Source organism: Bos javanicus, chromosome 23, assembly GCF_032452875.1.
Source record: "Bos javanicus breed banteng chromosome 23, ARS-OSU_banteng_1.0, whole genome shotgun sequence".
Taxonomy (NCBI): Eukaryota; Metazoa; Chordata; class Mammalia; order Artiodactyla; family Bovidae; genus Bos; species Bos javanicus.
In genome coordinates this window covers 29,910,601-30,032,496 of record NC_083890.1, presented here as the reverse complement: position 1 = coordinate 30,032,496, position 121,896 = coordinate 29,910,601, and the positions used below count along the sequence as shown (strand labels likewise).

The following is a 121,896-nucleotide window of genomic DNA, read 5'->3' as shown; positions in this document are numbered from 1 at the left end:
ATATGATACTAAAAATACTAATATGCAAGTATTGTGCTGAGTTATCTTGGCCCCGAGTCTTTCTAAATTTTTTATAAGAAACATTGATAAGAGTCTGGCATGGAAACAAATTTAAAGACGTAACTCAATACTGCATGATTCACGAAAGGTCAATTTGTACAAACAATAAGCACATTTGGAAAGCTGAACAGTAAGAATCCTTTGCTAAGTGTCTGCATAGGTTGATTACAACCCCAACATAGAGGCTGCAGTTCTGCCAGGCTTGTGGCTTGGTAAAATGGCTTTTCGATACACTTATGGAAACTTCATCAGATTTATCCACCAAGCCAATGTATTGGCTACTATATATGACAAATTTGGTTCCATCTCAGCTTCTACCTCCCAAGCAATGGCACCAGGCAACCCAGTTTTATTGAACCCAACAGTTGTTTCAATGACCATTGGAGTGTTTGAGGTGCAGCTGCATGTTAGGATGTTGTTGCTGTTGTTTAGTTGCTAAGTCATATCTGACTCTTTGTGACCACGTGAACTGAAGCATGCCAGGCTCCCTTGTCCTTCACCAACGTCCTGGAGTTTGCTCAAACTCATTTCCATTGAGTTGGTGATGTCATCCAACCATCTCATCCTCTGTCATCCCCTTCTTCTCCTGCCCTCAATCATTCCTAGCATCAGGGTCTTTTCCAATGAGTCGACTGTTTGCATCAGGTGAAAAAAGTATTGAAGCTTTAGCTTCATAATCAGTCCTTAAATGAATGATACAGGTTGTGGATTCAGGGCAGGGCAGCAGTAGTCCTCATAGAAGGTGGCAGCTTCATGGGCTGTGGCAGAGGCACAGACTCAGTTGTGCAGCAAGCAACTCTGGGAAGCTCATTTTTTAAAATTCCTTGTATGGAAAAAGTAACATGGAAACTTACATTACCATATGTAAAATAGATAGCCAATAAGAATTTGCTGTATGGCTCAGGAAACTCAAACAGGGGCTCTGTATCAACCTAGAGGGGTGGGATGTGGAGAGAGATGGGAGGGAGTTAAAGAAGGGAGGGGAGATATATGTATACCTATGGCTGATTCATGTTGAGGTTTGACAGAAAACAGCAAAATTCTGTAAAGCAATTATCCTTCAATAAAAAATAAATTGATTAAAAAATTTGTTTTTTCTTTATGTTAGTCTCACTCGGTGATTTCCATTAATCTGTCTTTCAGATAATTTATGCATTCTTCTTTATCACCTGGTCTGCTGTTCATTCCTTCTATTGTGTTTTTCATTTTTGTTATTGTACGCTACAGTTCTGACTGGTTCTTTCTTATAATTTCTAGTTCCTTGTTAAGATCTCACTGTGTGCATCTATTCTTTTCTCTAATTCAGTTATTATTCACACTACTAATGCTTCTAATTTTTTGTCTAGTAAATTGTTTATTTTTGTCTCATTAGTTGCTTTTTCAGAAATTTTCTCTTGCCATTTCAGTTGGGACAAGTTACTCTGTCTTTTCATTTTACTGAACTTTGTGTGTCTCTATGAAACTCAATGGAAAAGTTACCTATGGTGGGCTTGAGGAGGTATCTTTATATGGGAGCATCCTTATACCATCTGCATGGGGCCAGTGACTTTGATAGCAGAGCTGGATTTGACTTGAACACAAGTCATGTCTTTCCTCAGGGTGTGCTGTCAGCTATCATCTTGTTAGGAGGTGGGGTTAGAGATGAGGGGCCAGAGCCAGGTGTGAGCCAGGGCTTCCCCTCTGCTCAGTGGCCATCACGGTCCTTTTAGGGCATGGGTGAGTCCCAAGTTGCTGGAGCAGAAGCCCTGAGAGTTGGGTCAAGTTGGCTCCATTCCCTTATAGTATGTGTTCTTCTCTCTCCCAGCACTGGCCCCCTCAGCCCCAGAGGGGAGCAGTGCTGGAGTGAGGAGCCAAGGTGTTTATTTGGCAATAGTCAGTGTAATGGGTGTGGTGGTCAGGCTGCCCTCAGAGACCTGGTCTGCTTGTGATGTGCTGCCTGTGTAAGTGACAGTAATGGCTGCCCTCTCCCTGCAGCCATGAAATTAAAAGACACTTTCTCCTTGGAAGAAAAGTATGACAAACGTAGACAGCATATTAAAAGCAGAGACATCACTTTTTTGACAAAGGTCCATATGGTCAAAGCTATGGTCTTTCCAGTAGTCATGTACGGATATTAGAGTTGGACCATAAAAAAGGCTGAGCACTGAAGAATTGATGCTTTTGAACTACAGTGCTAGAGAAAACTCTTGAGAATCCCTTGGACAGCAATGGGATTGAACCATCCAATCCTGAAGGAAATCAATCCTCAATATTCATTGAAAGGACTGATACAGAAACTAAAGCTCCAATACTTTGGCCACCTGATGTGAAGAGTGGATTCATTGGAAAAGACCCTGAGGCTGGGAATGATTGAGGGCAGGAGGAAATGGGGACAACAGAGGATGAGATGGTTGGGCGGCATCATGGACTCAATGGATTTGAGTTTAAGCAAGCTCCGAGAGATGGTGAAGGACAGGGAAGCCTGGCATGCTGCTTTCCATGGGATCACAAAGAGTTGGACATGACTGAGTGACTGAACAACAACTCCCTGCTCAGAGTTGGCGCTGCCTTAACATCTCACAGTGAGATTTTTTCATGGTCTGCACTGCTCTCCCTCCAGTGTAGAACTGTGAGCGTTTGCTCAGCTCAGAGTGGGGAAGCACCAGGACAGTATCGTGAAACCAGTTAGCTAGCTGCACAGTTTCATTTGGCCCTTTCCACCCTGCTTTGAGAGAAAGAAACTGTTCTAACTACGACAACTCCTTGAAGGGCATTAATTGCCACATTGGGATTTACTCTCCCAGTGGCCTCATTCAAGGAAAACATAGCACAGTATTCTTTTGTTTCCATAAAGGCACTACTTGCTCTAGGAAAAGAGGTCTATCCCTGGACACACTACGTGCTCTAATGAGTTCCTCCTTCCAGTTAAAGCTGGATCTTTTTGGTAGACTCAGGACTCTACCAAATTGTGTAGCAAGGACAATCATAGTAATTTTCAGACTCTGCTTTCCTATACTGATGTAGTAGATTAGAATATATGGTGTAGGTAGCCATTTATGTTGGTGATTTCAAAGAGATGAAAACCAGAGATCAGATTGGTCCACACATAAAGAGGCGTAGAATGAGCAGACATATACAAAGCACTTGGACAGACACAGAAGGGATAGACATGAAAGGAGTTATGTGAATACTACTTAAGCACTAGATAAGAGTATTAAGGATTAAAGCTGACCAGTGATATAGTGATGGAGAAGAGAAGCTCATGTCCACCAGTATTTCCTCCATAATGTCTTATTTTGAAAATAGAGAAGAGATAATTCATTCAACAGTCCATGAAAGCAACCTTTGTTAAGGTCTTTATTTACTTCTCTGGTAAGAAGAAATTTAACCCTAAAGTCTACCTTTTTTCTACTTCTATCTTTTTTTTGGGGGGTCTCTTATATCTCTTTATAATGTGTATAAGAAGGCTTAAAGATGTGTCATGCAAAAGATAAATATATCTCAGAGCTGCTGCTTTGTTGTAATTAATGTATCAATATGAAGTTACTCATGCAACTGTATAAGGAGGAAGAAAATTATATCTGCTTCAGAAGAAGCAACGAGAGCATTTGGGTTTATACATCTCATGATGTACTATCTCCTATTCTAGGAAAATGCTTAAAAATCTTGAAATTTTCCTATTATCCTAAAAATGGCAGTGACCTCTAAATGAAATCATCTTCATAATGTACTATTCAACCATTGCTATTATTTGATTCAGCCATGGTGAACTTCTTCACCATCCAGTGGGCTCAACCACACCTTCTCTGGTGAGGTCTGAGCTGTAGCCTTGAGCAAGTCTTTCCAAGCTTGTCCTCTCTTGGATACTCTGTCTTGGTCCAAGTTATCATTTAGAGTTCTAGTTACATCTTTATAGTTACTTTCCTTCTATAGTTTAATAATACTTTAATCTTCTATTTAATTACAAAAAATTTCTTTTAAGCAATGTACTGGCTTATAATCCTGCATGGTTTCTGAGCTATAGAAAGTAGTCTAGTTAATGATTCATCATTAGCAATTAGTTAATGATAAGAGTTTTAAGGCCTGAATTAGTCTTAAAAATATGAGACTACATTCTCTCTAATATTCCTGCTGAAATTCCACCATTTATCTACTGCTAGTATCTTTTCGAGAGTTGTACTAATAAAAATGTGAGCAATTAAAAGACCTCAAAAGAGGTAACCACAGGTGGCTCTTCTGTGATTTCTTTCTTTTTTTTCTTTTTGCCATAGCTTATTAGGAAGCATGAGAAAACAAATTGACTGTGGAAAGAGGAAGCAGAAGTGATATGGCAATGGAATGAGGATGAGGCAAAGCAATTACAGAGAGGAGAGGCATATTTAAATGTTGGTTATTATGCCTTATCAGGGTTAACTGTATAAAAAAAGGTGGTATTAATCTTTCATATGAAGGACTGAAACCCATAAGAGAAAAAGAATCACTTAAGATTTATAGCTATTTGTGAAATGTACTTCATTTTTTTAACCAAAAAGAAATACAGGATTCTCTAGGCACAATATCTTAAATGATAAAGTCATTTAATGGTTTCAGTAAATAGAATTCTTCACTAAGTTGGAGAATAAAAATATATGTAGACATTAAAATTTATGAATAGAAAAAAATTATGATTAGAATTTAAATATGGTCTCAGTTATTGTCCTAATGAAAAAGAAATACTTTAGAAACCACCTCAGGCCCTGTGTTCGTGTTTCTCAGCTCTGTGGTACACATATGTACATTTTCAACTTGAAGCACTGTAATCTGGTTCCTCTCCATCATCCTCCATTTTCACACCCTTCCTTACTTCTTTGTTCTTTCAATGACTTTATATCTTCCTTTTCCTAAAAATTTCTCTTTTCAAATCAGTTATATTCATATGTTCTTTGGGAGGCTTTTTATCACTGTTCTCCCCATCTATTTCAGAGTCAAATCATAAGGACTGTGATTGTAAGTTTTGTTTGTAAGCTGATATGCATGTGTTTCTTGTCTCTTTTTTTGGTATCTCTATTTGGGTTTCAGTTTAGAAATAAGCTGTGAGTGCAAGTAAACAAATAAGAAGGAAAAGTTTTTCTATAAGAATATATAATTGAAACAATATTTTTCACACTATATAAACATCTTGAAATCATAAATAAATTTGATATCATTCATCATATCTCTTATTCTATATGTAAGATTACTGAGCTTGCAATTATTCTGTTTTCTATAATCACATAAATGGAAATTGTCTGAAAATGCTGAGAAGAAAATTAAAACTGTTTAAAGAAAAGATTATTTGTTTCATGGAGATTTTCTTCTTTCATTATGTTAGAAATTTTCAAGTTGCTATTTACCCTGATGTCATCCTTGGATGAGTGAGAAAAACTTAATAGTTAAGTTATTTTTCTATAATAGGACAAATATTTGGATGAAATATAAAAGTAAAGAAAAGCATTTAATTTACTTTCTGGAGTTTTTTATTCTGGTAAAATATAAAATTTGTAGAAAAGTTGTAAAACTGTACAGAAAACTGCTATTAACCTTTTAACCAGATTCAACAATAGTCTACACTCTGCCTGAAAAGATTTATTTTATCACCTATCCTCTCTCTCATCTGTTTCTATGTCTGTCATATATGTATCTATGTATTTATCCTCTATCTTCATTTCAAACTCTTTCTTGAATTTGGTGTTTTTAAAGAGTGCAGGTCAGCTATTTTACCCATCTTGTCTCCATGTGAGTTTATTTCATGCCTTTTCATTATTAGCCTCAAGCTATGCATGTTTTGGCTTGAACAAGACTGAAGTGACACTATGCCCTGGTTCAGAGCATTGTATCGGTGGTCACATGATCTTGGTTTGTAACAACATTAATGATGTTAACACTGATTATGTTGTTATGGTGCTCTACTAGGTTTTTCTGTTGTAAAGTCTACTATATATTTTATAATTAACAAGTAACTTGTGGGGAGATATTTTAGACTATGTCCATGGCTCAACATTTCTTCATTCACTCATTTTTAGCATATATTTAAGTTTTTCTAACTCCACCATTCCTTCTATATTTACTATTTAGTATCCAGCCAACAGGAACAGCCTTCTGTTCGCCACTATAAATTTACTCTTTTTTAAGTTTATCAGTATTAGCTTGTGGGTTCTTATTTCTTTCAATTCGTTGGTACCACAGTTTCTCTTAATGCCCAAATTGTCCTACAATTGAGCAGTGGTATGCCCTTGAAACTGGTTTTTTAAATTTCCTGTATCTCTTTGATTCTCGGAGTCATTCCCTACATTTTTAGGATGTATGTAATTCTTTCCTCAGGTAACAAGATATGAATGATGATGGAAAAAAGAATGCAACCTCTGAAGCCCAGTTTGTTCTATTGGGTTTTTCTGATTGGCCTCAGCTTGAGTTAGTTCTCTTTGTGGTTATCTTGATGTTCTACCTGATGACATTGATAGGCAACCTGTTCATCATTATCTTGTCATACCTGGACTCCCATCTCCACACTCCCATGTACTTCTTCCTCTCAAATCTCTCTTTCCTGGATCTCTGCTACACCACCAGTTCTATCCCTCAACTGCTGGTCAACCTCTGGGGCCCAGAAAAAACCATCTCTTACAATGGTTGTATGATTCAACTTTATTTTGTCCTCGCACTGGGATCTACAGAATGTGTGCTACTGATGGTGATGTCCTATGACCGTTATGCAGCTGTGTGTAGACCCCTGCATTACACTGTCCTCATGCATCCTCGTTTCTGCCAACTGTTGGCTGTGGCTTCTTGGGTAAGTGGCTTTACCAACTCAGCACTTCATTCCTTCTTTACATTTTGGGTACCCCTGTGTGGACATCGCCAAGTGGACCATTTCTTCTGTGAAGTTCCAGCACTGCTTCGACTGTCATGCATTGATACCCGTGCCAATGAGCTAACCCTCATGGTCACGAGCTCCATTTTTGTTCTCATACCTCTCATCCTCATTCTCAGCTCCTATGGTGCCATTGCCCAGGCAGTGCTGAGGATGCAGTCGACAACTGGACTCCAGAAAGTCTTTGGGACGTGTGGAGCCCATCTTATGGTCGTATCCCTTTTTTTCATCCCAGCCATATGCATATACCTCCAGCCACCATCAGGAAATTCTCAAGATCAGGGCAAGTTCATTGCCTTCTTCTATACTGTTGTCACACCTAGCCTCAACCCTCTAATCTACACCCTCAGAAACAGAGATGTAAGAGGGGCTGTAAAGAGACTAGTGGGGTGAGTATGATCTGGTATACTTGTGACATTAATGATGAAATGGAGCATCTCTTCACCAATGGTTCTTTAACCTATCCACTCATTACTCTTTCATTCACTCACTCTATTAGCACTTTTTGAATGTGTACTCTCACAAGGACAGAGTTCATGGTTGCAGATATGATTAAACACAGTTTGCCTAAATAGTAATCACTCCTCAGTGGCAGTAACAGCCATGTAAAATATGGATCAAACATCAATATTAATTTTTTTAGTGCACAAATCTAATAAAATAAAGTATCATTTTCTCAATTAAAAATGAAGCATAGAATTTGTTGTAAAAATTAATAAAATTCAGATATAATTCTATGGAGAGATGCTATATTAATTTAAAAAGCCTAGAATATGTCATTTAATTTCTTGCTTTTTAGGCAGAATTTGTCATAAACTTTGTCTTCTATCTTTGGTCTAATGAAAGCTATATATGACAAACCCACAGCAAACATTATCCTCAATGGTGAAAAATTGAAAGCATTTCCTCTAAAGTCAGGAACAAGACAAGGGTGTCCACTTTCACCATTACTATTCAACATAGTTTTGGAAGTTTTGGCCACAGCAATCAGAGCAGAAAAAGAAATAAAAGGAATCCAAATTGGAAAAGAAGAAGTAAAACTCTCACTATTTGCAGATGACATGATCCTCTACATAGAAAACCCTAAAGATTCCACCAGAAAATTACTAGAAATAATCAATGACTATAATAAAGTTGCAGGATATAAAATCAACACACAGAAATCCCTTGCATTCCTATACACTAATAATGAGAAAACAGAAAAAGAAATTAAAGAAACAATTCCATTCACCATTGCAACGGAAAGAATAAAATACTTAGGAATATATCTATCTAAAGAAACTAAAGACCTATATATAGAAAACTATAAAACACTGGTGAAAGAAATCAAAGAGGACACTAATAGATGGAGAAATATACCATGTTCATGGATTGGAAGAATCAATATAGTGAAAATGAGTATACTACCCAAAGCAATTTATAGATTCAACGCAATCCCTATCAAGCTACCAACAGTATTCTTCACAGAGCTAGAACAAATAATTTCACAATTTGTATGGAAATACAAAAAACCTCGAATAGCCAAAGCGATCTTGAGAAAGAAGAATGGAACTGGAGGAATCAACCTACCTGACTTCAGGCTCTACTACAAAGCCACAGTTATCAAGACAGTATGGTACTGGCACAAAGACAGAAATACTGATCAATGGAATAAAATAGAAAGCCCAGAGATAAATCCACGCACATATGGACACCTTATCTTTGACAAAGGAAGCAAGAATATACAATGGATTAAAGACAATCTCTTTAACAAGTGTTGCTGGGAAATCTGGTCAACCACTTGTAAAAGAATGAAACTAGACCACTTTCTAACACCATACACAAAAATAAACTCAAAATGGATTAAAGATCTCAACGTAAGACCAGAAACTATAAAACTCCTAGAGAAGAACATAGGCAAAACACTCTCTGACATACATCACAGCGGGATCCTCTATGACCCACCTCCCAGAATATTGGAAATAAAAGCAAAAATAAACAAATGGGACCTAATTAACCTTAAAAGCTTCTGCACATCAAATGAAACTATTAGCAAGGTGAAAAGACAGCCTTCAGAATGGGAGAAAATAATAGCAAATGAAGCAACTGACAAACAACTAATCTCAAAAATATACAAGCAACTCCTACAGCTCAACTCCAGAAAAATAAACGACCCAATCAAAAAATGGGCCAAAGAACTAAATAGACATTTCTCCAAAGAAGACATACAGATGGCTAACAAACACATGAAAAGATGCTCAACATCACTCATTATCAGAGAAATGCAAATCAAAACCACAGTGAGGTACCATTTCACACCAGTCAGAATGGCTGTGATCCAAAAGTCTACAAATAATAAATGCTGGAGAGGGTGTGGAGAAAAGGGAACCCTCTTACACTGTTGGTGGGAATGCAAACTAGTACAGCTACTATGGAGAACAGTGTGGAGATTCCTTAAAAAACTGGAAATAGAACTGCCTTATGATCCAGCAATCCTACTGCTGGGCATACACACTGAGGAAACCAGAAGGGAAAGAGACACGTATACCCCAATGTTCATCGTAGCACTGTTTATAATAGCCAGGACATGGAAGCAACCTAGATGTCCATCAGCAGATGAATGGATAAGAAAGCAGTGGTACATATACACAATGGAGTATTACTCAGCCATTAAAAAGAATACATTTGAATCAGTTCTAATGAGGTGGATGAAACTGGAGCCTATTATACAGAGTGAAGTAAGCCAGAAGGAAAAACATAAATACAGTATACTAACACATATATATGGAATTTAGAAAGATGGTAACAATAACCCGGTGTACGAGACAGCAAAAGAGACACTGATGTATAGAACAGTCTTATGGACTCTGTGGGAGAGGGAGAGGGTGGGAAGATTTGGGAGAGTGACATTGAAACATGTAGAATATCATGTAAGAAACGAGTTGCCAGTCCAGGTTCGATGCACGATACTGGATGCTTGGGGCTAGTGCACTGGGACGACCCAGAAGGATGGTATGGGGAGGGAGGAGGGAGGAGGGTTCAGGATGGGGAACACATGTATACCTGTGGTGGATTCATTTTGATATTTGGCAAAACTAATACAATTATGTAAAGTTTAAAAATAAAATAAAATTAGAAAAAAAAAGAAAATAAATAAATAAAATTAGATAATATATATAAAAAAATGAAAGACATTTTGAAACACTTTAAATATTTTTTCCAACGTTGTTATCCTTTTTGAATGCTAGTTAATATTGAGAGAAATTTTAGTCCGTAGTCTTTAATATAACATTATCATTGGTCAGAAAAAACCTTTTTTGAGTCATGGGAAGAAGTGCTGTCAGTAATGCAGCAGAAGTAAGCATCTCATATTTCCCTTTTTCTTCAAGTCAGTGGGAAGTGTAAAGGAAGTAGAAATAAGTTGTAAAGCTGTGCTATATAACTATAAAGTCATGGTCGTCACAGGCTAGGTATTGTTAGGTAAAGTAAGAGCATAGCACTCCTGCAAAACCTAAGAAGAAATAAAGAATACCTGAGGTGACCAAATACTAGGCTCTGAAAAATGTGTTGATGAATCTGATGGATATTTGAAAGAATTACTTGAAATGTGTTTGAAAATATTATGATAAAAGTTGTATGATATATTAATTTTTTACTTTTAAGCTTGATGTGATTTGAATATTTGTGGTTTAAAAGTTCACTATGAAAATCAACATATATTTTTTAAATAAAGAGATGAATTTTTATTTAAGTAATAGTTTTGTTCTCTATATTATTGATACCACCTCCATATAAAGTAGGTGTCCTAGGGATATAACACTTTTTTTTTTTTTTTTGGTATATAACACTTTAAACTGCACCCATATTGAGCCAATATGGAGTAAGGAATAAAGTAAAATCTTGGCAACACCTGACTTTTGTATGGTAGCTTAACTGTCAGTTTTACTTTAACACAGATTCAATCCCTGAGTTGAGAAGATCCCTTGGAGAAGAAATGGCAACCCACACCAGTATTCTTGCTTGAAAAATCCCACAGTCAGAGGAGCCTAGTGGGCTACATACAGTACAAATTATTGCAGAGTCAGACATGACTGAGCGACTAAGCAAAAGCTAAAGCACAAGCACAAAGTTTAGGTATGATGCATTCAAATGCTGATTCCTAAATTATTAAAATGAAAAACACATCTGAAACCTTCTCCTCAATTTCCTGTGTGGCTTGCAGCTGCATTGATTCTGATGTCTTTGTCTTCCCCTTTGTGTGTCTGTGATTCATTATTTCCAACAAGGCATAAACAATAATATGGGGTATATGCATTTGTCCTTAAGCTCCATTCCAAGAAATGAAGAACAAGTAATCATGTCTATAAAAGAAGTTTTAGTAAATAATTGGGGCCACACAGAGTGAATCATTACAGAGCAAAAAATCTTTAAAACACTTGAAAGACATAGCTTAGTTCTTTGAATCATTTTGTGGAAATCTTACTGTTTGGGATACCTCATGTAATTCCCAAGTCTCTGACTATGTAACTTAAAAAATTTTGAAATTTCCAATTTCTTCTTTTCCTTTTCTGTGTGAAAAGCATACATTTATCCTTTTGTACATGTAGAATATTTTTCTGGGAATACATAATTTTAGCATTTATGCTTTTTGAATCCTAGCCACACTACTATAATATTTTTTTAATTTGTAATCTAAAACAAAGATTAGTTGCAAAAAATTCTCCCAAAGATGACCACAGATACTATTGATTTTATTGCTTTGTAATTTTCAAACTACTTACATGAACCTCATGCAATTTTATAGCAGGCAGGATATAGGAATGTATTTTCTCACTTTGTAGATGAGAAAATAGAAGGGAAGAAGATATGTGACTTACTGAAGCTTAAACAACTTTATGTGACAAATAAAGTAATGAAAATAGATTTTTACTTGAGTTCCCTTGTTATGGTCAAGAACAACTAGAATGTCTGAGACCCTGCCACTGTTAACCCCAACCATTTACACAGCACACATGAATTTGTGTCACAGGCAATTTTGTTGAAAAACTACCAGTGAAATCAGCCTTTTCTCAGCTAAGAATGGAAGTGAAATGCACTGAAGGACCAACTTCTTCTTTATCTCAGTAAATTTTTCCTCCCCATTGGGACCATATCTCCCAATCTTTGTCCAATTCATCTCATACTTGTTCCTGTGCAGCATATTCCCCAGACGCATGCTCAGGGATTTCTCTTAATATATCTCAGCAGTGTGGGATTATTGGCACAAATATGCCATCAGATAGCTACAGAAACTAGCTCTGGCTTCCAGTCCAGATTCTCTCATTCTCTACACTTTCTTTGGCATCAGTGTCACATACTATATCTCTTTTTACGAAAGTGATGCTGAAAGGTCACTGGTTATCATATGCTATGACAATATCAAGTGATTTCAAGCATAATAAAGTTTCAAATACAAATTCACCATATTCCAATTATAATTCAGCAACAATAAAACTTTATGATCAAACTCTCACATCCGTAAAGAAGGCTGAATGCCGAAGAATTGATGTTTTCGAATTGTGGTACTGCAGAAGACTCGGGAGTCCCTTGGACAGCAAGGAGGTCAAACTATCCAATCTTAAAGGAAATCAATTCTAAATATTCATAGGAAGGAGTGATGCTGAAGCTGAAGCTCCAATACATCAGCCACCTGATGTGAAGAGTCATCTCATTGGAAAGGACCTTGGTGCTGGGAAAGATTGAGGGCAGGAGGAGAAGGGTATTACAGAGGATGAGGTGGTTGGATGGCATCATTGTCTCAATGGACATGAGTTTGAGCAAATTCTGCGAGATGGTGAAGGACAGGGAAGCCTGGCTTGCTGCAGTCCATGGGGTCACAAAGAGTTGAACACAACTGAGTGACTGAACAAGACAATATAACTTAGAAAAGAAAAATAATATGAATTTGCAATAAGCCTTCACTAGATTTCACAATATTATTTCACAAAGCCATTGGTGCTTTGTTGTTCTGTCAATAATAATATATTAATATGCAGTTAAATAATTTTCTGAAATATTATAGAGTATAATGCATGCCCATCTCTAACTGTTCCTGAGAGTATTTCCTAAAGATATAATCCAGTATAACAAATTAGATTTCTGTGTTATGTCCTTAGTATCCCTTAATCCAAAACTATTTTTCAGTTTTTCTTTGCCTTTAATTAACTAAATATTTCTAAAGAGTATAGATCATTTATTCCCAATCAAAAAATGGGCCAAAAAACTAAACAGACATTTCTCCAAAGAAGATATACAGATGGCTAACAAACTCATGAAAAGATGTTCAACATCACTCATTATCAGAGAAATGCAAATCAAAACCACAGTGAGGTACCATCTCATGCCAGTCAGAATGGCTGCTATCAAAAAGTCTGCTGCTGCTGCTGCTAAGTCGCTTCAGTCATGTCTGACTCTGTGCGACCCCATAGACGGCAGCCCACCAGGCTCCCCGTCCCTGGGATTCTCCAGGCAAGAACACTGGAGTGGGTTGCCATTTCCTTCTCCAATGCATGAAAGTGAAAAGTGAAAGTGAAGTCGCTCAGTCTTATCTGACTCTTCACGACCCCATGGACTGCAGCCTACCAGGCTCCTCTGTCCATGGGATTTTCCAGGCAAGAGTAGTGGAGTGGGGTGCCATTGCCTTCTCCAATCAAAAAGTCTACAGACAACAAATGCTGGAGAGGATGTGGAGAAAAGGGAACTCTCTTACAGTCTTGGTGGGAATGCAAACTAGTATGGCCACTGTGGAGAACAGTGTGGGATTCCTTAAAAAACTGAAAATAGAACTGCTGTATGACCCAGCAATCCCACTGCTGGGCATACACACTGAGGAAACCAGAAGTGAAAGAGACACATGTACCCCAATGTTCATCGCAGCACTGTTTACAATAGCCAGGACATGGAAGCAACGTAGATGTCCATCTGCAGACGAATGGATAAGAAAGCCATGGTACATATACACAATGGAATATTACTCAGCTATTAAAAAGAACGCATGTGAATCAGTTCTAATGAGGTGGATGAAACTGGAGCCTATTATACAGAGTGAAGTAAGTCAGAAAGAAAAACACCAATACAGTATACTAATGCATATATATCGAATTTAGAAAGATGGAAATGATGACCTTACATGTGAGACAGCAAAAGAGACACAGATGTATAGAACAGTCTTTTGGTCTCTGTGGAGGAAGGAGAGGGTGGGATGATTTGAGAAAATAGCATTGAAACATGTATATTATCATATGTGAAACAGATCTCCAGTCCAGGTTCGATGCATGAGACAGGGTGCTCAGGGCTGGTGCACTGGGATGACCCTGAGGGATGAGATGGGGAGGGAGGTGGCAGGGGTGTTCAGGATGGGGAACACACATACACCCATGGCTGATTCATGTCAATGTATGGCAAAAACCACTATAATAAAACTATAATTTTATTTAGTTGTGTCCCTCTGTTTTCTTGTACCTTGCCAAATTTTTTAAATAAATTTATTTTTTATTGAAGAATAAGTACTTTACAGAATTTTGCTGTTTTCTGTCAAATCTCAACATGAATCAGCCATCAGATCAGATCAGATCAGTCACTCAGTCGTGTCCGACTCTTTGCGACCCCATGAATCACAGCACGCCAGACCTCCCTGTCCATCACCAACTCCCGGAGTTCACTCAGACTCACGTCCATCGAGTCAGTGATGCCATCCAGCCATCTCATCCTCTGTCGTCCCCTTCTCCTCCTGCCCCCAATCCCTCCCAGCATCAGAGTCTTTTCCAATGAGTCAACTCTTCACATGAGGTGGCCAAAGTACTGGAGTTTCAGCTTTAGCATCATTCTTTCCAAAGAAATCCCAGGGCTGATCTCCTTCAGAATGGACTGGTTGGATCTCCTTGCAGTCCAAGGGACTCTCAAGAGTCTTCTCCAACACCACAGTTCAAAAGCATAAATTCTTTGGCGCTCAGCCTTCTTCACAGTCCAACTCTCACATCCATACATGACCACAGGAAAAACCATAGTCTTGACTAGACGAACCTTTGTTGGCAAAGTAATGTCTCTGCTTTTGAATATGCTATCTAGGTTGGTCATAACTTTCCTTCCAAGGTGTAAGCGTCTTTTAATTTCATGGCTGCAGTCACCATCTGTAGTGATTTTGGAGCCTGAATCAGCCATAGGTATACATATATCCCCTCCCTTTTGAAACTCCCTCTCATCTCCCTCCCCATCCCACCACTCTAGGTTGATATACAGCCCCTGTTTGAGTTTCCTGAACCATGCTCTTTTAAAAGGGATTATTTGAATTCTTTGCTAGACAGTTCATAGATCTGTAGATTAAGCATTGGATTTTATTACTACCCTTTTGTGGTTTCATGCTTCCTTGATTAGTCATGATATTTGTGGTCTTGCCTTGGTATCTGTGCATTTAAGAATGTAGGTACCTTTTCTAGTCCTTATAGACTGCCTTTGCCAGGCAAAGCCCTTCACTAGTCTACTTGTGCAGAGAATCTATATGGGCATTCTTGTGGCATCCATGATAAACTGCTATTGGAGTATTTTGGTGACTTGGTGTTGAAGTGAAGTGAAGTCACTCAGTCATATCTGACTCTTTGCGACCCCATGGACTGTAGTCTACCAGGCTCCTCAATCCATGGGCTTTTCCAGGCAAGAGTCCTGGAGTGGGTTGCCATTTCCTTCTCCAGGGGATCTTCCCGACCCAGGGATTGAACCCGGGTCTCCCGCATTGTAGGCAGATGCTTTACCATCTGAGCTACCAGGGAAGACTTGGTGTTGGGGTACATCAAAAGCCTGGAATAGCGGTCAACCTGGCACTGGGGCCCTCCAGCATCAGGAGTTAACAGGTGCCCTCTAGACACTGGTTTGTGGTCATTGATTGGATGTCTAAGACCAATTAAGATATCCTGGACTGTGGGAGTTGGCCAGTGCAGGAATATGACAGAAGTATGGGTTGTCCTGGCCCATTGGGAGCCTGGTACTTGGGAGTTGCCATGGCCATGGGAGCTGGTCAGGAACTTGATGCCATGGGTGTTGGTTGGTGCTCTGTTTGGCTGGGAGCCTGGGTTCACAGGAGCCATTTAGGATCTTGAAGCCAATGAGCTTCCTCCAGTCAAGGGAGGTTTCTGGGACCACTGAGCTACTTGTGACTACTTGAGGTGGCTGGCACTCAGGTGGGTGGGAAACCTAGATTTACAGTGCCCTCTGAGAGCCTGCAGCCATCACCCACCAGCCTCATTATCAAGCATCCTTTATTAATTCTTCCAAGGAACAGTGATTGCTATTTTGCTTCACGGAATGGTTGTTTTTAAAGTTCCATTATTCTTGTGCAGAAAAGGGAAGATTTGCCTACTGTTGGAGGGACTGTAAATTGGTACAGCCACTATGGAAAACAGGATGTGTAGGTTCCTCAAAAAATGAAAAACAGAAATGTCACATGATTCAGTAATTTCTCTCCTGGATATTTACCTAAGGAGAACAAAAACACTAATTTGAAAAGATATATGCACACCAACGTTCATTGTGGCATTACTAATAGCCAAGATATGGAAGCAATATAAGTGTCTATCAACAGAGCAATAAAGAAGATGTGCCACATATATACAATGGAATATTACTCAGCAATAAAAAGAAATGAAATGTCATTTACTTCAACATGAAGAGGTCTAGAGCATATTATGTTATGTGAAATGAATTAGAAAGTGAAAGACAAATACCATATGATCTCACTTACATGTGGAATATAAAAAACTTTAATTCTCCCTCTTATTTGGGAATTTAATTAGTTTTCTCCCTCTATTCAGATTCATATTCCTTTAAAAATATGAATTACAAAAAGTTGAATAAATTGATGTATGCATTTTGATGAATTTGAACATATGGCTATGTATATGATACTGTCATCACAAACAACATAATCTGTTACCTCCAAAAGACTTCCTGTGCTTCTTGCTTTTTTTGTTTGTTTGATTTTTGAGAAAAGCACTGGTCATGAGTTTGTGCACTTTAGAATTTGAGAGGGCAGAAGCCCATTCTTGAGGGTGTATTTTGTCACTATTGCTTTCTGTGTGGAAGACACAATTCTGAAATGAATTGTCTTTAGAGGCCTGAAAGATAAAGAAGTAATCTGAACAGTTCTAAACAGTCTCTTTAGCTAAGCTTTTGACAAATCTTGTTGGGTTTTTCCCTCCAAACTAAGGTTGTCTTAACTAATAAAAATGATCAGAGATATTATGTAACATCACGGAAGTTTTATTTTCCTTGCGTTGTGTGTGTATATCTGTGTGTGTGTCAAATTTAAAAATATTTTATGGTAAATCATCCCCCAATCAAATTTTGAAGTTGTTCTAGAAATTTTTCCAAATATACCAAATTTTTCTAAATATACCAAAGTCAATTTGTCTCAAGAACTGGATGAAGCATGAAGATGGTCATTTCTATTTCAAAAAATGGATCTGGGTTGCAGTTGATTCAGTTCAGTTCAGTTGCTCAGTCATGTCTGACTCTTTTTGACCCCATGCACTACAGCACGCCAGGCTTTCCTGTCCATCACCAACTTCCAAGCTTGCTCAAACTCATGTCCATTGAGTTGGTGATGCCATCCAACCATCTCATCCTCTGTTGTCCCCTTCTCCTCCTGCCTTCAATCTTTCCCAGCATCAGTGTCTTTTCCAAGGAGTCAGTTCTTCGTGTCACATGACAAAAGTATTGGAGCTTCAGCTTCAACATCAGTCCTTCCAATGAATACTCAGGACTGATTTCCTTTAGAATTGACTGGTTTGATCTTGCAGTTCAAGGTACTCTCAAGAGTCTTCTCCAACACCATAGTAAAAAAGCATCAATTCTTCGGTGCTCAGCCTTCTTCATGGTCCAACTCTCACATCTATACATGACTACTGGAAAAACCATAGCTTTGACTAGACAGACCTTTTTTAATATGCTCTGCTTTTAATATGCTCTGAATATTCTCTGTCTCTGCTTTTTAATATGCTGTCTAGATTTGTCATAGCTTTTCTTCCAAGGAGCAAGCTTCTTTTAATTTCATGGCTGCAGTCACCATCTGCAGTGATTTTGGAGCCCCCCAAAATAGTCTCTCACTGTTTCCATTGTTTCCCCATCTACTTTCCATGAAGTGGTGGGACTGGATGCCATGATTTTACTTTTCTGAATGTTGAGTTCTAAGCCAGATTTTTCACTCTCCTCTTTCACTTTCATCAAAAATCTCCTTAATTTCTCTTCATTTTCTGCCATAAGGCTGTTGTCATCTGTATATCTGAGGTTATTGATATTTCTCCTGGCAATCTTGATTCCAGTTTGTGCTTCATCCAGCCTGGCATTTCTCATGATGTACTCTGCATATAAGTTAAATAAACAGGGTGACAATATACAGCCTTGATGTACTCCTTTCCCAGTTTGGAACCAGTCTATTGTTCCGTGTCTGGTTCTAACTTGCTTCTTGATCTGCATACAGATTTCTCAGGAGGCAGGTAAGGTGGTCTGGTATTCCCATCTCTTTCAGAATTTTCCACAGTTTGTTGTGATCCACACAGTGAAAGGCTTTGGTGGAGTCAATTAAGCAGAAGTAGATGTTTTTCTGGAACTCTCTTGGTTTTTCTATGATCCAATGAATGTTGGCAATTTAATCTCTGGTTCCTCTGTCTTTTCTAAATCTATCTTGAATATCTGGAAGTTTTTGGTTCACATACTGTTGAAGCCTGGCTTGAAGAATTTTGAGCATTACTTTGTTAGCATATGAGATGAGTGCAATTGTGCAGTAGTTTGAACATTTTTTGACACTGTCTTTCTTTGGGATTGGAATGAAAACTGACCTTTTCCAGTCCCGTGGCCACTGCTGAGTTTTCCAAATTTGCTGGCATGTTGAGTGCAGCACTTTCACAGCATCATCTTTTATGATTTGAAATCACTCAGCTGGAATTCCATCACCTCCACTAGCTTTGTTCATAGTGATGCTTTCTAAGGCCCACTTGACTTTGCATTCCAGGATGGCTGGCTCTAGGTCAGTGATCACACCATTGTGGTTATCTGGGTCATAAAGATCTTTTTTGTATAGTTCTTCTGTGTATTCTTGCTACCTCATCTTAATATCTTCTGCTTCTATTAAGTCCATACTGTTTCTGTCCTTTATTGTGCCCAGCTTTGCATGAAATGTTCCCTTGGTATCTCATATTTTCTTGAAGGAACTGCTAGTCTTTCCAATTCTGTTGTTTTCCTCTATTTCTTTGTACTGATCACAGAGGAAGGCTTTCTTATCTCTCCTTGCTCCTCTTTGAAACTCTGCATTCAGATTGATATATCTTTCATTTTCTCCTTTTTCTTCAATTTCTCTTCATTTCTCAGCTATTTTTAAGGCCTCCTCAGATAACCATTTTGCCTTTTTGCATTTCTCTTTCTTGGGGATGATTTTGATCACTCCTCCTGTACAATGTCACAAATCTCCATCCATAGTTCTTCAGGCACTCTGTCTATCAGATCTAATTCCTTGAATCTATTTGTTCCTTTTACTGCATTATTGTAATGGATTTAATTTAGGTCATACCTGAATGGTCTAGTGGTTTTCCCTACTTTCTTCAATTTAAGTCTGAATTTTGCAATAAAGTGTTCACTATCTGAGCCACAGTTAGTTCCTGGTCTTGTTTTTCTGACTGTATAGAACTTCTCCATCTTTGGCTGCAAAGAATATAATCAATCTGATTTCAGTATTGACCATCTGGTGATGTCCATGTATAGAGTAGTCTCTTGTGTTGTTGGAAGAGGGTGTTTGCTATGACCAGTGCATTCTCTTGGCAAAACTCTCTTAGCCTTTGTCCTGCTTCATTTTATACTACAAGGCCACACTTGCCTGTTACTCTGGGTATCTCTTGACTTCCTATTTTTGCATTCTAGTCCCCTATGATGAAAAGTACATTTTTTTTTTTTTTGGTGTTAGCTCTAGAAGGTCTTATAGATCTTCATAGATCTGTTCAATGTCAGCTTCTTTAGATTAGTGGTTGGGCATAGACTTGGATTACTGTGACACTGAATAGTTTGCCTTGGAAATGAACAGAGAGTATTCTGTCGTTTTTGAGATTTCACCCAAGCACTGCGCTTTTGACTCTTCTGTGGTCTGTGATGGCCACTTCATTTCTTCTAAGGGGTTCTTGCACACAGTAGTAGATATAATGGTCATCTGGATTAAATTCATCCATTCTGGTTCATTTTAGTTCACTGATTCCTAAAATGTCAGTGTTCACTCTTGCCTTCTCCTGTTGACCACTTTTAATTTACCTTGATTCATGGACCTAACATTCCAGGCTCCTATGCAATATTATTCATTACAGCATCAGACTTTACTTCCATCACTCGTCACATTCACAACTGGGCTTTTTTTTTTCTCTTTGCTTTGCCTCTGTCTCTTTATTCTTTCTGGAGCTATTTCTCCACTCTTCTCCAGTAGCATATTGGGCACCTACCGACCTGGGGAGTTTCTTTCAGTATCATATCTTTTTGCCTTTCATACTGTTCATGGGGTTTTCAAGGCAAGAATACTGAGTTACTGAGATGGTAGAGTAGAAGGACAAGTGGCCATCTTTTGCAAGAATTCCAAAATTGTAACTCATTGCTGAACAGTCATTGACAGAAGAATGTTGGATCCCACCAAAAAAAGATACCCCATCTCCAGGGGCAAAGGAGAAGAAGCCCCAAGACTATGGTAGGAGGGGAAAAATTGTGTTTAGAATCAAAACCCCATTCCTGCAAGAGATACTTGGAGGGCTCAAGTAAAACCTTGTTCAAGAAAGCATATACTTTATCATCCAATACTTTGCTTAAATCTTGATTTGCTAGACCAAAAGACATGTCAGAAAAGTCCAGTTCACTCTTGTTATTCTTACCTGTTAATTTTTCACTATACAACATTATGTTGATTTCTCACCATATTAGTTAAACACCAAATATATGTAAAATCCTTTAAGTTGCTTTAAAAAATGTGAGATTTTTCACAGAACTAGAACAAATAATTTCACAATTTGTATGGAAATACAAAAACCTTGAATAGCCAAAGCAATCTTGAGAAAGAAGAATGGAACTGGGGGAATCAACCTGTCTGAATTCAGGCTCTACTACAAAGCTATAGTCATCAAGACAATATGGTACTGACAAAAAGACAGAAATATAGATCAATGGAACAAAATAGAAAGCCCAGAGATAAATGCACACACATATGGACACCTTATCTATGACAAAAGAGGCAAGAATATACAATGGATTAAAGACAATCTCTTTAACAAGTGGTGCTGGGAAAACTGGTCAACCACTTGTAAAAGAATGAAACTAGACCACTTTCTAATGCCATACACAAAAATAAACTCAAAATGGATTAAAGATCTAAATGTAAGGCCAGAAACTATAAAACTCTTAGAGGAAAACATAGGCAAAACACTCTCCAACATACATCACAGCAAAATCCTCTATGACCCACCTCCCAGAGTAATGGAAATAAAAGCAAAAATAAAAAATTGGGACCTAATTAAACTTAAAAGCTTCTGCACAACAAAGGAAACTATAAGCAAGGTGAAAAGACAGCCCTCAGAATGGGAGAAAATAATAACAAATGAAGCAACTGACAAAGAATTAATCTCAAAAATACACAAGTAACCCCTGAAGCTCAATTCCAGAAAAATAAATGACCCTATCAAAAAATGGGCCAAAGAACTAAATAGACATTTCTCCAAAGAAGACATACAGATGGCTAACAAGCACATGAAAAGATGCTCAACATCACTCATTATCAGAGAAATGCAAATCAAAACCACAGTGAGGTACCATTTCATGCCAGTCAGAATGGCTGTGATCCAAAAGTCTACAAGCAATAAATGCTGGAGAGGGTGTGGAGAAAAGGGAACCCTCTTACACTGTTGGTGGGAATGCAAACTAGTACAGCCACTATGGAGAACAGTGTGGAGATTCCTTAAAAAACTGGAAATAGAACTGCCTTATGATCCAGCAATCCCACTGCTGGGCATACACACTGAGGAAACCAGAAGGGAAAGAGACACGTGTACCCCAATGTTCATCGCAGCACTGTTTATAATAGCCAGGACATGGAAGCAACCTAGATGTCCATCAGCAGATGAATGGATAAGAAAGCAGTGGTACATATACACAATGGAGTATTACTCAGCCATTAAAAAGAATACATTTGAATCAGTTCTAATGAGGTGGATGAAACTGGAGCCTATTATACAGAGTGAAGTAAGTCAGAAAGAAAAACACCAATACAGTATACTAACGCATATATATGGAATTTAGAAAGATGGTAACAATAACCCTGTGTACGAGACAGCAAAAGAGTCACTGATGTATAGAACAGTCTTATGGACTCTATGAGAGAGGGAGAGGGTGGGAAGATTTGGGAGAATGACATTGAAACATGTATAATATCATATATAGAATGAGTCACCAGTCCAGGTTCGATGAACGATTATGGATGCTTGGGGCTGGTGCACTGGGATGACCCAAAGGGATGGTATGGGGATGGAGCAGGGAGGAGGGTTCAGGATGGGGAACACATGTATACCTGTGGCAGATTCATTTCAATATTTGGCAAAACCAATACAATATTGTAAAATTTAAAAATAAAAAAAAATTAAAGAAAGCCATGGTACATATACACAATGGAGTATTAAACAGCCATTAAAAAGAATACATTAGAATCAGTTCTAATGAGGTGGATGAAACTGGAGCCTATTATACAGAGTGAAATAAGCCAGAAAGAAAAACACCAATACAGTGTTCAGTTCAGTTCAGTCGCTCAGTCGTGTCCAACTCTTTGCGACCCCATGAATCGCAGCACACCAGGCCTCCCTGTCCATCACCAACTCCCGGAGTTCACTCAGACTCACGTCCATCGAGTCAGTGATGCCATCCAGCCATCTCATCCTCTGTCGTTCCCTTCTCCTCCTGCCCCCAATCCCTCCCAGCATCAGAGTCTTTTCCAATGAGTCAACTCTTTGCATGAGGTGGCCAAAGTACTGGAATTTCAGCTTTAGCATCATTCCTTCCAAAGAAATCCCAGGGCTGATCTCCTTCAGAAAGGACTGGTTGGATCTCCTTACAGTCCAAGGGATTCTCAAGAGTCTTCTCCAACACCACAGTTCAAAAGCATCAATTCTTTGGCGCTCAGCCTTCTTCATAGTCCAACTCTCACATCCATACATGACTACAGGAAAAGCCATAGCCTTGACTAGATGGACCTTTGTTGGCAAAGTAATGTCTCTGCTTTTGAATATGCTATCTAGGTTGGCCATAACTTTCCTTCCAAGGCGTAAGTGCCTTTTAATTTCATGGCTGCAGTCACCATCTGCAGTGATTTTGGAGCCCAGAAAAATAAAGTCTGACCCTGTTTCCACTGTTTCCCCATCTATTTCCCATGACGTGATGAAACTGGATACCATGATCTTCGTTTTCTGAATGTTGAGTTTAAGCAAACTTTTTCACTCTCCACTTTCACTTTCATCAAGAGGCTTTTTAGTTTCTCTTCACTTTCTGCCATGAGGGTGGTATCATCTGCATATCTGAGGTTATTGATATTTCTCCCAGCAATCTTGATTCCAGCTTGTGCTTCTTCCAGTCCAGCATTTCTCATGATGTACTCTGCATATAAGTTAAATAAGCAGAGTGACAATAAACAGCCTTGATGTACTCCTTTTCCTATTTGGAACCAGTCTGTTGCTCCATGTCCAGTTCTAACTGTTGCTTCCTGACCTGCATACAGATTTCTCAAGAGGCAGGTCAGGTGGTCTGGTATTCCCATCTCTTTCAGAATTTTCCACAGTCTGTTGTGATCCACACAGTCAAAGGCTTTGGCATAGTCAATAAAGCAGAAATAGATGTTTTTCTGGAACTCTCTTGCTTTTTCCATGATCCAGCGGATGTTGGCAATGTGATCTCTGGTTCCTCTGCCTTTTCTAAAACCAGCTTTAACATCAGGAAGTTCATGGTTCACGTATTGCTGAAGCCTGGCTTGGAGAATTTTGAGCATTACTTTACTAGCATGTGCGATGAGTGCAATTGTGCGGTAGTTTGAGCACTGTTTGGCATTGCCTTTCTTTGGGATTGGAATGAAAACGGACCTTTTCCAGTCCCGTGGCCACTGCCGAGTTTTCCAAATTTGCTGGCATATTGAGTGCAGCACTTTCACAGCATCATCTTTCAGAATTTGAAATAGCTCAACTGGAATAATACAATATACTAATGCATTTATATCGAATCTAGAAAGATGGTAATGATAATCCTATATGCAAGACAGCAAAAGAGATACAGATGTATAGAACAGTCTTTTGGACTCTATGGGTGAGTGAGAGGGTGGGTTGATTTCGGAGAATGGCTTTGAAACATGTATATTATCATATGTGAAATGAATCCCCAGTCCAGGTCTGATGCATGAGACAGGGTGCTTGGGGCTGATGCACTGGGATGACCCAGAGGGATGGTATGGGGAGGAAGGTGGGAGGGGGAGTTCAGGATGGGGAACACATGTACACCCGTGGCAGATCCATGTCCATATATGGCAAAACCACTACAATATTGTAAAGTAATTAGCCTCCAATTAAAATAAATAAATTTATAGAAAAACACCAATACAGTATGCTAACACATATATATGGAATTTAGAAAGATGGTAACAATAACCCTGTGTACGAGACAGCAAAAGAGACAGTGATGTATAGAACAATCTTATGGACTCTGTGGGAGAGGGAGAGGGTGGGAAGATTTGGGAGAATGGCATTGAAACATGTAAAATATCATGTATGAAACGAGATGCCAGTCCAGGTTCGATGCACGATACTGGATGCTTGGGGCTAGTGCACTGGGACTACCCAGAAGGATGGGATGGGGAGGGAGGAGGGAGGAGGGCTCAGGATGGGGAACACATGTATACCTGTGGTGGATTCATTTTGATATTTGGCAAAACTAATACAATTATGTAAAGTTTAAAAATAAAATAAAATAAAAAAAAAACTCCAAAAAATAATAAAAAATGTGAGATTTTATGACAGAGTTTGAAGTTGGATAGGAATCTTAGAACTAATTTTAACAGTTTCAACTTTTATTGATACAGATTCTAAGCATCAAAACTATACTCACATTGTTAAAGTAATCAAGTTACTTTCCAGTCTAGAAATGCAAAGTTTTTTCTTTTTCATCCTGATTCTTACACAGTTTCAAAAAACATTCCTGGCTGTTCCCATTATGCATGAAAATGTTTCCATGTTGTAATTCATTATTAATATTGCTTTCTTGTTCTGTCATGGATTCAGAAGGCTTTGATATATATGATGGTTTTTTGATATATATGAAGAACATTAAGAAATCCACACATTTTGTCCATATATTTTATTCATTTTAGTATTTAATGATACATTCATTGGCTAAAAATACAAAACATTGCAACCTTGTTTGTTAGAGTAACAATGTGTTGTTAAAGAATTAGTAGCAGGATTCCCTGGTGGCTCAGATGGTAAAACGTCTGCCTGCAATGTGGGAGACCCGGGTTCGATCCCTGGTTTGGGAAGAACCCCTGGAGAAGGAAATGGCAACCCACTCCAGTACTCTTGCCTGGAAAATCCCACGAATGGAGGAGCCTGATAGGCTACAGTCCATGGGATTGCAAATAGTTGGACACGACTACGCGACTTCACTTTCTTTCTAGATAAATGGAGGTTGATAAACTTGTGATACTCATAGTTGGTCTAAGGTGTAGACAGCCTCATACTGCATGCACAGTGGCACCATGCTGACCACTTAGATGTGCCCAGTCTTGCAGAGAGTGATGAAATGTTTCTTAGGTGCCATGGTCATAGGGAGTTCACTGATGAATGCTTGTCATGGTATTTTACGATTCACTTGAAATAATTAGTTTTTATTGTAATTCATAGTACATTTGTTTAATGTTTACAACTACTATTTCAGTATGTATCAACCAAAATAGAATGATTTTCTAATACATTTCCACAGAATGCCCTTACTGGTGAGTATAAGCCAAGAATTACCATTGTCTAGGAATATGAAGAACATGACATATTTTGCAAAAAGAACATCACATGATCTGTGGACATATGAGGCTAGAATGAGTTACTAAAGAAACCTCTATAAAACCTACCTCAATGGTTAAATAGTTTCATTTGATGTCTGCTAACTCTTACTTGCAAGTGAATACACTCCTCATGAGGTTGCCCAGTGCCCCCTTTACATCTTTATTCCTCAGAGTGTAGATGAAAGGGTTGAGTGTAGGAGTCACTACTCCATAGAAGAGAGCCATGAACTTGGGCTGGTCTCTTGAGATGGAAGAGGCGGGCTGAAGGTACATGCTAATGGCTGGACCATAAAATAAGAAAACTACTATGAGATGGGAGGAACATGTCCCAAAAGCTTTTTTCCTTCCCTCCAAAGATCTAATCTTAAATACAACATGTCCAATGCAAGCATAGGAAATAAGAATTAAGCACAGTGGCACAGCTAAGAAAAAAATGCATACCACTGAGAGTGTGAGCTCATTAGCACCCTTTTCGCCACAGGCAGTCTTTATCAGAACAGGAATCTCACATACTAAGTGATCCAGGGTATTGTGACCACACAGTGGTAACTGTAAGGTGACAGTGGCCTCTGAGACAGCATAGGTCATTCCACTCAGCCACACGGTGGCCACTAATAAGATACAGACGCGCTGATTCATGATGAGGGTGCAGTGTAGAGGCTTGCAGATGGCCACGTAGCGATCAAAAGACATAACAGCCAAAAGCAGACATTCTGTGCCCCCCATTATGTGGAAGAAATAAAGCTGAACTGCACACCCCACATAGCTGATTGTCTTCTTAGACGTTCCCAGGTTAAAGAGCATCTGAGGGACAATGCTTGTGGTGTAGCACATGTCCAAAAAGGAGAGGTTGGTGAGGAAGAAATACATGGGGCTGTGCAGACGGGTGTCTAACTTGGACACCAGAATGATGGCTATGTTTCCCATCATAGCCATGGGGTATGTTATAAGCAGAATAATGAATAGAGGAAGCTCTAGCCAAGGACGGTCAGCAAAGCCTAGTAGAATAAACTCTTCAGGATGGCTTTTGTTAATTAGTTCCATTATCTTTAATTTGTTTCACCTATAGTAGGGAAATGGCAGGAAAGATAGAAATATTTTGAGAAATGACAAAGCACAGTTATGCAGTGTGCACAATTATGTATGTAGTCATAAGAGATTGGGTACAGTAACTTGGGAAGGGAGATAATTAAATGAATGTGACATCAGGTGACTTAATTACTTTTCATGACTCTACAAAATAAAGGCAACTACCTTAAACAAATAACCTCGCTGAAGGTCAGTTTCCTACTCTGTTTATTAAATATGGGAATAACTGTCTTTGGGCTCTGGTGAGGATTAAATAAGTGACTGTTGTTCCGAAACTCCAAAGTAATGATTTTCATACTTTGCTTGTGAAAATTTTAGCTGAAGAGACTGTTAACATGATTCCTATCTCCAGGTGTCTGATAGAGTAGATGTGGCATGGAGTCCAGGAGTCAGATGGGTCATTATCAGAAACACTGCTGCAAGGCATTATTGAAATATTGAAAAGATTAAAAGCATTGACATAGATATAGGAGAAGACCAGACCAGAGACAACCTAGGAAGCATTATCAGGATAGCCTTGTTCAGAATTTATGGTTACCAGGGAGGGAAGAGTTGGTGGAAGGGATAGTTAGGGAATTGGGGGTTGACATGTACATACAGCTGTATTTAAAATGGATATTCAACAAGGACCTACTGTTTTAGCACAGGGAACTCTGCTCAATATTATGTAACAACCTAAACAAAAAAAAGCATTTGAAAAAGAATAGATATGTGAATATGTGTAACTGAATCACCTTGCTGTAGAGTAGAAACTAACACAACCTTGTAAATCATCTATAGTATAAATTAAAAAGCTAAAAAAGATAACCTTATTCAGATTCAGATATGTTATTATCGTTGAATAATTATATCTTTCCCATGGGAACTGGCGGAGAAGGCCATGGCACCCCACTCGAGTACTCTTGCCTGGAGAATCCCATGGATGGAGGAGCCTGGTGGGCTGCAGTCCATGGGGTCGCTAAGAGTCGGACACGACTGAGCGACTTCACTTTCACTTTTCACTTTCATGCATTGGAGAAGGAAATGGCAACCCACTCCAGTGTTCTTGCCTGGGGAATCCCAGGGACGGGGGAGCCTGGTGGGCTGCCGTCTATGGGGTCGCACAGAGTCGGACACGACTGAAGCAACTCAGCAGCAGAAGCATGGGAACTGGGCTTGCTTCCCTCTTGGCTCAGCTGGTAAAGAATCCACCTGCAATGCGAGAGACGGGGGTTCAATCCCTGGGCTGGGAAGATCCCCTGGAAAAGGGAAAGGCTACCCACTCCAGTATCCTGGCCTGGAGAATTCCATGGACTATATAGTCCATGGGGTCGCAAAGAGTCAGATACAACTGACTGACTTTTACTTCACTTCACTTCATGGGAACTGAGAAGGCTTGTTTTATTCAAATCCGTCTTAGTAATTTAGAATTGAGCAAGAAATTTAAGCATGTCAATTTCCTGAAGTATATAATGAGAGAATTTTGCTATGTAGTGTTTTTCCATACTTAAAAATTTGTTTTTGAATGTAAATTTTCTTGCATAGCTACTTAGTTCAAACTGGGCATTTGATTTTTCATGTTAAATTTTAATTATCTATCTTGTATTAATTTTTCTTCGGTGAGTGGACTTATCCTGTTTTTATCAGAGTTTGGATGGTTATCAATGATTCACTTAATTGCATATAACTACAAACATCCTTTAAGGCCAGAGAATTGATGTCTGGAGGAAATTCTTTATTCCAGTTCAGGATTGGAGACATTATTCATAGGCATAAAGTACTTCATATACTCACGACATGATGCCCTCCATTTCTTAAAGGTTTTGGCTGTGCTGTGCAACTTGGGAGATCTCCGTTCCCCCAACAGGGATTGAACCTGGACCACAGCAGTGAAAATGCCTTATCCTAAGCGCTATAACCACTAGATCACCAAGGAACTTCTCCCTCTCTCTCTCTTTTTTATTTTTTTAAGCTATGAGGCACGTGCAACAACAAAATCAACTAGCTGAGTAAAGCAGTTTTTGAGAAAATTTAAAAAGTAAGTGAATTTTTGTTTATCCTTTTTTTCCTGTTTAGTGTTACATTGTGTTTCATGAAATCTATTATCTTCCGTAAGATGAAAAATAATCAGATAGGAAGTTGAGGTAGTGTATACCAGTGATAAAATTCCAAGTTACTCTGCCAATAAATTATTGATTCAAGGGAAACAGAATTATACTTGCAAAGCATAGATTTCCCATACTTTATTTCATCGAATCCTCAAAGCCATCTTGTGAGCTGTCACACAGAGCTACTCAGGGCCAAGATGTGAATATGGCCCTTTGTTTACACACTAACTCTAGATCAGATGTGTATAATATAGTAATAAAATAATAATTTCAACTCATCCTGAAAGGGTTCTATGCACCAAACACTACAATAAGCACTTTGCACCCATTTAATCTTTAGTACCTAGCCCCAAACCCTATAACAAAGGAAGTTTTAGTACTCATATTTTAAGATGTTGTTAACCAATCATTCTTATTGAGGTTCTAAATATCAAAAAGTAATTAATTCTTTAAATGAGATAGTGAGATAATAAGACTGTAAATTTAGAGTTTTAAGATTCCAAAGAAAGCACATGCAGAGATATTTTCTAAGTGAATATGTTTGCTACAACTTATTCAACTCTGACATTATTTAAGGTATTAAAAGAACATTTCAAATGTAGGAATATATCTTGACCTAAGTTCTCTTTATGGTAAAAGTTCTTTGTGTAGATATATATGAAACAAAAGCATGATGTGAATTAATTTAGTTGTTAAAATAAATATTAAAAAAGGCAATTGCCCACATTAAAATAATTGCACCATATGACATCTATTGTCTATTTGGTTAACATTGTTATACTTACCTTTTTTATTTTTTTACCATGGTTCATCTTTCAATTTTTTTTAAAAGAGTAATTTTAGTCTTGATCCTCCAAAAATTCTTGCATAATTTTTTCTGACTCTCATGACAGTGTTCAGCCAAGTATAATCTCATCAATTGTATTAAATCTGCATTATTTGGAATTTTATATATATTATTCACCTTAGCAAGTGCAGTTTTGTTTGTGAATGGTGATCATCCCAGAGCCTCCTTCATTTCTCCATATATTTCCCTGGAGATTCTACAAAAAGTGTCCTAAATAATGCGATTCTCTTTTGATGTATATTTACACTGTGTAATTCTTTCTTAGGTAACTAATCCTTTTTGTATCATTCTCATAATATTTCATTATTTTTAATTCTTATATTCCAAGAATTTTTAGCCTACTTTTTGATCTACTTTCAGTGATTTTTCGTCACTAATTTCACTTGGAGATAAATAGGGATCTATTTAGCTTCCACTGTTTAAACCAGTGTTCAAAGTCACTTTACCAGAGTACCAATCTATTCCTTTTGACTTCTCCTTTAAATCTCCACTAAAGTTTTCATTCTGGTGTGTCTTATTTATGTATCATTTGTACACCACATTATTTTCTTTATATTTATAGTGATTTTTAAGTTTATATATAGGGAAAGATTGTAGAAGAAAGGAAAATTTATCTGATATCAAAGCATCTGGATGAAACATGTGGACAAGTCAATCTATCAAGTTCTGACTACATATTAAAAATGCTCACATGATTGAATGAAAGCTACATACTTCACTCAGGTGTTTAATATCTGTCAGATTAGTATTTATTAAAATTTACATGATTTTAAGGTTGGTTTAAGTCAAAGACTGAGTTTGATTTCAAAGATAAATCTAGTTGCTTTCTATAGGCATTAAACAATATATTTCCGAAGTTTAGAGAAAGCGCCTGGAAATGAAATGCTCTCTGCTTTTCCTACATATATTAGTTACTTTGAAGTAAACACATTCCAACTTTCCCTAAGATGGGTAGTCTTTAAAACAAGTGTCTTTTTACTCACCTTATTTTGATAACTATAATTTAATAAAAAGGAATTATGGAGGCACACACGAATTTTCAGACTTTCAGATAAGGACAGAGAAACTATAGTATGCCAATGAGTGTCTAAGAATTACCTTCAGAAGTGTGAATTTTTCATGTGACACAATGCTGCCAAAAAGGAAAAAAGCCCAGAATAGGAAGACAGTAGTAGATAATATGAAGAATGCTTTGCAGGTATGCTTTTTGTATTATATTCCTAAGACTCTTGGGCATTCTTTACAAACAGCTCATTTATGCTTATCTCAGATGAGTTAGCAAACAAAGTTCTTTGGGGACTGAGTTCTCCATGGAAATGTGTCTTACGTATAATTAGTTATCTACTAAATGGGGGTTGGTAGCAAGAGTCCTCTACTACTAGATTTGTTTTAAAATAAACTCATTTCCTGACACACTGGAAACTACTTTTATGTTATTTTATTTTTTTAATTTTATTGTTATGATTTTTAATTGAAGCACAATTGACAGCAACATTATAGTATTTTCAGTTGCACAACATACTGATTTGATATTTGTATATGTTGCAAAATGATCACAGTAAGTCTAATTACTATTTGTCACTATGCGTGCATGTTAAATCACTTCAGTCATGTCTGACTCTGCAATCCTATGGACTGTAGCTTGCCAGGCCCCTCTGTCCGTGGGTTTTTTCAGGCAAAAATATTGGAGTGGATTGCCATGCCCTCTTTCAGTGGATCTTCCCGACCCAGGGATGGAAGCTGCATCTCTTGCATCTCTTGCATTGGCAGGTGGGTTCTTTAGCACTAGTGCCAGCTGGGAAGCCCCTTTGTCACTATGCAAGGTTACATATTTACCCCAGAATTTTTAAGATTTACTTTCGTAGCAATTTACTTACAGATTTGTAATGCAATATTATTAACTATAGTCACCATGGTATAATAGTGGTGCATTACATTTTTCTTTTTTGTTTGTTTTTTTTTCATTTGTTTCTTGATTCCATATGTAAGTAAAATCATATGGTATATGTCTTTGTCTAACTTATTTCATTTATCATAATGTTCTCAAGTTCCACCCATGTTGTCTCAAATGGCAAGATTTCATTTTTTGTTACTTCATTGTCCTCTTTATCCATTCATCCATCAACAGTTAACTTAGGCAATTTCCATATCTTGGCTATTGTAAACAATGCTGCAGTTAATACACAGGTGCATATCTTTTTGAATAGTGTTTTCATTTTCTCCAGATAAATATTAAGAAGTGGAATTGCTGGATCATATGATAGTTATATCTTTACTTTTTTGAGGAAACATCATACTATTTTCAGTAATGGCTACTCCAATTTTTATTCCCATGAATAGTGCACTGCTGCTGCTGCTGCTAAGTCGCTTCAGTCGTGTCTGACTCTGTGCAACCCCATAGACGGCAGCCCACCAGGCTCCCCCGTCCTTGGGATTCTCCAGGCAAGAACACTGGAGTGGGTTGCCATTTCCTTCTCCAATGCATGAAAGGGAAGAGTGAAAGTGAAGTCGCTCAGTCGTGTCCGACTCTTAGAGACCCCATGGACTGTAGCCCACCAGGCTCCTCCATCCATGGGACTTTCCAGGCAAGAGTACTCGAGTTGGGTGCCATTGCCTTCTCCGAATAGTGCACTAGGGTTCCTGCCGGGGACCAGCCCTGGCTGATCCAGGGTATTCGAAGGAGAGACGGCTTAGGCGACCTATTCAAATGTTAATTTGAGATATAAAGAGTAATAGAATGAGGATAGCTCAGTAGGAAAATTCAGTGGAGAAAAGAAGCTGAGTAGCTTGGTTTACGTGGAATATCAATATAACCCGTGACACCAGGTTAGCTCTGACCACGGAGGCCGCAGGCGCCCTCTCGAATAGCGGAAGGTGCCCCACCTTAGACACCTTCTAGAGTGGGTCTTAGAAGCCCAGGCAAATAAATGGTCGCAGAGGATATCCACGCTCCAGATGGAGAATCAGCTGGAAGTTAAGGAGTAAAATGACATGGGGAGACCAAGCGTTGGTGGGCAAGGCCCATAGCTTTATTTTTAACAGGGGCTTATATACCCTAAGTTACACATAGAGGATAATAGGGGATGCAAAGTCAGCAGTCTTTGACCCTTATAAAAAACCAGGGTTTCTTTCCTGCAAATTTATCGTATACAAATGGTTTAGGTGATTTACATCATCTTCTGGCCAGAAGGCCTATTAACATTTTATGACTCTTGACAAGGACTTATCAACAAAGACTTATTTTTTCTAAGAGTAATTATTTTAAGGTTTGCCGCCATCTTCCAAAGATAAAATTGCATTCCTATAGGGCGGATGTGTAATGGGTTTACAACAAAGGAAAGAATTTATTACCTTAAGGGTCTAAAGTTACTAACACCAAGGCCACTACTTATTTTTTCTACATACCAACTATTAATTAATACACATTCAAGGATACAATACAGGGGATGTGAAAACTTGGCAACAAGCATTGGCTCATCAATGAAATCTTTTACTAGTTTTATTCTGACAGTTTCTAACTCTCTGAGAGGCTCTAAGCTATTTGAATATCTTAAGCTTCCCGTGTCTCTCGAGGCTGGGAGACTGTAAACAATCGTATGCATAGCTGTAGGAGTCCGGGTAAATTTGTCAGGCAAGTTAGAGAACTATCTGAGGGGTTTGGATTTAAACACTCCTAATCGCCCAGGAACTTTATTAATTGGAGTTGTAAGTTAACTCTTTGACAGAGAGAGCGAGATGGTGGTGGGGGACAGCCCCCAGTAAAGTCAGAGGTGAGAGCACAAAGCAATAAAGTAGGCAGACTCTGTTTTTTTGAGGGGGGGGGGGTAGATGCTCGAGAATATCCAGGGGGACTCCTGAGACTCATCCCGCCTTTGCGTATGCCGAGCCTCCTTCCTCATGACCTTTGTCACGAGTGGAATGTCTCTCGCCGGCTCCCGGCAGGTTCCCTTTTTTCCACCTCCTTACTAATACTTGTTATTTTTAATCCAATTGATAATAGCCGTTCTGATATGAGAGGTGATATCTCATTGTAGTTTTGATAGGCATTTCCTTAATTGTTAGTGATGTTGAACATTTTTTCATGTGGCTGTATACCATCTCCATGTCTTCTTTAGAAAAAGATCTATTTAGCACTTCTGCCCATTTTGCAATCTAATTGTATGAATTCTTTGTTTATTTTGGATATTAACCCCTTATTAAATATAAAATTTGAAAACATATTATCCCATTGTGTAGGTTGCCTTTTTATGTTATTCATGGTTTTCTTTGCTGTGCAGAAGCTTTTTAATTTGATGTAATCTTATTTGTTTATTTTTGCTTCTCTTGTCATTACCTTTGAAGTTAGAACCCCCCAAAATCACCAGTGACAATATCAAGGATTATTTCTTTTTAGCTCTGCTATTGCTTTTTGTAGGGATTACATTAAATTTGTAAATTGCCTTGTGTAATGTGGACATTTTAACAATATTCTCCCAATCTATAAGCACGGAATATTGAAAGGTTGTTGTTAAATCACGCAAAGACACTGGGATTCTTGGCCCCCAGAGGAGAAGAATTCAATCCGGGGCCAGAGACGAGGCTTGATCACTCAGAGCTTTTGTGTAATAACGTTTTATTAAAGTATAAAGGAGATAGAGAAAGCTTCTAACATAGGCATCAGAAGGGGGCAGAAGAGTACCCACCTGCTAGTCTTCAGCTGGATGTTATATAGCTGAAAGAAAGGAATGTCTTAAAATTCAGAATGGCACCAGGCCCCTCACCCATAAGATGCATTTTGGGATAACCTTGGCACCAAATGGTTTATCCTGGGCCATAAAATGATTAACTTGAATCTTGAAGAAGGGCAGACCACCATACAAATAGTTTCATTTACATAGATTAGGGGAACAATATCTGAATATAACATACTGGTTTGTCAAGTAGGGTCTGAGCCAAGAGGCAGAACAGACTTGAAGACGGAGTTTGGGGGTAAATGCATAGCACATTAGCATAGCTTAAGACAAACATTTCCATAAGAAAAAGGCATTGGTTAACTTAAGGTGAAACCAGATGTCATTATGGCAACACATTATGGCAATTTTAAGCAAAACCTCCTTTTAAATTTGTATAGAGAAGGAAAAAAATATCACCAGTTTCTTTCCTCCTGCCACTTAAGAGAGATAAAAATGTCTGACACTTGCAGGGTATTTCCTCCATTTGGAGACCCCTGGCCTTCCTTCCTGTTACCCTCTCAATATCTTTTCATCTATTTGTATCTTCTTCAGTTTTTTCATTAGTGTTTTATAGTTTTCATTATAAGTCTTTTACCTTCTTAGTTAAATTTATTTCTAGGCATTTTATTCTTTTGATGCAATTGTAAATGGAATTGTTTTCTTGATTTCTTTTTCTGATAGTTTGTTGTTGGATAATAAATTTAAATAAGATACTATTAGTACAAAAGTAGCTTGAATAAGTGATTCTAGAGAATTTATATCTGAGTTCTTTGAATATCTTACTTTGTTCATTTGTAGACTATCTTACATAAGATTTAATTATTTCTGGCCATGAAATAAAGGAGCATAAGAATCAGTTGAAGAGAGAAGAAAAAGAAAATCATTAAGTAGTCTTTCATGTGAGGAGAAATCAAGTGATACTTAAAAAATACCTTCAGGAGACCAAGATGGTGGAGTGGGAGGGCACGGGGCTCACCTTTCTGAGAAACACATCAAAACTATAATGACATATGCAGGGACACTTGCTCAAATTTACCTGGGGACAGCAGAACTACTCTACTATAACCAAAGCTGTAATGAAAGATTCATATGCAATTGGGTAGGAAGAGAGAAACAGTTTGGTTGGGACTCACATCCCTAGGAGGAGACACAAAAGAAGAGGGGATATCACAGGCTTGGGTATCCTCTCTGGGGAGCAAGGTATTAAGGCCCATATTAGACACCTCAACCCTGGAGTCTGACACCAGGAATAGGAGACCCCTCAGCTGGTTTGAAAACCAGTGGAGCTTACTGGAGTAAGAAACTGCGACTCTGCTCTTGAAGAGTGCAGACACAATCATGCTTACTCATGATCAAGAGCAGAGACTGCATATTGAAAGATTTCTGGGCTCTGGCTGACTTGTCAGAACCACCCCAGCATGTGCAAGAGCCTACACTGAGTTCCTGCACCAGGCCTTTTTATTCCAGTGATATTCCCCACTGAGGAGGTGATATCTATTGGCAATGAGAGTGAACACACTTGATGGGAGCTGAGACATCTTGATTCACTGGCCCGGCCTGTAAGCAGAGTAGAGGCAGCCATTACTAGCTTGCAAGTCCCTGGGGGAAGATGGAGCTACCTTCAGACTAATTTCAGACCCAGCTCTCCCAGCAAAGACACTGGGCACACACAAGCTGCCTAGGGATGCTCCCATACAAGCACGGTCAAAGACCAGGATAGGTAACGATTTCATTTAATTTTGAAGAGACAGAGAAAGTTAAAATGAGAAGACAGAATATGTTGCAAATGAAAGAACAAGAAGCAACTGAAAAGACCCTAATGAAACAGATAACTTACCTGATAAAGTTTCAAAGCATTTGCAGTAAGAATGCTAACTGCACTGGGGAAAAATTGATGAACACAGTGAAAATTTTACCAAACTAGAAAATAGGAAAAGCCTTCATTATAATGTCCATTTTGTCTGACATGAATATTGCTATCCCTTCTTTCTTGTTTCCATTTGCATGAAATATCTTTTTCCATTCCCTCACTTTCAATCTGTGTGTGTCTTTAGCTCTGAAGTTAGTCTGTTGTAGGCAGCATGTACCTGGGTCTTGTTTTTTTATCCAGTCATCCATCATATGTTTTATCACTGGATCATTTAGTCCATTGACATTTAAAGTAATTATTGATGGGTATGTACTTATTGCTATTTTATTATTTTCTGGTCGTTTTGGTAGTTATTCTCTGTTCTTTTCTTCTTTTATTATTTTCTATTGATTTCTTAGCTAGTATTCTTCTGTTCTTTACTCCCTTGTTTTTGTATCTATTGTAGGTTTTTGATTTGTCATTACTATGGCTTGTATATCTATATCTATATCTACTTGTTTTAAACTGGTAGTCATTTAAGTTCAAACACATTCTGAAAGATCTACAGTTTTTACTCCTTTTCTCCTTATTTTGTATTTTGGATATTATATTTTATATCTTCATGTTAATCATGTGTTGTTTATTGTAGTTGCAGTTATTTTATAATCTTTTGTCTTTTAATCTCTATATGTAAGTAGTTAATCTTCTGCTTTTAGTATATAATTGCCTTTCTTATTGGGATTTTCTCTTCCCTATAGATTCCTATTGTTTTCCACTCAGAAATGACCCTTTTAACATTTCTTTTAGGATAGATTTAGTTGTGATAAACTCTTTACTTATCTGAGAAGTTCTTTATCTCTCCTTCAACTCTAAATGACAATCTTGCACAGTAGAATATCCTAGTTGTAGGTCTTTCCCTTTCAGCATTTCGAATATGTCATACCACTTCCTATGACCTGCAAAGTTTCTGCAGAGAAACCAACTGAGAACCCATAAGGATTCTCTTGTATATTACTCTTTTTTTCCCCCCTCTGACTGTATTTGTAATACAGTTCTCTCTTTTTCTTTATCCTTTGCCATTTTAATTATAATATGTCTTGGTATGGGTCTGTTTGAGTTCAACTTTTTTGAATCCTTTGTCCTTTCTGTATCTGAATATTTGTTTCCTTCTTCATATTTTGGCAATTTTTATCAATAATCTCATCAGATACATTTTAAGATCCCCCCTTTTCCTTCTGTGAACCCTATAATGTGAATATTGATAATGTTGTCTCATTGATAATGTTGTCTCAGAGAGCTTTTAAACTGTTCTCAGTTTTTAAAATTTTCTTTTTTTTTTCTGTTCTGATCGAGTGATTTCCATTATCCCTATCTTCCAGATCACTTATGAGTTCTTCTGTATCAATTAGCCACCTATTCATTCCTTTGACTGTTTTTTTTTTTTAATTTCATCTCTTGAATTCTTCATTTCTGATTGAGTATATTTTATGTTTCTAGTTCCCTGTTAAAATTCTCACTGTGTTCATCTATTCTTTTCCTTAATTCAGTTAACATTGTTATTACTAGTGCTTTGAATTATTTATCTGGTAAATTGTTTATCTCTGTTTCATTACTTCTTCCGGGTTTTCTCTTGCTCTTTTAATTGAAACCAGTTCCTCTGCCTTTTCATCTTGCTTTACTTTCTCAACCTCTAGGAATTTAGATAAAACAGTTACCTTTTGTGGTCTTACGTGAGTGTCACTCTGTGGGAATGTCCTTGTATGGATTGCATGTGCTGATTTCTTTGGTAGGAGAACTGGATTTGACATGGATACATGTCACTTCTTTCCTCAGGATGTACTAACAGCCATCACCTTAGTAGAAGATGGAGGGACTGAAACTGAGCTGGATGTGAAATGGGATTTCCCCTCTGCTCATGACTGTCACCTCCTAATTGGGAGTGGGTTTTGATCCCAGGTTGCTGGAGCAGAACCCCTGAGGGCTGGGCCCAAGCTGGCTCTTTTCCCTTTAAGAGTGTGCTTTTTCCTCTCCTGCACCAGGACCTTTGCCCCATAGTGGGGAAGTGCTGAAGCAAGGGAGGGCCCAAGCAGGCTCTTAGCTTGTGTTGGCAGTAGACAGATCCAAACTGTCCCTGATGCACTTCTTGAGCAGGGGCCAGCAAATATTTCCTTCACTCTGCTCGGATGCAGTTTTGGATCCAAGTCCGCTTTGTCTCTCATAGCCGATTATTCCCCCCAACCTCTGCCACTTTACCCTTTTATGGAACCACACCACAGGGAAGGCAGGCCTCACCTGGACATTTGGCATGTATCAGTGTGTGAACTGTGGCAGACTGGCTACTGTCAGAGTTCTGGGTTGTTTCCAGTGTGATGCTTGAGTAAGCTCCAATAATGGCCACCACCTGACCCAGATGCCAACCTGGGACTGAGTCAACTCTGTGTCCCATTTTTGAGCATTCTTCTTGGTCATGACACACCCAGATCCAGTGCTGCACTACAATGTGAATTAAGTGATACTGAAGTGTTTGCTTGGCTTGGGTCAGGGCATGTGCAGAGGCTTTCTCCAGAAACCCTGGAGCCACTGGAGTAGTCTTCACTCCACCATCTTTGCCCTGCCTTGAGGGTAAGCTAGTGATGTGCACTCATCACCAGCAGAGTCAAGCTTCCCACAGCCCTCCTGTTAGTCCCAGTGATCCTCTGGTCAGTCAAGAGGACTCATCCGCCCTGTGTAGGACCCCAGGATTGGGTCACTCAATCTGTAGCGCCAGTGTCTCACTCCCTAGGACATATCTCTGCCCATGTATTCTCCTTTTTTCCCCTCTGAGTCCCCATCTGGGGCAGCCATCTCAAACTTGATTGATCTGCTTTGAACTCTTTGTCAGGTGAATTATCTAGTTTCATTAGGGTTTTTTTCAGGTATGTTCTTTGTTTGAAACATATTACTTTGTCTTCTCATTTTGTTTAACATTCTCTGTCTTTATCAAATTAGGTGAAATAGTTACCTATCCTAGTCTTGAGGCATACTTAAGCATTCTGTGTGTGCCCAGGGGCTTTAGCAGGAGAGCTGGATCTAAAGTGAGCATGGGCTGCATCTTCTCTCCGTGTGTTCTGGCAGCCACCACCTTGGTGTGAGGTATGGCTAGTGTAGGAGGGGCTTGAGTCAGAGTCAGGTGGGAGTGAGCACCTCTCTTGTGCTCATCATCCTTTTGGAGGTGGGTTCAGGGCCCAAGGGGCTAGACAAGGAACCCTGACAGAGTTGGGTTTCTCCTGGGTATGATGGTTGTCTCTACCTTGGTTGAGCCCTTGCCTGGGCCTAAGGGCATGAGGTTGCACTCTTGGGCTGGTTTCACTTTTCCCCCAGTATGTATGCCTTGGTTAGAAGCTGGGTTGGGGCGAGAGCAGTTGGTGCCATGCCAGTAAGGTGGCCTCTTGCCCACCAGTGATAGTGTTCTCCTCCCTAGTTTTTGCTCCTCTCATGTGTGAGCATGGACACATACACTGGCAATGGCTGCCTTGGCCCTGGTCAGGGCACGACTGGGGTCCAAGCCAGCTCCTTTCCTTCTAAGTGTGGGTGTTCTCATTGGCAACAGCCTTTGCTACAGAGGAGAGCAATGCCAGGGCGAGAGGGGCTGGAGCTGGAGGCTGGTGTGGGCTGGGGTCTTGCTGGTGCAGTCCTGGCAGGCTGACCAGAGCCCATGCAGTTTTCAGTTTGTAGCTTCTGCGCCATGATCAAGAGTAAAGACGACTGTGGGTGCTCTCTTTAAGAGTGGACTCTTAGTTTCTTATAGTTCTGATCTAAGCCCCATTGATTTTTTTTTTCATTTTATTTTATTTATTTATTTTTTTACTTTACAATATTGTACTGGTTTTGCCATACATCAACATGCATCCGCCACGGGTGTACACGTGTTCCCCATCCTGAACCCCCCTCCCACTTCCCTCCCCATACCATCCTTCTGAGTCATCCCAGTGCACCAGCCCCAAGCTTCCTGTATCCTGCATTGAACCTGGACTGGCGATTCATTTCTTATATGATATTATACATGTTTTAATGCCATTCTCTCAAATCATCACCCCCCTCCCTCTCCTACAGAGTCCAAAAGACTGTTCTATACATCTGTGTCTCTTTTGCTGTCTCACATACAGGGTTGTCATTATCATCTTTCTAAATTCAATATATATGCGTTAGTATACGGTATTGGTGTTTTTCTTTCTGGCTTACTTCACTCTGTATAATAGGCTCCAGTTTCATCCACCTCATTAGAACTGATTCAAATGTATTCTTTTTAATGGCTGAGTAATACTCCATTGTCTATATGTACCACTGCTTTCTTATTTTTTTTTTATTTTATTTTTAAACTTTACATAATTGTATTAGTTTTGCCAAATATCAAAATGAATCCGCCACAGGTATACATGTGTTCCCCATCCTGAACCCTCCTCCCTCCTCCCTCCCCATACCATCCCTCTGGGTCATCCCAGTGCACTAGCCCCAAGCATCCAGTATCGTGTATCGAACCTGGACTGGCAACTCGTTTCTTACATGATATTTTACATGTTTCAATGTCATTCTCCCAAATCTTCCCACCCTCTCCCTCTCCCAGAGAGTCCATTAGACTGTTCTATACATCAGTGTCTCTTTTGCTGTCTCGTACACCGGGTTATTGTTTCCATCTTTCTAAATTCCATATATATGCGTGAGTATACTGTAATTATGTTTTTCCTTCTGGCTTACTTTGTATAATAGGCTCCAGTTTCATCCACCTCATTAGAACTGATTCAAATGTATTCTTTTTAATGGCTGAGTAATACTCCATTGTGTATATGTACCACAGCTTTCTTATCCATTCATCTGCTGATGGGCATCTAGGTTGCTTCCATGTCCTGGCTATTATAAGCAGTGCTGCGATGAACATTGGGGTACACGTGTCTCTTTCCCTTCTGGTTTCCTCAGTGTGTATGCCCAGCAGTGGGATTGCTGTGTCGTATGGCAGTTCTATTTCCAGTTTTTTAAGGAATCTCCACATTGTTGTCCATAGTGGCTGTACTAGTTTGCATTCCCACCAACAGTGTAAGAGGGTTCCCTTTTCTCCACACCCTCTCCAGCATTTATTGCTTGTAGACTTTTGGATCGCAGCCATTCTGACTGGTGTGAAATGGTACCTCATAGTGGTTTTGATTTGCATTTCTCTGATAATGAGTGATGTTGAGCATCTTTTCATGTGTTTGTTAGCCATCTGTATGTCTTCTTTGGAGAAATGTCTATTTAGTTCATTGGCCCATGTTTTGATTGGGTCGTTTATTTTTTTGGAATTGAGCTGGAGGAGTTGCTTGTATATTTTTTAGATTAGTTGTTCGTCAGTTGCTTCATTTGCTATTATTTTCTCCCATTCTGAAGGCTGTCTTTTCACCTTGCTTATAGTTTCTTTTGTTGTGCAGAAGCTTTTAATTTTAATTAGATCCCATTTGTACAGGCCAGTATCAATGATGAACATAGATGCAAAAATCCTTAATAAAATTCTAGCAATCAGAATCCAACAACACATTAAAAAGATCACACACCATGACCAAGCGGGCTTTATCCTAGGGATGCGAGGATTCTTCAATATCCACAAATCAATCAATGTAATACACCACATTAACAAATTGAAAAATAAAAGCCATATGGTTATCTCAATAGATGCAGAGAAAGCCTTTGATAAAATTCAACATCCATTTATGATAAAAACTCTCCACAAAGCAGGAATAGAAGGAACATACCTCAACATAATAAAAACTATATATGACAAACCCACAGCAAACATTATCCTCGATGGTGAAAAATTGAAAGCATTTCCCCTAAAGTCAGGAACAAGACAAGGGTGCCCACTCTCACCACTACTGTTCAACATAGTTTTGGAAGTTTTGGCCACAGCAATCAGAGCAGAAAAAGAAATAAAAGGAATCCAAATTGGAAAAGAAGAAGTAAAACTCTCACTATTTGCAGATGACATGATCCTCTACATAGAAAACCCTAAAGACTCCACCAGAAAATTACTAGAGCTAATAAATGAATATAGTAAAGTTGCAGGATATAAAATCAACACACAGAAATCCCTTGCATTCCTATACATTAATAATGATAAAATAGAAAGAGAAATTAAGGAAACAATTCCATTCACCATTGCAACAAAAAGAATAAAATACTTAGGAATATATCTACCTAAAAAAACTAAAGACCTATATATAGAAAACTATAAAACACTGGTGAAAGAAATCAAAGAAGCCCCATTGGTTTTCAAACTGGCTAACGGGGGTTATTTTCCCGGTGTCAGACCCCAGGGCTGGAGTGCCTAATGTATGGCTGGAACCTCTCTTTCCCGGGGAACTTTCTGACTATTTACTTAGTTATTTCTCCTCAATCTATTGTTTTCATTCAACTACCATTCCTGTTGTTTATATTTAGTTTCATGTGTCTATTCTCTAAATCATATGTTTTCTTGCATAATTTCTTATGGTTTCTTCTTTTTGTTTTTGGTTTGTTTGAGATAGTTTTAAATATTTACTTACCCATACTGATAATTTAGTAATCAACAGTAACAATTCAGTTGTCAATTCTTCATTGTATAATTTAGTTTTAGGAAACCAATTTTGAAAAATTTTATTGCACATAAATGAGAGTTTCACTACTGATTGGAGTACTTAGCTGAATTTCATAGAATATCTAATTTTAAGGAAATCATATTGTCTAGGTATTCAATTTGGTATTGTTGCATTTGCCTTAGTGTTTGCTAGGGGTTGTGTTTTTAATTTTTCTGCTGATGCATTTACATCTTTTTTTAAAAGCGTGGAGCATTTGAAATTCTTCAATCTTTTGGCAAATTGTCACCTATTTTGGAGGGGAAGGGTCAGCTTATACCTTGTCCCATATTTGAGATCCCTTCTGACCTCTGTCTCTAATGGATATCTCAATTTGTTTTTTCGATCATGGTCCTCACAGATTCTGCATGTACTTCAAAGTTAACTGAGGCAGTTTCAAAAAATAATTTTCTGGACATGATTTCTTAAAATTCTGATATAGAAGGTCTGTAGAAGAGTCAGTCCTTATAAGTTTAAGGATTGTAATGTGTGCCAAAGCTGAAAAACAGCCCTCTAGCAAGTACAACCATGTGCATCAAATGTGTCTACACATGAGATTTGTCACATAGAGATATTTTAAAAACATGTCTTTCAATATTTTCTAAGACACAATTTATATACATATGAATTTTAATATTTTTATAAATTTCATCTAAAATGTTGTACCACGTTTATTTTATTTATTATGATAGCCAACAAAGGTCCGTCTAGTCAAAGCTATGGTTTTTCCAGTAGTCATGTTTGGATGTGAGAGTTGGACTGTGAAGAAGGCTGAGTGCCGAAGAATTGATGCTTTTGAACTGTGGTGTTGGACAAGACTCTTGAGAGTCCCTTGGACTGCAAGGAGATCCAACCAGTCCATTCTGAAGGAGATCAGCCCTGGGTGTTCTTTGGAAGGAATGATGCTAAAGCTGAAACTCCAGTACTTTGGCCACCTCATGCAAAGAGTTGACTCATTGGAAAAGACTCTGATGCTGAGAGGGATTGGGGACAGGAGGAGAAGGGGACGACAGAGGATGAGATGGCTGGATGGCATCACTGACTCGATGGATGTGAGTCAGAGTGAACTCTGGGAGTTAGTGATGGACAGGGAGGCCTGGCGTGCTGCAATTCATGGGGTCACAAAGAATCAGACATGACTGAGTGACTGAACTGAACTGAACATATTGAAAAGCTACATTTTAGGGAGAATGTTGAGAGGAGGTAAAATCAGAAGTGCTTTTAGAACAGGGGCTCTTCCAAGCCCTATATGGAGAGTATGAAGCACAAAAATAGCTATGTTTGTTCTCTTCTTTGATGGTACAATAAGACAAGAAGACTTGTCATTGCCCTTTTCATGTCTTTGTTCCTTAAAGTATAAATAAAAGGATTAAGCATAGGAGTTACCAAACTGTAGAAAAGGGACATTAGTTTGTTCTTATCCTGGGAATTAGTAGAAGGTTGCACATACATGCTAATTACCGGTCCATAGAAGAGAGATACAACAATAACATGAGAACTACATGTGTTAAAGGCCTTCTTCTTTCCCTCTGAGGACTGAATTCTGAGCACTGTAGCTACAATGAACCCGTAGGAGACAAGAATAAGTGACAAGGGAACCAGGGAATAGAAAGTGCCCACAATAGAGAGCATAGCTACATTGAATGTGGTGTCAGCACATGACATCTTGATCATCACTGGGACCTCACACAGGAAGTCATCTACCTTGTTGTTGCCACAAAGTGGCAGCTGGATGGTGAGGGATGACTGAAGCAAGGAGTTAGCCAAACCACTTAGCCATGCCATGACCACTAGGAAGATATAGAGTTGCTGTTGCATGATAACTGGGTACCTCAAAGGCTTGCAGATGGCCACGTAACGATCCAAGGACATCATAGCTAAGAGGATGCATTCAGTGGCTCCCAGGAAGTGAAATACATAAAACTGGGTCACACAGCCTCCATAAGTGATAGACTTATCTGGGCCCCAGAGGTTCAGCAGCAGTTGAGGGGTGGTGGTTGTAGTAAAACAAACGTCCAGGAAGGAGAGGTTGGAGAGGAAGAAGTACATGGGGCTGTCAAGTTGAGGATCTACCCTGGATACCACAATAATCGAGATGTTTCCCACTAGTGTGCAGATGTAAGCAGCAAGAACTACTGTGAAGAGTGGCATTTCCAACCAGGGATGGTCAGAGAAACCCAAGAGAATGAAAAACTTTGGCGTGCTTGCATTGCCTGCATTCATGACTGTTGCTCTTGTTTGTGGATTTAAGTCAAAGGAAGATTTGCATTTCAGTATTAAATACTCTTGATGGTCAATTTATTCAGTTAAATAACATGAGTTATGAAGGGATTTTTCTCTGTGGTGAAACTCCAGTGATGTGATTTGATATTTGCAAGGTAAAATTTATGAGACAAAATGCCCCAAATAATGATTTTGTAGTATATCTAAAAGGAAGACTAACAAATCTTGATATTTTACCTAGGAAATGAAATATAGCAAATTTTCATAGTTTAATTATTAGAGAAAAGGGGACTCACAATTGCTCTTATATTAGAGAAAATAACAAAATACAAGACAGTTTCCCAAGAACCACCCATGCTAACTTACTGCCTGTGTTCATTTCCTTCATCCTTACTCAGTTGAGCTTCATCATTCTCTGGTTGAATTTTTGAGTTGTTTTCTGGGTAATTTCAGAATTCACTGGGCTCCAGCTGGATTCATCTGCTTTACACGAAAATAAGACAGAGTGCTTTTCCTTAATCCTATGCCTCAAATCCTAAAATGACTTTTGCCAAAGTAAATTTTTATCATAAAAAGAAACATACACCTAAAAGAAAATGATTCTTTGCAACATGTTCAGAACTTAAAAAAACAAGATAGGCAATAATTGATTGTACAGACTGGCTATATAAGATTATTAAAGGTATCAGTTCTTAAAAATACAGTATGATATATATTAGTGCTTTTCATACTGTGAATTGTAATCTATCACACATTTAACAGTTATATACCATTTTATTGATTTTATAATATTTGTTTCCATTACAAGTGTGAGTATATGTATACATGTGTGACTGGGCTTATTATATAAAATATAAAACTTGCTTTAGGCAGTGGTAAAATGTTTGAAAAAGCACTGGTGTAGTAGGATATGGAATCAGAAAACTGGATCCACTTCACTGTAATGATTAACAAACATATCTTTAATGCATTACTTAAATGTTTGGAACCTCCCTTATCTACCTTGCTGTGCTATTAGGATTAACCAATCCAATATGTGTGGCTATACTTTTGTAAGTAATACTTAATGTCTGGTTAGTTATTTTCATGAAATATAGTGTCCAGGTTGATTAGGAGTCTCTATCTTCTAATCAATTTTTCTTAGGTTATATCCAAATATTAACACTGTACTTATCTCCACCGAAAGAAGTCTCATAAGATTTGCATTTTCTTCCCTTTCATTTCCACAAATTACTCATATCCCTTGGCTTTAACATGATGTTAATGATTTTAAGATTTTATGTCAGCACACATATATTTAAATTATTGAAAATGACCGCTAACACAAACAGTATCTCTAGATTTATTTTTCCAAAATAGGAGCATTTCAATACTATTAATACTAAAGGTGCCAATTTACTTACACATTTTTTTAGTGTGCAGCTTTGCACAAAAACTTGTACAAAATGATATAAATGAATCAAGTTAAACAGATCACAATCACTTACATATAATACTTACTTTAAATTAATGTTGATATTCAATGGTAATACTTCCCTTTATTGACATTGATATTTACTTTCCATCAGGATTAATTGGAGATAAGGAATGTATTTTCTCTCTGTGTTCAGTACGTTTACTTCTTATTGTAGGTCTTTATTTCTTATTGTGGGTCCTTAACATTATATGTATATTTGATTTGAAGCATCTTAAATATGTTTAGATATGAAAACCCATTTTACTCTAAAATAATTGCTCAGGAAAGGTTCTTCCTCTTTATATAAAGCTGTGGGACATTTTCTCCATACAGGCAATAAACCTCAGTGGAAATCTCTTGGTAAGAAGCATGATAGAAATTCCCTAGTGGGTATACTACTTTCTTTCTTCTTGCCATAGTAAAATGAAATGATAAATTTTGGCATTTTTTTTGTTGAATGAGTTTAGGAAAATGAATTTATGGGAATGCAAATTAGTATAGCCACTATGGAGAACAGTGTGGAGATTCCTTAAAAAACTGGAAATAGGACTGCCTTATGACCCAGCAATCCCACTGCTGGGCATACACACCGAGGAAACCAGAAGTGAAACAGACACGTGTACCCCAATGTTCATTGCAGCACTGTTTATAATAGCCAGGACATGGAAGCAACCTAGATGTCCATCAGCAGACGAGTGGATAAGAAAGCAGTGGTACATATACACAATGGAGTATTACTCAGCCATTAAAAAGAATACATTTGAATCAGTTCTAATGAGGTGGATGAAACTGGAGCCTATTATACAGAGCAAAGTAAGCCAGAAAGAAAAATACCAATACAGTATACTAATGCATATATATGGAATTTAGAAAGATGGTAATGATAACCCTATATGCGAGATAGCAAAAGAGATACAGATGTATAGAATAATCTTTTGGACTCTGTGGGAGAGGGAGAGGGTGGGATGATTTGGGGGAATATCATGGAAACATGTATAATATCATATGTGAAATGGATCACCAGTACAGGTTCGATGCATGATATAGAATGCTTGGGGCTGGTGCACTGGGATGACCCAGAGGGAGGGTACGGGGAGGGAGGTGGGAGTGGGGTTCAGGATGGGGACACGTGTGCACCTGTGGCAGATTCATGTTCAAGTGTGGCAGAACCAATACAATATTGTAAAGTAATTAGCCTCCAATTAAAATAAATAAATTTAAATTTAAAAAAAAGGACTAAGAATCCTAGAAAATGCAATCTACCTAAAAAATTTCATGGAAAATCTTGAATAACAAAGAAAATTTAAGACAATTATTTTTGGGGTCAATATGCAATTTTCTTTTATTTTTTTCCTCAGGGTATTATTTCTTGAGATTCCTGCAAATAATTTTATTTCTACACAGAGAGAGAAGAGGCAGTCACCTTCTAATATTATTTTTAAGGAACAAAAAGGTTTTTGTCTTCGAATATTTCTTCCACAGTAGCATGGTATAATAAAGACTTTTAACCTGACCTAATGCGTGCTGCAATTCATGGGGTCACAAACAGCTGGACATGACTGAGCGACTGAACTGAACTGAATGCTGACTATGTTAAAGTTCCACATTTGGTTTAAACAATTAAAAATGTGTCAAGAAGAAATTAATGCTTCAGTGTTTCATTCATTTATTTAAGCAATAACTATTTGTTGAGTGCCTGCTATGTATCAGTCACTTTCCCTGTTGCTTCAAATATAACACTGACAAAATTACAGACAAAAATTTGCTATAATGAAACTTATTTGTAATAGAGAAGTAATAGATTGATGCTTATTTTCAGTATGTCGGTAAACTTGGCTCCAGAATGATTGAAATACTAGTGAAATACACAAAGGGCAAACTGATATGTGGCAAAACAAGATTTTCATTGATGGTTTTAAACAATCATATAATTTTCACGTGTACAACATTATACTTCGGCATCTGTATCCACTAGAAAGTAATCACCATCACAAGTCTACATGCCGTTCATCATCTTACAGTTGACCCCCCTCACCCATTTTACTCACGTCCCAATACACTTCCCTTCTGGTAACCACTCATTTATTCTTTGTACCTGTAAGTTTATTTTTGTTTTGTTTGTTTTATTTTTTAGATTCCACATATGAGTGAAATCTTACAATAGAAATCTCTGTGCTTCCTATATCTGAATATCTGTTTCCTTCTTTAGGTTCAGGGAGGTTTCAGCCCTAATTTCATCGAATACATTTTAACTCCTTTCTCTCTCTCCTTTTTCTGAGATCCCTATATTGTGGATGGTAATGTGAAGGATGTTGTCCCAGAGTTCTTGTAAACTATTCTCATTTCAAACAAAATGGTTTTCTGTTTTTTTAATTATTTTCTGTCTAATTGGGTGATTTTCATTTTTCCAGATGGCCTATGCATTCTTCTATATTATTTAATCTGCTATTAATTTCTCCTCTTGAAGTTTCATTTCACATACTATATTCTTTAGCTCTGACTGGTCCTTTATTATATTTTCCAGTTCTTTGGTAAAATTCTCACTGTGTTGATCTATTTTTTACCCAGTTCAGTTAACATTCTTATTACTATTGCCTTAAACTTTTTATCAGGTAAATTATTTACCTGTTTCATTAGAGTTTTTTCAGGGGCTGTTGTTTCTTGGTCTTTTATTTGAAACATATTCTTTTGTCATCTTATTTTGTTACTCTCTCTGTCTCAGTGAAATTATGTGAAACTGTTACCTATCTCAGTATTGGAGGTGTGTCTTTGTGTGGGTTCATCCCTGTGCAGTCTGTGTGTGCCCAGGGTGTTTGGAGAAACAGCTGGACCTGAAGTGAGCACTGGCCATGTCTTCCCCAGGGCCTTTTTAGCAATAATAATTCTTCTAATCCATAAGCATCTGTTTGTGTCGCCTTCAATTTCTTTCATCAGTGTCTTATAGTTTTCCAAGTACAGTGTACAGTTACTCAGAATAGCACATTTTCTTACATAGCTGCTACAGTTATCAAAACTGGAATATTTTATAGCAATATAACTGTACTATTATCTAATCTACAAGTTATATTCAAATCTTGTTGATTATCTCCAAAGTGTGCTTTATTTTGTTCCCCATGCAGGAGCCAATCATTACAGAAAGGTACATGAGGCTGGTTTGTCTTAACAGTTGATGCTGTTAAGTTCAGTCACTTGATTAAGGTGATGTCCCCCAAGTCTCTCCTATGACAAGTTATGATATTTTTTCCTTGGAAATTAAAATGTAATTAGAAGGGAAAGGCCAGAAATTATATAATATCTTGATCCTGATAAAATTTTAACCCATCAATTTTAACATCTATATTTTAATTTTTTTCAGTTTTATTGAGATATAATTGACATAGAGCATTGTATAAGTTTAAGTTGTACAGCTAATGATATATCATGAAATGATGACCACAGTAAATTTAGTGTACATTCATTATCTCACAAAGATACAAATTAAAAGAAATTAAAAAATATTTTTCCTTGTGCTGAGAACTCTAAGGATTTACTCTCAACAACTTTATATATAACATACAGCAATATTAATTATATTAATCCTGTTGTGCATTGTATCCCTATAACTTTTTATCTTATAATTGGAAATTTGTACATTTTGACCACTTTTATCCAGTTCTCTCCCACCCCATACCCTGCCTCTAATAACAACAAATCTGATCTATTTCTGTGAGTTTGTTGTTGAAGTATAATTGAACTACAACACTGAGTGAGTTCCTGGTACACAGCATATTTTTGTACATTTCAAAATGATCACCACAGTAAATCTAGTTACCATCTATCATCATATGAAGTTATTACACAGCTATTGACTATAGGCTTCACACTGTACATTTTATACCCATGATGCATTTATTTTATAACTGTACATTTGTGTCTGTTAATTTCCATCAGCTACTTTTTCCCCTCTCCAACCCCTTCCATCTGGCAACTACCTATTTGTTCTCTGTATCTAGGACTCTGTTTCTGTTTAGTCATGTCTGTACATTTGTACTATTTTTAGATTCCACATGTCAGTGAAATCACACTGTTTTTCTCTATCTGACTTGTTTCACTTCTCATAATACCGTCTAGGCCCATCTATGTTGTCACAAATGGCAAGATTTCATTCTTTGTCTAAGTGATAGTCCATTGTATATATATTCCATTACCTATTTATCTACTCATCTACTGATGGGCATGTAGGTTGCTTCCATGTCTTGGCTATTGTAAATTAATCTGCAAATGAACATAAGAGTGCATATATCTTTTTTTTCGCGGGGGGTGGTTTGGAGGTACTTCTTTATGTTTTAATTTTTAAATTAACTTTTTTTGGATTTCCAATGCTGTGTTAGCTTCTGCTATACAGCGAAGTGAATCAATTTTACATATATTTTTTTGAATTAGTGATTTTTTCCCTTTGGATAAATACCCAGGAGTGGAATTTCTGGATCATATGGTAGTTCTATTTATTTTCTGAGACAGTGTTTTGCTCTAGAATATTTTTTTAAATTTAATTTTTTAAAAAATATTTTGAGGAACCTCCATATGTTTTCCACTGTGCTAAATCAATTCCCACCAACAGTGCATGAGGGTTCCCTTTTTTCCACATCCTCGCCAACATTTGTTATTTGTTGTCCATCTGATAATAGCCATTCTGATAGGAGTGAGGAGATATCTCACTGTGGTTTTGACTTGCCTCTATCTGATGGCTAGTGGTTTTGAGCATCTTTTGAATGTAAGTCATCTGTATGGAATTTTCGGGAAAATGTCTATTTAGGTTCTCTGCCCATTTTTTAAGTCAGATTTTTTGAGTTATGCTTTCTTTGTATATTTTGAATATTAACTTCTTGTCAGATATATTGTTTGCAAATATTTTCTCCCATTCAGTAGGCAGTCTTTTTCTTTTGTTGATTGTTTCCTTTGCTGTGGAAAGGATTTTTTTGTTTGATGTAGTCCCTTTTTAAAAATTTTGCCTTCGTTTCCCTTGCTTGAGGAGATATAGCAAAAAGAATTAAAGTTTGCCATCTCCAGCAGTATGGATGGACTTGGAGGGCATTATTCTATGTGACATAGGTCAGATAGAGAAAGGCAAGTACTGTATGATATCACTTATGTGTGGGACCTAAAAAAACACAAAAACTAGTGACTATAACAAAAAAGAAGCAGACTCACAGATCCAAAGGACAGGCTAGTGGTTATCAGTGGGGAGAGGAAAGTGGAAAGGGCAATGTAGGGGTAAGAAAAAAAGGTTTTATGGGACTTTATGAAATCATGTGTGTGAATCTTGAAAACTGTAAAGTGCTATAGAATATAAAGAATCTTTCACTTAATAAATAAGAACCTAGATATATTAGTAAGATATAATGCACGTGAAGAGAAACTATAACCTTTATTCCTAGAGGGATAAACTAATATGCCAGCAATGTTAAAGGATGATTTCTCTTCCATAAAATGATTTGCTTTTACTAAAATACAGTAATGCATTTATGTAATTTTAAAAAGAGAAATGATTACTAATTAATAACTATATGTGACAGTCACTAGATTTTCATTTTTACAGAGAAATTAAATTTCTTTAGCCTTTGAGAATTTGAGTTTATATCCCACCATGGAATTTTATAGGACCATTTTCCTCACCCCAGAGAGTTTTATATCTCTGAAAATTGTTTTAAAAGAATAAATGAAAATTTGTTTTTTAGCTAAAATTTTCCATAATTTTGACAACAGATATTTTAATTTTTGTCTCCAAAATTAAGTTTTTTGAGTATCTTGGTGAACAAAACCAAACTTTGCTCTTTGCTACAGTCTAGGAGAAGGCAATGGCACCCCACTCCAGTACTTTTGCCTAGAAAATCCCATGGACGGAGGAGCCTGGTAGGCTGCAGTCCATGGGGTCGCTAGGAGTCAGACACGACTGAGCGACTTCACTTTCACTTTTCACTTTCATGCATTGGAGAAGGAAATGGCAACCCCCTCCAATGTTCTTGCCTGGAGAATCCCAGGGACGGGGAAGCCTGGTGGGCTCCCATCTATGGGGTCGCACAGAGTCGGACACGACTGAAGTGACTTAGCAGCAGCAGCAGCAGTAGTAGGTAAAGGCACTTATCAAATGATCACTTAGAAGGATAAATGCCATAAATGAGAGGTACATGGCGAGCAAGTAAATTTGTGGGTATTAGACTAAATCAGGGAGACCACAAAAAGATTTTCTAATAAATGATGAGGCCTGAGCAATTAGTAATTAAGTGGAAGGATTTGTTGTAGTTCAGTTGCTCAGTTGTGTCCGACTCTTTGTGACCCCATGGTCTGCAGCATGCCAGGTGTGGAAGGATAAGAATGCTCAAATATTCTGCGCTTTAAGGAAAAACGCTAAGTGCAAGACAGAAGGCTGTATGGCTGGAAAATACAGCCATATATTCCTCTTCCTTCGGAGAAGGAAATGGCAACCCACTCCAGTGGAATCCCAGGGACGGGGGAGCCTGGTGGGCTGCCGTCTATGGGGTCTCACAGAGTCGGGAACGACTGAAGCGACTTAGCAGTAGCAGCAGAAAAAGAATATGGAACCAGGAGTATGAAGACAGAAAGGAATGGAGGGGTGGGAGGTACAAAAGAGGAATGACTGATTTGTCTTGGTAATGGTTTTGATATGGAAAATTATGCAGGGGATGGTTTAAGATATGGCTAATGGTTTCTGATTTGCAGATTCACAACAAGTGAATCAACTTACTAAAATAGTGAGCTTTAGAAGAGGACTTTGTGGTGAAGAGAGCAGGTAGGTGTTCAGCTTTTGATTGTGTTGAGTTGGAAATGTCTATCATATATTCAAAAAGAGATGGCAGTGGTACAAAATGGTTGGGAAATCTTAAAAATGGCACTTATACTGAGATATAATTGTATTCATTCATTTGCAGTGTCTTGAAATACTTATTGCTTTCTTTTTGTGCTAAACAAACATTTTAAACTCCATATATTTAAACTTTTCCCCTTTCCCATTTATTTGAAATGTCACATTTAGTAAACACATACTTATTATATATTCTGCCATACTCTGTACTTACGTTTTTAGATAGTTTGTGCTTCTGCTACCTTCTGTGCTCTAAGTATTCTGCTTTCATAACTGGATAAAGTTCAAACTTTTCAGTTATCATCTTCAGCTACTTTTGTATGTGGTTTGCAACCTTTTCTCTGCTGCCTAAAATGTTGTCCCATCTATGCTCTTACATTGCTAACTGCAAGTAATCATTTAAGTATCTGAGTTTAAGCGTTGTTTCCTCTGCGAACTAGAATATTTTTCAGTTGAGGAACTATGATTGTTTTCTCTCTGGGGTAGTGCTACCTAGTGATCAATAAATACTTACTGAGTGACTACCCAAATAAAGTGAATTAATTCAGATCAATGTTAGAAAAAATTCCTATTAACGTTTTTATAAATAATGTCATAATTTAGGGGAGATCCTGTGTGCTTGGTGCAGAACTTGGGAGAAGTAAGAATTTGGGGAATGAAAGAAGAAAGGAAAAAAAATGCAATTCATTGGAAATAAAGGGATGAATTAAAAAGAGGGTTGGAAATAAAATTCAACTGAGGGCTTCCTTGATGGCCAGTGGTTTAAGAACCTACCTCGCAATGCAAGGGACACTGGTTTGATCCCTGACCCAGGAAGATCCCATATGCCACAGAGCAACTAAGCCCATTTGCCACAACTACTGAAGCCCACATGCCCTAGAACTTGTGCTCCGCAACAAGAAAAGTCCTCCCTTTGCAACCGCAGTGTAGGTAGGCCCCACTCACCTAGAGAAAGCCTGTGTGTAGCAACGAAGACCCGGCACAGTGAAAAATAAATAAATAAATAATTTAAAAAGTCAACTGATGTTTCCAGTTTCTAGGATGAGATGCATACACTTAGCTGGTTTAAAGTCAGCTATTACTAGATTTGGGACAGACTACATGCTTGGAACAGTTCTGAAGGGTGCATATGAGGATTTGTGTGCTATGGGAAAACTTCTGTCTTGGGATTGCTGGTCATTTAGTCCGAAAGATATGGAACTCCCTAACTAAGGCGGTAGACAAGATAGTTCTCTAACATATAATAAAAGTGGGAAAGTAAACCATCCAAGTGTTCTGAATAGTCAAGCATTGACAGGAGGGAATTAGCATGGCTTGGCCTCAAGAAACAAAGTTCATTGAGGAACCTTATAGAAAGCAAAGGAGCTTTTAGTTTAGAAAAATATAGCTTATGGTCTCAGCATTACTTCCTTAAGCAAGGAAGATTTTCTAACTGTTGGCCTAATTCCGTAAACTTGTAAAAGCCTAAAAAATAAAAAAATTAATTCAAACACTATTCTATTTTCAAGAGAAAAAAAGACTCAGAAAATTCTCATCATGATGAAACACTTCTTACTTCTTATAGTAAAATGTTAACAGCATCAGCCTCTTAAAGGCTTCCTTCATATCTTTATTTCTAAGGCTATAGATGAGGGGGTTCAACATGGGTGTGAATATCCCATAGAAGAGAGAAACGATTTTCCCCCAGTCCTTAGAGGTAGAAGAAGGTGGTTGTAGATACATGTATATGCCTGTTCCAAAAAAGAGAGAGACTACAACCATGTGAGACCCACATGTCCCAAAAGCTTTCCGTCGTCCTTCTGCTGATTTGATTCTCAATACTGCTTGAGCTATGAAGCCATAGGAGATGAGGATCAATGTCACTGGAATTAGCAGAATTAACACACTGAAGAAAAAAAGCTCAGCAACAATAGGCTTTGTGTCAGCACAGGACAACTTGAGAAGGGCAGGAACCTCACAGAAAAAGTGGTCCACTTCTTGATGACCACACCGTGGCATGTTAAGGGTCAAGGAGGACTGCAGCACTGAGTTGCTGAAGCCAGTGAACCAGGAGAAGGCTATCATCCTCAAGCAGAACCGAGGGTTCATGATGACAACATAGTGGAGGGGTCTGCAAATCGCCACATACCTGTCAAAGGACATAACAGCAAGGAGGAGACACTCAGTAGCACCCAGGGCCAGGAAGGTGATGAGCTGGGCCACACAGCCAGCATAGCTGATGGTCTTCTTATTGTGAGAAATATTCATCAGCATATGAGGGACTGTGCTTGTGGTGTAACAGAGATCTAAGATGGACAGATTAGTAAGAAAGAAATACATGGGGGTGTGAAGCTTGGGATCCAGAATGCACACCATCATGATGGACACATTGCCAAAGATGGTGGTTGTGTATGATATTAACAGTAAAATAAAAAGAGGTTTTTGTAGCCAGGGCTTGTCTGAAAAGCCAAGTAGTACAAATTCTTTTGGGGAGCTCTCATTTGCCCAATTCATGGTGACGCACTTATTTTTCATTCCTAAAAATATAAAATAAGGAAGTGGTCAATAGATAATATTGACTACTCTTACTGTAACGGAACTGAATTTAGGATAATCATAGTGAGTGATTCAACGCCAAATATATAGTCAATTAAATAGAACCCCGTGAAATATAATATATGTATTGTATGGTTAAAAAATAGGTCTTCTGTTTTAGTATTTATGTTTGACTTTATGAAGCAAATCATCACATTTAAATGCCAAGAATATGAACCTGCATGCATGAAACATGGACAGTTACATGTGCTCAATACATTTCAATTCTTATCCCTTTTCTTATACTGCTAACTTACTTACTTAATAAGTATTTTAAGAATAAATGCTGTTTTAATCCAGTAGTTTTTAATCCATGCTCAAAATGCTGAGTAATATAGAGGTTATAAGAGCATCATGTAAATCTGAACTTGATCTAAAGAAATTATGCTTATTTTAGTAGTTTATTCTTGGGATATTTTTGAGCTGTCTCTCTTAAATGACACGTATGAACATCCATTCCCACAAAGAGCTATCATGAGTATTAGATGCTTTGATTCATGGTAAAAAATTATGACTAACTTGTGATTTATAATGATGATCACAGCTGACATCTCCCAGCATCTCCAAATACCTTGATGAAAACTGCAAAATGCATAAGCTAATCGTTTACTTACTACCATGTGACATGCATTGCTTAGTGCCTGAAATAATTCTTTCTAATTCTCACCAAAACCCTAATAAATGGATATGATCTACATTTTATTGCTACTGTGACTCAATGAGAATACATAATTTGCACACACTGTAATCTTAAGGCCAAGACTCAAAACCAGGATTTCAAGGCCATTCTATTTTATAAATACCTTAATTCCACCTAAATATAGAGAAAGCAGCAAAGGAAGACACAAGAATTGTAAACAATGGAATCAAGGAGCCAAAAATCAAATAAAGTTGATTTTCTTCAATCTGTGGAAGTTATCAGTTATTTAGTTATATGACCTAAGGGCACCTAAATTCCTTTAGTCTACTTTGCATGTTTAAATTGTCATTGCTTAGACCTACCCCATTTGAATTTACAAGCATAAAAATAGATAGTGCTGCTAGACTGACTTAAAAAAGAAGATATAATAAGAAGAATTGACATATTTTATACCAGAGTGGGATACTTTTTTCCCCAAGTTAGTAACACTGATATATAAACTATAACTTTAGCATGGGATGCCTACATGAGAATGAATAGAGATGGTGCTAAGATCTATAATTCTTTCCATTACATGAAGTTTTAATTTTGGCTTTTTAGCTACAGATATACATTATTTAGTAAATACCAATAATACACTGTCAGTTGAAAAATAGAAAAGGATGTAAGACTTGACTTATTTGTGTGTACATTTAAATTTTCACATGAAAAAGTTCATACATTGATAAAGGATAGTCAAGATGAAAAATGTGCAGTTTATGGCAAAAATGGTTAACATATTAAAATGTAAGTAATTAGTACATAATAATTATGGGAAAAGGCCAAAACTCCAATAAAAAAAGAGCAGTGGATATAAATAGACAGGTTGGACAAGAATGAAGCAAAGGTGAAAATAGAAAAGATGTGCAATTTTTCATCAATAAAGAAACAAATCAAAACAGGGAAATGCTACTTTGTCTACTCACTGCTGCTGCTGCTGCTAAGTCGCTTCAGTCCTGTCCGACTCTGTGCGACCCCATAGACGGCAGACCACCAGGCTCCACCATCTATGGGATTTTCCAGGCAAGAGTACTGGAGTGGGTTGCCATTTCCTGCTCCTGTCTACTCACTAGATGGTTTTTCCTGTGGTCATGTATGGATGTGAGAGTTGGACTGTGAAGAAGGCTGAGCGCCGAAGAATTGATGCTTTTGAACTGTGGTGTTGGAGAAGGCTCTTGAGAGTCCCTTGGACTGCAAGGAGATCCAATCAGTCCATTCTGAAGGAGATCAGCCCTGGGATTTCTCTGGAAGGAATGATGCTAAAGCTGAAACTCCAGTACTTTGGCCACCTCATGGGAAGAGTTGACTCATTGGAAAAGACTCTGATGCTGGGAGGGATTGGGGGCAAAAGGAGAAGGGGACAACAGAGGATGAGATGGCTGGATGGTATCACTGACTCGATGGATGTGAGTCTGAGTGAACTCCGGGAGTTGGTGATGGACAGGGAGGCCTGGCGTGCTGTGATTCATGGGGTCGCAAAGAGTTGGACATGACTGAGCGACTGATCTGATCTGATCTGATTTCTTTTTCACATCTTTTATTCAATACTCTTTCACATTTTGTATGTCTCTGATGTCATTGATGTCATGATGCTCATTCATTAGTTCATTTTTTACATTGTCAGAAAAATGAAATTACCCTTTGTAAAGGACATTTTCATCCCACTGTTATCATAACTCTTCTCTTATTTCTATATTCTCTACTAATTAAAAGAATCCTAAATACTCCTTTTTTTTTTGTATGACAATATAATGGGCAAAGGAGTGAAATGATAACAAGTATTTTTGGAGCCACTGAAAATATTTGAGCTTTATTTCAAGATTCCCAGGAAGCAAATTGAACTCTGGTTATTGAATGAGAGGCAACCTAGAGGCAGGGAAGTATATGAAATGATCTTGAGAGATCTTTCCCACTCATGGTAATAACATAATTCTGTTAGTAGACATCACTCACCTTTTCTTTTTTCTAGTGGTTGAAAAGATGTCTACATCATTCTTTGTGCCATGTTTTGAAGGAAGTTTGGTCCAAAAACAGGATGAAAAATGCAATGACTTTTTGACATTTCACCTCTTGTGAAATTCTTATTCAACTACATTTTGCCTACAGATTGAGAATGAAATTAGCACATAACTGGACTGAATCAAAAACATATGAGAAAAGTTCATATGATGAGGTAAAAGTATATTAGAGCTAGTGTCTTCAGTCACCCAGGTGTTTTTGACTGACGCTGGCTCTTCTCAGCAAGTTCCTAATACAATGAGAAGCTGATTTTATAAATACCAGCAACACTGACAGAGTCCTGGAGAGAGGCTTTAGCTTTAACTGAAGGCTTACCGTTCATTCAATGCTCTGTGCTCTTTTAGCCCTAGGGATTCCAGAGTCCCTCAAGTTTAATTGGTCATTGTGTCCAGAGTGAAACTATGTGAACTCTATTTCCTGTAAGGGTAGCATAATATTGGCACATAGATGGTTCACACATATTAAAAACTAGATTGAAAATACTAGTCATGAAGCATAGACCATGAAAAATAAGTTTGGGAATTGTTTAATCAGGAAAGTACAAGACTACATGAACTTTTAATCCATTCTTTTAAATAGTCTCAGGGTCAAATACTGAGACCACAGATGGTGTACATGGGATAATAGTATTTCTATTGTTATTGGTTTTGTGATGAATGTGTTTGGTCGAAACCTGCTAGAGAGCTCCACATTAAAAAACTATATCATACAAAGTTACAACATAAAAATTAACACACAAATTTAAGGTTAGCATGAATTCCTTGGGGCAGTATCACAGCTGACTCTTGAACAACATGAGCATGAGCTGTGAAGCCCACTGATACACAGATTTTCCATAAATATATAAAAATATATGTATAGAGCATCATGTGTAAGACGTGTGGAAGAGGATAGTGTATCCTCATGTAGGCATGAGTGATACTTGATATAAAATTAATACTTAAGTTTTTTATTGCTTATAAATTCGCTTTCAAAGAATTACATTATCATATAGTATACTTCTTTCTCTCTTTCACAGTTAGAGAAACTATGTTTCAGCCTATCACCACAGGTAAGTAGTTTTTTAAAAATGTATAATATTCTCAATACTGTATTATGAATATGACTATATAACATAGGCCATAAACATTTTTAAATGATTCATTTAGTGTATAAAGTAGGCTACTGTGAAGCAATTATATCACTTATTTATTTATAAAACATCAGTAATTAGCTCATTTTTTGTTATCAATGTATAAGTCATTATACCTTAAAATAAATATGAATTTATTTTTCACATTGTCTTTTTATTTTTTGATTTCTAATAATACATATATACAGTATTTTGTAACATATAAGACAATATTAATGTAGGTACTGACAGACGATTCATCTTGTAAACAGAGGATGTAAACTTATGGTATCGATAAATACAGTGCCTACTGTAAATGTATTTTCTCATCCTTATGTATTATTAATAACATTTTCTTTTCTCTAGCTTCCTTTATTGTAAGAATACAGTATATAATACATATAATAGGTGTTAATAAACTGTTTATATTAACAATAAGGCAACAGTAGGCTAGTCGTAGTTAAGTTTGGGAAGTCAAAAGTCATGGATTTTTGATTAAGTGTGGAATCAGCATTCCTAACTTTTGCGTTGTCAAGGGTCAACTGTAGTAGAAACATATGGAATTGGAACAGGAATAGTTTTTGGAAATAAGTTGATTTATTACTTGATATGTGCTCACCTAAGATTTGGTATGATAAAATTAAACTGAGTATCAGCATAGATATAATCTCAAAGAACATCTTTTGCTAGCAGTTTAATGTATTTGTTTTCACTTGTTTCTCTTTTGTATAATGCATTTTTTATAAATTATAAGATCATCTGTGTAGAATATAATCATTTTCTAAATTGTTACATTTCTTAGCACCTGCCCTTATTGTTCAGTTCACTTGCCCAGTTGTGTCCAATTCTTTGTGACCCCATGGACCACATCACACCAGGCTTCCCTGTCCCTCACCAATTCCCGAAGCTTGCTCAAACTCATGTCCATCAATTAGATGATTTCATCCAACCTTCTCATCCTCTGTCATCCCCCGATCCTCCTGCCTTCAATTTCTTGCTCGGGATCACGGACTTATTTTTAATAAGTCAGTGCTTTGCATCAGGTGGCCTAAGTACTGGTGCTTCAGCTTCAGCACCATTCCTTCCAATGAATAGTCAGGACTGATTTCCTTTAGGATTGACTGGTTTGATTTACTTGCAGTCCAAGGGGCTCACAAGAGTCTTCTCCAACATCACAGTAAAAGTGCATCAATTCTTTGGCGCTCAGCCTTCTTTATGGTCCAATGCTCGCATCCACACATGACTGCTGGAAAAACCATAGCTGACTAGACAGACCTTTGTTGGCAAAGTAATGTCTTCTTTTTAATGTACTGTCTAGGTTTGTAATAGCTTTCCTTCCAAGGAGCAAGCGTCTTTTAATTTCATGGCTGCAGTCACCATCTGCAGTGATTTTGGAGCCCAAGAAAATAAAGTCTCTCACTTTTTCCATTGTTTTCCCATCTATTTGCCAGAAAGTGATGGGACTGGATGCCAAGGTCTTAGATTTTTGAATGTTGAGTTTTAAGCCAGCTTTTACACTCTCCTCTTTCACTTTCATAAAGAGGCTATTCACTTCCTCTTTGCTTTCTGCTGTAAGGGTGGTGTCATCTGCATATCTGAGGTTACTAGTATTTCTCCCGAGATGTTGATTCTGGCTTGTGCTTCATCCAGCCCAGCAATTTGCATGATGCATTCTGTATATAAGTTAAATAAACAGGGTGACAATATACAGCCTTGATGTACTCCTTCCCCAATTTGGAGCCAGTTCATTGTTTCATGTCCAGTTCTAACTGTTGCTTCCTGAACTGCAAACAGATTTCCCAGGAGGCAGGTCAGGTAGTCTGGTATTCTCATCTCTTTAAGAATTTTCCAGTTTGTTGTGATCCACACAGTCAAAGGCTTTGGCATAGTCAATAAAACAGAAGTAGATGTTTTTCTGGAATTATCTTGCTTTTCCTATGATCCAAAGGATGTTGGCAATTTGATCTCTAGTTCCTCTGCCTTTTCTAAATCCAGCTTGAATATCTGGAGGTTCTCGGTTTATGTACTGTTAGAACCTAGCTTGGAGAATTTTGAGCATTACTTTGCTAGTGTGTGAGATGAGTGCAATTGTGTGGTAGTTTGAACATTCTTCCCTAGTGGCTTCCCTGGTGGCTCAGAGGTTAAAGTGTCTGCCTACAAAGCAGGAGACCTGGGTTCGATCCCTGGGTTGGGAAGATCCCCTGGAGAAGGAAATGGTAACCCACTCCAGTATTCTTGCCTGGAGAATCCCATGGACAGAGAAGCCTTGTAGGCTATAGTCCAGGGGGTCACAAAGAGTCAGACATGACTGAGCAACTTCACTTTCACTTGAACATTCTTCAGCATTGCCTTTCTTTAGGATTGGAATGAAAACTGACCTTTTCCAGTCCTGTGGCTACTGCTGAGTTTCCCGAATTTGCTGATGTGTTGAGTGCAGCACTTTCATAGCATCATCTTTTGGGATTTGGTATAACACAGCTGGAATTCCATCACCTCCACTAGCTTTGTTCGTAGTGATGCTTCCTAAGGCCCACTTGACTTTGCATACCAGGATGTCTGGCTCTAGGTGAGTTGTCAGGAAGCATTTAACAGGAGGCTTCCTGTGTGCTGTTTTGGATCTGTCAGGAATCCTCTGTTCCTTATTAATTCCTGAATATTTAGGAATTAAGAGGAGAGGCAAGCCTCTCCCGGGGCTGAGGGATCCAGGCATTTCCTTCATTAGTTTTTCTATACAGTGATAAGTACCCTCTTCCTTCTTGTGAACCATATGGTAAAAGTGATTATTTACAACTCTCTCTCTCTCTTTAATATGGATCACCTATGTTTTGTAAGTCTGGAATTTTAATCTTTATCTTTGTTGAAAATAACTACAGTATATATGCCCACACCATGTTGATTAAAACACCTTTGCTCCATCAGAGCTTTGGTCCTTGTGTCTTGCTTTCTCTCTCTCTCTTTTTCAGGCTGATCCCCTGGAGTGCAAGGCTCTCTGAGTTCACTTTCCTGCCCAGGCTTCTAAGACCTTCTCGAGAAGGTGCTCTGTGCCTTCATCCCATCGAGAGGGCGCCTGAGGCCTTCGTGAACAGAGCAAGCCCCGTGCAGGGGCTTTATTTGCTTTCTGCGTAAACCAAGGAATATCCGCCTCTTTCTCTCTCCTTTACTTTCTTATTGGTCAACTCCGAACCACCAGGTTCTGGTCCATTAAAGGACAACAGCAGTGAGTGATCACACCATTGTGGTAATCTGGGTCATTAAGATCTTTTTTGTATAGTTTTTCTATGTATTCTGCCACTTCATGTTAATATCTTCTGCTTCTGTTAGGTCCATACTGTTTCTGTCCTTTATTGTGCCCATCTTTTTATGAAATGTTCCCTTGGTATCCCTGGTTTTCTTGAAGAGATCTCTGGTCTTTTCTATTTTGTTTTCCTCTATTTCTTTGTGTTGATCACTTAGGAAGGCTTTCCTATCTCTCCTTGCTATTCTTTGCAACACTGAACTCAGATGGGTATATCTTTCCTTTTCTCCTTTGCCTTTAGCTTCTCTTCTTTTCTCAGCTATTCATAAGGTCTCCTTAGACAACCATTTTGCCTTTTTGCATTTCTCTTTTTTGGGGATGACTTTGATCACTCTTCCTGTACAATGTCACAAACCTCCATCCATAGTTCTTCAGGCACTCTGTCTATCAGATCTAATCCATTGAGTCTATTTGTCACTTCCACTGTATAAGCATAAGGGATTTGATTTAGGTCATACCTAAATGGTCTGGGGTTGCCCTTGTGGCTTAGATGGTAAAGAATTTGCCTACAATGCAGGAGACCCAGGTTTGATCTCTGGGTTGGGAAGATCCACTGAAGAAGGAAATAGCAATCCCCTCCAGTATTCTTGCCTAGAGAATTCTGGACGGATGATCCTGGTGGGCTACAGTCCGTGGGGTTGCAAAGAGTTGGACATGACTGAGTGGCTACATGTTTACTTTCTTTTCTTTGAATGGTCTAGAGGTTTTCCCTACTTTCTTCAATTTAAGTCTGAATTTGGCAATAAGCAGTTCATGATCTGAGCCATAGTCAGCTCCTGGTCTTGTTTTTGCTAACCTTATAGAACTTCTCCATCTTAGGCTACAAAGAATATAATCGATCTGATTTTGGTATTGACTATCTGGTGATGTCCATGGGTAGAGTCTTCTCTTGTGTTGTTGGAAGAGGGTGCTTGATATGACCAGTTTGTTCTCTTGGCAAAACTCTATTAGCCTTTGCCCAAGGCCAAACTTGCCTGTTATTCCAGGTCTCTTGACTTCCTACTTTTGCATTCCAGTCCCCTATGATGAAAAGGACATCTATTTTGGGTTTTAGTTCTAGAAGGTCTTGTAGGTCTTCAACTTCACCTTCTTCAGATTAGTGGTTGGGCATAGACTTGGATTACTGTGATATTGAATGGTTTGCCTTGGAAATAAATAGAGATCATTCTGTTGTTTTTGAGATTGCACCCAAGTACTACATTTTGAACTCTTTTGTTGACTATGAGGGCTACTCCATTTCTTCTAAGGAATTCTTGCCTGTAGCAGTAAATATAATGGTCATCTGAGTTAAATTCACCCATTTCAGTCCATTTGAGTTCACTGATTCCTAAAATGTCGATGTTCACTCTTGCCATCTCCTGTTTGACCACTTCCAATTTGCCTTGATTCATAGACCTAGCATTCCAGGTTCCTATGCAATATTGTTCTTTACAGCATCAGACTTTACTTCATCACCAGTCACATCCACAACTGGGTGTTGTTTTTGCTATGGCTCCATCTCTTCATTCTTTCTGGAGCCATTTCTCTACTCTTCTCCAGTAGCATATTGGGCTAACCTACTGACCTGAGGAGTTCATCTTTCAGTGTCATATCTTTTTGCCTTTTCCACTATGAGCCAGCCCTTATTGTACAACATTCTTTTAAAAATTAATAACTTATAATTATTTATATACTTTACCATTTTCCTATTATTTGCATTTCCTTTTTTATTGACCTCTAGTTGATTTACAACATTATATTAGTTTCAGGTGTACATCATAATGATTCAGTATTTTTATAGGTTATATTCCATTAAAAGTTACTATAAGACAATGGCTATAATTTTTGGTGTTATACTATACATCCTTGTTGCTCATCTATATTATACATAGTAAATCCCATACCACAAATATGCCCCTCTCCCTTTTGCATAATCACTAGTTTGTTTTCTGTATCTGTGAGTGTGTCTCTCTTTTGCATGTCTATAAATGGAATACTACTCAGACATAAAAAGAAAGACATCTGGCTATTTGTGACAACATGGATGGGCCTTGAGGGTACTATGCTAAGTGTAATAAACCAGAGAAAGACAAGTACATATGATTTCACTTGTATGTGGAATCTAAAAGAAAACAAAACAAATACAGACTCACAGATACAGAGAATAGATAGGTGGTTCCCAGAGGGGAAGAGGGGTCAGGGAATGGAAAACAGGATAAAGGAATGAAGAAGTACAGGCATATAGTTATTAAACAAATTAGTCATGGGGATGTAATATACAGCACAGGAATTGTAGTTAATAGTATTGTATTATCTTTGTATGGTGGCACAGGGTAACTAAACTAGTTGTAATCACTGCACAATGTATACAAATGATGAATCATGATATTTTACACCTAAAACCAGTATAATATTGTATGTCAATTAGGCATCAATAACATTAAAAATAAAAATAAAATAAACTGTTTAGGGAGTGTCTCTTCTATGGTCAGTGTTCTCTGGTGGGTATTGACATGCAGCATAAAAGTTCACATGCTTTGTTCCCACTCCTGTAGACCATTGCATGCACTTCCACCAGACTACCTTGCCTCTGATTTTTAAATCTTGCCTTTTCTAGGCCTCTAATCAATAGACAAGCCCTTTCCTCTCTCCAATAGCTTGCTGCTGCTGCTAAGTCGCTTCAGTCGTGTCCGACTCTGTGCGACCCCAGAGACGGCAGCCCACCAGGCTCCCCCATCCCTGGGATTCTCCAGGCAAGAACACTGGAGTGGGTTGCCATTTCCTTCTCCAAAGCATGAAAGTGAAAAGTGAAAGTGAAGTCGCTCAGTTGTGTCCGACTCTTAGCAGCCCCATGGACTGCAGCCTACCAGGCTTCTCCGTCCATGGGATTTCCCAGGCAAGATTACTGGAGTAGGGTGCCATTGCCTTCTCCCAATAGCTTGCTGTGTGCTCAATTTCTCCTTCTATGCAAAGGAGACAACCTAATGTGCTCTATGGATTAATAGCTCTACCCCCTGAGAGAATTTCCTCTCACTATTGCCCTTTGGGGTGACACCTAAGTTAGGATCTTTTGTAGCATTTTTTCACTTATGACTCACAACAACATATAAAGCTGACTATATGTTAGAGTCCTGAATTTTTTCTTTCCCCAGCATCTGGTCATTTGGGGATCCTTATGAGGCCATAAGTATAGTTTAAGAGTGCAACGCTGATGTAACAGAGGTAGGTTAAGTATCTGTGCCATTAGTTCACGTAATTTATGTCCTCTGGACATGATCTGGTCAGATCCAAATGTTTGGTTTCCAGTTGTATGTTGGATTTTTACTGCATGAATCTAACCTTATGAGATGGTGGATCTGACAACATTGAGCTCAGATAGGAAAACCCAGTTACATAATCACTTGATGCTTATACTACATCAGAATAGCTGCTTTGTAAGTATTAGGTTAGTGCAAAAGTAATTGTGGTTTTGGACTGTAAATTTTTTTAAAGCATTATAACCAGGCTCAAACATATCTTTATTAATCAAAACAGGAGCCATTACAATCAACACATTTTTGCCAATGAGAAATAAGTCTGTTTATTCCTGTAGCATAAAAATCTATGCTTTGGGATCCAACAGACTCTTGGAAAGCATTTTCTTCCTCCTGCTGGTTGTGATAGTTGTTTCCTTGCAAAAAATTGTTGTGATGCTAGAAGGAGTGGTTGTTGGTTGGCGAGAGAGGTCAGGTGATTATGGCAGATGAGGCAAAACTTTGTAGCCCAATTCCTTCAACTTTTGAAGTGTTGGTTGTGTGATGTGCAGTCAGGCATTGTCGTGGAGAAGAATGGGGCCTCTTCTGTTGACCAGTGGCAGTTGCAGGCATTACAGTTTTTGATGCATCTCATTGATTTGCTGAGCATACTTCTCAGATGTAATGGTTTCACTGGGATTCAAAAAGCTATAGTGGATCAGACCAGCATCAGGCCACCTAACAGTGACTATGACGTTTTTTTGGCCCAAATTTGGCTTTGGGAAAGGCTTTGGAGCTTCTTCTCAGTACAACCATTGAGCAGGCCTTTGCCATTTGTTGTATAAAACCCACTTTTCATTGCATATCACAATCAGACTGAGAAATGGTTTGTTGTTGTGTAGAATAAGAGAAGATGACACTTCAAAACGATGACTTTTTAAAAATTTTCAGTCAGCTCATGAGGCACTCACTTATCAAGCTTTTTCATCTTTCCAATTTGCTTCAAATGCTGAATGACCACCGAATGGTGAATGTTGAATTCTTTGGCAACTTCTCATGTAGTTGCAAGAGTATCAGCTTTAATGATTGCCCTCAATTGGTCATTGTCAACTTCTGATGGCCAGCCCCTTTGCTCATTATCTCCAAGGCTCTCATCTGCTTTACAAAGCTTCTTGAACCACCATTGCACCATATGTTTGTTAGCAGTTCCTGGCCCAAATGGGTTAATGTTGCGAGTTTTCCATGCTATGTACAAACCATGAAGAATTTGAATAAAAAGAGTTGCTCAAATTTGCTTTTTGTCTAACATAGTTTCTATAGTGTAAAATAAATATAAAGTAAACTCAAGTAATGTCATTAGCAAAAATCATAAAGTGAGAAATGCCAATTAAAACAATGTATAACATATCCACATTGATATAAGAATGTATTTCAACAACGAAGTTCAACAATGCAAAACAGCAATTGCTTTTGCACCAAGCTAATACTTTTAATTTCCTCTTATGTGAGGCATTGCCCTGGTCCAAGACTCTAAAAGTCTGTATGACAATCTTTTTCCTTTTTGGCTATCAGAGATGCCATATAAAAAGTTTTTAATTAGCTATTACAGATATAGCTAGCACCACAAATATATTTTTTTACATGTTTCAAGCAACATGATAACTCTCACTGCTGCTTATACCTGCTAGAAATCTCTCTCTTGCTCTGAGATCCATTTATAACTTATAGCCTTCTCTGTCACCTGATAGTTCATAGCAGATTATCCGGTGTGGCATGTGACGCCTCCAAATGCACTGGATTCCATCAAATATTGCGCCTCTTTGTGTTAAGTAGCAAAAATGCAATACATTTTTCATAATATTAGAGTGTACAAGCACACCTAAAATGATTGAACTTCTAAAACTTCACTTAATGTTCAGTTCAGTTGCTCAGTTGTGTTCAACTCTTTGCAACCTCATGGACTGCAGCACACCAGGCTTTCCTGTCCATCACCAACTCCCGGAGCTTACTCAAACTCATGTCCATCGAGTTGGTGATACTATCCAATCATCTCATCCTCTGTCATCCCCTTCTCCTCCTTCAATCTTTCCCAGCATCAGGATCTTTTCCAATGAGTCAGTATGTTGCATCAGGTGGGCAGAGTATTGGAGTTTCAGCTTGAGCATCAGTCCTTCCAATGAATATTCAGGACTGATTTCCTTTAGAATTGACTGATTGGATCTCCTTGCAGTCCAAGGGACTCTCAAGAGTCTTCTCCAATACCACAATTCAGAAGCATCAATTTTTCAGCGCTAAGCTTTCTTTATAGTCCAACTCTCACATCCATACATGACTACTGGAAAAACCATAGCTTTGACTAGATGGACTTTTGTTGTCAAAGTAATATCTTCTTTTTAATATTCTATCTAGGTTGGGAATAGCTTTTCTTCAAAGGAGCAAGCATCTTTTAAATTCATGGCTGCAGTCACCATCTACAGTGATTTTGGAGTCCCCCCAAATAAAGTCTCTCACTGTTTCCATTGCTTCTCCATGTATTTGCCATGAAGTGATGGGACCAGATGCCATGATCTTGGTTTTCTGAATGTTGAGCTTTAAGCCAAATTTTTCACTCTCCTCTTTCACTTTCATCAAGAGACTCTTTAGTTCCTCTTCACTTTCTGCCATAAGGGTGGTGTCATCTGCATGTCTGAGGTTATTGGTATTTCCTGGAAATCTTGATTCAAGCTTGTGCTTCATCTGTCTGCATTTCTGATGATGTACTCTGCATATAAGTTAAATAAGCAGGGTAACAATATACAGCCTTGACGTACTCCTTTCCCGATTTGAAACCAGTCTGTTGTTCCATGTCCAGTTCTAACTGTTGCTTCTTGACCTGCATACAAATTTCTCAGGAGGCAGGTCAGGTGGTCTGGTATTCTCATCTTTTTGAGCATTTTCCACAGTTTGTTATGATCCACAGTCAAAGTCTTTGGTATAGTCAATAAAGCAGAAGCTTTTCTGAAACTCTCTTGCTTTTTCGATGATCCAGTGGATATTGGCAGCTTGACTCTGATTCCTCTGCCTTTTCTAAATCCAGCTTGAACATCTGGAAGTTCATGGTTCACGTACTGTTGAAGCCTGGCTTGGAGAATTTTGAGCATTACTCTGCTAGCATGTGAGATGAACACCATTGTGCTGTAGTTTGAACATTCTTTGGCATTGCCTTGGACCAGTTCATGGACCACAGCCTTGTCTAACTCAATGAAACTATGAGCCATGTCGTGTAGGGCCACCCAAGATTTACATGTCATGGTGGAGTGTTCTAACAACACATGGTCCACTGGAGAGGGCAATGGCAAACCACTTCAGTATTCTTGCCTTGAGAACCCCATGAACAGTATGAAAGGGTAAAAAGATAGGACACTGAAAAATGAACTCTCCGAGTTGGTAGGTCAGCCCAATACGCTTCTGGATAACAGTGGAGAGATAACTAAAGAAAGAATGAAGAGATGGAGCCAAAGCAAAAGCAACACCCAGTTGTGGATGTGACTGGTGATGGAAGTAAAGTCCAATGCTGTAAAGAACAATATTGCATAGGAACCTGGAATGTTAGGTCCACTAATCAAGGTAAATTAGAAGTGGTCAAACAGGAGATAGCAAGAGTGAACATCAACATTTTAGGAATCAGTGAACTAAAATGGACTGGAATGGGTGAATTTAACTCAGATGACCATCATATCTACTACTTTGGGCAAGAATGGCTTCCCTTGTCGCTCAAATGGTAAAGAATCCACCAGCAATGCAGGAGGGTTTGACCCCTGGGTTGGGAAGATCCCCTGGAGTAGGGAAAGTCTTACCCACTCCCGTATTCTGGCCTGGAGAATCCCATGGACTGTTTAGTCTGTGGGTTTGCAAAGAGTCATACATGACTGAGCAACTTTCACTTCACTTGGACAAGAATCCCTTAGAAAAAATGGAGTAGCCCTGATAGTCAACAAGAGATCTGAAATGCAGTACTTGGGTGTAATCTCAAAAACAACAGATTGATCTCTGTTCATTTCCAAGGCAAACCATTCAATATCATAGTAATCCAAGTCTGTGCCCCAACCAGAAGTGCTGAAGAAGCTGAATTTGAATGATTCTATGAAGACCTACTAGACCTTCTAGAACTAACACCCCAGAAAGATGTCCTTTTCATTATAGGGAACTGGAATGCAAAAGTAGGAAGTAAGTCAAGAGATTCCTGGAGTAACAGGCAAATTAGGCCTTAGTATAAAATGAAGCAGTGCAAAGGCTAATAGAGTTTTGCCAAGGGAATGCACTGGTCCATAGCAAACACCCTCTTCCAATAACATAAGAGAAGACTCTACACATGGACATCACCAGATGGTCAATACCAGAATCAGATTGATTATATTCTTTGCAGCCAAAGATGGAGAAGTTCTATACAGTCAGCAAAAACAAGACCAGGAGCTGACTGTGGCTCAGATCATGAACTCCTTATTGCAAAATTCAGACTTAAATTGAAGAAAGTAGAGAAAACCACTGGACTATTCAGGTATGTCCTAAATCAAGTCCCTTGCAATTATACAGTGGTAGTTACAAACAGATTCAAGGGATTAGATCTGAGAGACAGAGTTCCTGAAGATCTATGGATGGAGAAGTTCATGACATTGTACAGGAGGCAATAATCAAGACCATCCCCCAAAAAAGAAATGCAAAAGGCAAAATGGTTGTCTGAGGAGGTGTTACAAATATCTGAGAATAGAAGAAACACTAAAGGCAAAGTAAAAAAGGAAAGATATACCCATTTGAACGCAGAGTTCCAAAGAAAAGCAAGGGGAGATAAGAAAGCTTTCCTAAGTGATCAATGCAAAGGAATAGAGGAAAACAACAGAATGGGAAAGACTAGAGATCACTTATGTGGAGGGCCCTAAATCTTTGTAAGTTTTATCTTCCACCCTCTGACATGCATGCCATAGAATATTCAGACTTCTTGAAATTTCTTGCTCTTCAGATATGATTTAGGGCTTCCCTGATAACTCAATTGGTAAAGAATCCACCTTCAATGCAGGAGACCCTGTTTCGATTCCTGGGTTGGGAAGATCGCTGGAAAAGGGAGAGGTTACCCACCCCAGTATTCTGGTCTGAAGAATGTCCATGAGGTCCCAAAAAGTCAGACATGACTGAGTGATGTTCACTTTCACTTAGATCTGATTAGGATACTGCCATCAGTATTGTGAAATAGTTATATTCTGTGAAATATCAGGACAGTCAAGATTTTTGCAGACAGACTGTTTTGTCAGAAAAGGTGCAGTTGATTTAGATCCAAGGTGGGACAGTGAGTATGTCCTATTGTCCTCACATAAATGTGAATTGCTTTTAATTCTCTGTACTGATGGGGATTGAAAATGATGGCAAATGATACACTTAATAGGTCAACCATATGCTAGAGCCTATATTAATCTTCTCTTGTTAAGATTCTACAACAGATACACAGCTGCAAATGGGGCAACCATTTGTTAGGTTTAAGGTTATGCACTTTCATGTGCCTTAGTACCCCTGGTACTAAGAAGATGGGAGCCATTATCAACTTATTCTCCATCTTTTGGTTCAAAGTCTGAACTAATCCATGCATTTTATTCAGGACACAGTATTGCTTCTGATCTTGGCTGATGAAGGGCTGGTCTATGGATTTTCCCTTGGCTTTAAAAAAAATTAATTAATTTATTTAACTTGGAGGCTAATTACTTTACAATATTGTGGTAATTTTTGCCATGAATTGACATGACATTGTCAGTTGCTTTAGTTGCTATTATTTTCTCCCACTCTGAAGCCTGTCTTTGTACCCTGCTTATAGTTTCCTTCATTGTGCAAAAGCTATAATTTCCTTCACTGAGCAAAACTTTTAAGTTTAATTAGGTCCCATTTGTTTATTTTTGCTTTTATTTCCATTACTCTGGCAAGTGGGTCACAGAGGATCCTGTTGTGATGTATGTCAGAGAGTGTTTTGCCTATGTTTTCCTCTAGGAGTTTTATAGTTTCTGGTCTTACATTTAGATATTTAATCCATTTAAAATTTATTTTTGTGTATGGCATTAGAAAGTATTCTAGTTTCATTCTTTTACAGGTGGTTGACTAGTTTTCCCAGCTCCACTTATTAAAGAGATTGTCTTCTCCATTGTATATTCTTGCCTCCTTTGTCAAAGATAAGGTATCCATAGGTGTGTGGATTTATCTCTGGGATTTCTATTTTGTTCCATTGATCTATATTTCTGTCTTTGTGCTGGTACCATACTGTCTTGATGACTGTAGCTTGTAGTATAGTCTGAAGTCAGGCAGGTTGATTCCTCCAGTTCCATTCTTCTTTCTCAAGATTGCTTTGGCTATTCAACGTTTTTTGTATTTCCATACAAACTGTGAAATTATTTGTTCTAGTTCTGTGAAAAATACCGCTGGTAGCTTGACTGGGATTACATAGAATCTATAGATTGTTTTGACTAGTATAACATTTTCACTATATTGATTCTTCTGATCCATGAACGTGGTATATTTCTCCATCTATTTGTGTTTTCTTTGATTTCTTTCATCAGTGTTTTATAGTTTTCTATATATAGGTCTTTTGTTTCTTCAGGTAGATTTATTACTAAGTATTTTATTCTTTTCACTGCAGTGTTGAGTGGGATTGTTTCCTTAATTTCTCTTTGTTTTCTAATTGTTAGTGTATAGGAATGCAAGGGATTTCTTTGTATTAATTTTATATCCTGCAACTTTACTATATTCATTGATTAGCTCTAGTAATTTTCTGGTGGTGTCTTTAGGGTTTTCTATGTAGAGACTCATGTCATCTGCAAACAGTGAGAGGTTTACTTCTTTTCCGACTGGATTCCTTTTATTTCCTTTTCTTCTCTGATTACTGTGGCTAAAATTTCCAAAACTATGTTGAATAGTAGTGGTGAGAGTGGGCACCCTTGTCTTGTTCCTGACTTTAGGGGAAATGCTTTCAATTTTTCACCATTGAGAATCATATTTGCTCTGGCTTTATCATATATGGCTTTTTATTATGTTGAAGTATGTTCCTTTGATGCCTGCTCTCTGGAGAGTTTTTATCATAAACGGATGTTGAATTTTGTCAAAGGCTTTCTCTGCATCTGTTGAGATAATCATATGGTTTTTATCCTTCAATTTCTTAATGTGGTGTATCATATTGATTGATTTGTGAATACTGAAGAATCCTTGCATCCCTGGGATAAAGCCCACTTAGTCATGATGTATGATCTTTTTAATATGTTTTTGAATTCTGTTTGCTAGAATTTTGTTAAGGATTTTTGCATCTATGTTCATCAGTGATGTTGGCCTGTAGTTTTCTTTTTTTGTGGGATCTTTGTCAGGTTTTGGTATTAGGGTGATGGTGGCCTCGTAGAATGAGTTTGGGGGTTTACCCTCCTCTGCAATTTTCTGGAAGAGTTTGAGTAGAATAGGTGTTAGCTCTTCTCTAAATTTTTGGTAGAATTCAGCTGTGAAGCCATCTGGTCCTGGGCTTTGTTTGTTGGAAGATTTTTGGTTACAGTTTTGCTTTCTGTGCTTGTGATGGGTGTGTTAAGATTTTCTATTTCTTCCTGGTTCAGTTTTGGAAGATTATAGTTTTCTAAGAATTCATCCATTTCTTCCAAGTTGTCCATTTTACTGGCATATAGTTGCTGATAGTAGTCTCTTGTGATTCTTTGTATTTCTGTGTTTTCTGTTGTGATTTCTCCATTTTGACTTCTAATTTTGTTGATTTGATTCTTCTCCCTTTGTTTCTTGATGAGTCTGGCTAATGGTTTGTCTATTTTATTCATCTTCTCAAAGAACCAGCTTTTAGTTTTGTTGATTTTAGCTATGGTCTCCTTTGTTTCTTTTTCATTTATTTCTGCCCTAATTTTTATTATTTCTTTCCTTCTATTAACCCAGGGGTTCTTCATTTCTTCTTTTTCTAGTTGCTTTAGATGTAACGTTAGATTATTTATTTGATTTTTCTCTTGTTTTTTGAAGTAAGCTTGTATTGCTATGAACCTTCCCCTTAGCATTGCTTTTACTTTTTTTAGGTTTTGGGTTGTTGTGTTTTGATTTTCATTTGTTTCTATGCATATTTTGATTTCCCTTTTTACTTCTTCCGTGATTTGTTGTTTTTTCAGAAGCTTTTTATTTAGCCTCCACATGTTTGTATTTTTGATAGTTTCTTTCCTGTAGTTGACATCTAATCTTACTGCATTGTGATCAGAAATGATGCTTGAAATAATTTCAGTTTTTAAAAATTTACTAAGGCTAGAGTTAGGCCCAGGATATGATCTATCCTGGAGAATGTTCCATGTGCACTTGAGAAAAATGTGAAATTCATTGTTTTGAGGTGAAACATGGAGTAAGTCCGTAAGCCTTCTGGACTAATTGTGAATTCCCCAGGTCAGAATACTGGGCAGGGTAGCCTTTCCCTTCTCCAGTGTCTTCCCAACCCAGTGATTGAACCCACATCTCTCACATTGCAGGACGATTCTTTACCATCTGAGCCACAGGGGAAGCCCTAGGGTGCATTGGGGAAATGCTAAGTAGAATATTTATTGTGTATTCTTGAAATGGCATTTCAAAGTTCTTTCTTAAGGGACCTGCCATTCCCTTTAAGTGATAGAATCTAGGTTTGAGCACAGACTTAGATATGAGACCTGGGTGAAGGATCATTATTTTTATTGCAGTTCCCATTTCCATTTCACCAACATAATATTTTTGGAAAATCAACACCACCAACTTTGTAATTGTCTCTATGTATGTCTCAAACCTAGGAAATTATAATCTAATAGCCATCACCATAGATATTTGTGGATTAAGACACTATTAGTGCTGAGCCAGCCCTGCTATCCATTATGTTAATTGTAGCTGGGTGCAGGTATTGAAGAGCTGCCATGTCACCTCTGCTCATTTGAAATTTTATCATTCACATTCTCAGTAGGGATCTCAGTTTCTTGAAAACATCTTCTATTGTTAGCCTTGGCCTGCAGAGGACATTAAGCTTCCCAAAGATACTTTGTCCCTTTACCGATACATTCTCTACTCACTTAATATAGTGTGTCCTCTGGGACATCACAGGAAGTGTGGTTAGATGATTGATTCTCTTTTGGTACATCATAAATCCATTCTAACATTCCTAACTCTGAGCCCTGTTACACTTTATTATTCTTTACACTTTATTGTTTATTATCTATCACATTCACTGTACATATAAATCTATGAAAGTTTTATACTACATCCCTGCAGTACTAATATATTAGAACTGAATCCAGCATTCCTTTCAAGAAATTGAATTCCTAAGCACTGCAAAAGTGTTCCAATGTCTATAAACTTTTCCATACCCAGATTTGTATTCTGTTTCTGCTCTAAGAGAGGTTACTGATGGTATGTGTTAGCCAGGTACAACAGATTTTAGAATAATCTATTTTCTCTTATAGTAGGGGTCATAGTTATTGCTCTAGAGTTGTTGAGTAAGGACAATGAGACACTGTGAGAAGGTCTGAAACATCTTGCAAGGAACATGTTTACATGATCTCTGGCAAGTGGAGTTTTATTTCCTCTAACAAGAGGGAGAAGACTGATTTTGTCAGTTTTAATGATTCAGAGAAATCTGAAAGGAAGTTCACATTTTGAAGTGCAATTATACATATATCCACCATCTTAGGTGGCAAGATCTGGCTTCATCCCTCTTAGAGTCCTGACTTTAATATAAACAGTCTGTTGAGATGTGCATTTTTTCTTCTTTTCAGTCCTGTCAGTCTTATAACCAAGTCCTGGGTCTGGTTTTCAACCCTCTTTCCTATGTAGGATATGAGAATCTCTTTAAGTGCTTCCGTGGAAGTTTACTTGCTTTTGTAGCATTCCCTAGTTATTGATTTTGAAAGTTGCTCCCTGGACTTGCTTCATTATGATCAACTAGGACTTTATTAGAAATGCCAATTCTTGGGCCTTACCCCAAACCTAGGGAATCATAAACTCTGGATGTGTGGCCCACAAATCTGCATTTTCACCAACAGTTTGAGAACCATACCCTTAGGCTAGTAACTGGCTGACTGACTGGAGCATACTACTCTCTTTTTTTTCAAGGCTTCCAAGATAGTCAATGAAAGCCAGCAATGTTGACAATTATCTAAGTATCATTACCCTCATATTTTTCAAGGGCTAGATGTACTTCAATGCTTCTCCTTCTACCTGTATGGTATGCCAAACCACAACATGTAAGACTATTAGTAGTAGTGATGTTAGCACATGTTGAGTTACCGCTATGCCACTTATCCCTACCTGTGAAAGGTTTGTCACAATTTGACTGGTGAGTGAATTATTTCCTGAATACTCTTCTAAGAGTCCGCTTTCAAATCCTGCTTCCAGACTAATTACATTTAGGTCCTCTAGAAAGCAGAACTTGAGAATAGAAATTAGATTCAAATAATTGGTTTCAAGAATAATGAGTGAAGGACAGGAAAAATGAGACAGGTAAGAAAAACAGAGAATATAAGGGCATATTAGTCAGGTTGTGTGTAATGGGTGATCAGTTCTCCTGGGACTTCCTGGAAAACACATAAGATTTTTTCACATGAAGGAAGGTTTGCTGGAACACTTATCCACTTGCTACCATTCTCCCTTGTTTGAAAGTTTCCTCTAGGGTCATTAAATCTCTTGCGTTTGGGGGCAGCATTTGTCTTTGTGCCAATTAGACTCCCACAGTGTTATACAAGGCCTTGGGGCCAACCAGGAAAGCATATGCAGCACGCTTGAGCTAAGACACTGTCAGCGTAGATGAGATGAATCTGAGTTCACACAAAACTGTCCCCTAAAGTTCTGCTGAAATCAGAGGTGGGCTGTGCATTGAGATATACTTCACCAGAGGTATCTGTTTTAGAAGGTGAGATGTAAATATTGTATTCCACATTTGTAACCACATTAATTGGGATGCATTGGCTCTCCACAGGATCTCCTCTAGATGCTATTTTGAGAAGAGGAAATGAGCTAAAGGAAAAGTACAGACAAAATTGATGTTTGTGAGAAGAGGACAGTCTCAACAGAAGTAGAAAATTCTTGTAATATTTTGCATAGTGAATATGAGCTAAACCAAGACTCTCTCCTCTTACCCAAGAATAAGGATTGGTCAGGGGATATACCTCTTCCAATGATCTGTAATTAAACAGGAGCTTAGAGAAAAAAGGTTGATTCATGAAGATACCAATATGTAGATACAAATATAGGTAGATATATACATATAGTGAAACAATCTAGCTTTATACAAAGAACACAAACCGAAAGTTACTGGAAGTGGATAATAGTCACAGATTGGAATAAAAGGTATCTTGATTTTGGAGATGGGAAAATCTGTAAGACTCTGAGATTCTTTAAAACTTCAACTAATTTCTTCTACTAAGCATTGAGCTCAGAATCATAATCAAAGTGCTAACATTTCAACTCTAATTTGCAAAATTTTACATAAAATAAAGGAACAATGGCACAGAAAATAGAACAGAGGATCAGAGAGTATATGCGGACTTTCTAAAATACATGTCATTGTAAAAATATAAAAAAAAAGAAGAAAATCTAATAAAAATAAAAATATGAGACATGAGAGATCCTTTTGCATCTTAAGCCCCTTCAAAATAGTTGTGCTTGTGAGTTTCTTGTAGATTAATATACTGTAAGCATGAGAACTACTGACTGTGAGAACTTTAAATAAATCTACTTTTAGTGTTTAGATAAAGTCAAATGTGATCATGATAGGTGGGTAAGAGTAGGGTGGATAGATAAAAATCAATAGGACTAAAATATTCAGGATATATCTTCCAGCAAGCTGTGTAAAAGCAAAAATATGTGCTGGTGGTTCATTTGCTAAGTCATGTCCGACTCTTGTGACCCCATGGGCTGTAGCCATGGACAGGTTCCTCTGTCCATGAGATTTTCCAGGCATGAATACTGGAGTGGGTTGCTATTTCCTTCTTCAGGGGATCTTCCTGATGCAGGGATTGAACCCAGGTCTCTTGCACTGCAGTTAAATTCTTTACTGACTGAGCTACCAGGTAATCCCTAAACATATACTGATGTAAAATGTTGCATGATATCATTACATTGTTGAAACTGCATTAGACTGAGATTAAGAATTCACCCCTGTGACTATATAATAGATTGTAGATATCAGATAATGTCATATTTTTTCTTAGAATTCTAGCTTGAGTGTTCCATTTCATGCAATATATTATTTTTATATGAATTTAAATGTTTCAATGATATTCCCAAGCTTTTGATTTTCTCTAGTTCACATTATCATTTTTAGAATTATTTAAAATGATAAAAAACAAAGCATGACTGCTGATAAAATATAGGAAGATAACCCAGGAATATTTAACCATCTGATAATTTTTTGGTGAGGATTAAATAAGCTAATTTATTTAGAAAATTGGTAGTTACCTGAGAAGAACTCAGTCAAGCAGAGATATGCTGCTGCTCCTGATTTTCAATGTCAGTTTCATCTATGGATCTCTAATTAAAATTTATTTTAATCCATTGATTATATGTACATTTTCTTAAATTTATATTTGTAGAATGACTTGGTAAATAAGGAATAAATTATGAATAAAGTGATGGAAACATCTGGAATTTCCCATCAGAGTTTTGATAATTTGGTTTAGTTCTCTGCTGCTGCTGCTGCTGCTAAGTCGCTTCAGTTGTGTCTGACTCTGTGCGACCCCATAGATGGCAGCCCACTAGGCTCCCCTGTCCCTGGGATTCTCCAAGCAAGAATACTGGAGTGGGTTGCCATTTCCTTCTCCAATGCATGAAGGTGAAAAGTGAAAGTGAAGTCGCTCAGTCCTGTCCGACTCTGAGCGACTCCATGGACTGCAGCCTACCGGGCTCCTCCGTCCATGGGATTTTCCAGGCAAGAGTACTGGAGTGGGGTGCCATCACCTTCTCCGTGTTTAGTTCTCTAGTATTTGGTAAACTGAAAACTGTTCTGGGAAAGGAATATTTTAATTTAAATGTTGGCATAAGTAAGGTTTTACGAAACATTGATTTGGGTGAGAGAAGGAAGCCCAAGAGTTTACATTTCTTGGAAGGATATGCAGTTCAAGGAGTCACTGAAGGCCATAAATTTGTAAAATCCTTTTCAAATCATTGATTATTTTCCTTCAAGGAGTCTTGTTGGAAGACTCCCTTGGCAAAAACTTATTGTAAGTGAAAATGCTTGGAATTGTAAAAAATGCTATATAAAAGTTGAAGAACTGATAGATCTTGTTATGATATATGAATAGGAAAATTGGTAGGAAACAGAGAAACAGGAAAGTGAAGGAAGAGAATACAGAAGTAAAAAAATTAACAACAGAAAAATGGAGAAGAAGGAAAAGGAACTATGGATGCCATCTTTCTTTTGGATGTTAAGAAAATACAGCCAGTGATTGAGTGGAAAGAATATTTCCACAAATCATTTTTAATCTACTGGACAGATAAATAATAGTACATATTTCAAACTTGTTGTGTAATCTCAGGTTTTATAGGAAGAAAAGCATGTTAAAAATAGATATGTCTATACTGCAATATAAAGACTGATAATTTAAAGTGGTGAGAAGTGGGTACAATTACTTTTCAGTTCTTTGCAAGGAAGAAATGTAGATATATGACATTTCTTTTTTCTAAGTGATATAACTTATGTGTGTGTGTGCTAAGTAGCTTCAGTCATGTCCAACTCTGTGCGACCCTATGGACTGTAGCCTACCAGGCTCCTCTGCCCGTGGTGTTCTTCAGGCAAGAATACTGGAATGGATCGCCATGCCCTCCTCTAGGGGATTTTCCCAACTTAGGACTCAAAACAGTGTCTCTTATGTCTCCTGCATTGGTAGGTTGATTCTTTACCAGTAGTGCCCCCTGGGAAGTATATAACTAATACTGTCTATAAAAGTTTGCTCCTATATTTTGATGTTTTGTCCCTGGAAAAATCAATTGAACAGTATCTTCATCAGGCTTATGATAAGTAACAAACGTTGAGGAGTTACTATGGGCCAGGAACTCCTTCACATTTAGTTTCTCAACAAGCATAGATAGGTTCTAAGATTCCCCTACCTCCCCTCCATTTTTCAAACATATAATCTAAGGAAAAACTAAGATAAGAATGTAAGTTTAAACAACCTCCTTAGATCACAAACCATGAAGTATTCTCTTTTTTAAAATATTTATTTATTTATTTTACTTTACAATATTGTATTGGTTTTCCCAAATGACCAACCTAGATAGCATATTCAAAAGCATAGACATTACTTTGCCAACAAAGGTCTGTCTAGTCAAGGCTATGGTTTTTCCAGTGGTCAAGTATGGATGAGAGTTGGACTGTGAAGAAAGCTGAGCACCGAAGAATTGATGCTTTTGAACTGTGGTGAGGAGAAGACTCTTGAGAGTCCCTTGGACTGCAAGGAGATCTAACCAGTCCATTCTAAAGAAAATCAGTCCTGGGTTTTCATTGGGAGGACTGATGCTAAAGCTGAAACTCCAATACTTTGGCCACCTCATGTGAAGAGTTGACTCATTGGAAAATACTCTGATGCTGGGAGGGGTTGGGGGCAGGAGGATAAGGGGTCGACAGAGGATGAGATGACTGGATGGCATCACCGACTTGTTGGACATGAGTTTGAGTGAACTCTGGGAGTTGATGATGGACAGGGAGGCCTGGCGTGCTGCGATTCATGGGGTTGCAAAGAGTCAGACACTACTGCGACTGAACTGAACTGATACTGTATTGTTGTTTTTCTTTCTGGCTTATTTCACTCTGTACAATAGGCTCCAGTTTCATCCACCTCATTAGAACTGATTCAAATATTCCATTTAATGGCTGAGTAATACTCCATTGTGTATATATACCACAGCTTTCTTATCCATTCATCTGCTGATGGACATCTAGGTGCTTCCATGTCCTGGCTATTATAAACAGTACTGCGATGAACATTGGGGTACACATGTCTCTTTCAATTCTTGTTTCCTCAGTGTGTATGCCCAGCAGTGGGATTGCTATGTCATATGGCAGTTCTGTTTCCAGGTTTTTTTTTTTTTTAAATTTTATTTTATTTTTAAACTTTACAATATTGTATTAGTTTTGCCAAATATCGAAATGAATCCACCACAGGTATACCCGCGCTCCCCATCCTGAACCCTCCTCCCTCCTCCCTTCCCCACCCTCCCTCCGGGTCGTCCCAGTGCACCAGCCCCAAGCATCCAGTACCATGCATCGAACCTGGACTGGCGACTCATTTCATACATGATATTATACATGTTTCAATGCTATTCTGCCAAATCTTCCCACCCTCTCCCTCTCCCACAGAGTCCATAAGAGTGATCTATACATCGGTGTCTCTTTTGCAGTCTCGTACACAGGGTTATTGTTACCATCTTTCTAAATTCCATATATATGTGTTAGTATACTGTATTGGGGTTTTTCTTTCTGGCTTACTTCACTCTGTATAATAGGTTCCAGCTTCATCCATCTCATTAGAACTGATTCAAATGCATTCTTTTTAATGGCTGAGTAACACTCCATTGTGTATATGTACCACAGCTTTCTTATCCATTCATCTGCTGATGGGCATCTAGGTTGCTTCCATGTCCTGGCTATTATAAACAGTGCTGCGATGAACATTGGGGTACACGTGTCTCTTTCCCTTCTGGTTTCCTCAGTGTGTATGCCCAGCAGTGGGATTGCTGGGTCATAAGGGAGATCTATTTCCAGTTTTTTAAGGAATCTCCACACTGTTCTCCATAGTGGCTGTACTAGTTTGCATTCCCTCCAACAGTGTAAGAGGGTTCCCTTTTCTCCACACCCTCTCCAGCATTTATTGCTTGTAGACTTTTGGATCACAGCCATTCTGACTGGCGTGAAATGGTACCTCATAGTGGTTTTGATTTGCATTTCTCTGATAATGAGTGATGTTGAGCATCTTTTCATGTGTTTGTTAGCCATCTGTATGTCTTCTTTGGAGAAATGTCTATTTAGTTCTTTGGCCCATTTTTTGATTGGGTCATTTATTTTTCTGGAGTTGAGCTGTAGGAGTTGCTTGTATTTTTTTGAGATTAGTTGTTTGTCCGTTGCTTCATTTGCTATTATTTTCTCCCATTCTGAAGGCTGCCTTTTCACCTTGCTAATAGTTTCCTTTGTTGTGCAGAAGCTTTTAAGTTTAATTAGGTCCCATTTGTTTATTTTTGCTTTTATTTCCAATATTCTGGGAGGTGGGTCATAGAGGATCCTGCTATGATGTATGTCGGAGAGTGTTTTGCCTATGTTCTCCTCTAGGAGTTTTATAGTTTCTGGTCTTATGTTTAGATCTTTAATCCATTTTGAGTTTATTTTTGTGTAAGGTGTTAGAAAGTGTTCTAGTTTCATTCTTTTACAAGTGGTTGACCAGTTTTCCCAGCACCACTTGTTAAAGAGATTGTCTTTAATCCATTGTATATTCTTGCCTCCTTTGTCAAAGATAAGGTATCCATAGGTGCGTGGATTTATCTCTGGGCTTTCTATTTTGTTCCATTGATCAATATTTCTGTCTTTGTGCCAGTACCATACTGTCTTGATAACTGTGACTTTGTAATAGAGCCTGAAGTCAGGTAGATTCCTCCAGTTCCATTCTTCTTTCTCAGGATCGCTTTGGCTATTCGAGGTTTTTTGTATTTCCATACAAATTGTGAAATTATTTGTTCTAGCTCTGTGAAGAATACCGTTGGTAGCTTGATAGGGATTGCATTGAATCTATAAATTGCTTTGGGTAGTATACTCATTTTCACTATATTAATTCTTCCAATCCATGAACATGGTATATTTCTCCATCTATTAGTGTCCTCTTTGATTTCTTTCACCAGTGTTTTATAGTTTTCTATATATAGGTCTTTAATTTCTTTAGGTAGATATATTCCTAAGTATTTTATTCTTTCTGTTGCAATGGTGAATGGAATTGTTTCCTTAATTTCTCTTTCAGTTTTCTCATTATTAGTGTATAGGAATGCAAGGGATTTTTGTGTGTTGATTTTATATCCTGCAACTTTACTATAATCATTGATTAGTTCTAGTAATTTTCTGGTGGAGTCTTTAGGGTTTTCTATGTAAAGGATCATGTCATCTGCAAACAGTGAGAGTTTTACTTCTTTTCCAATTTGGATTCCTTTTATTTCTTTTTCTGCTCTGATTGCTGTGGCCAGAACTTCCAAAACTATGTTGAATAGTAATGGTGAAAGTGGGCACCGTTGTCTTGTTCCTGACTTTAGAGGAAATGTTTTCAATTTTCCACCATTGAGGATAATGTTTGCTGTGGGTTTGTCATATATAGCTTTTATTATGTTGAGGTATGTTTCTTCTATTCCTGCTTTCTGGAGAGTTCTTATTATAAATGGATGTTGAATTTTGTCAAAGGTTTTCTCTGCATCTATTGAGATAATCATATGGTTTTTGTTTTTCAATTTGTTAATGTGGTGTATTACATTGATTGATTTGCGGATATTGAAGAATCCTTGCATCCCTGGGATAAAGCCCACTTGGTCATGGTGTATGATCTTTTTAATGTGTTGTTGGATTCTGATTGCTAGAATTTTGTTAAGGATTTTTGCATCTATGTTCATCAGTAATATTGGCCTGTAGTTTTCTTTTTTTGTGGGATCTTTGTCAGGTTTTGGTATTAGGGTGATGGTGGCCTCATAGAATGAGTTTGGAAGTTTACCTTCCTCTGCAATTTTCTGGACGAGTTTGAGCAGGATAGGTGTTAGCTCTTCTCTAAATTTTTGGTAGAATTCAGCTGTGAAGCCGTCTGGACCTGGGCTTTTGTTTGCTGGAAGATTTTTGATTACAGTTTCAATTTCCGTGCTTGTGATGGGTCTGTTAAGATTTTCTATTTCTTCCTGTTCCAGTTTTGGAAAGTTGTACTTTTCTAAGAATTTGTCCATTTCTGCCATGTTGTCCATTTTATTGGCATATAATTGTTGATAGTAGTCTCTTATGATCGTTTGTATTTCTGTGTTGTCTGTTGTGATCTCTCCATTTTCATTTCTAATTTTATTGATTTGATTTTTCTCCCTTTGTTTCTTGATGAGTCTGGCTAATGGTTTGTCAATTTTATTTATCCTTTCAAAGAACCAGCTTTTGGCTTTGTTGATTTTTGCTATGGTCTCTTTTGTTTCTTTTTCATTTATTTCTGCCCTAATTTTTAAGATTTCTTTCCTTCTACTAACCCTGGGGTTCCTCATTTCTTCCTTTTCTAGTTGCTTTAGGTGTAGGGTTAGGTTATTTATTTGACTTTTTTCTTGTTTCTTTAGGTATGCCTGTATAGCAATGAACTTTCCCCCTTAGGACTGCTTTTAAAGTGTCCCACAGGTTTTAAGTTGTTGTGTTTTCATTTTCATTAGTTTCTATGCAAATTTTGATTTCTTTTTTGATTTCTTCTGTGATTTGTTGGTTATTCAGCAGCGTGTTGTTCAGCCTCCATATGTTGGAATTTTAAATAGTTTTTCTCCTGTAATTGAGATCTAATCTTATTGCATTGTGGTCAGAAAAGATGCTTGGAATGATTTCTATTTTTTTGAATTTACCAAGGCTAGATTTATGGCCCAGGATGTGATCTATCCTGGAGAAGGTTCCATGTGCGCTTGAGAAAAAGGTGTAATTCATTGTTTTGGGATGAAATGTCCTATAGATATCAATTAGGTCTAACTGGTCTATTGTATCGTTTAACGTTTGTGTTTCCTTGTTAATTTTCTGTTTAGTTGATCTATCCATAGGTGTGAGTGGGGTATTAAAGTCTCCCACTATTATTGTGTTATTGTTAATTTCTCCTTTCATACTTGTTAGCATTTGTCTTACATATTGCAGTGCTCTCGTGTTGGGTGCATATATATTTATAATTGTTATATCTTCTTCTTGGATTGATCCTTTGATCATTAGGTAGTGACCGTCTTTGTCTCTTTTCACAGCCTTTGCTTTAAAGTCTATTTTATCTGATATAAGTATTGCTACTCCTGCTTTCTTTTGGTCCCTATTTGCATGGAAAATCTTTTTCCAGCCCTTCACTTTCAGTCTGTATGTGTCCCCTGTTTTGAGGTGGGTCTCTTGTATACAACATATGTAGGGGTCTTGTTTTTGTATCCATTCAGCCAGTCTTTGTCATTTGGTTGGGACATTCAACACATTTACATTTAAGGTAATTACTGATAAGTATGATCCCGTTGCCATTTACTTTATTGTTTTGGGTTCGAGTTTATACACTGTTTTTGTGTTTCCTGTCTAGAGAATATCCTTTAGTATTTGTTGGAGAGCTGGTTTGGTGGTGCTGAATTCTCTCAGCTTTTGCTTGTCTGAGAAGCTTTTGATTTCTCCTTCATATTTGAATGAGATCCTTGCTGGGTACAATAATCTGGGCTGTAGGTTATTTTCTTTCATCCCTCTAAGTATGTCTTGCCATTCCCTCCTGGCTTGAAGAGTTTCTATTGAAAGATCAGCTGTTATCCTAATGGGAATTCCCTTGTGTGTTATTTGTTGTTTTTCCCTTGCTGCTTTTAATATTTGTTCTTTGTGTTTGATCTTTGTTAATTTGATTAATATGTGTCTTGGGGTGTTTCACCTTGGGTTTATCCTGTTTGCGACTCTCTGGGTTTCTTGGACTTGGGTGATTATTTCCTTTCCCATTTTAGGGAAGTTTTCAACTATTATCTCCTCAAGTATTTTCTCATGGTCTTTCTTTTTGTCTTCTTCTTCTGGGACCCCTATGATTCGAATGTTGTAGTGTTTAATATTGTCCTGGAGGTCTCTGAGATTGTCCTCATTTCTTTTAATTCGTTTTTCTTTTATCCTCTCTGATTCATTTATTTCTACCATTCTATCTTCTAATTCACTAATCCTATCTTCTGCCTCTGTTATTCTACTATTTGTTGCCTCCAGAGTGTTTTTAATTTCATTTATTGCATTATTCATTTTATATTGACTCTCTTTTATTTCTTCTAGGTCCTTGTTAAACCTTTCTTGCATCTTCTCGATCTTAGTCTCCAAGCTATTTATCTGTGATTCCATTTTGATTTCAAGATTTTGGATCAATTTCACTATCATTATTCGGAATTCTTTATCAGGTAGATTCCCTATCTCTTCCTCTGTAGTTTGGTTTGGTGGGCTTTTATCCTGTTCCTTTATCTGCTGGGTATTCCTCTGTCTCTTCATCTTGTTTAAATTGCTGAGTTTGGGGTGTCCTTTCTGTATTCTGGCAGTTTGTGGAGTTCTCTTTATTGTGGCGTTTCCTCGCTCTGTGTGGGTTTGTACAGGTGGCTTGTCAAGGTTTCTTGGTTAGGAAAGCTTGCGTCGGTGTTCTGGTGAGTGGAGCTGTATTTCTTCTCTCTCCTTTCGAAGACTTCGGTTGCTTTTCTGGGTGCCTGATGTCCTCTGCCGGCTTTCAGAAGTTGTTTTGTGGAATTTACTCGGTGTTTAAATGTTCTTTTGATGAATTTGTGGGGGAGAAAGTGTTCTCCCCATCCTACTCCTCCGCCATCTTAGCTCCTCCTCTGTTTCCAGGTTTTTAAGGAATCTCCACACTGTTCTCCATAGTGGCTGTACTAGTTGCATTTCCACCAACAGAGTAAGAGGGTTCCCTTTTCTCCACACCCTCTCCAGCATTTATTGCTTGTAGACTTTAGATAGCAGCCATTCTGACTGGTGTGAAATGGTACCTTATTGTGGTTTTGATTTGCATTTCTCTGATAATGAGTGATGTTGATCATCTTTTCATGTGTTTGTTAGCCATCTGTATGTCTTCTTTGGAGAACTGTCTGTTTAGTTCTTTGGCCCACTTTTTGATTTGGTCTTTTATTTTTCTGGAATTGAGCTGCAGGAATTGCTTGTATATTTTCGAGATTAATTCTTTGTCAGTTGCTTCATTTGCTATTATTTTCTCCCATTCTGAAGGCTGTCTTTTCACTTTGCTTATAATTTCCTTTGTTGTGCAGAAGCTTTTAATTTTAATTAGGTCCCATTTGTTTATTTTTGCTTTTATGTCTAATATTCTAGAAGGTGGGTCATAGAGGATCCTGCTGTGGTCTTGTCAGAGAGTGTTTTGCCTATGTTTTCCTCTAGGAGTTTTATAGTTTCCGGTCATACGCTTAGATCTTTAATACATTTTGAGTTTGTTTTGTATATGTGTTAGAAAGTGTTGTAGTTTCATTCTTTTACAAGTGTTTGACCAGTTTTCCCAGCACCACTTGTTAAAGAGATTGTCTTTAATCCATTGTATATTCTTGCCTCCTTTGTCAAAGATAAGGTTTCCATAGGTGCGTGGATTTATCTCTGGGATTTCTGTTTTGTTTCATTGATCTATATTTCTGTCTGTGCCAGTACCATACTTTCTTGATGACTGTGGCTTTGTAGTAGAGCCTGAAGTCAGGCAGGTTGATTCCTCCAGTTCCATTCTTCTTTTCAAGATGGCTTTGGCTTCAAGGTTCTTTGTATTTTCATACAAACTGTGAAATTATTTGTTCTAATTCTCAGAAAAATACCACTGGTAGCTTGATAGGGATTGCATTGAATCTATAGATTGCTTTGGGTAGTATACTCATTTTCACTATATTTATTCTTCTGATCCATGAACACAGTATATTTCTCCATCTATTTGTGTCCTCTTTGATTTCTTTCACCAGTATTTTATAGTTTTCTACATATAGGTCTTTTTTTCTTTAGGTAGATATATTCCTAAGTATTTTATTCTTTTCGTTGCAATGGCGAATGGGATTGTTTCCTTAATTTCTCTTTCTGTTTTCTCATTGTTAGTGTATAGGAATGCAAGGGATTTGAGGAAGAATTCAAGCTCAGAAATCGAGAGAGTGGTAGGAAGGCTGAATGAGGAAGAGAAAGGGAAAAGGAAGAATGAAGATTGAGGTATGGGAGCAAGGTATTCACACAAATTGCAATACAAAGACACAGAAATAAGAGCACAAAGTGAATAAAGAAGTTGAAAGAGAATACGATTGAACTTTAAGGTGTATCAAAAGTTTATGATAAATGTTATAAATGTATGATCTTTGAGAGCAAAGATGAAATGATATTATAATATGTAATAAAGTTAATTTTACTAATACATATGTTTAATATTTATTTTAAGTATTGTTTCTAATGCAGAGTTCTAAAAATGCAACATATGAAGAAGATGTAAAGGAGGAAGAAAAACAGAGTGATGAGTATCGAAGATTAAAACAGATCACTAAATCTTGTATTGTTTTCCCAAAATAAGGATGCAAAACTCTCATTCTTGAGTAAAAAGGAATCAAATAATTCATACTGCCCCTCCTCCTGTTTCTGTACTGGAACCTCACAGGCCTTTGAGCAACTTCTTTTGAACCATTCCCTGAAGAAATGATTGCTCTAGAAGCTATGTTCACAATCTGCAATGACAGCCACAGTGATTTCATCCTTCTAGGCTTCTCTGACAAGCCATATTTGGAGAGGATGCTCTTTTCAGTAATTCTGATCTCTTATTGCTTAACTATTACAGGAAATGTGGTCATAATTCTTGTCTCCTTGAAGGATCCAAAACTCCACAGCCCGATGTATTACTTTCTTTCTAACCTATCTCTGCTAGATCTCTGTTTCACCAGCAGCTGTGTTCCACAAATGTTGGTTAATTTCTGGGGTCCAGAGAAGACCATCAGCTACACTGGCTGTGCCATTCAACTCTATATCTTCTTGTGGCTTGGGACCACTGAATGTGTCCTGCTTGTGGTCATGGCTGTGGACCGCTGTGTGGCAGTGTGTCATCCACTGCAATATACCACTCTCATGCACCCAAAACTTTGTCTACAGCTGGCCGTCCTAGCATGGGGGACTGGCCTGATTCAGTCTCTGATTCAGTCTCCTGCTACCCTCCGGTTACCTTTCTGCTCCCACCAGAGGGTGGATGACATAGTGTGTGAAGTTCCAGCCCTCATTCAGGTCTCTAGTGCAGACACCACTGACATTGAAATCCAGATACTCATAGCTGGTATTATACTCCTGGTGGTGCCCTTGATTATTATCCTTTCCTCTTACGTTGCTATTGCTAAAGCTGTGCTGAGAATAAAGTCAACTGCAGGGAAGAAGAAAGCATTTGGCACCTGCACTTCTCATCTTCTTGTAGTGTCCCTCTTCTATGGCACTGTCACAGCTGTTTATCTTCAACCCAAGAGTCGCTATGCTCATGAACAGGGCAAGTTTCTCACCCTTTTCTACACTGTTGTAACCCCAACTCTTAACCCGCTCATCTACACTCTAAGGAACAAGGAGGTAAAGGGGGCACTAATAAGGCTGGGGAGGAGGACCTGGAATATTCAGAATAACTAAAGATGTTGACATATATTGGATGTTTGCTTAACCTGAGAAAGAAAATAACTTTATCATAAAAAGCTGAAGATATACCTCCCAACCTTAGAGTAGTAGAAAAGGAGCTGCAGTTTGCTCAAGCTGAGATTTCAGTCCTATTCATCAATCATTGATTAAGCCTTATTTGCTTCATGGTGCTGGTTTAGGCACAGTATATGGTAGAAATGAATATATTTATTAGTCATATTAAATAGCACATAATATAGTTGAATTGGGGCAACAAAAGAAACACAAACTTGCAAAATAAAAGACTAAGTATAACATTTCATGCCTTTCCATGATTTCTCTTTCCTTTGTTCTATTTTCCTCCACTATAGTGTTTCTATTTCCCAACTATTACTTCCATCTAAACATCTAGTCCCAACAAGGCTCCTAACATTTTTAGAGAGTGTTCAAGAAATACTTACGTAATCTAATCAGTTCGTCTAGTTTTGAGTTACTTCTGCCTTCTTGCTTCAGTCTGTCCTTTGTTGATGTGTGATGTGCCTAGAAATCCCCATTGCACCAGTGTTTGCCAAGCAGAGGTCAGTACTTACTGCTGTCTGGTGCTACTGCTCTACAAACCTGTATCCAAGTTTCTTAGTTTGAGCTCCAATATTCTGGGCCTCCAATGATAGGAACTGACTTCATTTTTCCTCATTCTGAGTCTCTGTCATAATGAAATGGCTTTCTTTTTATCAAATCCAATTCTTATTCATTCTTTTTTTTTTTTTTTTTTACTAGTCATCTATTTTGCACTAGATTCTGGGTATGTAATGGTAGATAAGTCCCTTATGTCTCAATTTGTAAAAAATCTGCCTACAATGTGGGAGACCTGGGTTCGATCCCTGGATTGGGAATACCCTTGGAGAAAGGAAAGGCTACCCACTCCAGTATTCTGGCCTGGAGAATTTCATGGACTGTATAGTCCATAGTCATTGGAAAAGACTCTGATACTGGGAGGGATTGGGGGCAGGAGGAGAAGGGGACGACAGAGGATGAGATGGCTGGATGGCATCACTGACTCGATGGATGTGAGTCTGGGTGAACTCCGGGAGTTGGTGATGGACAGGGAGGCCTGGTGTGCTGCGATTCATGGGGTCACAAAGAGTTGGACACGACTGAGCGACTGAACTGAACTGATAGTCCATAGGGTTGCAAAGAGTCAGACATGACTGAGCAACTTTCACTTTTTAAGACACAAAAAATCACTAACATCATGGAGTTTATTGTCCAAAGCTATATAGAGATATTAACCAAAATATTTTTAATTTATCATCTTAACGGGGAGACACTTGCTTTTCAACTCCTGCTTTGGTCTGATTACCATGCCTCATGCCTTTTGACTTTTGCATATTATCCACCAAAATTTATTTATTGATGATTTTTATCTACCACTTATAAGTGTTCACTACTCTAGTTTGTTTCACTGAAATCAAGGGTATAAACTTGATTCTCCTGTAAGATTGTCTAATCAACTATACCTCCCATCTGCTGATGCCTATTGCATGAGGAGATGGAATTAGTATGAGGCCCTATTCCATCCCATTTTCCTATACTAATGAACTGTACCACTTGTTTCTGATTTGGAGATTTCATATTAAATTTTTAAAATGAATTATTATTTGTGATTTTTTTAATATAAATTTATTTATTTTAATTGGAGGATAATTACTTTACAATATTGTATTGGTTTTGCCATACATCAACATGAATCCGCCACGGGTGTACACGTGTTTCTCATCCTGAACCCTTCTCCCACCTCCCTCCTTAAAAAAGCATTAAGTTACTCAAACCGACACTAAACTTGTAAGAAATAACAATACATTTCTCGGCCTGGCGCTAGGCGGGCCCTGCCGCGCCAGCAGTCCTGTGGCGTCGGCAGCGATGGAGCGGGAGCCAGCGAGCTGTGAGGAGGGAGAAGCCGTGAATGCCTCGGGAGCTGTGGCCGCCTCGGCGTTCAGGGAATCGGCACAGCAGATGAGTAATGCTAAAGAGGCTTTGAAAATGTAGAACTGGGAGTCATAGGAAAAAAGAAGAAAGTCCCAAGGAGAGTCATCCACTTTGTTAGCGGTGAAACAATGGCAGAGTACAGCATAGACGAAGATGAAGTGGACAGCCTGGAGAAGAAAGACGTTCTGCCTCCTGTTGATCCGACAAAACTTACCTGGGGCCCCTACTTATGGTTTCACATGCTTTGTGCTGCCACATCCACCCTCTCAGTTTGTGACTTTCTTGGAGAGAAGATTGCATCTGTTTTGGGCATCAGCACCCCAAAATACCAGAATGCAATTGATGAGTATTACCGGATGAAGAAGGAGGAAGAAGAAGAAGAAGAAGAAGAAAATAGAATGTCAGAAGAAGCAGAAAGACAATACTAACAAAATAAGCTGCAGGCTGATTCCGTTGTTCAGTCCGATCAACCAGAAACGCTGGCATCCAGTTCATTTGTGAATCTCAATGTTGAAAAGGAGGGAGATTGTGAAGTAATTACAGAAAGCAAACAAAATCCAGTCTCTGTCCCTCTGTAGAATGAAATGACTATCAGACTTCTAAGGTAGTTTTTATACCAGAAACTTTCACATTCTCTATTCAATGGGTCTTGGGACTTAATACAATTATTTATATTTTAAATTATTATCAAGAAAGGGAAGAATGTTTCTTTATTCTTAAACTCTATCTAGCAAAAGCCAGATTTGAAATTTGGATCTTTGTATTGTGCTTTTACTGTGTCAAATTAGTGCTTTGGTTTTAAAATGATCTTTAAAAAAGGTAAGGACATTCTAGAGCCTTAACCACCAACTAGGAAGAGTTAAATTATCAAGCTTGTCTTTGTGTAAGAAAAAAAAAATGGGTAAGTTGCTGATGAAGACTAACTGGAGCTGATATTTGTGGTCTTGGATTAAAATGAGGATTTTTGCCCTAGATTTTCTCATGTTATGTCTTATATTTATATATCTAACCATTCATTTCATACTAAGGATGGTTTACTGAGTGTAATAAAAGGAGCACGATAAAAAAAATACATTTCTCACTGTTGATAAGAGAACAATGGTTGTATAAGCATTTGTTATCTTTCCACTCTATTCTAAGATTAAAGGAAGCAAATGGGAAGGAATCTAAAAGGACAGAGGTCGTTTTGTGACATATTGCTTTAAGATAGTAAAGCTGGAGCAGCTCTAGGGAATGTTGAGGTTTATGATGTGGACACAGTAATGAGTACCTGAAATGAAAAGTGGTATCTACCTTGGAGATGCAAACAGGGATGCCGGCGTATTTAAAAGTTCATCTTACTTTTGACATAGGCTGCAATGATACCAGGTCTTTTAGTAAGTGAAAAGTTGTGCATCTGATGCCAAAATGTAAATGCATGTGGAGAGAGGTCATGATACCAGTAAATGACAGCAGTATGAAGGGAAGAAGGTACATGGTTCCTCAGGCTTTAGAATTCATAAGATTCACATGGTATACTTGTTAAAAATTAAAGTACTTGTGTTTCATACTCAGAATTTCTGATTAAAAGCATTTGATTGTGCCCTGGGATGGGCATTTTAAATAAAACCATGGGTGATTCTGATGCAGGCTGCTTAGGACCACACTGTGGAAAGTTCTAGTCTAGATAGTTGCTCAGCCAAAATGACATGAGGTTCAAATGAATCCATGTATTTTAAAAATAGGAGCAAAAGGAATGATCTAGAAATAGAATAAAGCCAATAGCTCAAATACCACTTTCTAAAGTAGTGAGTGTGGGATTATTTCCTCATAAGGGAGTTGTGGTTGAAATGCTGTCTTCAAGAGAGGGTCTCAATTCAATTAACACTAGGAGGTATCAGTTCAGTTCAGTTCAGTTGTTCAGTCATGTCCGACTCTTTGTGACCCCATGAATTGCAGCAGGCCAAGCCTCCCTGTCCATCACCAACTCCCGGAGTTCACTCTGACTCACGTCTATCAAGTCAGTGATGCCATCTAGCCACCTCATCCTCTGTCATCCCCTTCTCCTCTTGCCCCCAATCCCTCCCAGCATCAGAGTCTTTTCCAATGAGTCAACTCTTCACATGAGGTGGCCAAAGGACTGGAGTTTCAGCTTTAGCATTATTCCTTCCAAAGAAATCCCAGGGCTGATCTCCTTCAGAATGGACTGGTTGGATCTCCTTGCAGTCCAAGGGACTCTCAAGAGTCTTCTCCAACACAACAGTTCAAAAGCATCAATTCTTTGGTGCTCAGCCTTCTTCACAGTCCAACTCTCACATCCATGCATGACCACAGGAAAAACCATAGCCTTGACTAGACGAACCTTTGTTGGCAAAGTAATGTCTCTGCTTTTGAATATGCTATCTAGGTTGGTCATAACTTTCCTTCCAAGGAGTAAGTGTCTTTTAATTTCGTGGCTGCAGTCACCATCAGCAGTGATTTTGGAGCCCAGAAAAATGAAGTCTGACACTGTTTCCACTGTTTCCCCATCTATTTCCCATGAAGTGATGGGACCAGATGCCATGATAGCAGACGTAGATATTTTTCTGGAACTCTCTAGCTTTTTCGATGATCCAACGGATGTTGACAATTTGATCTCTGGTTCCTCTGCCTTTTCTAAATCCAGCTTGAACATCTGGAAGGTACGTACAGTTCCATGTCTTGGCTATTGTAAGTTGTGCTGCTATGAGCATTGGGGTGCATATATCTTTTTTAAGTAGAGTTTTCTCCCATGCCAAGGAATGGGGTTTCAAGATTGTGTAGTAACTCTATCTTTAGCTTTTAAAGGAACCTCCATACTGATTTCCATACTGGCTGCTCCAACTAACATTCCCACCAACAATGTAGGAGGGTTCCTTTTTCTCCACAGCCTTTTCAGCATTTATTATCTGTAGACTTTTAAATGACAGCCATTCTGACTGTTGTGAGGTGATACCTCACTGTAATTTTGATTTGGATTTCTCTAATGATTGATGATATTGAGCATCTTTTCTTGTGCCTGTTGGCCATTAGTTAGTGACTTTGATTAGTTGAGAATCAACTTGGCATTATAGGATACTGACATTAAAATATAAGCACATTTTCTAGGCATTATTTTCATTTTTAGGTAAAGGCTGCTACTAAAATAATTTCACAATGAACTAAAGGTTACATGGGGCCAATTTCTTTATTGGAAATGCCTTGTGAAAAGATGTTAGTGTCCTATTGTTTCTACAGAAAGTTTTTCTTTTCTAATCAGCCTCTTCATGGCCCCCTTGAACTCCTTATTCCTTTGTGTATAGATCAGACAGAGGATGAGATGGCTGGATGGCATCACTGATTCGATGGACATGAGTTTGAGTGAACTTCAGGAGTTGGTGAAGGACAGGGAGGCCTGGCATGCTGTGATTCATGGGGTTGCAAAGAGTAGGACATGACTGAGCAACTGAACTGAACTGAATTGATAGAGCAGTGGGTTCAAGCTGTGAGTAACAATAGAGTAAAAGATATTGAGTAGTTTACCCTCATCCTGAGATGGACTGTTTCCTGGTTGTATGTACATGTAGATAACAGTCCCATAGAAGATGGATACCACAATGAGATAAGAGGAACAGGTCCCAAATGCTTTTTGTCTCCCTGCTGCACACTTGATCTTGAGCACAGCTACAGCAATGAAGCTATATGAAACCAGAATGAGAAGAAGTGGTGAGAGGAAAATGAAAAAACACGATGCAAATAAGATTTCTTCCATGACTTTGGTGTCCACACATGCAATTTTGACCATTGCAGATATCTCACAGAAATAGTGATCCAGGTGGTTTTCACATCGAGGAAGACTCATAGCATAGGGAGAGAGGATCATGCAATTAATGATACCAATTATCCAGGTCATGGTCACTAGGCCTCGACAGAGTTGAGGGTTCATTATTGTCATATAATGTAGAGGCTTGCAGACAGCATTGAATCTGTCATTGGACATCACACCCCAGGAGCATACATTCAACTGTGCATAATGTCACATCAGTTAAAAGATGAAAGGCACAACCACTGAAAGAGATTTTTTTGTCTTTACCCCAAACATTGACCAACATCTGTGGGACTATATTTGTGGTATAACAGAGATCCAAGATGGCCCAATTTCTGAGGAAGAAGTACATAGGAATTTGGAGACGTTCCTCTAGTAATGGCAGCAGGATGATGGCAATATTTCCTATCAAGGCAATAGTGTAGAAGAAAAAGACAACTCCATAGATAATCATCTCCAGTTGAGGCCACCCAGGAAACCAAAGTAGCTATCATTGATCATTTCTTCTTATTTTCTTGATATCAACTGTGAAAATAAAATATTAAGTATTAGAAGCCATAGTGAGTATGTTTTTAAACAGTATTGCAGATATATATTGCTAAGATAAACATCACACAATTAAAAAGTTAGTATATAAGTCTCATAATTATTCTAAATTTCCTGTTTATCCAATTTGGTATAAAATTTATTTCAAGGGCAATTTGCCTCCAGCGTTTATACTCTCAATTACTTTGTCTCCTTCTGTGTCAAGGCAAAAAAACTGCAGAAGTCTCAGAAGAAAATCCTGAGAAAAATGGTTGAATGAAGCCAGATGGACTTCCCTTTACAAATCAGGATGCTGGAAAGGGGGTTGGGAATCAGCAAGAAATTATTGCCTCCTTCATCCAAGGGTTCATAGAAAATGAAGGTTTTATAACTCTTATTCCTTTTCTTAGTTAAGCTGCAAAGGTTCAATCCTGTTATCCATTTTCACTCTGCTATATAAATCTTCTGATCTTATATTTTAAAATGCAAAATTTCTTTCAACTAAAAACTGTATCCCAATCATTATTTTCCTTTTTCCACTCCTCCCCAGAAACAGCATTCTCCCTCTTTCATTGCAGGTACCATATTTTTCATCTGTGTTTTTGATTCCAAATTCTATCATTTCCTATGGAGTGATGCTTTTAAATGGACCCATTTCTTAGTTTTATGTTCAATCATTAATATTCACAAATGACTATGTGACTATATGAATTGTCCATATCCTATCCCTCATCTTACAGAAGCTCCAGTTCTTATGCATCTAAAATGTTAAACCACTCCAAGAGGGGGGAAATTGTGTTATTTTTATGTTCATATCCCTAGTGACTTTTCTCAGATTTAGCACAGAAAAAAAATCTGTAAACATTTGATGTTGTTCCAAAGAGACTTTGATGACCACATGTGGATATTTGTTTTCCTATCTAACAAAATTAGTGTCTTTTTACAAATGCATTTCTACTAAGAAAATGTCTGTCAAGCACACTAATGGGTTCTTAGTTTCTAAACCAATGGTCTTTTCTAAATTATTTGTCTACTTGAATTCTCTATGGCAGGTTAATGCCTTCTATATCAGACCTGCCCTTTGCCTTCAGATATAATTCTCTTAAATTTTTCACTAGCATTTGCCCCAGTGCAATTTCCATTCTTTTCCTCCTTTCTTCCTGCATTTATAAACAACATTCTCTAATGGAATTCCCTTCCCCCATATATCCTCTGCCTCTATGACTTAAGTTACTAATTCTGCACACCTAACTAAGAATTCTATTTTTTATGGCCCCTTCATCTTTTGCAGCTTCAAATTTACAAATTTAGCTAATCTGTGGGGATTTCCACTGGATTTTACTCCCATATCAAGCAATATGCAAAATTGAATTCATTCTGTTTTAAATCTTAAAACAAAAGCTTTTTATCCATATAGCTGCCTCATAAGGTATCTCCTAGGTTCTTAACAAATGTTTGTTAAAATGAATTTATGAATTTGGGGGACAGAAATTAAAAACACAAATACCCATTTTCATATGAAATCAATTAGGATTTAATATACATCTCAAACTTTGAAGAAAAGAAAATTGGTATAAAAGCCAGAAGCTTTTATGCAAATTCTTTAAATTGGAAATCTTATCAAATGTTTTTAAAACAGCATAATTTCTCTCCCCACTTACCCTAATTAAGCTTAGTGAGCTTTTCTGTGGTGGTGATTTAACCAAGGACTTTCTGGAAGAGAAAAATCCAACTCTTCTAAAGTAGGAAAAGTTTCTTTCTCTCTTTCTCTAAATAAGACTGAATATGTAATTCTTCATTACATGCTGCTGCTACTGCTGCTAAGTCGCTTCAGTTGTGTCCGACTCCATGCGACCACATAGATGGCAGCCCACTAGGCTCCTCTGTCCCTGGGATTCTCCAGGCAAGAACACTGGAGTGGGTTGCCATTTCCTTCTCCAATGCATGAAAGTGAAAAGTGAAAGTGAAGTCACTCAGTCGTGTCTGACTCTTAGCGACCCCATGGACTGCAGCCCACCAGGCTCCTCCGTCCATGGGATTTTCCAGGCAAGAGTACTGGAGTGGGGTGCCATCAACTTCTCCGTCTTCATTACATAGTTCATACAATTTCCTCCCACTTGCCATTGAGATCCTACATGATAGCGGCAGGAGGCAGCCACTGCCTGTCATCTTTCGCAGTTCATGTACCCATTCAAGAAGACTCTTCCCATTATACATTTCAGAGAAAAAAACATCTTCAGTGTGAAAGATAACAAGTAGTTTTCCCTAATCAGCCAAGATAAAATTTGTTGAGTCTGGGAAGATCTTGGGGACATTGGGTTACTCAATAGCAATTAAATGAGTGTTGTATAATTATCCAAGGAAGATCATTAAAAAAAAAAAAATCTCCCAGGAGAAGTTCCCCTAGTTAACCAATAATATTGATATATGATTAAATAAATAACTACAACAATTTTACAAGTCAGTATACATTTCTTATAAGTGGTTTGATCAATAAAATGCTTTTTTATTATCCTACTTTATATGGGAAAACATTGCTTGTCTAGAAGTTATAGATTATTACAAGGTAACAGACATAATGAACAATACAGATGAGACACACAAACCTACATACGATAGTAACTGTACTTTTTATCTTTTCTATCACCTCTAGTTTGTATCACCTAAACTTTCAAATATATTTTCATAACAATGAAATACCTAGTTTTGGCAAAAAAGGACAATGTCAACAGTAGGTGAACCTCATAGAAGTGTACCAGACTCACTACCACAGATAGAAAGGGTGAGAGAATTATAGTGACAATCATTGGATAGCTTTATGATTGAAAACCGTAATTTATTATTTAAACATTTGCCTGTTACTCCCATTGAGGGCACACTGATCAATTACACACTCCTTGGAAATTGCCATTTTTTTTATAACTGAGATTTTATTGGTTGTTTTGAGGATCACTATATAGACATTTCAGTTTGTACACAATTCTTCACATTTGTACCAAAAATCTAAAAAATCATGTAGTTGTGATTCTTAATAGTTGCTCTGTGACTTTTCAGCTTAAAATTTGGAGCAAATTTTTCTTAACAGGATATCAAGTATAAATTATATTCAAATATTGATATTCTGTTACATCATAAGTCCCACTAATTCACAATTTAATATCATATACACTACATACTCAAACTGTCAATCATTCACAGCACATTAACGAAGTTACTAGGAAAACTGGACTACCAGGACCATAGATATTTTAGTGTGCACAAAATCCTGACCAGGAGAGCCAAGATCAAAGAGTGGTTTGCTGTAGGAAACAATTCTACCAAAACAATATGGGAAGAGAATTTAAAGTGTTCAAGGCATTAAAAGCACAACTGACTCCAAATTGCCATTTAGTATGCTTTTGTATTATAGGATCCAAGACAATCAAAGCCTCCCATATTCAATATCCCACTATTTTCTGGTTACACCAAAAAATAAACAACCAGAAAATGATTTCACTTCTTAAAAAAAAAGAATTTACACTTAAAAAATGGGATGAGGTGGGATTCCCTCCTTTAAAAATTTTTTATAGAGCTACTAAAAAACTTGCATTTACAAAATAGTTGATAAAAATATTCCTCAGGATTGTACAAGAAGGGAAATAGGGCCCACTGACAAGACTGGGTGTGTGGTATTAATCAGACTTGGCTTCTTTATTTTCTGCTTCATCAGAGGCTGGGCTCTCCTCGTTTTTAGTCTCTCCATTTTCTGCAGGTAAGTCTTCTTTAGTCTCTTGGTTGGCCACTTTCACCTGTTTTCTCCTTGCTCCTCTTTTCCCTTTTGTTTGCACTTTTTTGTCTGAAGATTTAACCTTTCCTGCCGCCATTTTGGCTTCAATTCAGTTCAGTTCAGTCGCTCAGTCGTGTCTGACTCTTTGCAACCCCATGAACCGCAGCACGCCAGGCCTCCCTGTCTATCACCAACTCCCGGAGCCTATCGAAACTCATGTCCATCCAGTCGGTCCATCCACTCATGCCATCCAACCATCTCATCTTCTGTCGTCCCCTTCTTCTCCTGCCCTCAATCTTTCCCAGCATCAGGGTCTTTTCAAATGAGAAGGCTCTTCGCATCAGGTGGCCAAGGTTTTGGAGTTTCAGCTTCAACATCAGTCCTTTCAAAGAACACCCAGGGCTGATCTCCTTTAGGATGGACTGGTTGGATCTCCTTGCAGTCCAAGGGACTCTCAAGAGTCTTCTCCAACACCATAGTTCAAAAGCATCAATTCTTCGGTGCTCAGCTTTCTTTATAGTCCAACTCTCACATTCATACATGACTACTGGAAAAACCACAGCCTTGACTACACGGACCTTTGTTGACAAAGTAATGCCTCTGCTTTTTAATATGCTCTTTGGCTTAGCTTCCACTTTTGCAGGAGCTGGTTTAGCTGACAACCTCCCCGATCTCCTCTTGGGCTCCTCCTTTGCTGACCCCTCAGTGGAGCTGACCTTCCTCTTGGGCATCTTGGCGTAGGGGCAGGCAAGAACCTGCCTGAGGGCCGCGGTGAGCCTAGAGCCTTCGCAAAGCTGAGTAGCCTGACCTCTGCTGCTCCTCCCGCCGCCCGAGCTCCAAATTGCCATTTTATATGTATGTAGTTCCAAATAATATTCAGCAGTTTTTGCTGTTGAATAGTTTTAGTAACTGCATCAGAAAATGTAAGCCTTGTCAGTGATCCTTAGGTTATTTATAATGGCAGATTAAAATTCTATTATAGTATAATGAAAAATCATTACTTCTCCTTGCCTGAGAAACTTCTTCAACAAGGAAAATAATAAAAGCACAAATGCAAACTTCATTTTAAAATCTGATCTCTGAAATATAGATCATAAAATAGAAAAAGACTCTGGAATTAGAGAAGGCCAGACAGGTGTGGAACAATGCAGGAAAAGGGTGCCCACTACTGCAAATAGCTGAAAGAACCCCTATCTCTCTGTGAATATAGCCTGTGGTGAATTATCTGACTCATTAAAACAACAGGAACGGGAATTGAGGCATTATCAATGGGAGAATTCCTAATCCTGAAATGACTTATAGAAAAAGCTAAGAAGAAACCACTGAGCTAAATGATATTTGAAAGATACAGTCTATTGTTTGATCACTGGACTTGAGTGAGACTGCACTGTGAAAAGACTTAATGTAGAAAATCTTAGTTGACAACATAAAATTATAGCCTAAAAAGCTCACTTCTACACACAACCCTGGGTCTGAAGAAACATTCATTTCTTAATTTAATTTTTATTTCATATTGGAGTATTGTTAATTTACAATATTGAATAGAATTCCCTGTGCTGTACAGTAGGTCTTTGTTGATTATTTATTTTATATATAGTAGTGTATATACGTTAATGCCAAACTCCTATTCATTCCTCCCCCTGCTTTTGTGTTTGGTGACCATAAGTTTGTTTTCTCTGTCTATGGGTCTGTTTCTGTTCTGTAAATAAGTTCATTTGTATCACTTGTATGTAGAATCTTAAAAAAAAAAAAAATGCATTACTGTCGGGAGCCAGCGTGAGGAACTCCGCCCGTGGCAAAGGTCATGAGGAAGGAGGCTAGGCATACGCAAAGGTGGGATCGAGCCTCAGGAGTCCCCCTGGATATTCTCGAGCATCTACCCCCGAACCAGAGTCTGCCTACTTTACTGCTTTGTGCTCTCACCTCTGACCCTATGGGGGCTGTCCCCCACCACCATCTCGCTCTCTCTGAAAAAGAGTTAATTTACGGCTCCAGTTAATAAAGTTCTTGGGCATTCAGATCATATCAGATCAGATCAGTCACTCAGTCGTGTCCGACTCTTTGTGACCCCATGAATCGCAGCACGCCAGGCCTCTCTGTCCATCACCAACTCCTGGAGTTCACTCAGACTCATGTCCATTGAGTCAGTGATGCCATCCAGCCATCTCATCCTCTGTCATCCCCTTCTCCTCTTGCCCCCAATCCCTCCCAGCATCAGAGTCTTTTCCAATGAGTCAACTCTTCACATGAGGTGGCCATAGTACTGGAGTTTCAGCTTCAGCATCATTCCTTCCAAAGAAATCCCAGGGCTGATCTCTTTCAGAATGGACTGGTTGGATCTCCTTGCAGTCCAAGGGACTCTCAAGAGTCTTCTCCAACACCACAGTTCAAAAGCATCAATTCTTCGGCACTCAGCCTTCTTCACAGTCCAAATCTCACATCCATACAGGACCACAGGAAAAACCATAGCCTTGACTAGACGAACCTTTGTTGGCAAAGTAATGTCTCTGCTTTTGAATATGCTATCTAGGTTGGTCATATCTTTCTTCCAAGGAGTAAGCGTCTTTTAATTTCATGGCTGCAGTCACCATCAGCAGTGATTTTGGAGCCCAGAAAAATAAAGTCTGACACTGTTTCCACTGTTTCCCCATCTATTTCCCATGAAGTGATGGGACCAGATGCCATGATCTTCATTTTCTGAATGTTGAGCCTTAAGCCAACTTTCTCACTCTCCACTTTCACTTTCATCAAGAGGCTTTTGAGTTCCTCTTCACTTTCTGCCATAAGGGTGGTGTCATCTGCATATCTGAGGTTCTTGATATTTCTCTCGGCAATCTTGATTCCAGCTTGTGTTTCTTCCAGTCCAGCATTTCTCATGATGTACTCTGCAAAAAAGTTAAATAAACAGGGTGACAATATACAGCCATGACGTACTCCTTTTCCTATTTGAAACCAGTCTGTTATTCCATGTCCAGTTCTAACTGTTGCTTCCTGACCTGCATACAGATTTCTCAAGAGGCAGGTCAGGTGGTCTGGTATTCCCATCTCTTGAAGAATTTTCCACAGTTTATTGTGATCCACACAGTCAAAGGCTTTGGCATAGTCAATAAAGCAGAAATAAATGTTTTTCTGGAACTCTCTTGCTTTTTCCATGATCCAGCGGATGTTGGCAATTTGATCTCTGGTTCCTCTGCCTTTTCTAAAACCAGGTTGAATATCAGGAAGTTCACAGTTCACATATTGTTGAAGCCTGGCTTGGAGAATTTTGAGCATTACTTTACTAGCGAGTGAGATGAGTGCAATTGTGCGGTAGTTTGAGCATTCTTTGGCATTGCCTTTCTTTGGGATTGGAATGAAAACGGACCTTTTCCAGTCCTGTGGCCACTGCCGAGTTTTCCAAATTTGCTGGCATATTGAGTGCAGCACTGTCACAGCATCATCTCTCAGGATTTGAAATAGCTCCACTGGAATTCTATCACCTCCACTAGCTTTGTGCGCAGTGATGCTTTCTAAGACCCAGTTGACTTCACATTCCAGGATGTCTGGCTCTAGGTGAGTGATCACACCATCGTGATTATCTGGGTCGTGAAGATCTTTTTTGTACAGTTCTTCTGTGTATTCTTGCCACCTCTTCTTAATATCTTCTGCTTCTGTTAAGTCCATACCATTTCTGTCCTTTATTGAGCCCATCTTTGCATGAAATGTTCCTTTGGTATCTCTAATTTTCTTGAAGAGATCTCTAGTCTTTCCCATTCTGTTATTTTCCTCTATTTCTTTGCATTGATCGCTGAAGAAGGCTTTCTTATCTCTTCTTGCTATTCTTTGGAACTCTGCATTCAGATGTTTATATTTTTCCTTTTCTCCTTTGCTTTTCACTTCTCTTCTTTTCACAGCTATTTGTAAGGCCTCCCCAGACAGCCATTTTGCTTTTTTGCATTTCTTTTTCATGGGGATGGTCTTGATCCCTGTCTCCTGTACAATGTCACGAACCTCATTCCATAGTTCATCAGGCACTCTATCAGATCTAGGCCCTTAAATCTATTTCTCACTTCCACTGTATAATCGTAAGGAATTTGAAATAGGTCATACCTGAAGGGTCTAGTGGTTTTCCCTACTTTCTTAAATTTCAGTCTGTACTTGGCAATAAGGAGTTCATGATCTGAGCCACAGTCAGCTCCTGGTCTTGTTTTTGCTGACTGTATAGAGCTTCTCCATCTTTGGCTGCAAAGAATATAATCAATCTGATTTCGGTGTTGACCATCTGGTGATGTCTATGTATAGAGTCTTCTCTTGTGTTGTTGGAAGAGGGTGTTTGTTATGACCAGTGCATTTTCTTGGCAAAACTCTATTAGTCTTTGCCTTGCTTCATTCTGTATTTGAAGGCCAAATTTGCCTGTTACTCCAGGTGTTTCTTGACTTCCTACTTTTGCATTCCAGTCCCCTATAATGAAAAGGACATCTTTTTGGGGTGTTAGTTCTAAAAGATCTTGTAAGTCTTCATAGAACCGTTCAACTTCAGCTTCTTCAGCATTACTGGTTGGGGCATAGACTTGGATTACTGTGATATTGAATGGTTTGCCTTGGAAACGAACAGAGATCATTCTGTCATTTTTGAGATTGCATCCAAGTACTGCATTTCAGACTCTTTTGTTGACCATGATGGCCACTCCATTTCTTCTGAGGGATTCCTGCCCGCAGTAGTAGATATAATGGTCATCTGAGTTAAATTCACCCATTCCAGTCCATTTCAGTTCGCTGATTCCTAGAATGTCGACATTCACTCTTGCCATCTCTTGTTGACCACTTCCAATTTGCCTTGATTCATGGACCTGACATTCCAGGTTCCTATGCAATATTGCTCTTTACAGCATCGGACCTTTCTTCTATCACCAGTCACATCCACAGCTGGTTATTCTTTTTGCTTTGGCTCCATCCCTTCATTCTTTCTGGAGTTATTTCTCCACTGATCTCCAGTAGCATATTGGGCACCTACTGACCTGGGGAGTTTCTCTTTAAGTATCCTATCATTTTGCCTTTTCATACTGTTCATTGGGCATTAGGAGTGTTTAAATCCAAACCCCTCAGATGGCTCTCTAACTAGCCTGACAAGTTTACTGAGACTCCTACAGCTATGCATAGGATTGTTTACAGTCTCCCAGCCACAAGAGGCACAGAAAGCTTAAGATATTCAAATAGCTTAGAGCCTCTCAGAGAGTTAGAAACTGTCAGAATAAAACTAGTGAAAGATTTCATAGATGATCCAATGCTTGCTGCCAAGTTTCCACATCCCCTGTTTTGTATCCTTGAATGTGTATTAATTAATATAGTTGGTATGTAGAAAAAATAAGTAGTGGCCTTGGTGCTAGCAACTTTAGACCCCTAAGGTAATAAATTCTTTCCTTTGTTGTAAACCCACTGCACCTCTGCCCTATAGGAACGCAACTTTATCTAATACCTTCGGAGGATGGCGCCAAACCTTAAAATAATTACTCTTAGAGAAAATAAGTCTTATGGATTGACAAACCTTTGTCAAGAGTCATAAAATGTTAATAGGCCTTCTGGCCAGAAGGTGATGTAAATAACCTAAACCATTTGTATATGATATATTTGCAGGAAAGAAACCCTGGTTTCAATAAGGATCAAAGACTGCTGACTTTGCATGATTTCACACCCCCTATTATCCTTTATGTACAACTTATGGTATAAAAGCCCCTGTTGAAAATAAAGCTATGGGCCTTGCTCACCAAAGCTTGGTCTCCCCATGTCATTCTTTCTCTCAGCCTCTGGCTGAGTTTCCATCTGGGGCGTGGAGGTCCTCTGTGACCACTTATTTGCCTGGGCTTCTAAGACCCACTCGAGAAGGTGCCTAAGGTGGGGCACCTTCCACTGTTCGAGAGGGCGCCTCCGGCCTCCATGGTCAGAGCTAACCTGATGTCACAGGTTATATTGATTTTCTGCATAAACCAAGCTACTCAGACTCTTTTCTCCACTGAATTTTCTTACTAAGCTATCCTCATTCTATTACTCTTTATATCTCAAATTAATATTTAATTAAAGCCAGTGAACTCGCCGAAGCTGTCTCCCCTTCTAATTCCCTGGATCAGCCAGGGCTGGACCCCGGCACATTACCTTTAAGTAGACTCCAGACTTCATTTAGATTTCACCAGTTATTCCCTTAGTGTCCTCTTTCTGTCCCAGGATCCAATCTGGGATGCCACACTGCATTTGCTGTTATGTCTCACTATCCTCTGGTCTGTGAGTTTCTGTCTCCTTTTTTCCATTTTTGAAATGATGTTGACAGTTTTGAGACATACTGTGAGGTATTTTACAGAATGCCCCTCGGTTTGTGTTGATTTAGTATTTGTCTCATGATTAGAGTGGGGCTGTGGGTTTTTGGAAAGAACACTGCAGAGTGCCACCTGTCTTGATATTCTTGTCACATCATCTCAGGGGTATATGACGTAACAGCACACTCATGGAAGTGTGTAGAATAGTGAGGGACTGGAAACACATGCTCAGAAACAGGAATACATTTAGTATCTTGTTATATCTGTATACAGGGGTATTTCATAGGCATTTTAAATTATGATGTAGGTTAATATTTTTAAGTATAAAAAGTAGATTGCAAAGTAGGAGACATAGTAAGATTTCATTCAGTAATTACAAAATATCTTTATGAATATGTGGTTTAAAAATTCAGCACACTGCCTCACAACAACCCTACAGGAAAGACACTATGGTCCCCAAACCTGCCTCCAAGGGCCCTGAGGCCCACGACTGTAATAGCTGTGTACCCTCCTTCAACAGGAGCCAGTGTCCCCACCCACATGGAGGTTGACCCTAGGACCTGGGAAGCAGAAAAACATTCTCCACCAAAAGGAGTTTCTGTTTTTCAATGCATGATCCAAGTGATGGGGCTAATGATATCTCCTAGATTTATTGCAAAGAGTTAACAGGATAACAGATATGAAAGTAGTTGACAGAAAAGGTAATTGTAGATATTGGTCATGGGAAGAGTAGGTCATATGGGAGAGGACATTCTGCTGAGAAAAATCCTGTTCTTCCTTTAAATACCTTTTGTAGGCACATAGGCTCACTTTTTCAGATTTAACCCTCTGCCTGTTGGTTGCCTGAGCTCGTAGTCTAGAGGCCTTCCTTTCCACAAATGGGACCTAACTAAACATAAAAGCTTTGCACAGCAAAGGAAAGCCATAAACAAGATGAAAACACAGCCTTCAGTATGGCAGAAAATATTTGCAAATGAAGCAACTGACAAGGGATTAATCACCAAAATATACAAACACCTCATGCAACTCAATATCAAAAAAACAAACACCCAATCCAAAAATGGGTGGAAGGCCTAAATAGATACTTCTCCAAATAAAGAAAAGAGGACATTTTAGTGACTGCTAAAATCACCTTTCTTTGTGCCAATTTTTCCATTTCCAGAGCAAGAATTTTACCTTTTCTCAAAACAGGTGCCATGGTAATACCCCCATGCTGACTCCTAAAATAAGAAATTTGGAAAATCAGGGGGAAAGATAAAAGCATTAGTCTTGATATCTTAAAGATGGTTACTGGTGTGTGACATAAAATATCTTTCATTTTGTGATCACAATTACTTTTTTGAGTAATTATACGGGTAGATGAACATATCAGAGGAAAGAAATTTTTGGTGTGGTCAATTAACATTGCACCAGTATGAAGATGATTGATAACTAGAAGTCTTGGTCTTCTTGGTTAATAGTGGTTTTACTGCTGTCAGTAAAGAACTGCTTTTAACCCCTTAAAATTATGAGAATATCTAGTTAGCATAATGAAAGGAAAATATTACAATTAACTGAGGAATGTAAGTAAAATTTGGTCATGTATGATCTAAGTATATAGTGCATACTGTAAATTATTTTTAGTGTTGCTTCAGTTCAGTTCAGTTCAGTCACTCAGTCATGTCCGACTCTTTGTAACCCCATGGACCGCAGCACGCCAGACCTCCCTGTCCCTCACAACTCTTGGAGTTTACTCAAACTCATGTCCTTTGAGTAGGTGATGCTATCCAACCATCTAATCCTCCGTCGTCTCCTTCTCCTCCGGCCTTCAATCTTTCCAGCATCAGGGACTTTTCAAATGAGTCAGTTCTTCACATCAGGTGGCCAAAGTATTGGAGTTTCAGCTTCAACATCAGTCCTTCCAATGAATATTCAGGACTGCTGTCCTTTAAGACAGACTGGTTCGATCTCGTTGCAGTCCAGGGGACTCTCAAGAGTCTTCTCCAACACCACAGTTTGGTGCCTCCATTTAAAACTTATTTTAAATTTGTTTTTTGTACATGTGTCATCATACATTAGTTATTCATTAATGCATTAGATTTGATGATAATTTTTATATATTTCCACAACATAAATTGTCCACATATAAAGGTTGCAAAGGACACATTTCCATAATAGAAATTTCTGGGAGGAAGACTCAGTGTCCTATTGTTTCCACAGAACTTTCTTTTTCCTAATCAGTCTCTTCATGGTCCCCCTGAACTTCTTATTCGTTAGAGTATAGATCAGTGGTTTCATGCTGGGAGTAACAGTGGAATGAAAGGTACTGAGAAGTTTACCCTTATTTTGATTTGGACTGTTTCCTGGCTGGATGTACATATAGATAACAGTTCCGTAGAAGATGGATACCACAGTGAGATGGGAGGAACAGGTCCCAAATGCTTTTTGCCTTCCCGTTGCAGATTTGATCTTGAGCACAGCTACAGCAATGAAGCCATAAGAAACCAGAATGAGAAGAGGAACAAGAACTATAATCAGGCACATGGCAAATGTGGTTACCTCCATGGCTGTCGTGTCCACACATGCAATCTTGATCATTGCAGACATTTCACAAAAGAAGTGATGCAGGTGGTGATTTCCACATTGGGGAAGACTCATGGCTAGGGGGAAAGTATCATGCAATTAATAACACCAACTACCCACGCAGTGCCTACAAGGCCCTGGCAAAGTTGGGAGTTCATTATGGTCATATAGTGCAGAGGCTTGCAGACAGCGTTGAACCTGTCATAAGACATCACAGCCAGAAGGATACATTCAACTGAGCAGAGAACCATATCAGTGAAAGTTGGAAAGCACAGCCACCAAAGGTAATTCTCTTGTCTTTGCCCCAGATACTGACCAACATCTGAGGGATTATGTTTGTGATATAACAGAGATCCAAAGTGGCCAAACTTTTAAAGAAGTAGTACATGGGAGTTTGGAGATGGTCATCGAGAAAAGATAGCAGGATGATGGCCACATTTCCAATCAGAGCAATGATGTAGAAGAAAAATACAACCCAAGAAATAATCATCTCCATCTGAGGCTGCCCTGTGAATCCAAGGAGTGTAAATCCACCAAAGTAGCTGTCATTGATCATTCTTTTTCTTTTTTCTTAATAGCAATTCTGAAAGTAGAATAATCAATATAGTAGAAATCATATGGGTATATTCAGAAACTTCACTATCAGATTCAAATCAGGATTATATGAATGATATAGATAACAGTTTTATTATCAAACACATAAATGTATTTTTTCAATGGTACAAATAAAATAAAATTTAAGGTATGATAGTTAAGTGATATATCATTATATAAATTTTTGAATATCAAATGAAATGTCCAAATGTAGATTATAATGGAGAAATTGATAAAACCTAGAACTCTACATCAATGACTGGAGTGTATAAAAGAGAACTTTGCTCAATTTAATGTCATTTAATATGATTCTTCACTGGAAGAATTTTCTCTGTGCCCATAATATAGCATAGAAGAAGATGAAGTATTTAAATCAGTAACTTTGTTTTATCTTTTAAAATATAGTTATTTTTATATAGAGTCCATTAAGAAACAAAGTCATTAATATTAAATAAAACAATAACTTCTGATTTTTTCTGATTTTAACATCTATATTCTAATTTTTTTCAGTTTTATTGAGATATAATTGACATAGAGCATTGTATTAGTTTAAGTTGTACAGCTTAATGATATATCATGAAATGATGACCACAGTAAATTTAGTGTACATTCATTATCTCACAAAGATACAAATTAAAAGAAATTAAAAATACTTTTTCTTGTCTTGAGAACTCTGAGAATTTACTCTCTTAACTACTTTAATATATAACATACAGCGATATTAATTATATTAATCCTGTTGTGCATTACATCCTTATAACTTATTTATCTTATACTTGGAAATGTGTACACACTGAGCATTTTATTCAATTCTCTCCTACCCCATACCCTGCCCCTAATAACAACAAATCTGATCTCTGTTTCTATGAGTTAGTTGTTGAAGTATAATTGAACTACAACACTGAATGAATTCCTGGTGCACAGCATATTTTTATACATTTCAAAATATTCACCACAGTAAATCTAGTTACCATCTATCATCATATGAAGCTATTACACAGCTATTGACTATAGGCTTCACACTGTACATTTTATACCCATGATGCATTTATTTTATAACTGTAAATTTGTGCCTTAATTTCCCTCAGCTACTTTTTCCTCCCTTCCACCCCCTCCCATCTGGCAACTACCTATTTGTTCTCTGTATCTAGGACTTTGTTTCTGTTCAGTCATGTCTGTACATTTGTACTATTTTTAGATTTCACATGTCAGTGAAATCACACTGTCTTTCTCTATCTGACTGGTTTCACTTCTCATAATACCCTCTAGGCCCATCTGTGTTGTCACAAATGGCAAGATTTCATTCTTTGTCTAAGTAATAGTCCATTGTATATATATATTCCACATCTTATTTATCTATCCATCTACTGATGGGCATGTAGGTTGATCCCATTTCTTGGCTAATGTAAATTAATCTGCAAATGAACATAAGGGTGGATATATCTTTTTTTGGCAGTTGAGTGGTTGGAGGTACTTCTTTAGTTTTTAATTTTTAAATTAACTTTTATTGGATTTCCAATATTACGTTAGTTTCTACTGTACAGCGAAGTGAATCAGTTTTACATATATCTTTTTGAATTAGTTATTTTTTTTTCCTTTGGATAAATACCCAGCAGTGGAATTTCTGGATTATATGGTAGTTCTATTTATTTTCTGAGACAATGTTTTGCTCTAGAATTTTTTTCTTAATTTTAATTTTCTGGTTTTAAGTTTCTGAAGTACTTCCATATGTTTTCCACTGTGGCTAAACCAATATACATTTCCACCAAGAGTACATGAGGGTTCCCTTTTTTCCACATCCTCACCAACATTTATTATTTGTTGTACATTTGATAATAGCCATTAGAGTCGGACACGACTGAAGTGACTTAGCAGTAGCAGTAGCATTCTGATAGGTGTGAGGAGATATCTCATTGTGGTTTTGATTTGCCTCTATCTGATGACTAGTGGTTCTGAGTGGGTGTAAGTCATCTGTATGGAGTTTTTTTGGAAAATGTCTATTTTGGTTCTCTGCCCATTTTTTTAATCAGATTTTTTGAGTTATGCTTTCTTTGTATATTTTGAATATTAACTTCTTGTCAGATATATTGTTTGCAAATATTTTCTCCCATTCAGTAGGCAGTCTTTTGTTTTGTTGATAGTTTCCTTTGTTGTGGAAAGGATTTTTTTCTTTGATGTAGTTCCCTCTTAAATTTTGCCTTTGTTTCCCTTGCTTGAGGAGATATAGCAAAAAGAATTAAAATTTGCCATCTCCAGCAATATGGATGGACTTGGAGGGCATTATTCTATGTGAAATAGGTCAGATAAAGAAAGGCAAATATTGTATGATATCACTTATGTGAGGGACCTAAAAAACATGAAAACTAGTGACTGTAGCAAAAAAGAAGCAGACTCACAGATACAAAGGGCAAACTAGTAGTTATCAGTGAGGAGAGGAAAGTGGAAAGTGCAACATAGGCATAGGGATGAACAGGGTTTTTATGGGATTTTATGGAATGATGTATTTGTGAAACTTTTGAAAACTGTAAAGTACTACAAAATTTAAAGAAACTTTCTTTTAATAAAAGAATCTTGGTATACTAGTAAGATTTAATGCATGTAAAAAGAAACTGTAACCATTATACCTAGAGGGATAAACTAATATGCCAACAATGATGAAGTTAAATATAGTAAATTTAAGGATGAATTCTCTTCCATAAAACTGTTTGCTTTTCCCAAAATTCAGGTAATGCATTTATGTAATTTTTAAAAGAGAAAAGAGTACTAATAACTATATGTGACAATCACTAGGTTTTCATTTTCTACAGAGAAATTCAATTTCTTTAGCTTTTGAGAATTTAAGTTTATATCCCACTGTGGGATTTCATAGGACCACTTTCCTCACCCCAGAGAGTTTTATATCTCTGAAAATTGTTGTAAAAGAATAAATGAAAATTTGGATATTAGCTAAAATTATCCATAGGTTTGACAACTGATATTTTAATTTTTGTCTCCAAAATTAAGTTTTGTGAGGGTCTTGGTGAGGAAAACCAAACTTTGCTCTTTGTTACAGTCTAGTAGTAGATAAAGTAATTATCAAATGATCACTTAGCAGGATAAATGCCATAAATGAGAGGTACATGGTGAGCAAGTAAATTTGTGGGTATTTGACTAAATCAAGGAGACCACAAAAAGATCTGATAAATGATGAGGTCTGAGCAATTAGTAATTAGATACAGATGGGTGGGAAGAGTATTTTAGGGGGAAGGATTTGTTGTAGTCCAGTTGCTCAGTTGTGTCCAACTCTTTGCGACCCCATGGTCTGCAGCATGCCAGGCATGGCAGGATAAGAATGCTCAAATAGTCTGTGCTTTTAGGAAAAATGCTCAGTGCAAGACAGAAGGCTCTATGGCTGGGAAATAAACATTTATGTTTAACTCATGAGCAATGGAAAGCCATGGAGTATCTCTAGTGCAAGTAGGAAGAGTGGAATGATCATATATGCATTGAAATGACCCTGGCTGTATTTCCTAAAGTGTGTTGCAGAGTTGGCAGGAGTGCATAAAGATAGACTGGGTAATAAGGTAGGTCTAGATAAAAGAGGATGTAACCAGGAGTGTGAAGATGGAAAGGAATGGAGGGGTGGGAGGTACAAAAGAGGAATGACTGATTTGTCTTGGTAATGGTTTTGATATGGAAAATTATGCAGGGGATGGCTTAAGATATGGCAAATGGTTTCTGATTTGCAAATTCACAAGTGAATCCATTTACTAAAATAGTGAGCTTTATTTATTTAATTTTTTTAAATTTTATTTTATTTTTAAACTTTACATAATTGTATTAGTTTTGCCAAATATCAAAATGAATCTGCCACAGGTATACATGTGTTCCCCATCCTGAACCCTCCTCCCTCCTCCGTCGCCGTACCATCCCTCTGGGTCGTCCCAGTGCACTAGCCCCAAGCATCCAGTATCGTGCATAAAATAGTGAGCTTTAGAAGAAGGCTTTGTGGTGGAGAGAGCAGGTGTTCAGCTTTTGATTGTGTTGAGTTGGAAATGTCTATCATATATTCAAAAAGAGATGGCAGTGGTACTAAATGGTTGGGAAATTTTTTAAAAGACACCTATATGCTGGAGAAGGCAATGGCACTCCACTCCAGTACTCTTGCCTGGAAAATCCCATGGATGGAGGGGCCTGGTGGGCTATAGTCCGTGGGGTCGCTAAGAGTCAGACACGACTGAGCGACTTCACTTTCACTTTTCACTTTCATGCATTGGAGAAGGAAATGGCAACCCACTCCAGTGTTCTTGCCTGGAGAATCCCAGGGATGGGGGAGCCTGGTGGGCTGACATCTATGGGGCCGCACAGAGTCGGACACGACTGAAGCGACTTAGCAGCAGCAGGATGGCTAGATTAAATACAGGTTCACCAGTGTAATTTAAATTTCAAATAAACAAACACATTTCTATCAAAAAAAAAAAAAAAAAAAGACACCTATACTGAGATATAATTGTATTCATTCATTTACAGTGTCTTGAAATGCTTATTGCTTTCTTTTTGTGCTAAGTAAACATTTTAAACTTCCATATATTTAAACTTTTCCCCTTTCCCATTTATTTGAAATGTCACATTTAGTAAACACATGCTTATTATATATTCTGCCGTAGACTGTACTTGTGTTTTTAGATAGTTTGTGCTACTGCTACCTTCTGTGCTCTAAGTATTCTGCTTTCATAACTGGATAAAGTCCAATCTTTTCAGTTATCATCTCCAGCCTCTTTTTGTATGTGTTTTGTAACCTTTTCTCTGTTGCCTAAAATGTCCCATCTATGCCCTTACATTATTAACTGCAAGTAATCATTTAAGTATTTGAGTTTAAGAGTCATTTCCTCTGCTAAATAGAATATTTTTTAGTAGAGGAACTCTGATTGTTGGGGAACACAGGTATACCTGTGGTGGATTCATTTCAATATTTGGCAAAACTAATACAATATTGTAAAGTTTAAAAATAAAATAAAATAATAAAAAAAAGATTATCTCCAAAAGCAAAAAAACATAAAAATTCTTAATTTGAAAAAAAAAAAGAGTCATTTCCTCTGCTAAATAGAATAATTTTTAGTAGAGGAACTCTGATTGTTTTCTCTCTAGTCTAGTGCTACCTAGTGATCAATAAATACTTATTGAGTGACTACCCAAATAAAGATTGAATTAATTCAGATCAATATTAGAAAAAAATTCCTGTTAACATTTTTATAAATAGCATCATAATTTAGGGGAGATCTGTGTGCTTGGTGCAGAGCTTGGGAAAAGTAAGAATTTGGGGAATGAAGGAAGAAAGGAAAAAAATGCAATTCATCAGAAATAAAGGAATGAATTAAAAAGAGGGTTGGAAATAAAATTCAGCTGAGGGCTTCCTTGATGGCTCAGTGCCCACCTCACAATGCAAGGGACACTGGTTTGATCCCTGAACCGGGAAGATCCCATATGCCACAGAGCAACTAAGCCTGTGTGCCACACCTACTGAAGCCCACGTGCCCGAGAACTTGTGCTCCACAACAAGAGAAGCCACTGCAGTGAGAAGCCCTCTCATCGCAACTGCAGTGTAGGCACTGCTCGCTGCAACTAGAGAATGCCTGTGAGTAGCAACGGAGACCCAGCACAGTGAAAAAGAAATATTTAAAAATTCAACTGATATGTCCAGTTTCTAAGATGAGATGCACACACTTAGCTGGTTTAAAGCCAGCTATTACTAGATTTGAGACAGACTACATGCTTGGAACATTACTGAAGGGTGCATATGAGGACTTGTGCGCAATAGGAAAATTTCTTGCTTATGATGGCTGGTTATTTAGTCAGAAAGACGTGGAACTCCCTAACCAAGGTGATAGAGAAGATAGTTCTCTAACATGTAGTATATAAGTGGGAAGGTAAACCATCCAAGTGTTCTGAATAGTCAGGCATTGACAGGAGGGGATTAGCATGGCTTGGCCTCAAAAACAAATACACTGAGGAACTTTATAGAAAGCAAAGGAATTTTTAATTTAGAAAAATATATTTATGGTCCAAGCATTACTTCCTGAAGCAAGGAAGACTTTTCTAACTGTTGGCCTAATTCCATAAACTAATAAGAGCCTGAGAAATAGAAAAATCAGTTCAAACATTATTACTGTTTTCAAGAGAAAATGAGACTTGAAGATTCTCATCATGATGGGACACTTCTTACTTCTTATAGTAAAATGTTAATAGCATCAGCCTCTTAAAGGCCTCCTTCATATCTTTATTTCTAAGGCTATAGATGAGGGGGTTCAACATGGGTGTGAATATCCCATAGAAGAGGGAAACGATTTTCCCCCAGTCCTTAGAGGTGGAAGAAGGCGGTTGTAGATACATGTATATGCTTGTTCCAAAAAAGAGAGAGACTACAACCATGTGAGACCCACACGTCCCAAAAGCTTTCCGTCGTCCTTCTGCTGATTTGATTCTCAATACTGCTTGAGCTATGAAGCCATAGGAGATGAGGATCAATGTCACTGGAATTAGCAGAATTAACACACTGAAGAAAAAAATCTCAGCAACAATAGGCTTTGTGTCAGCACAGGACAACTTGAGAAGGGCAGGAACCTCACAGAAAAAGTGGTCCACTTCTTGATGACCACACCGTGGCATGTTAAGGGTCAAGGAGGACTGCAGCACTGAGTTGCTGAAGCCAGTGAACCAGGAGAAGGCTATCATCCTCAAGCAGAACCAAGGGTTCATGATGACAACATAGTGGAGGGGTCTGCAAATCGCCACATACCTGTCAAAGGACATAACAGCAAGGAGGAGACACTCAGTAGCACCAAGGGCCAGGAAGGTGATGAGCTGGGCTACACAGCCAGCATAGCTGATGGTCTTCTTGTTGTGAGAAATATTCGTCAATATATGAGGGACTGTGCTTGTGGTGTAACAGAGATCTAAGATGGACAGATTAGTAAGAAAGAAATACATGGGGGTGTGAAGCTTGGGATCCAGAATGCACACCATCATGATGGACACATTGCCAAAGATGGTGGTTGTGTATGATATTAATAGTAACACAAAAAGGGGCTTTTGCAGCCAGGGCTTGTCTGAAAAGCCAAGTAGTACAAATTCTTTTGGGGAGCTCTCATTTGCCCAATTCATGATGATGTACTTATTTTTAATTCCTAAAAAATATAAAATAGGAAAGTGGTCAATAGATAATTATTGACTACTCTTATGGTAACAGGACTGAATTTAGGATAATTATAGTGAATCATTCAATGTCAAATATATAGTCAATTAAATAGAATCCTGTGAAATATAATATGTGTATCGTATGGTTAGAAAAGAAGTCTTCTATTTTTATATTTATGTTTGACTTTATGAAGCAATCATCACATTTAAATGCCAACAATATGAACTTGTATTGTAAAACATGGACAGTTACATGTGCTCAATTCATTCTTCTTCCTTTTCTTAACTTCTAACTTACCTTAATAAGTATTTTAAGAATAAAAGCTGTTTTAATTGAATAATTTTTAATTCAAGCTCAAAATGCTGAGTAATATAGAGGTTATAAGAGTATCATGTAAATCTGAACTTGATCTAAAGAAATTATACTTGTTTTAGTAGTAATTTCTTGGTATATTTTGAGCTGCCTCTCTTAAATGACATATATGAACATCCATTCCCACAAAGAGCTATCATGAGTATGAGATGCTTTGATTCATGGTAAAAAAAAAATTATGGTTAACTTGTGATTTATAATGATATTCAGAGTTGACATCTTCCGGCATCTTCAAATACCTTGATGAAAATTGTAACGTGCATAAGCTAATTGTTGACTTGCTACCATGTGACAGGCATTGGTTAGAGACCAAAATAATTCTAATTCTCACCAAAACCGTAGTAATAGATATGATCTACATTTTACTGCTACTGTGACTCATTGAGAATAAATAAATTGCACACTCTGTAATCTTGAAGCCAAGACTCAAAACCAGGATTTAAAGGCCATTCTCTTTTTTATATATACCTTAATTCCACCTAAATATAGAGAAAGCACAAAAGGAAGCCACAACAGTGGTAGTCAATGGAATCAAGGAATGAAAACTCAAAGAAAGTTGATTTTTTTCAGTCTGTGGAAGTTATCAGTTATTTAGTTATATAACCCAAGGGCACCTAAAGTCCTTCAGCCTACTTTGTGAGTTTAAATTGTCATTGGTTAGACCTATCCCATTTGAATTTACAAGCATAAAAATAGATAGTGCTGCTAGATTGACTTAAGGTAACAATAACCCTGTATACGAGACAGCAAAAGAGACACTGATGTATAGAACAGTCTTTTGGACTATGTGGGAGAGGGAGAGGGTGGGATGATTTGGGAGAATGGCATTGAAACATATATAATATCATATATGAAACAAGTCGCCAGTCCAGGTTCAATGCACGATACTGGATGCTTAGGGCTGGTGCACTGGGAGGACCCAGAGGGATGGTATGGGGAGGGAGGAGGGAGGAGGGTTCAGGATGGGGAACATGTGTATACCTGTGGTGGATTCATTTTGATATATGGCAAAACCAATACATTATTGTTAAGTTAAAAAATAAAATAAAAAAAGAATATATATGTATATATATAATTAAATCTCTTTGCTGTACAGCAGAAATTAACACATTAAAAATTAATCATACTTCAATAAAATAATTTTTAAAAAAAGAAAGAAGATAAAATAAGAAGAATTGACAAATTTTATACCAGAATGGAATACTTCCCCCCAAGTTAGTAACACTGATATATAAACTATAACTTTAGCATGGAATGCCTACATAAGAATGAATAGAAATGGTGCTAAGATCTGTAGTTCTTTCCATTAGATGTAGTTTTAATTTTGGCTTTTTGCTACAGATACATTGTTATTTAGTAAATACCAATAATACACTTTCAGTTGAAAAATAGAAAAGGATGTAAGACTTGACTTATTTGTGTGTATATTTAAATTTTCACATGAATAAGTTCATGCAGTGATAAAGGATAAATGCAAGATGAAAAATGTGCAGTGTTTACGGCAAAAATAGTACCTAATAATTATGAGAAAAGACTAAAACTCTAGTAAAAAAGAGCAATGGATATAAATAAACATGTTGGAGAAGAAAAAATATGATGCAACGGTGAAATTAGAAAAGATGTGCAACTTTTTCACCAATAAATAAAAATCAAACAGGAAAATGCTACATCTACTCACTAGGTAATGTTTTAAAAAAATCATCTTAGAAGTTAGCTTTTCAGAACATTGCCTCTGTAGCTAGAATCTCCCAACATTTTATATCTGATCTGTATAAGCGAAAGTGAAAGTGTTAGCTGTTCAGTTGAGTCCCACTCTTTGCAACCCCATGGACTGTAGCCTACCAGGCTCCTCTGTCCAAGGGATTCTCCAGGCAAGAATACTGGAGTGGGTAGCCATTCCCTTCTCCAGGGCATCTTCCCAACTCAGGGATCAAACCCAGGTCTCCGGCATTGCAGGCAGATTCTTTACTGTCTGAATATGGTTCTGGGCAAATTGGTGAACATCCTTGTGGTCAAAATTCAAAGATTCTGTATTGATAATGAGAGTTATTGTATATCTAACGCAGCAATTCCTACACATCTGAACTTAGGACGGCTCTGGAACATAGTAAGCATTTAGTGAATGTGAACTAGTTATCACTAATAGCATCAAGAGCATTAATCATTATCAGTAAGTATTAATAGAAATAATATATCATTATCTCCACTTTTCATGTGTATGAAAAAACAGACAACCAAATTACTATTGGTGGAACCAAAACTTATTGTAACTTTATAATATTATAGTATGAAATGATTAAATGTACAAATCATTTTTTCTCTGTTTCTAGTGTAATACTGAGAACATCGTTTCCATTTAAATGATAGTCAAGTCAACGGTTAGTAGGAGACATTGAGTTGCCTTTGGGCATGAGAAATAAAAATGCTTTACTCATCAGCTGCTTTTTTTCCTATTTCTGTTTTTCACATCTTCTACTCAGTACTCTTCCCCACATTTTGTATGCCACTAATGTCAGCTCATTCTTTAGTTCCCTTTTTACATTATCAGAAAAATGAACTTGCCCTTTGAAAATGATATTTTCATCTCACTGTTATCATAACACTTCTCCCATTTCTATATACTCTACTAATTAAAAGAATCCTGAAATACTCCTAATTTTATTTATTTTTTTGGCTTAAAAATCCTGCTGACTCTTTTTTTTTTTTTTTGGTATGACAATATAATGGGCAAACATTCATTCAAAGGAGTGAAATGATAGCAAGTATTTTTGGAGCCACTGAAAATATTTGACCTTTATTTCAAGATTCCCAGGAACCAAATTGAACTCTGGTCATTTAATGTGAAGCAACCTAAAGGCAGGGAAGTATATGAAATGACCTTGAGAGATCTTTCCCACTCAATGGCAGTAACATAATTCTCTTCAGTAGACATCACTCACCTTTTCTTTTTTCTTGTGATGAAAAGATGTCTACCCCATTCTTTGTGTCATGTTTTGAAGGAAGTTTAGTCTAAAGACAAGATGAAAAATGCAGTGACTTTCTGACATTTCACCTCTTGTGAATTTCTTATTCAGCTACATTTTGCCCACAGACTGAGAATGTAATTAACACATAATTGGACTGCTTCAAAAACATATGAGAAAAGTTCACACGTTGAGGTAAAAGTATATTAGATACAGAGTCTTCAGTCATTTAGGTGTTTTTGATTGAGCCTGGCTCTTCTCACCAAATTCCTAATACAATGAGAAGCTGATTTTATAAATACCAGCAACACTGACAGAGTCATGGAGAGAGAGTTTAACCTTTAACTGAAGGGCTTACCATTCATACCAAGCTCTGTGCTCTTTTAGCCCTAGGGATTCCAGAGTCCCTCAGGTTTAATTGGTCATTGTGTCCAGAGTGAAACTATGTGAACTCTAGTCCCACCTGTACAGGTAGCATAATACTGGCCCATAGGTTGTTCACACATATTAAAAACTAGATTCAAAATACCACTCATGAAGCATAATAGTAATCATGAAAAATAAGCTTGGGATTGTTTAATCAGAAAAATACAAGACTACATGAACTTTTAATCCATTCTTTTAAATAGTCTCAGGGTCAAATACTGAGACCACAGATGGTGTATATGGGATAATAGTATTTCTATTGTTATTGGTTTTGTGATGAATGTGTTTGGTCGAAACCTGCTAGAGAGCTCCACATTAAAAAAACTATATCATACAAAGTTCCAACATAAAAATTAACACATAAATTTAGGATTAGCATGAATTCACTGGAGCAGAATTACAGCTGACTCTCCAACAACATGGGCATGAGCTGCAAAATCCACTTTTACACATATTTTTTTCAATAAATATATAAAAATATATGTATAGAGCATCGTGTGTAAGATTTGTGTGGAAGAGGATAGCATATCCTCATATAGGCATGAGTGATACTTAATATAAAATTAATAATTCAGTTTTTTTATTGCTTGTAACTTTGCTTTCAAAGAATTACATTATCATACAGTATACTTTTTTCTCTCTTTCACAGTGAAAGAAACTATGTTTCAGCTTATCATCACAGGTAAGTAGTTTAAAAAAAAAAAAACAACAGTATTCTCAATGCTGTATTATGACTATGACTGTATAACATATACCATAAACATTTTATAATGATTCACTTATTAGTGTATAAGGTAGGCTACTGTGAAGCAATTATATGTTATTTATTTATTTATAAAACATAAAGTAATTATCTAGCTCCTTTTTTTATCAGTGTATAAGTCATTATACCTTTAAATAAATATGAATTTATTTTTTGATTTCTAGTAATACATGTATACAGTGTTTTTTTTTAAATTTTATTTTATTTTTAAACTTTACATAATTGTATACAGTGTTTTGTATCATATAAGGCAATATTAATGTAGGTGCTGATAGATGATTCATCTTGTAACCAGAGGATGTAAACTTATGGTATCGATATATACAGTACATACTGTAAATGTATTTTCTCTTCTTTATGCTTTTTCTTTTATCATTTTCTTTTCTCTAGCTTCCTTTGTCGTAAAGAATACATTATAGAATACATATAACAGGTGTTAATAAACTGTTTATATTATCAATAAGTCAACAATAGGCTAGTAGCACTTAAGTTAGGCAAGTTAAAAGTCATGGATTTTTGACTGAGTGTGGAGTCAGCACTCCTAACTCTTGCATTGTTCAAGGGTCAACTGTAGTAGAAATGTATGGAATTGGAACAGCAATAGTTTTTGAAAATAAGTTGATTTATAAGTTGATATGTGCTCACCTAAGATGGTATGATGACATTGAACTGA

The 121,896-nt window shown here is 37.8% G+C and overlaps 6 protein-coding genes and 3 pseudogenes across 6 annotated transcripts; 3 read left to right on the top strand and 6 right to left on the bottom strand.

Moving 5' to 3' along the window:
* The first annotated feature begins 6,388 nt into the window (after positions 1 to 6,388).
* On the top strand, positions 6,389 to 7,318 carry LOC133235928 (olfactory receptor 2J3-like). The gene has a single exon (XM_061397705.1). The coding sequence runs from the start codon at positions 6,389 to 6,391 to the stop codon at positions 7,316 to 7,318; it is 930 nt and encodes a 309-aa protein (XP_061253689.1).
* An 18,823-nt stretch (positions 7,319 to 26,141) lies between these two features.
* On the bottom strand, positions 26,142 to 27,145 carry LOC133235927 (olfactory receptor 2B6-like). Its single transcript, XM_061397704.1, has one exon. It carries the CDS (start codon positions 27,078 to 27,080, stop codon positions 26,142 to 26,144), a length of 939 nt encoding a protein of 312 aa, XP_061253688.1. The 5' UTR covers positions 27,081 to 27,145.
* Positions 27,146 to 44,512: 17,367 nt separating this feature from the next.
* On the bottom strand, positions 44,513 to 45,460 carry LOC133235926 (olfactory receptor 2B11-like). Its single transcript, XM_061397703.1, has one exon. The coding sequence runs from the start codon at positions 45,458 to 45,460 to the stop codon at positions 44,513 to 44,515; it is 948 nt and encodes a 315-aa protein (XP_061253687.1).
* A 9,869-nt stretch (positions 45,461 to 55,329) lies between these two features.
* Positions 55,330 to 56,271, bottom strand: LOC133235925 (putative olfactory receptor 2B3). The gene has a single exon (XM_061397702.1). The coding sequence runs from the start codon at positions 56,269 to 56,271 to the stop codon at positions 55,330 to 55,332; it is 942 nt and encodes a 313-aa protein (XP_061253686.1).
* Positions 56,272 to 89,073: 32,802 nt separating this feature from the next.
* On the top strand, positions 89,074 to 90,134 carry LOC133235923 (olfactory receptor 2H2-like). Its single transcript, XM_061397701.1, has one exon. It carries the CDS (start codon positions 89,074 to 89,076, stop codon positions 90,016 to 90,018), a length of 945 nt encoding a protein of 314 aa, XP_061253685.1. The 3' UTR covers positions 90,019 to 90,134.
* A 1,741-nt stretch (positions 90,135 to 91,875) lies between these two features.
* Positions 91,876 to 92,963, top strand: LOC133235922 (protein FAM177A1-like; annotated as a pseudogene).
* Positions 92,964 to 93,684: 721 nt separating this feature from the next.
* On the bottom strand, positions 93,685 to 96,292 carry LOC133236000 (olfactory receptor 2W1-like; annotated as a pseudogene).
* Positions 96,293 to 108,553: 12,261 nt separating this feature from the next.
* Positions 108,554 to 109,487, bottom strand: LOC133235999 (olfactory receptor 2W1-like; annotated as a pseudogene).
* A 6,236-nt stretch (positions 109,488 to 115,723) lies between these two features.
* On the bottom strand, positions 115,724 to 116,665 carry LOC133235921 (putative olfactory receptor 2B3). The gene has a single exon (XM_061397700.1). The coding sequence runs from the start codon at positions 116,663 to 116,665 to the stop codon at positions 115,724 to 115,726; it is 942 nt and encodes a 313-aa protein (XP_061253684.1).
* Positions 116,666 to 121,896: the final 5,231 nt, after the last annotated feature.

Bases quoted from the DNA above. Each gene is read 5' to 3' on its own strand.
- LOC133235928 (XM_061397705.1), top strand. From the start codon at position 6,389: ATGAATGATGATGGAAAAAAGAATGCAACCTCTGAAGCCCAGTTTGTT.
- LOC133235926 (XM_061397703.1), bottom strand. From the start codon at position 45,460: ATGAATGCAGGCAATGCAAGCACGCCAAAGTTTTTCATTCTCTTGGGT.
- LOC133235921 (XM_061397700.1), bottom strand. From the start codon at position 116,665: ATGAATTGGGCAAATGAGAGCTCCCCAAAAGAATTTGTACTACTTGGC.
- LOC133235927 (XM_061397704.1), bottom strand. From the start codon at position 27,080: ATGGAACTAATTAACAAAAGCCATCCTGAAGAGTTTATTCTACTAGGC.
- LOC133235925 (XM_061397702.1), bottom strand. From the start codon at position 56,271: ATGAATTGGGCAAATGAGAGCTCCCCAAAAGAATTTGTACTACTTGGC.
- LOC133235923 (XM_061397701.1), top strand. From the start codon at position 89,074: ATGTTCACAATCTGCAATGACAGCCACAGTGATTTCATCCTTCTAGGC.